Source organism: Ranitomeya imitator, chromosome 6 (assembly GCF_032444005.1).
Source record: "Ranitomeya imitator isolate aRanImi1 chromosome 6, aRanImi1.pri, whole genome shotgun sequence".
Classification (NCBI taxonomy): Eukaryota; Metazoa; Chordata; class Amphibia; order Anura; family Dendrobatidae; genus Ranitomeya; species Ranitomeya imitator.
Genome location: NC_091287.1, coordinates 113605269 through 113749447, shown reverse-complemented (window position 1 = coordinate 113749447; position 144179 = coordinate 113605269). Strand labels below are relative to the sequence as shown.

General features: G+C 43.7%; 1 protein-coding gene across 1 annotated transcript; it reads right to left on the bottom strand.

The window, feature by feature from the left end:
• Positions 1-31966: 31966 nt before the first annotated feature.
• On the bottom strand, positions 31967-103387 carry CMC1 (C-X9-C motif containing 1). Its single transcript, XM_069730013.1, has 4 exons — positions 103261-103387; positions 72661-72753; positions 34945-35035; positions 31967-32195 (listed from the first exon to the last, which is right to left on the bottom strand). Exons 1-4 carry the CDS (start codon positions 103277-103279, stop codon positions 32075-32077), a joined length of 324 nt encoding a protein of 107 aa, XP_069586114.1. The 5' UTR covers positions 103280-103387; the 3' UTR covers positions 31967-32074.
• Between the last annotated feature and the right edge of the window lie 40792 nt (positions 103388-144179).

Genomic DNA, 144179 nt, shown 5'->3' with positions numbered 1-144179 from the left:
CCTAAGATTTGCGATAGAGAAAGACGGTTCAGTCTTACACTATCAGTTCCGTTGCCTTCCGTTTGGTTTAGCATCAGCTCCAAGAGTTTTTACAAAGCTCATAATAGAGATCGTATCTTTTTTAAGGAAACAAGATATCATTATAATACCATATCTAGACGATTTCCTGTTAGTGGCAGACTCAGTATCCCAACTCAACATCGATTCTCAGTTAGTGATCTCCACACTGCAGAAACTAGGTTGGGTGGTAAACTGGGAGAAATCACACTTAACCCCAAAATCAAGACGTCAGTTTTTGGGGATAATTCTAGACTCAAACATCAGGAAGTCCTTTCTTCCGGACAGAAGGCGGTCAGATTTGGTAAAGAAGATTCGACAGTTTGCAAGAGCTCGGGTGACAATACGAGATGGAATGAAGATCCTAGGCCTGATGACAGCCTGTATCCCATGTGTCAGCTGGAGCCAATTCCATTCTCGTCAATTACAGAGAGCGGTTCTAACAACATGGGACAGAAGACAGTCTTCGTTGGACAGACAGTTTGTCCTATCCTATCGAGTCAGGGAATCCCTGCGATGGTGGATAGTGTCAGAGAACCTTCAGGTGGGGGTCCCATGGATCCAGACCCCAGCAGTCACGGTAACCACGGACGCAAGTCAACAAGGTTGGGGCGGCCAGGTACTCGGAAGATATTACCAGGGACAGTGGAATTCGGAAGAGAGCAACAATTCCTCAAACCACAGAGAGCTACAGGCGGTTTGGAAGGTTCTGTGTGCAGCCCGGTCCCTGTTAAGAAACAAACATCTGAAGATCTTATCGGACAACACGACGGCGGTAGCTTTTCTTCGCCATCAAGGGGGCCCGAGACATCCGAAATTACAACGTCTGGCGGATCAGATCTTCAAATGGCAGAAAGTTCGGTGCTTTCAATTTCAGCAGTCCACTTAGAAGGCTCAAAGAACCAGGTTGCGGATTTTCTAAGCAGAGAAAAACTATCACCCATAGAGTGGGAATTGAACAGCGCAATTTTCGATACCCTGTGTCAGCGCTGGGGAACCCCGTCCGTGGATCTTTTTGCGACCAGAAGAAATACAAAGATAAGTACCTTCTTCTCCCTAAATCCCCAGGAAAATCCAGCAGCGGTGGATGCCCTTTCTCAGTCGTGGAGCTCGGGTCTGCTATATGCTTTTCCCCCTCTCACATTAGTACCAAGAGTACTCAGGAAAATTTGCGAGGACAAAGCTCGAGTGATCCTGGTGGTCCCCTTCTGGGCCGGAAGGAGCTGGTTTCCTCTTCTGAAGAAGCTGGCAGTGGACAGTCCTTACCATCTTCCAGTCAGGGGGGACTTGCTGTCTCAAGGTCCGATCCTCCATCAGAACCCAGGAAAGTTGCGGTTAACAGCTTGGATCCTGAGCGGCAGATCCTAAGTGCAAGAGGCCTTTCAGAAGGAGTAATTTCGATTCTACAAGCAAGTAGGAAACCGGTGACTTCAGCAATATACCTCAGGACATGGAGGAAATTCTGCAGTTTTTGTGGAGACACAACAATCGATGTTGATCACCCTAACATACCCAAGATTCTTGATTTCCTACAGCAGGGGTTTAGTATCGGGCTTAAACCAAGTACCTTGAGGGTTCAAATTGCAGCCCTCAGTGTATTTTGACTCTTCCCTTGCCGCCCACCCTTGGATCGCTCGTTTTTCTAGAGCAGTCTTGAGGCTGAAGCCTCCAATCAGAAAATCTGTGCCCCCATGGGACCTAAATTTAGTCCTTAATGTTCTATGCAAAGAGCCCTTTGATATAAACAAGGATATAAATATCGCTAATCTGTCCCTAAAAGCAGTGTTTTTAGTAGCTATTACATCAGCCAAAAGATTGGGGGAGCTTCAGGCCCTTTCCATCAAAAACCCTTATCTACAGATATTTGATGATAGGTTGGTTTTGAGGCTTGACCCAGGGTTTCTTCCCAAAGTAGCCTCTGTATCAAACATTAACCAAGAGGTCGTTCTTCCGTCTTTTTGCCAATCTCCTAAAAACCAAAAAGAAGCCTTCTTCCATAACTTAGATGACAGGGAGACGATACTGAAATACTTGGACATGACTAGGGCCTGGAGACAAGATAGTAATCTTTGTCCTGTACGGGGGTCCTAATAGGGGAAAAAAGGCATCAAAATCCACTATTGCCAGGTGGATTAGATCCACTATTTCCACAGCCTATCAGATACAGGGAAAAGATCCTCCAGATAGCCTTAAGGCTCATTCATCTAGGGCTATGGCCACATCTTGGGCCGAAAAAGGGGGGGCCTCAGTAGATCAGATTTGTAATGCAGAATCTTGGTCTAACATTAGCACTTTTTCAAAACACTACAAATTAGATGTAGTTTCTTCTCAGTTAGCCTTTGGCAGGAAAGTGCTTCAGGCGGTAGTCCCACCCTAGGTCTAGGAAGTTTCCTTTGGTACTTCTCCATGGTGCTGTCAGGTGGTGACCTGGAAAACGGTAATTAATCTTACCGATAATTGTATTTCCAGGAATCCATCCTGACAGCACGGATAGTTCCCTCCCTAATGTAAACATGTATCATACTTATGTGAAGTAACATTGATGTTGATCTTATGTTCAAAATAAACATTTCTGTTTGCATCCATCCAGATGTGTTACTTTGGAAAACCACTGAAGGGTGGAAGTGGGAGGGTCCTTTTAAACTCTCGTGTTTCCTGTCCCACTGTGTATAAGAAGGACGTCCTCCATGGTGCTGTCAGGATGGATTCCTGGAAATACAATTATCGGTAAGATTAATTACCGTTTTCTACTATACAGTGGCATGTAAAAGTTTGGGCACCCGTGGTCAAAATTACTGTCATTGTGAACAGTTAAGCAAGTTGAGGATGAAAAAATCTCTAAAAGGCCTGAAGTTAAAGATGACACATTTCCTTTGTATTTTAGGCAAAAAATAAATATATATATTGGCATCTTTTACAATTAAAAGAATACAAAGAGGGGGCGTGGCCTGACTGCTCATGGTGGAGGCTGCTTGATCCAGGAGCTCCCGTTCCCCTGGGCACTAAAGCATCTATAAAAGCGTCCAGATCGCCTATATCCTGCCAATTCTTGTTGCAGAGCCACATTAACCGCTCCTCATCTGATAGGAAAGGTAAAGCACCTGCAGTCTGCGCTCTCTAAACGGGTCTCGGATTAGTTCCCTCCAGGCCGCTCAGACGCAGTGCCTCTCCCCAACATGGCGCCTCCCTCCCCCCATGCAGCCCGCGCTTCTCGTCGAGACTCCCAGACACAGGAAGCAGTTTCGGTGGTCCTCTCCCCAGACTCGCCAGTCACCCTCACCCTAATGAAGGGGCTGCTATCGGAGCTCAGAGTCTCCATTCAAGATGATATGAAGATTATGGTCGCGGAGCTCAGGGGGGAGGTGGTGGACTTGGGTAACCGCACACACCACCTTGAATCCAAAATGGCTGAACTTGTTCAATCCCATAACACTCTCTTGGATGAACAGGAACGGCTCCAGCTCTCGGTTGAGGCATTACAAACCAAGAACTATGACCTGGAGGACAGACATAGACGGAACAACGTCCGCCTTAGAGGCGTCCCAGAGTCGATCCCTCCCGAGGAGCTGAGAACCTTTCTCCAGGACTTCATGCTGGAAGTTTTACCAGGATTAGAGCCCAGAGATCTAAAAATTGACCGCATCCACAGGGTACAGAAGCCCTCTGGAGTCCATTCAGACCTCCCTCGAGATGTACTTGCAAGAGTGCATTTCTTTGAAACTAAAGAGGACTTTTTGAAAGCACTAAGAGCAGCTCCTGCCCTTTCTGAGCGCTTTGTGAAGCTGGAGGTGTATCCAGATTTATCTCCAGGCACCCTGGCCCAGCGTCGCGCGTTCAAACCGTACACAATGCTCCTGCGTGACAAAGAAATCGCATACAGATGGGACCATCCTACACGCCTGATTATACGCAGAGACAATACCACCCACGTCTGCCTTACCCCCGCTCAAGCGGCACGACTCCTGGAAAACTGGAACTTTCTTCCAGCGTCCCCTTCTGCAACGTCTCAGCGTCCCAGACAAGACTCCGTTGTTAAGAAGGGACCTCGCGGGAAAAGAATCGACCCAGAATGGAGACTCGCCTGATATCGTTCCTGCTGATCTGGATTTCATTCCGGCTGGATAATATGCCCAGGGGACCGTCTTCCTGTTTTTTTTTTTTCTTTTTCTTCTCGCTTCTCAGGTTGTATTCCCGTACCTGGCCCCTTTCCGTTTTTTCCTTGTTTCCCTCGTCTGCCCTTCCTTTTTCCCCTAATAAATACACCTGGGAATGTGGCCCCACCGAGCGATTTCTGTTCGCTCTGGACTTTTGGATTTTTTTCCACCTTTTATTTTATTTTTTTTCTGTGTAAATATTGTTGGTAAGCGGAGGAGCATCGCGGACCCCTCATGTCCTATTTTCAGGGGTTCTGCGGTCCTTGTTCTGCTATTAATGCCTTATTTTCTTCTTTTTTGGTTTGGTTTTTGTTATGGAATGTCATTCTCTGAAATGTTTGTTATTATTACCCTGGTTGTGTGTACCCTTTACCTCTTCCCCCTACTACCCTCCATTTTATGCAGATTACCCCCTGCGCTCTTTATTGCTCCAACATGTGAACTAATGGTCCATTACCGATTCTGATCATGCCTGATCATGCCTTTCTCGACATTAGCCTTGAACGTGAATGGCCTTAACTCCCCTCAAAAACGTTCTCTCTTATATGGCCAATTAAAAAAATCACGTGCGGATATTGTCTTTTTACAGGAGACTCATCTTCTAGAAGCTGATAACTACAGCATAACCTCCCGCTTTTATCCCCAGCGTTTTTTTTCTAACGCTCAGGATAAAAAATCTGGGGTTGCAATTTTTATTAGCGCCAACTTGTCGTTTGAATTGATTAAAGTTGTATCTGATCCTGAGGGAAGATATTTACTCCTCACCTGCCGCTTAAATGAGGTTCTGTTCTCCTTATTAACGATATTCGCCCCGAACTCAAAACAATCTGCCTTTCTCAACTCGCTATTGGTTGACCTTACTCCTTCTATGGTGGGACACAAACTAATAGCGGGCGACCTGAATGCCCCCTTAAACAAATTCCTCGACTGCTCGAATCCCCTGACTTTTAGATCTGACCTCGCTCCTATCACCTCCTCTTTTCACCTGCATGACATTTGGCGATACCTTCACAGCAACGAACGGGACTACACCTTTTCCCCCAGACACAAATCTTTTAGCCGTATAGACTACTTTTTAGTTAATGACTCTCTCCTTCCCTTATGTGTGACGGCCGACATTGACACTATCTCTTGGTCAGATCATGCCCCTATTACTTTAACTATTTCTGACTCTACTCCCCACTCCCCCCTGACTTCCTGGAAAATGAACGAACACCTCCTGACATCTCCGACTAACCATGATGCCCTTTCTACCCACTTGAAAGAATTTTTTCATTTTAATAATGTTGATGACATTGCTCCAGATGTGTTATGGTTTTCCCATAAGGCTGTAATGCGCGGTCACTTCCTCAAACTAGCAGCCCATACCAAAAGACAGTATAATGTAACTCTGGATTCCCTCCTGACCAGGATTAAAACGCTTGAAAAGTCTCTCGTGTCCTCTCAGGATCCTACGACTCTTTCAGACTTCTTGAAAAGTCGGAACCAACTACGCGCGTTCCTTCTGTCGCGAGTTGAACTCCAACTGAAAAAAACCAAATCCTTCTACTATAGCATGGGAGACAGGGCTGGAGCCCTCCTTGCTCGTAGAATTAAAAAAGCAGAGATCCACTCCAGAATCTCGCACACTACCTCCTCCAATGGAGACACAATCCGTAACCCTATTCTAATTGCCGAACCAGTCCGCGCTTACTATAATGATCTCTATAATCTGTCCTCCTCTCCCTCTACGCCCCAACCCTCCCCTGAAATTATTTCTACTTTCCTCGCAAAAGCCAAACTCCCTTCGTTGTCTGCGGACCAACTAGAATACCTAAACAAACCTTTCACTCTCCCTGAAATTCTAGAAGTCATTCGTTCCACCAAAAAACGCTCTGCCCCGGGCCCAGACGGCTTCCCCTATCAGTACTATTCTTCCTTTTCTTCCCTCCTTGCTCCTCATCTATTATCTCTTTTTCAGTTCTGGCAACGTGAGGGATACATCAAACCAGAGGGACTAAAGCGGCTATCTCCACAATTCCAAAACCGGGAAAACTTCCTACAGACCCGAGCAGCTTAACTGTGACTTGAAAATATATTCTAAGCTGCTAGTGGACCGCATCAAAGCTGTACTTCCATCATTAATTGCTTTGGATTAGGTGGGATTCATTCCTGACCGTCAGGCAAGGGATGCCACAAGAAGGGTCATAGATCTCTTAGAGGTTCTGGAAGGGAGAGGTTCCCCTGGTGTACTCGTGTCCCTAGATGCGGAAAAAGCCTTTGACCGTGTGCATTGGGGGTACCTAGCGGCAGTCCTGGACAAATTTGCCTTTTGTGGTAATATTAAGTCAGCCATTATGGCCTTATACTCGTCCCCTTGTGCTTTTGTTAAGGCGGGTGGCTTCTCTTCCTCCACTTTTTCAATATCCAACTGGACGCGTCAGGGCTGCCCCCTTTCCCCCCTCATTTTTGCCCTTGCTATGGAGCCGCTGGCAGCTATTATTCGCACTCACCCTGATATTACAGGTATTTCTGTGGGCCGTGTAGATCATAGAATCAGTCTATATGCTGATGATGTTCTCCTCACTTGTACGAACCCATCTACCTCTATTCCAGCTATTATGTCTGTTCTCTCCGACTTTTCTAATGCTTCTTTCTATAAACTCAACCTTTCCAAGTCCTCGATTTTCCCTGTCAACCTCCCCTCAGCTTCTCAACAGGTGCTCTCTGCACAATTTCCCTTCAGCTGGTCTACGGATGGCTTTCGCTACTTAGGGATCCACATCTCATCTATTAAAACCATTATTAGAAATAATTGCGACTCTTTACTTTCCTCTATCCGTTTATTATGTTCAGAATATTCTGCCCACCAATTATCCTGGGTCGCTCGAATCCAAATTGTTAAAATGATGCTCCTCCCTAAGATCCTATACCTTCTCCGCTGCATCCCCCTTCCATTTCCCAAAAAGTATCTTAACCTTTTCCAATCGGTTCTGAGTCGATTCATTTGGAGTAACAAACCACACCGTGTCGCCATGTCCACTCTGACCCTCCCATATACTAGGGGTGGCTTTGGAGTTCCCGACATTGCATCATACCATTCATCAGTTCTTCTGGATGTGGCGAGGATTTGGCGGCTCGGGTCTCCTACTTCATTATGATTACAGATTGAGGCGTGTTTTGCTCCTCGTGGATCGACCAGACTTCTTTTGGAGATGAACCTTCTTCGTTTTTTCTCCCCACCCTCCACCCTAAGCTCTATCCAAAACCTTCTTTCGATTTGGCATAAATTTAAAAACTGACATTTCCCTTTCCTTTATAAGCATATTTCCATACGAGCTGTAGAAGCCCTTATGGGAGAGATCTCCTTTACAACTTGGGGCAGCGGATCCACACCCATATCTTTACTTAACGACCTATTAGATAAGGGTCGTCTCCCTCCTTATAACGCCCTAATTTCCAAATTTTCCCTCTCTCCCTCATCTTTGTTTTCCTACTTTCGGCTCCGACACTTTCTTAATACAGTGACAATCCCAGTTTACGATCCCCTGGAGATCAATTTCTCGTTGCAAGCACTCTTTGGACAATCCAGTCAAGCTCATCGTGGGATTTCTATCATTTATAAAGCCCTTCTCGCATCGCGTCTCACTACTAAACTCCCTTATATGCTTAGGTGGGAGTCCAGACTTGCTTTCTCAGCTTCTTTAGAACAATGGTTGACAGCCTCGGGTCATGCTTCTCATTTTACGCGCTGCATAAACCATCTGGAGCAATCGAAAAAACTTATGTTTAACTGGTACCTAACCCCGACTCGAATTGCAAGGTTTGGTGGACCAGGATCCTCCCTCTCCCCCTTTTGTTGGAAGGGATGTTCTAATCCGGGTTCAGAAGCTCATATGTGGTGGTCCTGCCCGGGTGTGAATCAGTTTTGGATTGAGGTGGCTCCCTTCTCTCATCTTTGACGGGGCTCCCCATGGTATTAACGCCATCCCTAGCTTTATTTGGCTTGGACTTGGAATCTTTCCCCCTCAACTTAAGACCTATTATAACAAATACCCTCATAGCGACCCGTCAGACTATATCAGCTCATTGGAAAACTCCTGGTCTACCGACTCTACTAGAGACTATATCTCGCTTAAATTTGCACTGCGCTTATGAGATTATGCTGGCGCATGACTTAAACCAGAAAATAAAGATTTTGAACTGGTGGGACCCATGGATTTCCTCTACTTATAACACAGTTGATGTACCGCCCTGATTTTCATTGTGTCTTGTTCTCTACACTTTGTAGTTGGAGCTTCTATTAGTGCACTATCTATCGTATATGTGATAAATTGTTAATCTGCATATTTTCCCCTCCTCCCTTTCCCCATTCCCAATGGTTAAATCGACTGTTCTTTTTGTATATTGTAATTTGTGACTATCCGTTACTTTTATTATTGGAATTCTTTAATAAAAAACAACTGGTTTAAAAAAAGAATACAAAGAGGAAAAGGCACTGATGGAAATGTTTGGGCACCCTTGGAGATTTGGGTGCTAAGATAACTTTGACCAAGGTTTCAGACCTTAATTTGTTGTTAGGGTTATGGCTTGTTCACTATCATCGTAAAGAAAGGCTAGGTTGTGCAAATTTCCCAGCTTTATAAAAACCCAGCCTCTTCTAACCTTATGCCAAAATACAGCAGCCATAATTTTCTTCTAAGCAGCTCCCTAGGGTTATGTGCCCACGATCCAGAGTTGCTGTGGGTTTGATGCTGTGTACTTATGCAAACCCGCAGCGACCAGATGCTACAGCAGTTTATTTGTGAAAAAAACGGAAATTTGGCGAAAATTTTGAAAATTTTTCAATTTTCCAACTTTGAATTTTTATGCCCCTAAATCACAGAGATATGTCACGCAAAATACTTAATATGTAACATTTCCCAAATGTCTACTTTACATCAACACAATTTTGGAACCAAAATTTTTTTTTTGTTAGGGAGTTATAAGGGTTAAAAGTTGACCAGCAATTTATCATTTTTACAACACCATTTTTTTTTAGGGACCACATCACATTTGAAGTCATTTTGAGGGGTCTATATGATAGAAAATAACCAAGTGTGACACCATTCTAAAAACTGCACCCCTCAAGGTGCTCAAAACCACATTCAAGAAGTTTATTAACCCTTCAGGTGTTTCACAGGATTTTTTGAAATATTTAAAAAAATGAACATTTAACTTTTCCACATTTTTTTTCATACTACACTTACAAACTTAAAGTATTTTATTGGGATTTCATGTGATATACCAACAGAAAATAGCAAGTATTTGTGATCTACAAAGGAAACCATGATACATGGTTTTCTAACTATAATTACAAAAAATATTTAAAAAATATAAATTTAAAAATTGTGACATACATTTGTATTCGGCCCACTGTAGTTTCATACCATTAAATAAAATCCAGAGTGACCAATTGCCTCCTTAATTCACATAATTAGTAAATTACATCCACCTGTGGGTAATTTATTTTCAGTATAACTGCAGCTGTTCTAGTCTCAGAGGTTTGTTTGAGAACATCAGGAATCAAACAGCATCATGAAAATCAAGGAACACACCAGACTGGTCAGGGATAAAGTTGTGGAGAAGAGTAATGATGGGTGCTGTTATAAAAAAAACAAAAAAAAAAACAGCTTAAGTTCTCAATATCTCATGGGGCACTGTTCAATCAAGCATCCAAAAATGGAAGGAGTATGGTACAACTGCAAATCTACCGTGACAAGGCAGTCTATCTAAACTAACACCCCAAGCAAGGAGTGCACTGATTAAAGAAGCAGCCAAGAGGCCTGGGGTCACTCTGGAGCTGCAGAGATCCACAGCTCAGGTGGGAGAAAAAGTTCACAGGACAACTGTTAGGGCGCAGACTTTATTTCTCGTGCGAGGATCGTATCGCAGTGCATAGACTGGCCCGGCACCTCTCCTGACCTGAGCATGATAGTGTGATATATTTCTACGGAGCAGTAATGCTTAGGTCAGGAGAGTCGACGATCAGTCAAAGGATTGCAATGAGAATCTCGCACAAGAAAGACGTCCGTTTGTGCCCTTAGTCATATACTCCACAAATCTGTACTTTATGGAAGAGTGGCAAGAAAGCCATATTTGAAAGCAAGCATAAGAAGTCCCATTTGCAGTTTGAAAAAAGCCATATCAGGGACACAGCTAGCATGTGGAAGAAGGTGCTCTGGTCTGATGAGACCAAAGTAGAACTTTTTGGGCGAAGTGCAAAACAGTATGTATGACGAAAAAATAACACTGCACACCACCTTGAAAACACCATCCCCACCATCAAGCATGTTGGTGACAGCATCGTGCTGCAAGGATGCTTTTCTTCAGCAATAATTTGCATATTTCTTTAGCATGGACAGGGAAGAGTTGATTGGAAGATGGATGAAGCTAAATACAGGGAAAGCCTGGAGGACAACATATTAGATGCTGCAAAAGATTTGGGACTGGGACATAGGCTCACTTTTCAGCAGGACAATGACCCTAAGCATATTGTCAGAGCTACAACGGAATAGATTATATCCAAGCATATACATGTGTTTTAATGGCCCAGTCACAGTCCAGACCTAAATGTTATTGAGAATCTGTTGTAAGATTTAAAAATTAATGTTTACAGACGCTCTCCATCCAATCTCACTAAACTACAGCTAGTTTGAAAAGCAGAATGGGCAAAAATTTCAATCTCTAGATATGCAAAGACTAGCAACATACCCCAAATGTCTAAAAGAAGTAACTGAAGTGAAAGCTGCTCCTACTAAGTATTGAGGCTGAATACAAAATGCATGTCACAATTTTCACATTTATATTTCTAAAATAATTCCAAAACCATGGATAATTTCCTTTATACTTTACAAATACTTGCTACATTGTGCTAGTATATCACATAAAATCCCAATAAAAATACATCTCAGTGTAAAAACAAAACCCCCCAAAAAACAAATGCAGAATTGCATTTTTTCAAAATTTCACAGCACTTGGATTTTTTCCATCTTTCAGTACATTGAATGGAAGAATGAATGATGTAATTAAAAAGTACAACTCGGCCATGAAAAAAACAAGCCCTCATATGGCTATGTTGACAAAAAATAAAAAAGTTCATGGCTTTTGCAAGAAGGGGAGGAAAATCGGAAAGTGCAACAACGGAAAGTCAACCAGTCGGGGATGGATTAAAGCCACCAGAAATGTCACTCGGCTACACAACAGAAAGTACCAGAATGCTGGCCCATTCCTTGATGGATGTTGACAAACATTGAGCATCTTGCTCAGATAAAACCCCTACATTCTTGTCCGAGTGCAAGAAGAAACAGTATTACTAGTATAACTTGCCAAGTAATTCGAGTGAGAAGAAAGAGAAGTCCCTGAAGTCAAGCAACTGTAAAATACGTGAGTGATTGTTGTTACGGGTTTACAGCAACAGAGAGGAGCCAAAATACTGCAGCGTCTGATTTCTCCTACACCTGCACTAATTAGAAGTACTTCACCTTCGTATTAAACAGTGTATATTTATTTTAGCAGAGCAGGGGTTAATCTGATCAGTCAAGAGCTCCTAGAAACTTTCCAGTGTTAAGGCTCAGGTATGCCACTCCCATCTTTTATATAATCTGGGCCCTGGCTGGCATTCATTGTCAGATGTAGCTTTTGCTCCTTGGCTGGAGGTTGTTGGTGGTTATTGTTGGAGAAGGTGTTTGGTGGATTTATCTGTGACTGTTGCTAGGTTTTTGGTGTGAAAGAACCACTATAGGACACAAAAAAAAGCGCAAATAGAGTCTTATCCGATGGTTATTTGTAATTCCAAATCAGTTTGCACTCACCTGATATTTCTTGATATTAGGGCATATAGACTCATCAGAGTCGACAGCTACTTCAGCTCTACAGGTCAAATCAATGACCAAATCATAATATTTAAATAGGACAATTCGTGGATACTATCCGTGCTGCTGCACAAATAACGGTCCAGATGTAAAATAGATTTAAAAAATGGTGTATTTATTCTCTCGAGAATAATAATAAATACACCATTTTTTAATCTATTATACATCTGGACCGTTATTTGTGCAGCAGCGCGGATAGCATCCTATTTCAATACTAGGTTTTCAGTGTGTGATAATTCCCTTTCTTCTCGTGCTTTGGTTTAACCCCATCCTCCACTCCCCGGTGAATTATGTTGTCTGTGTGATCATATTTATATGATTGGTATTTTCCTTTATACCTGTTTGTATTACCTTGTTAGTCTGGTGTATTACGGTTCACTACTACTTCACTCTTCCCTGGGTGAGAGAAGGGTACAGACTGAGGATGGATTCAGGAGCTAATGCAAGGTACGTGGCCCCGTCAACTTCACTATCAGATGTAATCTGGGGATGCTGTCTCTAGAGTTAGGGACAGGGAAAGAGTCTCTGATCCTGGGACACCCGGCAACAGAGTTGTGATATTTGTGTTCTGTTAAATAATGCTGGGAACCCCATTTTACCAATTATGAAGATTTGTCCAAGGCTTTATTTTAATACTACGGTCAAATCCCGTTTGTGATATACAATATGTTAAGCATGTACTGCAGTAAAAGATTCCCAAATCAATGGCAAATGTTTCCATAGGGTGACAGTAACGTGATGGGATCAAAATAAGGTTATAGCTAGTATACAACAGTATCATGTTATAAAATAAAGCATATTTGCTATTCTATACCATGATGTCCAGTTAAATATATACTTTTTCTCAGTGAGACCTGATGGGTGTTTAATGTATACTTTAAAATGGAAGTCGCAATGTCATATCCGAGTCCACTAGGTCACAGTCAATGAGCACCCCGGCCTATTGCACATGAAAAGGCAGATACAGTCCCTGTCCTGCAGCACAGTCAGTTACCTCTAACATGTGGTTGCTCCCAACCCTGGAACAACGTCCTCCGGATACACCACATGCCATGCTTCAGTTCCAACGTTAACAAACTTTTTTAAAAGGGATGGGATAGATGAGGTGAATTAAGTAAATGCAGTAACAACTCCTGAGCTGTCCCTATTCAAAGATGCTGCTCCATTGGCAACAGCAGAAGCATCAGCTCCCAATTGGCTTCTGGGAGCTAACAGTCTCTTGGAGGGCACCTCCTCAGTCCTAGTGCCCGTTCCTACTGCCCAACAGTCTCGTGGCAATCCTTTTTCCAGCCCGGGCTCCTTTCTGTCCAAAACGGGTCTCACATATTCCCCAGACAGGGGTTCCATCTGTTTGACGGGGACACACATCCTGCCTCGGGCAATCCTGCCCGGGCTCTGTTGCAGAAGCAGGAAATTGCTGCTTCTTCCAGATTGCTAACTCAGACCCTTTTTGTTAACCCTTACTATCGCTGAACTAGTCATGTTCAATACAGTGAACCTGAAGACCCACCTCTTTCGACAAGCCTACAACCTGCAGTAAACACCGATCCACCAAACCGCTGCACGACCAGCTCTACCCTCGCGTACTGTATCCTCACCCATCCCTTGTAGATTGTGAGCCCTTGCGGGCAGGGTCCTCTCTCCTCCTGTACCAGTTGTGACCTGTATCATTTAAGATTACTGTACTTGTTTTTATTATGCATACCCAGGGGTGGATTAATGGTAGCCAGGGCCCTGGGCTGTTCAGACACTGTGGGCCACCTGGTCATGTGACGGGGTCATCATATACCTGAACCAGATTATTCCAGAAAAATATTTGCAGTGTGAAACTATAACCTGTCAAACATCCATTGATCTAGTCAATTTACCCTTCAGTTAGGAAGAAAAAGAAACACAATACTATCACCATAAGTGCCAGTATTCACAGGAGATCTGTACTTAGCATGCAGTGTCTGTGTAGAGGTAATACAGTGATGACCTGTGACATTATACACAGGACCTCTGTATATAGTATACAGTGTATAGTGTCAGTGTATAGGTAACACACTGACTCACCAGTGAGATCTTTAGGTGAAGTCGTTCATCTTTCTTCCAGCACAGACCGCCATCACTTCATCCAGCCAGGACTCGTCTCTGCAGGAAATAACACAGTTATCTCGAGCTCTGCTTGCAGAACACATTTCTTAATTTTTCCCAACTTCTACATTACACCACATGAAAAAAAGTCGATATAGTGTCACTCTAAACAGTAACAGGACCTCCCCCCCATTTAAAACAGTATACTCAAAAAATAAAATAAATACATAACTGCAGTAATAATATCCCTTAATTAGCCCCTATGGTAATAATAATATTCTCATTCTTGGCTTCAGCCATATGTTCTCCCATCCTGCCCCATATGATCTCCCCATCCTGCCACATCAGTCTCCATCGTATCCATCCTGCCCCATGATCCTGCACGATCGGTCTCCAATCCTGCCCCGGTGTCTCCAATCCTGCCCCATGTCTTTCATTCTGCCCCGCATCTACATTCTGCCCATATCTCCAATCCTGCCCCATCTGTCTCCAGTCCTGCCCCCAGTGTGTCCAGCATCTCTGCCCCCAATGTCCAGCATCTCTGCCCCCAGTGTCCAGCATCCTGCCCCCATTGTCCAGCATCTCTGCCCCCATTGTCCAGTATCTCTGCCCCAATGTGTCTAGCATCCTGCCCCCAATGTGTCCAGCATCCTGCCCCCAGTGTGTCCAGCATCCTGCCCCCCAGTGTGTCCAGCATATTGCCCCCCAGTGTGTCCAGCATATTGCCCCCAGTGTGTCCAGCATTCTGCCCAAGTGTGTCCAGCATATTGCCCCCAGTGTGTCCAGCATCCTGCCCCCAGTGTCCAGCATCTCTGCCCCCAATGTGTCCAGCATCTCTGCCCCCAATGTGTCCAGCATCTCTGCCCCCAATGTGTCCAGCATCCTGCCCCCAGTGTCCAGCATCTCTGCCCCCAATGTGTCCAGCATCTCTGCCCCCAATGTGTCCAGCATCCTGCCCCCAGTGTGTCCAGCATATTGACCCCAGTGTGTCCAGCATTCAGCCCCCAGTGTGTCCAGCATTCAGCCCACAGTGTGTCCAGCATTTTGCCCCCAGTGTGTCCAGCATTCAGCCCCCAGTGTGTCCAGCATCCTGCCCCCAGTGTGTCCAGCATATTGCCCCTAGTGTGTCCAGCATCTCTGCCCTCAGTCTGTCCAGCATATTGCCCCCAGTGTGTCCAGCATCTCTGCCCCCAGTGTGTCCAGCATTCTAGCCTGGGCCCCCCGGATTGCCATTCACAATAAAAAAAAAACCTAGTTCTCCTCACCTGTCCGCGCTCCTTCGGCGATGCTTCCTCCAGCAGCGAGCACTCGCCGGCGACGTGCGTGCTGTTGCTGACTTCAACTGCCAGCCTCCAATTGGCTGGCGGCTGTTAACTATTGATGTGCGGGCGCACGCCCACACGTCAATAGCATTAAACTGCCACAGCGCCAGTAGGGGCCCGGTGATCAGATGAGACGGGGCCCGATGTGGGCCCCCTCTGCCCACCGGCCCCATACGCCAGTCAGGGTAGTAATGCCCTGATGGCGGCGGTCAATGTGAGCGATTGCCCAGGGCCCCCCCACACCACTGGGCCCTGGGCTACCGCCCAGATTGACCTCATTATAATCCGTCACTGTGTATACCCCTCCTCACATGTAAAGCGCCATGGAATAAAAGGCGCTATAATAATAAATAATAATAATACAACACAATGACAGGAAATCAGGTAAACATCACACAGTACACGTACAGCAATAAAACAGGAGTTCATAACAGTAAGGCTGGTTTCACATTTGCGTTTTTTGGGTGCGTTTTTGCGGTAAAAAACGCAAAAAATGCATGGTGAAAAAACGCATGTAAACGCGTGCAAACGCTGCGTTTTTTGACGCATGCGTTTTTGCATGTGGTGAAAAAAACGCGGCGTTTTGACGCGTTTACATGCGTTTTTTCATGCGTTTGCGTTTTTTAAACGCATGCTGAGAAATGTGTGACAGCTGCCAATCATCAAAATAAAGTAAAAAACCCACTATAAACAGAAATAGTTAGGGTTAGGGGTAGGGATCATAACCCTAACCCTAAAGGGATCCTAACCCTAACCCTAAATGGGTTAGGGTTAGGATCCCTTTTTCACCTTTATGTTGGGGGGTGGCATATCAGTGTGTTTTCTGGTGTTTTAATATAAAAACGCATGCGTTTTTTAACGCAAAAAAATGCATGCACAAAAAACGCATGCGTCCCCATTGACTCCAATGTATTTTTTGACCCCCCAAAAAACGCATGAAAACGCATGCATTTTTTTTTGGTCCAAAAAACGCTCTCAAAAATACTACAAGTTGCATTTCTGAAAAAGAACGCATGCAGCAAAAAAACGCATGCGTTTTAAAACGCGACCAAACGCGTACAACAAAAAACGCATGCGTTTTCAATGTTAAACATAGGGAAAAAAAACGCATGCGTTTTTTGTGCAAAAAACGCTGCAGACAAAAACGCAAGTGTGAAACCACCCTAATATGTTTATACATAGCCAAACTATCAGAGCTCCGCATGGGGACACGTGCCTGACATAAAGGAGAGAGGGAACAACTGAGGGTCCCTGCCACCTCCTTACATAAACAGAGTCGAAAGGTTACCTACACTTTTGATCATTTAGCCAACCCTACCATCTGATGGGGCAATCAATTGCTCCTGCATGCTGGGTGATGCAATTCCTGTGGCAAGCTTGTCGTACCCAGGAAAAATGTTCATGGTATAGCGCATGGTACAGGTTACATGGAGCATCTCAGCTTGTCATGTTAAGTTATGTATTTCTAATCAAAGAGAAACAGTCAAAAAGGTTTAAGAAAAAGAAACACAAGAAATGGAATAAATATAATAAAGTAGGCTGAGTACAAATCTCGGATTCTTTATTTTTTAACTTATTGTAAGCAGTATGTTTTTCTATACAGAGTTTAATCTGATTGTCTTTTATATAAATGTTAAGTGAATTGTTATCTTTACCCTCGTAGTCACATCAAACCAATACCAATATTTGCTTCAAGTGAATGATATTCAAAAATATATATACATATCGGATTGTTGTCTTGATATCTTGTAGCTTTCCATTATCTTGCTCACATCTACACTCTGTAAATAATGGGCACGGTATCAGATGCTGAAACTTATTGTGACCAGTGAACACGACAGACTCGAGGGACTGCAATCTCCTGCAATGTAATAGAACACAACTCAATATGCATAAAACAAATCCTACTTGCTCGGCTTTAGCTGATAGAATCAACTACCTGTGTAATAACAAAGCAGAAGAAACTATTTCTCTTGTGACTCAAGAATTCTCCTTGTGATCATTAATGTAGCTTACTCTATACATCTTGGTAATTAGTGATGTGGCCACGAATTTCAAAAGTAATGAGAAAAAAAAATTGATTGCCATTATGATTGTTGTGTGTTGTATCTACTCATGTAGAAAGAGGATGGCTGTATGTCTTATGAAACCAGATAGAGATTTCCCTGTTCTGTAGTTATTTTATCTTATAAAATGATGATGGACTCACTGCACCCCATGTCGCAATCCTGTGTCTCCCTGTAAAGGCTCTAAACAAATTAGACCAGTGGTGCACAACCTATTCGGGTCCGAAGTTCACATTGAACCAACCCTAGAGGCCACAATATCACTAAAGTATTACCTCCTGGGACACTTAATGGATAACGAAAGTAAGTGCCATAAATATCTAATCTGTATTGTGAGAAGGAAGATGAGAGACACCAGATCCAACAATGCAGATGAGCTGATGGCTGCTATTAAAGCAACCTGGGCTTCCATAACACCTCAGCAGTGCCACAGGCTGATCGCCTCCATGACACGCTGCATTGATGCAGTAATTGATGCAAAAAGGAGCCCGACCAAGTATTGAGTGCATTTACTGAACATACATTTCAGTTGCCCAACATTTCTGATTTTAAAATCATTTTTTCAAGCTGGTGTTATAAAATATTCTAATTTACTGAGATAATGACTTTTGGGTTTTCATTGGCTGTAAGCTGTAATCATCAAACTTGACAGAAATAAACACTTGAAACAGATCACTCTGTTTGTAATGATTATATATATGAGTTTTACTTTTTGTATTGAAGAACAGAAATAAATTAAGTTTTTGATGATACTCTAAGTTTGTGAGAAGCACCTGTAAATGCTGATGACACCCAAATATACACATCTCCTGACATCACCCCTGCATTACAACAAAATACCAGTGATTGTCTTTCTGCTGTCTCTAACATTACATTCTTGCTCATCGTTATTGGCACCCATGAAGTTTAAGTGCGTGTTTTGTGTAGAGCACTCCTGTTAAATACATAATAGAAAATGATAAACAATAATTTAAAATAAAAACAATGGGAGGGAAAATAGAAAAACCTAAAGCTTGCTGTGACACTGGTGTTGGCACCTGTGATAACACAGCATTTTATCTTAATTAACCAGATGTCTATTTTCAGTAAGTGAGGAGGAATAGATTGTAATCTATATGTTGACTTTTGAATTTATACGTTTGTTCTTCAGTTGGGCAGGAACCATACACTTTTGTCATACGAGTCTTAAACGTTGAGTTTTTATATTTTTGAATGACTGTTTGTCTCTTATAACAGCTCATACAACTTATTGTCTGCTATCTTTGCAAGACAGTGATGCATGGTCATTGAGCAATGGATGTTTGCTTAATATGTTGAATAACCATTGTGTGAGTTCTGTGGCTTGTTGACTTGTAAAACAGAGGAGTAAAAACTATGTAAATTGATTAAATAGCCAAACAATGCGAGTTAATCACATCACATCTTCCTTTGGAAGCTAGCTTGAAGGACAAGAGTTGTGAGCTATATAAAGGTACCGTCACACTAAGCGACGCTGCAGCGATACCGACAACGATCCGGATCGCTGCAGCGTCGCTGTTTGGTCGCTGGAGAGCTGTCACACAGACAGCTCTCCAGCGACCAACGATGCCGGTAACCAGGGTAAACATCGGGTTACTAAGCGCAGGGCCGCACTTAGTAACCCGATGTTTACCCTGGTTACCATCGTTAAAGTAAAAAGAACAACCACTACATACTTACCTACCGCTGTCTGTCCCCGGCGCTGTGCTTCTCTGCCCTGTGTAAGCACAGCGGCCGGAAAGCAGAGCGGTGACGTCACCGCTCTGCTTTCCGGCTGCCCGGCGCTCACAGCCAGAGCAGAGAAGCAGAGCGCCGGGGACAGACAGCGGTAGGTAAGTATTTAGTGGTTGTTTTTTTTACTTTAACGATGGTAACCAGGGTAAACATCGGGTTACTAAGCGCAGCCCTGTGCTTAGTAACCCGATGTTTACCCTAGTTACCAGCAAAGACATCGCTGAATCGGCGTCACACACGCCGATTCAGCGATGTCAGCGGGAGAGCCAGCGACTAAATAAAGTCCTGGCCTTTTTGCCCCGACCAGCGATATCACAGCAGGGGCCTGATCGCTGCTGCGTGTCACACTGGACGATATCGCTATCCAGGACGCTGCAACATCACGGATCGCTAGCGATATTGTCCAGTGTGACGGTACCTTAAGTGGGATATGCCTCAGTAAAAGAAGAGCCAAGAGATCCAAAGAGACAGAGACTCCCAAAACCACAACCAGGAACATTCTACAATACAGCTGCCAGAAACATCATGCCTCCATCATGAGGGACACAGATTTGATATTCTATAGGATGCCAGCTTAGGGGACCATGGCCCCAGCTGAAAGAATACAGTTCTGCTCCATTAACCATCACTGAACCCATGGATACGTTTGGGGTAGTCAGGATTTGGACCCACTGGTCACCTAGGTACGGACTGGGACTGAAATTCAGCCGTGGCATTTGAAATCACACAGGCCCATGCAGTCTTCATCCCCAAACATCAGATGGAATATATTACTAATATTACTCTGGATGAAGGAAAGCAAGACTTACTACAAGACCAATATTTCTAATGATACCCGTGGCCTGTGGCCTGCTGGGTTAAGTGATGAAGTGAGCGACTTTGTGCTCCTTCACAACTCTTAGCAATATGGGTGTCTTGAGAACACCAGTTCTGTTAATAACGTAGTAGACAAGGCGGCCCACGACCAGACAAGCCCTTCTGGCATTTGCCAGATGGCCAGTCCTGGGGCCGTGCCTGAGCCCCATGAATATGTTTGGGAAAGTCAGGATTGGGACCCACCAGTCACTTGGTTCAATGGAGCTGTTCGGAGAAGCCAGGTTGTGAGCTTCCGGCCAACTGGCTTTGTACCTCAATGGACTGTCAGCTTCCTAAGCTTGTCGTTATCTTCTCAGGTGGACAGTCGGCACTGGAAGCTCTGAAGTCAGTTACTCTTATCCGGACGACTCAGCGGAAGGGTGAGACTAATGTTCTATCTGTGATTTGCCTGGTTTGTGGTTCAATAAAGTATTGCCATACTGTTTTACGCTCACTATGTGTTGTCTGAGTAGTATTAGGCCCATGGTAAAAGGTGAGCAGGCGTTCGATGAGATGATCCCTTGTCTTTGCGGTTTCAGCTTGAGGATTAGAGCACCCACTGACCTCCATGTCTCTTCTGTTTTACCCTCACCCTGTGTTGTCTGCGAGGTATTATGCCCAGGGTAAAAAGTGAGTGGGCGTTTGATAAGATAATCCCTGGTCCATTCGGTTTCAGCTAGAGCAGAGGTCCCCAACTCTAGTCCTCAAGGCCCACCAACATGTCATGTTTTCAGGATTTCCTTAGTTTTGCCCAGGTAATAATTGCATCACCTGTGCAATGCAAAGGAAATCCTGAAAACATGACCTGTTGGTGGGCCTTGAGGACTGGAGTTGGGGACCTCTGAGCTAGAGGACTAGAGCACCTACTGACCCCCGTGTCTCCACAGCACACTTTACATAAAATTAGTAAAGAAACACATTTTGATTCACCTGTGGTAAATCAAAAATGAAAATCACCTGTGATTGTCGGTGCACATGTGACATGAAATGAGAATGAATGATGACTTCAGTGTTTTAACCACATGGTAGGCCCTGTTCCTTTGTCACAATGGTGAAGACAAAGTAGCTGTCTGAAGACATCAGAACTGCTATTAATAGCAAATACAAGACTTCCAAAGTGTAAAAGGCCATCTCCAAAGACCTTGGTATCCCAGTTTCAACAGTGAGCAAAGTTATTAAGAAGTTTGCTAAGTATGGAACTGTCAAGAACCTCCCTGGATGTGGGGGAAAGAGAACCATTGCCAAGAGATGTCTTTGAATGTTGGTATGAATGGTGGAAGAAACACTAGGTTAAACATCCAAAGACCTGAAGGCCAACCTGTAACAGTCTGGGGTTGTGGTTTCAACACGTACCAAACTCCACACAATAAACCAGGTAGAGCTTTATGTGCAAAGGCCAAGGAAGAAACCATTGCTGAAGAAAACACATAAAAAGTCATGACTGATCTTTGCCAAAGAGCACCTTGTGAAACCACAATCCTTCTGGGAAAATGTTCTGTGGACAGATAAAACAAAAATTGAGTTGTGTAGTGAAGCCAGTGAGCTGTCAATCAAGAATAGGAAAGTGGTGATGGGCAGGGGAATAGAGCAAGGGAGGCAGAGACTTCGGATGTGCCCTGATCATGCCCACAACACTTAAATCTCATTTGAGTATAAGTTAAAACTAAGATTAACCATTACCATTCAATGCACTAAAAATTTGAAAAAATATCAAATGGGATCAAATTGTGAAAATAAATTTAATTCCATTATTGTTCTTTTGGTATAGTTTTTATGGCAATCATCACATGTGATTTTTTTTCTGAGACCTGTAATGTTTTATTTTTCTGTTGACTAAGAAGATTTAGAACTTTCTTTTTGCGTGGCGACCTGATGGGTTTACCAATTTAGAGTACATACAGTTGTGCTCAAAAGTTTACATACCCTGACTGAATTTTTGCTTTCTTGGCCTTTTTTTCAGAGAATATGAATGATAGCACCAAAACTTTTTCTCCACTCATGGTTAGTGGTTGGGTGAAGCCATTTATTATCAAACTACTGTGGTTTCTCTTTTTAAATTATGACAACCCAAAACATGCAAATGGCCCTGATGAAAAGTTCACATACCCTAGTGATTTTGGCCTAATAACATGCACAGACGGACACAAATGTGTTTGAATGGCTACTAAAGGTAACTTCTCCACCTGTGACCTGTTTGCGTGTAATCAGTGTGTGTGCATAAAAGCTGAGTGAGTTTCTGGGATTCAGACAGACTCTTGCATCCTTCATCCAGCCAATGACATTTCTGGACTGAAAGTCATGGGGAAAGCAAAAGAATTGTCAACGGATCTACGGGAAGAGGTAGTTGAACTGTATAAAACAGGAAAGGGATACAAAAAGATATCCAAGGAATTGATAATGCCAGTCAGCAGCGTTCAAACTGTGATTAACAAATGGAAAATCAGGGGCTCTGTAAAAACACAATCACGGTCAGTTAGACCAACAAAAATGTTGCCCACAACTGTCAGAAAAATTGTTCGGGATGCACAGAAAAACCAACAAATAACATCAGCTGAACTACTGGACTATCTGAAAACTAGAGGTGTGGTTGTTTCAAGATAGTAACATAGTAACATAGTTAGTAAGGCCGAAAAAAGACATTTGTCCATCCAGTTCAGCCTATATTCCATCATAATAAATCCCCAGATCTACGTCCTTCTACAAAACCTAATAATTGTATGATACAATATTGTTCTGCTCCAGGAAGACATCCAGGCCTCTCTTGAACCCCTCGACTGAGTTCGCCATCACCACCTCCTCAGGCAAGCAATTCCAGATTCTCACTGCCCTAACAGTAAAGAATCCTCTTCTATGTTGGTGGAAAAACCTTCTCTCCTCCAGACGCAAAGAATGCCCCCTTGTGCCCGTCACCTTCCTTGGTATAAACAGATCCTCAGCGAGATATTTGTATTGTCCCCTTATATACTTATACATGGTTATTAGATCGCCCCTCAGTCTTCTTTTATCTAGTCTAAATAATCCTAATTTCGCTAATCTATCTGGGTATTGTAGTTCTCCCATCCCCTTTATTAATTTTGTTGCCCTCCTTTGTACTCTCTCTAGTTCCATTATATCCTTCCTGAGCACCGGTGCCCAAAACTGGACACAGTACTCCATGTGCGGTCTAACTAGGGATTTGTACAGAGGCAGTATAATGCTCTCATCATGTGTATCCAGACCTCTTTTAATGCACCCCATGATCCTGTTTGCCTTGGCAGCTGCTGCCTGGCACTGGCTGCTCCAGGTAAGTTTATCATTAACTAGGATCCCCAAGTCCTTCTCCCTGTCAGATTTACCCAGATGCACAGTAAGAAGGCACTTGAAGAAAACTGGGCTGCATGGTCGAGTCGCCAGAAGAAAGCCAGAGATAATTTTAGTGGGGATTATAAAAATAATATTTATGATTATGAGATAGTTAAGGTAAGGAGAACACCTAAAGCTTATAGAGCACTTAGGCTATGTGCACACGATGCGGATTTTGCTGCGGATCCGAAGCAGTTTCCCATGAGTTTACAGTACAATGTAAACCTATGGGAAACCGAAAACGCTGGGCCCATGCTGCGGAAAAAAAAGTGCGGAAACGCAACGGTTTACATTCCGCAGCATGTCAATTCTTTGTGCGGAATCCGCAGTGGTTTTACACCTGCTCCATAATAGAAAACCACTAAAAATTTGAAAAAATGTCAAATGGGATCAAATTGTGAAAATAAATTCAATTCCATTATTGTTCTTTTGGTATAGTTTTTATGGCAATCATCACATGTGATTTTTTTTCTGAGACCTGTAATGTTTTATTTTTCTGTTGACTAAGAAGATTTAGAATTTTCTTTTTGCGTGGCGACCTGATGGTTTTACCAATTTAGAGTACATACAGTTGTGCTCAAAAGTTTACATACCCTGACAGAATTTTAGCTTTCTTGGCCTTTTTTCAGAGAATATGAATGATAACACCAAAACTTTTCTCCACTCATGGTTAGTGGATGGGTGAAGCCATTTATTATCAAACTACTGTGGTTTCTCTTTTTAAATCATGACAACCCAAAACATGCAAATGGCCCTGATCAAAAGTTCACATACCCTAGTGATTTTGGCCTAATAACATGCACAGACGTTGACACAAATGTGTTTGAATGGCTACTAAAGGTAACTTCTCCACCTGTGACCTGTTTGCTTGTAATCAGTGTGTGTGCATAAAAGCTGAGTGAGTTCCTGGGATCCAGACAGACTCTTGCATTCTTCATCCAGCCAAAGACATTTCTGGACTGTAAGTCATGGGGAAAGCAAAAGAATTGTCAACGGATCTACGGGAAGAGGTAGTTGAACTGTATAAAACAGGAAAGGGATACAAAAAGATATCCAAGGAATTGATAATGCCAGTCAGCAGCGTTCAAACTGTGATTAACAAATGGAAAATCAGGGGCTCTGTAAAAACACAATCACGGTCAGTTAGACCAACAAAAATGTTGCCCACAACTGTCAGGAAAATTGTTCGGGATGCACAGAAAAACCAACAAATAACATCAGCTGAAATACTGGACTCTCTGAAAACTAGGTGTGGTTGTTTCAAGATGCACAGTAAGAAGGCACTTGAAGAAAACTGGGCTGCATGGTCGAGTCGCCAGAAGAAAGCCAGAGATAATTTTAGTGGGGATTATAAAAATAATATTTATGATTATGAGATAGTTAAGGTAAGGAGAACACCTAAAGCTTATAGAGCACTTAGGCTATGTGCACACGATGCAGATTTTGCTGCGGATCCGAAGCAGTTTCCCATGAGTTTACAGTACAATGTAAACCTATGGCTAAACGAAAATGCTGTGCCCATGCTGCGGAAAAAAACGTGCGGAAACGCAGCGGTTTACATTCCGCAGCATGTCAATTCTTTGTGCGGAATCCGCAGCGGTTTTACACCTGCTATATAATAGAAAACCACAGGTGTAAAATTGCAGTGAAATCCACACAAAAAACGCAATAAATCCGTAGGAAAGTGTTTTTGCCTTGCGGATTTATCAAATCTGCTGCAGAAAAATCCACAGAGGACCATTCTACGTGTGCACATACCCTCATACTAGCTCTCTTATGTCCCTGATCTACCTTTCCCTTTCTTACTGCAGCAGTTGGAATCCCACTCATCATCTAGACCTGCTATAATGCCTAACTGGCCCTATAAATTATCAGTCACACTCACCACTAAATTGAGTGTAGAGAATATAGATGTATGAATTCTACCCCAAGTATTGTATGTGCACAGTTGCTTGCAACAGATAATATACTCAATGACATATGCACCATTTCCTGCTCTTCTGGGCTATGGTGCAAAAAAAAAAAAAATTGGATAGAGTAAAGTGCATATAAACAAGCACATATGTGCCTAGTGCAAACAAAGCTGAGAAAAAATAGTGCACCCTCCCTCGACATCACTGTGTAATCCGTTCAGTTAGTCTAAAGGTACCTTCACACTGAGCAACTTTCCAACGAGAACAATCCGTGATGTTGCAGCATCCTGGATAGCGATCTTGTTGTGTATGACACGCAGCAGCGATCAGGATCCCGCTGTGACATCGCTGGTCGCAGCTAGAAGTCCGGAACTTTATTTGGTCGTCAGGTCGGCGTGATTCGTCATGTTTGACAGCAAAAGCAATGATGCCAGCAATGTTTTTTCATGGAGCTAACAACCAGCGAGAACGATAAGTACGTCACTGGATCGCTCCTGCATCGTTCTGCTGTTGCCGTGTTTGACGTCTCCTAGCCACCTAAACAGCGACGCTGCAGCGATCGGATCGTTGTCTATCTCGCTGCAGCGTCGCTTAGTGTAACGGTACCTTTAAAGTATATATGCAGATTCCAATCACAGGTCAACACATTTTCCCCTCATTTTGTCTTGGAGGGAATAAGAAAGCAGGACCCTTTTGTCAAGATATATTGGAGGGAATAGGGGCCCTTTCATCCAGCTCTGCATTGGAGCTACATTTGGTTCCATGAATATTAGTATTTTGATCCTCCACATTAAAATTATCTTGGTGTTAAACTTTAGGAATAAGGCTGCTTTCAAACACAAGTTTTTCACCATCAGTCACAATCTGTTGAATGTTGAAAAAAATGGATCCGTTGCAGATTGTGGAAAAACTGATGCAACGGATCAGTTTTTTTACCGGATCAGACTAGCTCATACAGCTAATTGGATCCTTAAAAAATCGGAGCATGCTCAGTTAAAAAAACAGAATCATTCGCTGGATTCCGTCATTTGGTGGATCCAGCGCCATAGGATTCCATTCTAGCAAACGACGGACAATGACGGATCCGTCGGTGTCCGTTTTTTCGATGGACACAAAATCAGTTACTCAACAATTTTTGACGGATTTGGCAAATGGTGGGTGAAATGTGAGGCCATCCGTCACTAATACAAGACTATGAGAAAAAAACAGATCCGGTGGCAACATTCGCCGGATTGAGACTGACGGCAAAAGACTGATGAAAAGAGGCCTAAGTAATATTTTATAGGGCCGCTTTTTGGGTTTTCTTTGGCTGATGGGAATCTGCAATATTACACTTTAGTTTTGGGCTTTGCCTTGCAGCATGAGGGCTGTGGGACCAGCCACAAGAGATTAATGTATGTACCATATGTATGGTCCAAGTCTTTGTTTACAGCTATGTATAATCTGACCACTATATGACACCCTAAACAAGACACCACCTAACACACTTTTATGATATTAACCATGTCTTAGTAGAGACGTATCGACCTACAGTCGTGGCCAAACCTTTTAAAACGAACACAAATTTTGGTTTTCACAAAGTTTGGTTGCTTCAGTGTTCTTGGATCTGTTAGCCAGATATTTCTATAGTTACTGAAGTAAATGGTCTCCATCATGCTGAAACAACATTGTTCATCTCCAAATTGCTCCTGGATCATTGGGAGACGTTGCTCCTAGAGGATAATAAGATGCCATTCTTTAAGTGTTCTTTGGCAAAATTCTGAGTGCACTCTTGGATGAAAAAGTCACCCCACACATGAATGGTCCCTGGCTGCTTTATTGTTGGCATCACACACAGGACTCATAATAGTACTCAATTTTTTCTTTTTCGGACAATCATTCTTCCAGATGTCCCAGAAGTCTGACGATCCTAGGTTAATCTCAGGCGAAGACCTACAGACAGGGGATTCCTGAAAGATATAAGGACTGGGTACAAAACAGGTCACCTCCTAATAGAAGGCACAGAGAAGGTTGCAGAAACCAACTGAAAACAAAAACTAGACTAGCAGAACCAGAGGTCCCAGAACTGCACAAATTATGCACACGGAAGACAAAGCAAAGCACCAAGCTAGAACTCAAGCAGATTCACACTGTTATCCAGCAAGGACTGGGAGTCAGGTGCTGGTTAATAAAGAGTGATACAAACACCTGAACAAGACCAACCCAGCACCAGAGGAAAAAGACCAGCAGCCAGAACACCACAAGAAAATGGCAGATAGTCAAACTAAATAGATTCCAACAAAAACAACATATAATACTCCCTGTACGACATAGTCCATCTAATACAGAGTGTCCCATGACAATCTCATGTGAAGAACAGTCACATAGGGAGATGTGATGGCTCTACCCAGCCTCCGGCGATACACTGCGGGGGCAATTACCTCCTGTCAGTGTATCACTGAGAGTTCATCAGCCCCAGTGCTGTCACTTACGACACCGCTGCAAGAAAATTTTCTCACGCAGAAGTGGCGCAAGTGAGAACACCGGAGCTGATCACCTGATGAACTCCGGTGAACTCTCGTGGCGACTCAGTGATACACTGCGGGAGCGGTTACCTCCTGTCAGTGTATCGCCGGATGCTGGGTAGAGCGGTCACATCTCCCGATGTGACTGTTCTACACGTGAGATCGTCGTGGGACTCGTTATTAAATGGACTATGGTGGAAAGGTTAAGTATATGTTAATTTATTATTTTAGATTGCTTGCAGGAGACGCGGGTGTTGGGATTAGGTGTTTGGTGAGTATTTATATTGTATGAAATTATGTAAAAAAAAATTTTACAATTGAACAGAGTCGCCGGATGATGGGACTACTCTCCCATCATCGGCTCATACTGTCACTCTTATATATGACAGCAGACTTAGCCGGATGGGATTAGTAGTCCCATCAGACGATGCCTGGGTACACACACAAACACACCTGCAGACAGATGCACACACAAACACCCACCCACACACCCGCAGACAGACGCCCACACACTCTTCCTCCTTCTGACAATTTCCGCTCTGCATTTTTGGCATGCAAATCCGCAAACCTTTTTACACCTGCGGTTTGGCTGCAGATTTGACTAACTCAATGTATGTCAATGGATGCAGAAACGCTGCAGATCCACAAAAAGAATTGACATGCTGCAGAAAATGAAACGCTGCGAATGAGGACGGAATTTTCCGCAGCATATGCACACCTATTTTGGATTCCCACTGATTAACATTGCTTGAGCAATCCTTTGCGGATTTGGTGCAATCCCGCACAGAAAAAATGCTGCAGATCTGCAACAAATCTGCAATGTGTGCACATAGCCAATATGTCTGGAGTTTTGGAAGGAAAAGTCAAGTGGAATACAGTATGTGCAATGTAGATGAAATTTCTATAATCTTATCCACGTGATGATTTTACTTTTAGGTCATATTACAACACTGTTTTGTAATTTTTCACTCCACAGCCTGCCATTTCAGTGGCCTATTTTCAGACTCTCCCATTACACATAAATGGAGTTGGCTAAACCAGTAGTAAAAACACAATACTGTATAGTTTGTTGCAAACATCATCTGTAAGGGAAAAAATCTTCACTGGTGATTCCTTTGGCTTTAGCAGAGGCTTTCATGGTGGTCTTGCTGCATGCTGACCTCATGTCATGAAGTTCTGCCCTATGTGACAGCCAATCAGAGGCTGTATGTATCACATTGAGCAAAATCTTGGAACTCTAGGTTTAGGTTGTGCCAAGACCAGCATGGAAACCATGCTAAAACCAGAAATCAATAGTGCCAGCAGCGCAGAATATTAGAAAGAAAAAAAATTGCAGGTAAATCATTAATGTAGACACTGCGCTTTCTAAATATAAGATGTGTTCTAGCAGCACATTGGCTTAGCTTAGTGTTTATATTCAAATTGCAGTGATATTATAGATTATAGGTTATATATGTACCTAATGCTTGTACGCTGATCCTCAGTATTGTGGAAAAACCTAACAATTATAGTGTTTCTTTGCTGTAATCAAAGAATCAAAAACAGTTGTCTGTGTACAGATAAATTTTGAGCTGGCATGACAACCTTCTAGAGTACCACAGCCATGAGGTCGACAAGACAGTTAAGTATCAATTCTAAGTTAATGGGGTTGTTCACTACTTGGACAACCCCTTTTTCCCGCTAGTAAAATTATGATACTCACATCCAGTGCGGGTGCTGCTGCAGCATTGTCAGCATTAGCTTTCCCAAGGCTCGAGTGACATTGTTATGTTACATGATCCCTACGGCCAATAAGCATTGGCTTCCCTCTCCCTTCCTTGGGACATCCAGGGAAACGAGAGCAGCTGCAGATCTCACCTCCTCTGGATGTCAATAGGAAGAGTGAAGCCAATGCTCATTGGCCACAGCGATTGCACAACAAAGTCACACAAGCCCCGGAAAAGCCAATGTAAACACGGCTGGAATGGCTCCTGCAATGGAGGCAAGTATAGGTGTCATTATTTTACAGGGAGGAAACACAGGGATTAAGAAGTGATTGTCATAGCGGATGACAACTTTAATCAATTACCTTAAATTTGTAGATGAGTTTCAGTGGTTGTATGGAGCTGACAGCCACATACTCTTGATATGGTAGATCTTACCACAGAGAACAAATTAAAGGTCTTTGATTTTTATATAGCAATATGGTATCCAGTGTAACATGCCAGTATTTGTAATGCCAGTCTGACTCCTCAGAACCAATCTATATTAGGGACATACAGGGATACAATAGGTTTAAAGAGATAGCTGTGTACAACGCAAAGATTACACAGAGATTATATATGTGTGTAAATGAGGTCTACATTTTTATTAATTACCCAATCTACGCAGAATGAAAACGACAGACACTACGGGGGTAATTGTATGAACCCTCAAACTTGAACCATAAGCCTGCTGAAGTAAGGAGCGCCAGATTTATTAAGAGGATCCAGTTGGATAAAACACTTTAGGTGGGCTGCGCTGCTGGAGTACTGCAATTCTTCAATAAGGTTTTTCTTTTCAAATTAATTATTTCCAGCAGCGCACCCAATCTAACATGTTTTATCCAACCGGATCCAATATATCCAGGGGGATCTATCCACCAGCAAAAGGGCAGCCCGTCACAACTCCACCAGGTGAGCGTTAACCAAGCACTTACCCTCTCTCCCTCCATAGGGTATCACCCTATTGCATGCTTTGTTCCTCACATCTAGATTTCTTCATATTTATTAAGAAGTGCACACCTCTTAATAAATTAGTAGATATTTTGAGCTGGGTGTGCACAAAAAAAGGCCTCAGCTACAATTTGATAGTTTTCTAACCTACATTATAGAATATTAGTTCTGTGGTTGTTATCCAGGCCCCATTGATACAAAAAGTGTGCAGATTGGTGCAAAATGTCAAAAAGTCAGAAAGAGCTCTTGGAAAGTTTTACACATTTTTGGAGGCATGAGACACAATAAAATCTCTCGTATATAAACAAACCACATTTTCTTTATTTCTGTACTGCATGAATTTGATATTAAAACATTTTTAGCCCCTTTCTGCTATCGTCAGACCTTTTTTTTCATCCCCGCGTTTTCCGTTGACATAGATGGACAAGGGTTTTGTTTTTTTGTAGGATAGCTTGTATTAGTTACAGCACTATATAGTATACAATATAATATACTGAAAAAATCCTTTCCGAGGTGGATTGGAAAAATAACATTTTGGGGGGATTCATTTTATGGCATTTACTGTGTGGTAAAAATGGAAAAACCACGGTAACTTTATTCTGCGGCTCAGTATAATTACAACAATACCAAATGTGTATAGTCTTTATTTTGCTTTTCAAATTTTACAAAACCTATAAATTCATGTTAAAAGTTTTTCGGACATTGGAGTTGCATAAGGCTTTTTTTTTTGCTTTTTAGTAGTATGAGCTGTATTATTTAACTTTTTTTAGGTTGCATACAACTTATCACTTTTTATTCTATATATATATATTTTTTTTTTTTTTTTTTCGGGAAGTGGGGGTGAAGGGAGGGTGCAGGAAGTTGAGGCAAGAGAAACAAAATGAGTACCCAATCAAAAACGTCTTCACTTCTGTTTGATGTTTAATTAAAACATTTTTGCTATTAATCAACTTTTGAAAGTTGCACAAAAACTTTACGCCTTTTGGCATTTTCACACCAGTCTTGGCCATCTTAGCCAATTTTTGAAATGTGGGTTGAGCTAGGGTGGAAAGTGGCCAAGTGTACCTGGCAATTCATCATGATTTATGCAGCAGAAATACATGAAAGCTTAAGTATATTTCTAGCGGTGGCGCACGTCAATTGAAAAATACACCAAATTCATTAAAGAAGAACATATCTGAATGAATTTGAGACATCTTTCTCCAGTACTCCTTTCGTTAAGACTGCCATACAAAACTCCGGTCTTAATAAATCTAAATAAAATCTCATCTTTTATTTATTATTTGTGATGACCTTAAGCTAAAACAACATCATTGAGGACATTAATAGGTAACACATAAGAAAATAAAAAAAATACTTTATTAATCAAGTAATGAGAATGATACATCAAAATCAATGTTACGATTGATAGTTTACAAAAAAAAAAGAAGAAGAAATGATTGTCATCACTACATGCTAGTCGGTAGTTTCTGATGTCTGATTTTGGAAGGAATTCCGGTCTTTCTATATTCTTCTCGTTCCTTTAAATATTCTTGTTTACATTCTTCATAGAAAGTTGGGTCATTATAGCTTAAAAGAAGAATGAATAAAACTTAATAAACATTTTTGGACATTAAACAGTATATTGCAGTAATATTGAAAGCAACTGTACTTGATTTTCACTGTCATTTTACCAGCCTTTCCCATCAACAACTCTCATGTTCAAGAGATATACGCTCTTGCACTGATCTTTTATTATAGTCTCATTATAAGAACCATTGAACAATAAAAATGAGGCCCCAAAATATTTCCCACTAAGCAGCCTAGAGTTTTTCAGTTTTTTTTAAAGATATAGTAACCCCTTCACCAAAAGCAATTTTCTGTTTTTTTTCCTCCCCTCCTTAGAGCCATAACTTTTATTTTTCTGTCAATTTAGCTGTATCAGGGCTTTTTTTTTGCAGGACAAGTTGTACTTTTGAATGACACCATTCATTTTACCCCATTTTGTATTGAAAAATTGGTAAAAAAAAATCCAAGTCTGTTGAATTGCCAAAAAAGTGCAATTCCGAAATGTTTTTTTTTTTTTTTTAATTTAACAAGTAAAACAGACATGGCAATATGATTTTCCAGGTCAGTATAAGTACCAGATGCCAAACTTGTATAGTTTTTTTTTATTAAGTTGTGTAAAAATACTATGCAGAAGAAATCACAATCTATGATGGCCTTGGCCAGGCATTCAAAGATCGTAATGACAGGCACAGGAATCATTAGCAGACCCCTTGGCTGTCATGGTAACCCATTGGCGCCCCATGATCACATCATGGGGGCGCCGATAGGAAAGTGGAATGGCGCACTCCCTTCTGGAACATGTTAAATCCCACTGTCGGAGATTGATAATGGGATTTACCAGATTAACATCTGTGGCTGTTAATGGCACATGATGGCTGATTAAATGTCAGTCATGTGCTGGGAAAGATATAGGCTCAGTGTAAGAGCCTGCATTAAATGCAGGGACACCAGAGACAAAATTGTAGACCTGCACAAGGCTGGGATGGGCTACAGGACATTAGGCAAGCAACTTGGTGAGAACTGTTGGTGCAATTATTAGAAAATGGAAAAAACACAAGATTACTGTCAATCATGCTTGGTCTGGGGCTGAATGCAAGGTCTCGCCTCGTGGGGTAAGGATGATTCTGAGAAAGATCAGGAATCAGCCCAGGACATCAGAGGACCTGGTGAGTGACCTGAAGAGAGCTGGGACCACAGTTTTAAACATTACCGTTAGTAACACAGTACGCCGTTAAGGTTTAAAATCCTGCAGGGCACGCAAGGTCCCACTGATCACGCCAGCACATGTCCAGGCCCATTTGAAGTTCGCCCATGATGATCTGGATGATCCAGAAGAGGCATGGGAGAAGGTAATGTGGTCAGATGAGACCAAAATAGAACTTTTTGGTATTAACTCCACTAGCTGTGTTGGGAGGAAGGAGGTTGAGTACAACCACAAGAACACCATCCCAACTGTTCAGCATGGTACTACATACTTTGGGAGTGCTTTTCTGGAACCATACTGAAGTGAGGATGGATGAGGTCATATATCAAGAGACTTTGGCTAACAACTTCCTTCCCCCGGTAAGAGAATTGGACATGGCTGGATCTTCCAGGGCAACTGAGGAATGGCTCTAAGAACCATTTCAGGGTCCTGGAGAGGCCTAGCCAGTATCCAGACCGAAACACAAAAGAAAATATTTGGAAGGATCTGAAACTCAATGTTGCCCAGTGACAGCCCCGAAACCTGAAAGATCTGGAGAAGATCTGTATGGAAGAGTGGGACAATATTATTTCTTATTTCATGCAATAAAATGCTAATTAATTATGTAAAAATCATACAATGTCATTCTCTGGATTATATTTTTAGATTTTGTCTCTCACAGTTGAAGTGTAACTACGATAAAAACTAGTCGATGTGAATACTTTTCTGCCGAATGATGACAGAAGTATTCTAGGAGTGATACCTTTATTGGCTAAACAGAAAATAATAAGATAATTACGATAAAAACTAAAAGACCTCTCCACTCTTTGTAGGTGGGAAAACTTGTAAAATCTTGTAGTATAACAAATACTTATCTTCCCCATTGTATGACATTTCAGGAACTTCACTACTGTTATGTGGAATATACTTGGAACCCTACCCTAATATCATGCCTCTCCCAGGCCAAAAGCCTAAAAATGTAAAGGACAAGTAGAATCTATCATTAATCAAAAATAGCCTTGGTCTAATGGGAGGAGTGCACAGTCAGAAAAGGAGGTAATCACAACTTCCAATAGTATAGTACAAATAAAATAATTTTTGGAAGTATATTACGTATATTCCATATTGCAGCTCTTCAAATTCCATAAGTTCAATGTTTCCATACATCTTGGCGCTTGCAGTGTGCTGTTGTATTATTTTGTTTGTATAGCATGCAATCATGGCAGCTTGTATCTGTTCACACTATTTTGTTTGGAGGAGCTGGTCAGTTTTTTTTGTTTAAATATGGGATAGAGCACAGTACTCAGGGGCCGCTAAGAAATAGTTGGAGATGTGTTCTGCCCCATAAATTGCTTAGGTCCAGTGCAGTTTTTAGCTAATAAGTGGGATCTTTGACCTCCACAATCTCATATTGATGACTTATTCTACAAATATGTCATACTGAAAGGTTGGACATCACTTTTAAGTCAGTTTATAAGGCATAGCCTGACACAAACTTAAGATATTTGCACTTTATCAAAGGCTGACTACTGAGGCATAGTAACAGAGACATTTTAGCTCTTTTTAATTAGGCATGATACCACTTACTATTTTGTAAGGCATTCCTTCAGCGCTGCATTTTCATCTCTGCACTTCACCACCATAAGAAAACCATTTTCTTGACAGCATTTTGAAAAAGCTAAAAGAAAATCAATAAAAGTAGAAAAGCTCAGAAGTTGTGCAAGCTCTATTATTTTTTCAATATCTACTCTTCAGAGATGACTGATGAAACATGTAAAATATTCCCATTAGAGGTCACTACAGTCAGTTAAAGAAGAAGTTGTTCAATACTCCACAACTCCTGCCTAATCAATTCAGGGCCCCATAGAAAATTAAAACTTCTATTCGCCTCCCGCGGCAGTGCCGTTTCAGCAAGGCCAGTGCTGACGTGCCTGGCGAGTAATGAGACACTGTTGTGTCACATGGCTTCTGCAGCCAATCAGCAGACATTGATTATTGTGCACACGACCACTGCAGCAATGTCAACTTACCCATCAGAAACAGCAGTGCTATGGTATGCCGGAGCAGCAAGTGGTGAGTAAACATTGTTTATTCTCTATGGGGCCCTGAACTGATTGAGCAGGGGCTGTCCAGTAGTGAACACCTCCTTTAAAGCAGAATCAATCCTCCTAAGTAGTTTCTATGGACAGGCAGGTAATAGGAAGCTGAATAAAATGATACCTTGATATCCGTGTCTTATTCCAGAGAAATCCACATTTTTCTAATATGTAAATGAGCTGTTCAGGATTATGGGCAATGATCTGCATGAAAATCTGCCTCCAGAGATTTTTTATATAAAAGGGACTTTACCAGCATGAGATATGTACGGTAACTAACAGAGCAGTAGAGCTGAACTTTGTCCTGTAACACACACATAAGCAGCTGCAGCTCTTCTGGATTGCAACACTGTCTGCCTGTGAGATGGAAGCAAAAACAACTGTAAGGAACCCTGGAGGCAGATTCTCATGCAGATCAGTGTCTGGCCCAGAGCCCTGAACATCTCATTTATATGTAAGAAAAAAATGTATTTCACTGCAATAATACATCAGAGTGCAGATATCAAGGTATCATTTAATTCCATTTCCTATGACCTGTATGTCCATATAGATGACTTAGGAGGGTTGATCCTACTGACAGATGTCCTTTAAGGGACACTTGCTGGTGTCCTGCTCTTCCCTATATCAGACAAACTGAACGGGATCTAGATTATAGTTATGTTGACCACCTACTCTTTCCCAGCTTTAAAGTCATCAACCAGGTCTCGTTGAGCCCAATCCCTGAATGCTGCCCAAGAAGACCTGCTATGAGGACTAAAGTTAAGAAAATAATTTTGCAGGGCTCAGCTCCAATAACCATATATTAGTAGTTCATGACTGCCAAACAGAGCCATGTGAATCTCCTCCTACCTTCTGGCATCTCTTGTGATTAGTAGACCCGCTGCAATGTCATATGTGTCTTAGGCCGGCTTCACACTTGCGAGTTTTACGGACGTAAGAGCGCAGAAACTACGTCCGTAAAACTCGCAAAAAATACTGCACAATTATTCTCTATGCCTCTGCTCCTATCTGCCGTATTTTACTGATCAGTATTATACGGCTTTCTACGGCCGTACAAAATCGCAGCATGCTGCGTTTGTCACCGTACTGCGCAAGAAATACGCCAATGAAAGTCTATGGAAGAGTGAAAAATACGGATTACACACGGACAAGCAGTGTGACTTGCGAGAAATACGCAGCGCAGTTAGAGAGAAAAGCCGGCAATTCAGTGCGGTGTACAGTAAAATCACACTGACAGCTTACAGTAGAATAGGTAGAATAAATGTGTACACATAGAATAGGTATATATATATATATATATATATATATATATATATATGTCAGTGAGACACATATATGTATATATATTAATATTTATTCCAGCGCTATACAGCTTGAAAGCCGGTAATTCAATTACCGGCTTTTTCTTTCTCCTTCCTAAAACCCGACATGATTTGAGACATGGTTTACATACAGTAAACCATGTCTTCTCTCCATTTTTTTTGCAGATTCCACACTACTGTCAGTAGAGTGTATCTGCAAAATTTGGCCGTTCTAGCTCTTAAAATAAAGGGTTAAATGGCGGAAAAAATTGGCGTGGGCTCCCGCGCAATTTTCTCCGCCAGAGTAGTAAAGCCAGTGACTGAGGGCAGATATTAATAGCCTGGAGAAGGTCCATGGTTATTGGCCCCCCCCTGGCTAAAAATATCTGCCCCCAGCCACCCCAGAAAAGGCACATCTGGAAGATGCGCCTATTCTGGCACTTGGCCACTCTCTTCCCATTCCCGTGTAGCGGTGGGATATGGGGTAATGAAGGGTTAATGCCACCTTGCTATTGTAAGGTGACATTAAGCCTAATTAATAATGGAGAGGCGTCAATTATGACACCTATCCATTATTAATCCAATTGTAGTAAAGGGGTAAATAAAACACAAACACATTATTTAAAATTATTTTAATGAAATAAAAACAATGGTTGTTGGAGTATTTTATTCTACGCCCAATCCAGTCATTGAAAGCCTGGGAGCTTTCTAGGTAAGTTCCCACGATCTATGAACATCCAGCAGAGGGCGCCTCACCGCAAATGAAGCTAAATATAGCTCATTGATCTATATTTAGACTCATTCCCCGGGGTTTTGCAGCGAGGAGTAGCATTGCATTAGCAAAGCTCCTTGCTGCAAAATGTTTTAACCCCTTCAGAAGGATTTACATCGTTGGACGTTACAGATCTGCGGAGGATAAGTATATTGTTGGTTTATTATGTTTTTTCTTTCACAGAACGAGGGTCTTCAGTGACTGGATTGGGCGTAGAATAAAATACTCCAACAACCATTGTTTTTATTTCATTAAAATAATTTTAAATAATGTGTTTGTGTTTTATTTACCCCTTTACTACAATTGGATTAATAATGGATAGGTGTCATAATTGACGCCTCTCCATTATTAATTAGGCTTAATGTCACCTTACAATAGCAAGGTGGCATTAACCCTTCATTACCCCATATCCCACCGCTACACGGGAATGGGAAGAGAGTGGCCAAGTGCCAGAATAGGCGCATCTTCCAGATGTGCCTTTTCTGGGGTGGCTGGGGGCAGATATTTTTAGCCAGGGGGGGGCCAATAACCATGGACCCTCTCCAGGCTATTAATATCTGCCCTCAGTCACTGGCTTTACTACTCTGGCGGAGAAAATTGCGCGGGAGCCCACGCCAATTTTTTCCGCCATTTAACCCTTTATTTTAAGAGCTAGAACGGCCAAATTTTGCAGATACACTCTACTGACATTAGTAGTGTGGAATCTGCAAAAAAAATGGAGAGAAGACATGGTTTACTGTATGTAAACCATGTCTCAAATCATGTCGGGTTTTAGGAAGGAGAAAGAAAAAGCCGGTAATTGAATTACCGGCTTTCAAGCAGTATAGCGCTGGAAAAAATAGTAATATATATACATATATGTGTCTACTGACATTATATATATATATATATATATATATATATATATATATTTTTTTTTTCTTTTTGGGACACATGGATCATTTCTATAGCGGTATGTTGGTTTTGCAAGCCTGCGAGAAAAGCACGCAGTACGGATGCCATACGGATTACATACGGAGGATGCCATGCGCAAAAAACGCTGACACACCCTGCCTACGGAGGAGCTACGGACCACTATTTTCGGGACATTTCAGCGTATTACGGCCGTAATATACGGACCGTATTTTCATACGCTGAGTGTGAAGCCGGCCTTACTCTGCAACAATGACTTCAAGCCGGGGATTCAAATCAGAGGAGTCACCGGGGCGATTCCAGCAGGTAGAAGGAGATTCGCAGGGCTCTATTCTAGTCTGGTAGCTATGGACTACCAACAGGGGTGCTGAACAAGGGTCCTGCAAATCTATTTGATCTTCTGTACCCCCACCCAAATTATTGACTAATGGTTAAATGACTGGGATCATTTTGAGAGGAAGGGATCAGTTATCTACTTACTCATCATCTTCATGTTAGACACATTTTTATGATAGTTTGTTTAAACATGTGCTCCAAGGTGACCGAGAAAAAATTGTTTCTAGAGATTATTGATATTCATTGTTAATACCGTTTTATGGGAACACCCAAAATTAGTCTACTGAACACAAAAAAAGTACCATAACTTCTATTTACTCTGAATAAATATTTTTTTTTTCAACAAATAGATCATTTTTAAGCTGAAAAATAATAATGCAAGGTTGCAACAACAAAAAAAAAAAATAGGTGAAATTTTACAAGACTAGAACTAAAACTATAGTGGCAGAATATGTGCCATTTCATCAAAAAGGGGGTCTCCAAAATAAGAATTATTAAAAAAAAAAAGTCACAGGGATGCATAATGACTTAAGATAATCAAAGGCCGATACTCCCTTGTTAATAAATCCCCGATGTTCCAGTGGAGTCTTTACTGTGCAGCGGCGACGATCGATTCAATGACACATGTAACTGCTGCAGTCGATCACTGACCTTTTCTTAGCTTATCATATTGTTTTCTATCCTATGATCATCTGGTGGTCTACAATGCTTTATCACCAAGTGCCACATTTACTGAATTAAAGGATTTTTACTGCATGCTGTAAATGTAGACCATACCCAACATTTTACATTGGTGACATTCATACTCATTTCCTGCCAACGCCATCAAATGTAACGATTCTGTACAAACAGACATAAATTGTGTTCTTGATGCAAAGTACGACCTCTATAGAGTTAAAGGCTGTAATATTTTACCGAACAAATCCCATTCTGTGCTCACAATGTCTGCATCACCCCAATGTATATCCACAAATGGAAGAGAAATATGAAATGTAATTAAATGGAAAGACCAATACATTCTGCTTGATGGCACAGGCTGAATTTATAGCTTCTGAAATTGGTTTACACATGACTAGGGCTTCTAATACAATGTTATAGCTTTGTGATCAACAAATTAATCCTTGTTGTAAGCATTTTCTCACTCGCTGACCAAATCTGATCCTCAAGTCTCGCTATGGCTGGCCTGCAGCCACACTCTGTTTGTAAGGTCTTTGTCGCTTATTTAGCACAAGGATTTAATTAGAATCCTTCCTTTCATATCGCATAACACGTAACCCTGCTTTTATTTGCTGCGATTGATAGAACGCCTTTAATCTTTCCTGTTATAACTAAAGAAGTGGGTGGGATGAGGCCCTGTTTTGCCTTATATGTGTACACAGAGCTGCCCAAACCGGAGAGAAAAATAGTATTATTAGTCCTCAAGCGTATGTTCTTATCCTGGATGCTTCATGCTATATACACAAGTCTTGTAGGCAGCGATATCGAGGCATCATCAGGCAGAATTACTATTCAAGGTTCTAGGAAAGCCAGGAGACAACGCAAAGTGGAACTGTTGGCGATTTGTATTCTCAAAGATCTTCTCAACAACTAAATTTAAAGGGTTACCCCCCTCCCATCCTTCGCAAAAAAAAAAAAAAAATCAATATATCCCCTATCCTAAGAGGATAAGTTACTGATCACTGAGGGTCTGACAGGTCGGATACCCAGTTATCGGGGCTCTGGATCCACGAGAACAGTGTCCTGCAGCCCCATCCTGAATTAATCAGGGATGCACATTTGTGGACTCCATTGAGACAGCGGGTAATAGCCGAGCACTGTATTCAGCAGTCCCATAGCCAGTAAGTAGAGTGAAGGCTGCGCACCGTCACTTTTCCCATGCCAGGACAGGGCTGGAGATCCCGGTGCTCAGGATAGTTGGAGATCCCAGAGGTTAGGGAATAACTTGATTTTTCAGGTATTATTATTTATTACTATAGCGCCATTTATTCCATGGCGCTGTACATGTGAGGAGGGGTATACATAATAAAAACAAGCACAGTAATATTAAACAATACAAGTCACAACTGGTACAGGAGGAGCGAGGACCCTGCCCGCGAGGGCTCACAATCTACAACGGATGGGTGAGGGATACAGTAGGTGAGGGCAGAGCTGGTCGTGCAGCGGTTTGGTGGTTACTGCAGGTTGTCGGTAAGACATGACCATTCAAACTACACGAAAGGACATAACACACAAGCAGAGAGACCTATATGTTTTTTCACAATTTATTTTTTAGGCGTGATTACAAAAATGAATCCCCTCAAGACTGGGCCAATTCTGGAATTATGGAAAAAATATATATTTTTTTTAATTTGTGATATTTTTTTTTAGTTTAGGATACTTGTATTAGACTACACTCTTGTCCTTTGGACGAGTTATACTTTATGTAAATGACGTACAGTGCATATTTTGGCCCGTACACATCACCATCATCATTTGTTAATTTTTATTTTGTCAAAATTAGTAATGCATGCTAGTTAAAAAAATAAAAAAAAAAAAAAAAATCATGCTATACAATTAGTTATACAAATGTGATATTACTGAAAAAATACCGTATTTTATGTATTTAGATTTAGTTAACCCCTCAAAAACGTGCTAATCATCGCATTGTGACACTTATGAACGAGAGAGTTGCTATCCTGAAACTGCAGAAACCCTTTAATGAGTTTGCATCAATGCCGCCTTCCCCAAAATGAATAATTAGCGTTGATCAACTGTGCCTAAAAGACACAAATGGCATTTTAGAAGATTCACTAAAGGGACATTCTTTTGCATGAGTTCCCTTTCCGCCTATGTTCCCACATAATGTACAGGCTGCATTTATATCTAGTGTGGGTTTTTTTTTTCTTAGAAATTCTGCAAAATTTACGAGCTCAGGCAAAGCGCATGTGATTTCACGAAAACTTATGCAACGTCTGTGCACTAAAGAAAAAAAAAAAAAAAAAGAAAAACACAAAATTATTAGCATTTTTGCTGCAAATTTGAAGCTAATGTGTATTTTGGTGAAGACACCTGCAGAAAAAAAGGAACATTTTTGGATGTGGAAACATAGTTATTAAGGTTGAAGGAAGACTATAAGTCCTATATGTCCTAACAACTATAGGCACTGTCATTTGAGACTTCTGAATATAAAATAGTCTTGGGTTTCAGAGGAAGAGGCAAATGATAGGGCTAGTTAAACCCCTTAATGACCGCCAATACGTCTTTTAACTGACCTGAGATATTAGAGAATAGCCTCCCCATACAGGTGACAATCCAGCAGCTGTCAGCTGTACACTATAGCTGTCAACTTGCTGTATCAGCCAAGATCAGTGTTTGCACCTCCCAAATCTGGTTAACCCCTTAGATGCTGCTGTCAATAGTGACTACATCATTATAAATGGTTAACAGAGAGTGAGGGTTTCCTCTTTATCCAAACTGGTGCCCACAGATCATGATTTTGTGGTCCTGATGTTTGCGATGGCAATTCACGACCAATAGCGGCCTTAGAGTCTGACGGCTATAGTAACCTGCTCAGAAGTTTGCGTCATTTAGGTGGTAAAAATACACATTTTCATTTCTGTCATGTCACTTTGCATTAATTCCTGTAAAGCACCTGAAGGGTTAATAAACTACCTGACAGCAGTTTTCAATATGTCTAGGGGTGCTGTTTTTAAAATGGTATCATGTTTGGGTGTTTCACCATATATGGAACCCCTAAAGTCACTTCAAACATGGATAGGTCCTTAAAAAAAATAAATTTTGTAAATTTCCTTGAAAAAAATGAAAAATTGCTGCTACATTTTTAAACCTCCTAAAATGCTAAGGAAATAAAATAACATTTTACAAATGATGCTGATGTAAAGTCGACATGTGGGAAATGTTATTTATTAATGGTTTGATGTGGTATGACTATCTGGATGAAAGGGATAATCATTCAAATTTAGAAAATTGCAATTTTTTTTAACATTTTTCTCAAATTTTTGATATTTTTTATAAACAAAACATTTTGACCTAAATTTACCATTATCATAAAGTACAATGTGTCACGAAAAAACAGTTTCAAAATCACTGGGATTTGGTGAAGCGTTGCAGAGTTATTACCACATAAAGTGACACTGGTCAGATTTCAAAAATTTGGCTCTGTCACTAAGGGGTTAACACTAGCATTTTGTTGAGCTGCACAGGGCTGCGGACTTCCTCCGTGAAGCCCCGCCCATGGCTGCACCTCCGCCACTCAGCTCCGCCTACGTTTGCATGCAGCATGCGTACCTATCTTTAACATTAGGTACGCAGGTTGTGCGGATGTCTCCGCATGCATCGTTTTGACGATGTGGCGACCCGCGTCGAACGCAACTGGTTGGAATTTATTTTTTTCTCTGCATCGTCAAAATGACGCATGCGGAGGCATCCGCATACATCTGCACGACTTGCGTACCTAATGTTAAAGATAGGTACGCAGGCCGCATGCGGAAGTAGCAGCGCTTTGGAAGCCGTGTATGTTTGCTGTGTCCAAAGCGCTGCCGTCTATTGAACGCAGGTAAATCGGCATGTGGACACTGAACCGTGTGGATTTACAGCATCCAGTACATTTCTACTGAAATTTCAACAATGGAATGAACTGAACTCGGTGAATCCACACGGTTCAGTGATCACATGCGGATTTACCCACGTTCAATAGATCACAGCGATTTTGACGCAGTGAACATACGCTGCTACTTCCGATCATGGGAACGTGCTCTTACAGTCTGACACATACCGGGGTTCTCTAGAATATCTAAAATAACAGAAGTTGTGTCTTCTGCTTTATATAACATTATAACATAACTAAAAATGATGGGGTTTTTTTGGTATGCTTTTTATTTTTTTATTTCAACTGTAAAGAGGATTGAGAAATACAAAAAAAGAAACGCATCCAAAAGACCGAAATAATGGAACTAAAGACTAAAGAAGTATCAACCTTGTATTGTAGCCAGGCAAAAGGTGCAATATTTCAGAGAAAGAGCACGCACACATTCTTCAGCTGTAGGCTAGAGGGGGGATGATGTGAGGTCCCCACTGAAAAATGACTGCTGAGTTGCTTTCAGTGAAAGAAATAATTTCTCTTGACGCTTCTGAAGGCTGTTTTTATTTAGCAAAAGCCATCGGGAGGTCCCTCTCACTTGTTAAGTCACCAGTCTTGTTTGGTTAAAAGGTGTGATGTCCCAGGAAGAGACCCCGAGTTACAGCAGCAAGCTAGCTCTGCAATGGTGAGAAAAAAGCCCTGCCTGGAACACACAGACGGAATCATAGCAAGGTGAGAAAATAACCCCTTCAAGCCATTACCAAGGCTTTATTAGCATTCATGAACAATACTACGACTTTGGATTATTTTATCTGTATAAATATATTAACTGGATTTCTTTTTATGTTAACTAAGAATAACAGCGAGCACACACTATGGCCCCAAATCATCAAGTCTGGAGTTCTGAACGCAAGCGATGATGAAATGTGCGCTGAAGCAAGATTGCTAAATTCATCCAGGAACCTTATGCTCAGCCCTGCCTCTCTTGGTCGACCTCTGCCCACTTTTCAAAAAGTGGATGGAGCTGACCAGTACTGGTGTAAAACGGGCAAAAGTCACAAAATTTCAGGTATTGTTCTATCAGAAAATTACGTAAACTGCTTGATGACGCAGTCTCTGTATGTATATAAATATGCACACTTCAATTAAAGGGAATCGGTCATCAGATTTTTGCTACTGCATTTGAAATAATAATAATCTTTATTTATATAGCGCCAACATATTCCGCAGCGCTTTACAGCTTAACAGTTTCATACACAACAGTCATAAGTAATAACGTTAGCAATACAATAACTAAAGCAAAATAAGATGACCCTGCTCATGAGAGCTTACAATCTACAATGAGGTGGGGGAGATACAAAGTACAGGTGTGCATTTACAATGATGTATTTACAAATGATGGTCCAGCCATCTTCAGGGGGTGGGGGATAGATGGGGATAGTGAATTGGGCTACACACACATACACATAAAATGACTTTGATTTGGGAATGTGATAGGCCGCTCTGAACAAATGTGTTTTGAGGGAGCGCCTAAAACTATGTAAATTGTGGATGGTATTAATATTTTGGGGTAGAGCATTCCAGAGGATTGACGCAGCAGAGGAGAAGTCTTGGAGTCGGGAGTGGGAGGTATGGATTAGTGCAGAGGTTAATCGAAAGTCATTTGCAGAGCGCAGGGGTCGGTTAGGCCGATAGACCGAAATGAGGGAGGAGATGTAAGGGGGGTGCCGCACTGTGGAGAGCTTTGTGGGTGAGAACAACTACTTTGAATTGTATCCTGTAATGAAAAGGCAGCCAGTGTAACGAGCGAAGAGCGGATGTGTCTGAGTAACGATTAGCTAAATGGACAACCCTGGCTGCTGCATTAAGGATAGACTGGAGAGGGGAAAGTCGAGTAAGGGGGGGGGCCAATTAGTAGAGCATTGCAGTAGTCCAGGCGGGAGTGGATCAAGGTGACAGTGAGGGTTTTTGTTGTTTCCATGGTGAGAAACGGACGGATTCTAGAGATGTTCTTTAGGTGTAAGCGGCACGAGCGTGCAAGAGATTGAATATGGGATGTGAAGGAAAGATTGGAGTAAAACATAACACCCACACAGCGCGACTGCTGCCGGGGTGTTATTATGGTGCCACCTACGAAGAGGGAAATGTCAGATTTAGGGAGGTTGGTAGTTGGCGTGAGCAGAAGTTGTTCAGTTTTGGAGAGGATGAGTTTCAGATAGAGAGTGGACATGATGTTGGAGACTGCGGACAGTCACTGGCGTTCTGTAGTAGAGCGGGAGTAAGGTCAGGGGATGACATGTATAGTTGTGTGTCATCAGCATAAAGATGGTACTGAAGGCCAAATCTGCTGATGGTCTGTCCAATTGGGGCCGTGTAGAGGGAGAAGAGAAGGGGGCCAAAAACTGAGCCCTGAGGTACCCCGACAGTGAGAGGAAGAGGAGATGAAGTGGAGCCAGAGAACAGAACACTGAAGGAGCGGTCAGAAAGATAGGAGAACCAGGAGAGAGCAGTGTCCTTAATGCCTAGTGACTGGAGCCTAGAGAGTAGGAGAGGGTGGTCAAGTGTCAAAAGCTGCAGAAAGGTCAAGAAGAATGAGCAGAGAGTGTTCACCGTTACAGTTTGCTGTCAGAAGGTCATTGGTCACCTTGATGAGTACCGTTTCTGTCGAATGTAGGGGGCGGAACCCAGACTGTGAAGGGTCTAGGAGGGAATGAGTGGAGAGGTAACGGGTAAAGCGGGAGTAGACCAGGTGCTCCCAGAGTTTAGAGATGAAGGGGAGATTGGAAACTGGTCAGTAGTTGTTTGTGCAGGATGGGTCGAGGGCGGGTTTCTTTAGTAATGGAGTAATGATAGAGTGTTTGAAGGAGGAGGGGAAAATGCCAGAGGAGAGGGAGAGATTAAAGATTGTAGTTAGGCGAGTTGTGACGACTGGAGAGAGAGACTGGAGGAGATGTGAGGGAATGGGCTCGGTAGTGCATGTAGTCGGACAAGAAGAAGAGAGGAGTTAAAGGGGTTCCTGGTGCACAGTGGGTGAGCGGTCCGATTACCATATGGGTAAGCATATAGTGGCTAGCACTCATTGATTTATGCATTAGCATTTACTCCATGAGGTACTATTCCTGGACAGCGGGGATGGTTGCAGGAATCAACCCTGATTAAATGGGATAGTATGAAAGGTTCCTGACTGCTGGCATTTTTCTTGCCCTCGGACACATATTCCGCTCCCCATATACACCAGTACTGCTGGAGTACTCTCCTTATTTTCAATCTGTTACGGTGCATAATTGTAAATTTTATTCCTTGATCATAGAATTTTTGTATACTTGTATTTAATAAAGCTATTGAAATTTTACTATGTTGTTTGGGATTTTTCTACTCCGTTTTCTTGTTGTTATACAAGAAGAAGAGAGGAGCCTGGAGACTTCTTCTGTGATAGGATCGAATGTGGAGAGTGAGCCAGGGCTGTTTTACTCTATGCTCGGAGGTTCTGAGGGTGAGGGGCGCTACTTGGTCCAGGGTGCTTCTAAGAGTGTCATTGTAGTGATGTACAGCTAGATCAGGATAGGAAAAAGAGGAGATTTGGGACAATGATAAGTGTAGGGAGTCTGAAAGTGTGTAAGGGTTGATAGCGTGTAGGTTTCTGAATGTGTGGTAGGTAGGAGGATGCTGGGGTGGGCGAGGAATTGTGAGTGTGTAGGAGAGAAATGTTTTGGTCAGAGAGGGGAAGCGGTGAGTTATCTAGGTAGGAGATTGAACAGAGCCAGACGAAGCCCAGGTCAAGGGTGTTACCGTCTTTGTGTGTTTCAGAGGTTGAAAGCTGTGAGAGGCCGGGAGAAGTGGTTAGTGAAAGAAGCTGGGATGCAGATGTGGAAGTGAAGCTGTTAATGGGGATGCTGAAGTCTCCTCGGATAAGGGTTCGGAGTTTTGAGGACATGAAGTGTGGCAGCAAGGCAGAGAAATGGTCCACGAAGTGAGTGGGAAGAGTATGCCGACTCCACCACCATGTCTGTTTGTGGGTCTCGGGGAATGTGAGATTTGTAAGCCACCATGGGAAATGGCAGCAGGAGAGAGTGTCGGAATCCTGAATCCAGGTTTCCGTGAGGGCCAACAGATTAAGAGAGTTTTTCAAAAGAAAATCATAATGTAAGGGCAGCAACCCAGATTCCAGCAATGTATCGCTTACTGGGCTGCAGTTTGATCTGTTCCACATCTACCAGTTCTTTGAATGCAGAGCAGTGTATAACCCCACCCACATCATTGATTGTCATCTTTCTGTGCTTACTGTGCGTAGGCAGAAAAGTTATTTCTATCAAAACTACAGCAAGCAGCCCAGTAAGAGACAGATCGCCGGAACAGATATATCTGTACATTATGTTGCTCTCAGAGATTAAGTGGCAAATACCCATTTGCCATAAAAAATAAATCCTTCTCAGAACATCATGACAGTGGATCCTATATTTCTTTAGGCCAAGAAACCTCAAACTAGTTAAAAATAGTGACCTCCACTCTGCCAGCCACAGTTAGCCACTGTGATCAGATAATGTATCATGGCTGACACCAACACTGATCCAAAAATCATTGACCACCCAAACTTTTTAAAGGCCATCCTCCCTACTCTTTTTATTTAGGCCATATTCTCCCCATTTAATGCCTGCGACAATGACTTCAGAAAAATGTATTTAGACCCCAACAGCAGCTTTGACCTGTGACTCCCGCTGCTCTAGCCTATATTATTGTTTTTTATTTATATAGCACCATTGATTCCATGGTGCTGTACATGAGAAGGGGTTACATACAAATTACAGATATCACTTACAGTAAGCAAACAATTACAGACTGATACAGAGGCAGCGAGGACCCTGCCCTTGCGGGCTTACATTCTAAAGGATGGTGGGGAAGGAGACAATAGGTTGAGGGTTGCAGGAGCTCTGGTGTTGGTGAGGCAGTAGCTCTGGTAGTGTTGAGAAGGCAGCAGGGTCATTGCAGGCTGTAAGCTTTCCTGAAGAGGTGGGTTTTCAGGTTCCGTCTGAAGGATCCGAATGTGGTTGATAGTCGGACGTGTTGGGGCAAAGAATTCCAGAGGATTGGGGATATTCAGGAGAAGTCTTGGAGGCGGTCGGGTGAGGAGCGAATAAGTGTGGAGGAGAGAAGGAGGTCTTGGGAGGCCCGGAGAGTACGTGAGGGAAGATATCGGGAGATTAGTTCAGAGATATATGGAGGAGACAGGTTATGGATGGCTTTGTAGGTCAGTATTATGCTAATTATGCAAATTGTCTCTTCAGAGAGGAAGAGAGCTAGAATTGGAAGGTAGCAATCCTACAAGTCAATGTTGACCCTTTAACAAGCCTTGTCACATGACTTGGGATATGAGCCAAACCAGAATCTCAATTTGTAGACACTGTGTTTTGGGGTACTGCCCCTCATCAGTGCAAAGAGGAGATCTGCTTTGGCTGTGTAAGAGGCGTCAGAACGTTATCCAAGAAGTACCGTTTCTCCTTGCGGAGATTGACATGCTAGGCATGCAGAGATGAGGAGACAAAGCCGCAATGCTCCTCTGGGCAATATGCTAAATATGCAAATTGTCTCTTCAGAGAGGAAGAGAGCTTGGATAACGGTCAGACATGGTGTTTTTTTGCTGCTGTTACATCCGGTCTTCTGGATATTTAGGAGACAGGCATGTGCATTACTTTCACTTCCTTCTATTCTGGCCATTTGTTTTATTTGATGTTCCATAAAAAATTCTAAATATTTGCAATTTTTTGAAAATACTAAAAACAAACTGCCTGCAACCAGCAATCATTCCACACTCAATAGCATTCAGATCAAAACCAAACACCAGTAAGAGCAACAGATCAGAATAAAAGCCATAACTACAGTGGCATGTCAAAGTATTCACCCCCCCCCCCCCCCCCCCACTTGGCTTTTTATCTATTTTGTTATAACATGTTTATTCATATTTTTGAAATCAGATTTGTGTGTGATACATCAGCACTAAATAGGCTAAGTTGGTGAAGTGAAGGGAGAAAGACATGAGCATAAATTTCTGGGGTGAAATAACAAAAAATTGGTATGTGCATGTGTATTCACCCATTTTGCGATGAAGCACCTAAAAATGTATTGTGCAAGCAATTACCTTCGCATGTCACAAGGATAGTGAAAGGAAGTCCACCTGTGTGCAATCTAAGTGTCACATGGTCTTTCAGTATTGACAAACCTTTTCTGAAAGGCCACAGAGGCTACAACACCATTAACCAAAAGGCACCACTAACCAAATACCACCATGAAGACCAAGCAGATCTCCAAACAAGTCAGGGACACAGTTGTTGAGAAGTACAAGTCAGGGTTGGACTATAAAAAATATCCTAGTCTCCGATGATACCCTGGAGCACGATCAAATCCATTATCATCAAATGGAAAGAACAAACAACCTGCCAGAGAGCCACCCACCAAAACTCTCAGCCCGGCAAGGAGGGCATTAATCAGAGAGGCAGCACCAAGACCAAAAGGAAACACTGAAGAGCTGTAAAGTTCCCAAGCAGAGACTGTAATATCTGTACATACAACCACAATAAACCGTACACTATACAGAGGATGAGTGCACAGAAAAAGCCTTTACTTGCACACAAAAATTATAAGGCTCGTTTTGAGTTTGCCAAAGGACATGTGGGAGACTCCCTAAATGTAAGGAGTAAGGTGATGTGGTCACATGAGACCAAAATTAAATTTTTTGGCCTGCAAGGTAAATACTGTCTGACACCAAACCAATACAACACATCACCCCAAGAACACAGTCCCCGCGGTGAAACATGGTGGTGGTATCTTGGGGGTGCTTTTTTCGGCAGCAAGGATAGGGAAAACGTTTTGAGACAAGGGGAAGATGGATGGTGTGAAATACAAGGATATTTTTGAGCAAAACCTGTTTCAGTTGGTCAGTGATTTGAGACTGGAACAGAGTTTCATCTGCCAAAAAGTATACTGCTAAAGCAACTTTCGAGTGGTTTAAGGGAAAACGTAGATGTTTTGCAGTGGCCTAGTCAAAGCTCAGACATTAATCTAATTGAGAATCTGTGGTCACACTTTGAAGATTCCTGTTCACCAGAGGAAACTACCTTGAAAGAAAAGTTTTGCCTTGAGGAATGGGCAAAAATCCCATTGGCAAGATGTGGAAAAATAACGTGTTTCATCCCAAAAAGAATTGCTCTACAAAGTACTGACTTTATGGGGGTGAAAAATTATGCACACTGAAGTTTTCAGATATTTTGTGCTATTTCTTTGCTTCACAATAAAAAAGAGAAACAAATGTTCACAGTTGTAGGCATGTTCTTAACATGAACTGATGCAAACCCACAAAAAACAAACAGTGAAATTTCAAGTTATGAGGTATCAAAACATGAAAAATGCCAAATGGGTGAATATGTTGCAAATCACTGTACAGTTTATGTACCAGCATCTACTATATAATTGTCTAAGGGTCACTTCCGTCTGTCTGTCAAGGATATTCATTGGTCGCAGCCTCTGTCTGTTATGGAATTCCAAGTCGCTGATTGGTCGCTGCAAAACAGCAACGACCAATCAGCGACGGGCACAGTCCGGAAGAAAATTGCCGCTTCTTCCTCCCTGCAGTCACTGACCGTCGTCCGCATACTCCACTCTGGTCAGCGCTCACACAGGGTTAATGGCAGCGTTGACCGCGGTGTAACGCACTCAGTTAACGCTGTTATTAGCCCCGTGTGACCAACTTTTTACTATTCATGCAGCCTATGCAGCATGAATGGTAAAAAGATCTAATGTTAAAAATAATTAAAAAATAAAAAATCGTTATATACTCACCGTCCGTCGGCCCCTCGGAGCCACAACAGGCCTTTCCCGCTCACGATACTCCGGCAACCGGTCCATGCTGTGATCTCGCGAGATGATGACGTAGCGGTCTCACGAGACCGCTACGTCATCATCTCGCGAGACCGCAATGCACTCTTGGGACCGGAGCGCGCGAGGACCATCGGTAACCGGCCGCTTCGATCGGGAGGCTCAGGAAGGGGAGTATGTAACTATTTTTTTTTTTTTTTTTTTTAACAGGGATATGGTGCATACTACGTGACTGTCCAATATACTACGTGACTGGGCTGTATACTACGTGGCTGGGCAATATACTACGTGGCTGGGCAATATACTACGTGGCTGGGCAATATACTACGTGGCTGGGCAATATACTACGTGGCTGGGCAATATACTACGTGGCTGGGCAATATACTACGTGGCTCTGGGCAATATACTACGTGGCTCTGGGCAATATACTACGTGGCTCTGGGCAATATACTACGTGGCTCTGTGCTGTATACTACGTGGCTCTGTGCTGTATACTATGTGGCTCTGTGCTGTATACTACGTGGCTCTGTGCTGTATACTACGTGGCTCTGTGCTGTATACTACGTGGCTCTGTGCTGTATACTACATAACTGTGCAATATACTATGTGGCTGGGCAATAAACTACGTGGCTGGGCAATAAACTACGTGGCTGGGCAATAAACTATGTGGCTCTGTGCTGTGTACTACATCACTGGGCAATATACTACGTGGCTGGGCAATATACTACGCGGCTGGGCATTATATTACGTGGACGGGCATTATATTACGTGGACGGGCATTATATTACGTGGACATGCATATTCTAGAATACCCGATGCGTTAGAATCGGGCCACCATCTAGTTCATCATAAAGAGCAACTATATGTTTGTTAATAATTTGTATATGTTCTTTTATTTAAAAGCAAAAAGCCCACCAAGCACTCAAAAACTTTCTGAGAAATGCGCAACTCAAAAGACAAAGATAGGATTGGTTTTCTATTGCATCCGAACTCCAATCTGTTTGTGCACTTAGGCAGGAGCCATGTGCTCCCATCTACTCAGCTGTACACTTCCCAGGGTGTTTTTAAGTGGACAATAGAGGTCTAAGGGTCCAGACCCCCAATGATCAGTTTGTAACTGCAAGAACAAAATGTTTAAGTGGTTGTCCATGACTTGGAAAACTGCTTCTGAATCCCTAGGTTTCCTCCAGTAAAATAACTCCGTCCTCACTGGCTCTCCCATGACATTGTTGTCATGCGACCAATCTACATTGGTTCACTCTCCTACGCTTGTAATTGACATCCAGAGGAAAGAAGACCTGTGGCTGCTCTCTCACTGCCTTCGGATATCTTGATTGGTCCAATGGAGGGGAGAGTGTAGTCAATACTGACTGTCCGAAGTGATCGGATCCCCTGGAGAATCATTGCTGACATCAGCATCGGAGGTCAGTATAGGTGCTATTAGTTTACAGGGAAGGGGGGGGGACACAGGTATTGTGAAGGGTTTGTCCGAGTAGTAGACAAGACCTTTAAACCCTTTCTGACATCCGACGTACTATCCCGTCCATGTGCCCTAGGCCCATCTGACCATGGACGGGATAGTATGTCACAGCCGATCGGCCGCACCCATGAGTGGTGTGAGGCTGATCGGGGCTGGGTGTCAGTTGATTCTCTACAGCTGATACCCGGCACTAAGTGACAGGGCCGGCACTAAGTGACAGGGCCGGCACTAAGTGACAGGGCCGGCACTAAGTGACAGGGCCGGCACTAAGTGACAGGGCCGGCACTAAGTGACAGGGCCGGCACTAAGTGACAGGGCCGGCACTAAGTGACAGGGCCGGCACTAAGTGACAGGGCCGGCACTAAGTGACAGGGCCGGCACTTTAACCCCTGAAACAATACGATCAAACATGATCGCAGTGTTCCAGAGCCGGCACAGCGACTGACAGCCGCAGGGTCCCAATCACTGCCATGGAGACCCGATGTTGTCATGATGACATCCGGGTCTCCAGAGCTGAGAGACTTCCTGTTATGCTCAGTGCATGTCAGGAAGTCTCTAAGGTCAGAGTACAGAAGCTGCAGCGCTGACAGCTTCTATAGCATTGCAGATCTGCATGCTATAAAAGCGATCAGCCTGCACAAAATGATTGTCCCATAGTGGGACAAAGTGTAAAAGTCAGAATAAAATAAAAAATGTTAAAAAAAATAATTGTAAAAAGATAAAAACAAAATCAATAAATATTTAAATGAAAAAAAATCTAAATAAAAGTACACATATTTGGTACTGTCGCGTTCGTAATGACCCAAAATAAAATTGTCCCACTAGTTAACCACTTTTGTGAACACCATACAAAAAAAAACAAGGCAAAAAACAGTGCTTTATCATCACAACGCCGAACAAAAAGTGGAATAACACGTGATCAAAAAGACAGATATAAATAAACATGGTACCGCTGAAAATGTCATCTTTTCCCGCAAAAAACGAGCCCCCCATACAGCTCCATCAGCAGAAAAATAAAAATGTTATAGCTCTCAAAAAAAGCCATGCAAAAAAAATTATTTTTTATATAAAATAGTTTTGATTGTATAAAAGCGCCAAAACATAAAAAAAATGTTATAAATGAGGTATCGCTGTAATCATACTGACTCGAAGAATAAAACTGCTTTATCAATTTTACCACACACTGAACGGTATAAACGCTTCCCCAAAGAAATTCATGATTTGCCTTTTTTTGTTCTTTCTGCCTCCCCAAAAAATCGGCATAAAAAGCGATCAAAAATCATCATGTGAAAATGGTACCAATAAAAACGTCAACTTGTCCCGCAAAAAAAAAAGACCTCACATGACTCTGTGGGCCAAAATATGGAAAAATTATAGCTCTCAAAATGTGGAGACATGAAAACCATTTTTTGAAATAAAAAGCGTCTTTTAGCGTGTGACAGCAGCCAAACAGAAAAACCCGCTATAACGCCTCTTTCACATGTCCTGATATTTCCGGTGCCAGAGAGGTCAGTGTCTGTGTGTGTAATACTTGTGGCACAAGTGTGGCATGGGTGTGCCGCACCAGTACAAGGACGGGTTGCCAAGGAAGAAGCGTTACAGTAAACGCTGTTCCCCGACGCCGGGTGCTGAACACGGCTCACATCAATCTCCCCTGCTCTGCCGGAGATCGGCACAAGCAGGGGAGAATCATTATTGTTCCTGGCCAATTTCAACACATTTATATTCCTTGTACAACCCCATTTAAAATAATAGGAACGGCATACTCATGTAAGTTAGACAGGAAATAAGTAAATGTTTCTTGCAAGTGACCGTATGTAATCTGACAGATCATTTATACAATGAGATATTAAAATAAGAACTTTGTAGAGTAATGCAAAATCCAATCTCAATTGCCCCGATCTCCGACCACAGGAAGTTTGACTTACCCAGTCATGTTATGTGCTGCCCCTCCATGGCATCTGAATGGACAAGTGGTATTCTATGTGCACCTGCAATGTATTCAGTGTCCACAGAGCTATATCAACAAGGCTCACACTTGTTAAAAACATAACTATAGGAGTCTGCAGAACTTTGCTGGCTTCACCCTGGCTGCAGCTTGAAATTCTTTACAATTTTTCTACTTAGTAGCTGGCCCTACTGAGGTGTCATCTCACCATGTATATTATCACAACACTTAAGATATTGTGATCACACTCTTCAAATAAATGAAAGTGTTTGCCATGAATAGGGAGGGCTACTTTTATTTATTTTCTGGATCCTCAACACCTTGCACTGATCTGATTTGCAGGCGTTAAAACAAAGAGCAGCCAAGGAGGAGAACACCACTGAGCACATTGTTCAGTGTAGAAGGATACATTGTTACTACACACTGCTTACCGGAAAGTAAAATATCTTTGAAGGCAAACACCGACACTGCAAATATTACAATTTCTAATATCAGTGATGATAATTCCATAGAAAACACATGAAGGGAATATAGGACAACTGTCCAAACTAAAACATATTGGCACAAGCTGTCCACTATTGCCATTTCTTAGCTGCTACATAGCTGGTGTACAACAAAGGTCACACACAGAGACATATGTAAACTACTAAATTTAGCAAAAAGATCCGATAGACCCTGGTCTGGTGGACATGCCGGTACTCCGTGGCTAATGGACCTGAGCCCTACGAACCTCCTTTTACATGCTGTCTTTCCGGGCTTGTCAATCTATTATTTGGTCTGGTATGACATAACCGTGGCGCCCGGCCTACCAATCAGAAGTGGCGCCAAAGATACAGATAGGGCTCTCATCCGGTAGCCATGGATTACCGATATGTCTTCTGCACCAGAGTCCTGCAAATCACTTTGCTTAACTCCTGTAGACTGTGGAGTTATAGGTGAAATAGTCGGAGCAAAATATCATAATTTTGCTCAATTGCTTGTGACTGTTTCTTCATTCTCCTCCTTGATTGATCTTTTACTCTCAATTCATTGGCAAAATCTTCAGTGTTCAGCCAAGACAGATCTTCCGATTACCGAGCGAGAAGATGGAATTTGGTGCTCATTAAGCTCTATGGAAAGGCGAGGAGGAGGAAGGAGACAGACATTCTGCTGCATGTTCCATACAATCAACGATCTCAGTAATGGGAACATTTTTATTCACTGATGACATTTGAATTAGCAGTTTTTAGAATAAAAGATGAATCCAGGAGGAGAAATAAGTATTTTTTTTTTACGTGTACAAGAAATTTTTTAAAAATTAAAAAAAATTAAAAATAAGATAGTTAAAGGGAATCGGTCACCTAGTTTTTCATATATAAGCTTCGGCCACCGCCATCAGGGGCTTATCTACAGCATTCTGTAATGTTGTAGATAAGCCCTGATGTATCCTGAAAGATAAGAAAAACACGTTAGATTATTCTCACCAAGGGGCGGTCCGGGTTCGATGGGCGTCATGGTCCGGGGCCTCCCAACTTCATGCAATGACGTCCTCTTCCTTGCTTCCTGTCGCGGCTCCTGCGCAGGCGCACTTTATCTTCCCTGTTGAGGGCAGCGCAAAGTACTGCAGTCTGCAGGCGTTGGGCTTCTCGGACCTTTCCCGGCGCCTGCGCATTGCAGTACTTTGCTCTGCCCTCAACAGGGCAGATAAAGTACGCCTGTGCAGGAGCCGCGACAGGAAGCAAGGAAGAGGACGTCATCACATGAAGATGGGAGGCGCCAGACCGGACCGCGGCACCCATCGGACAGAACCGCACAGAACCGCCCCTGGGTGAGTATAATCTAACTTGTTTTTCTTATCTTTCAGGTTACATCAGGAGTTTATCTACAGCATTACAGAATGCTGTATATAAGCCCATGACGGCGGTGGCCGAAGCTTATATACGAAAAAGTAGGTGAGAGATTCCCTTTAGGAAAGTAGATATTCAGCACAGCCCAGGTGTGGAGGTGCTTGGAAGTAGGTGCCCAAACCTTGGATAATGGTATATAATATACTTAGCACACTCCAGTGAGTCTGATGCAAGAGTGTTTAATACAATACATACAGTATTCACAAACGTTTCAGTCTGCAAGGACCTTCATCAATGTGCTCTATAGCTAAGTGAGGAAGTGTATGTTATACACCCTTCAGAGAGAACAAATTTTTGCATCAAGTAACTGAGATGAACAGGAAATCCTGTTGCAATAGAGGGCTAAACTAGCCGATCAAGCCGGAGGAAGGCTGGAGAGTAAGTGGCAGACGCGGTATCCGCCGCAGGTCAAAACACTATGAGATTTCAGAAATCTGAGACTGTGTGCACACGTTCAGGATTTTTCACATTTTTTTCACTATAAAAAAACGCATTGCGGTAAAAAATGCAGCATGTTCATTAATTTTGCGGATTTTTCACTATATTATTGCATCGGGAACCTCCGGAAAAAAAACGCAAAAAATCCGCGAAAAAAAAACGCATGCGGATTTCTTGCAGAAAATGTCCAGTTTTGTTCAGGAAATTTCTGCAAGAAATCCTGACGTGTGCACATAGCCTCAAGCACACAAGTTTTTTTCTGACTGAATTTGAGAACTGCAGAGATACTGAAATCTGTCTCATGTCAATTGTTTCACAGTTTTTGTTGCAGCTTTTTCATCCAAAACCATGAGAAAGTGAAAAAACTTAATGGCATTTATTTATGCATTTTTGGTGAATTATACTAACTTTATTAAACATCTACTGTAGATCTACTGTAGACAAAGCACACATGTAATCTGCACCGAACAAACGCTGCAAAATAACGTGAAAATACTGAAAAATGGGTGTTTTGAATGCAGAATTTTACTGCCAAGAGAGCAGGTTTTGGCTTAAAAAAAAAACACCAGTGTGAATACAGCCTTAAGGTACCGTCACATTAAGCGACGCTGCAGCGATATAGGCAATGATGCCGATCGCTGCAGCGTCGCGGTTTCGGCGCTGTGTGGTCGCTGGAGAGCTGTCACACAGACAGCTCTCCAGCGACCAACGATGCCGAAGTCCCCTGGTAACCAGGGTAAACATCGGGTTACCAAGCGCAGGGCAGCGCTTAGTAACCCGATGTTTACCCTGGTTACCATTGTAAATGTAAAAAAAAAAAAACACTACATACTTACATTCCGGTGTCTGTCGCGTCCCCCGGCGTTCTGCTTCCCTGCACTGTGTAAGCGCCAGCCGTAAAGCAGAGCGGTGACATCACCGCTGTGCTTTACGGCCAGCCAGCGCTCAGTCAGTGCAGGGAAGCAGAACGCCAGGGGACGCGACAGACACCGGAATGTAAGTATGTAGTGTTTGTTTTTTTTACATTTACACTGGTAACCAGGGTAAACATCGGGTTACTAAGCGCGGCCCTGCGCTTAGTAACCCGATGTTTACCCTCGTTACCAGTGAAGACATCGCTGAATTGGCGTCACACACGCCGATTCAGCGATGTCTGCGGGAGATCCAGCGACTAAATAAAGTTCTGGCCTTTCTGCTCCGACCAACGATCTCCCAGCAGGATCCAGATCGCTGCTACGTGTCAAACACAACGATATCGCTATCCAGGACGCTGCAACATCACGGATCGCTAGCGATATCGTTGTAAAGTTGTTCAGTGTGAAGGTACCTTTACTCTTAAAGAATTTAATACAGAGGAATTGTGGTATGTGAAGCAATTATTAGTTTGGTCTTGGTTTTCAAATATTCGCTCAGATGACACTTTTCTACATGTGCCATACTAGTGATACTTGTACAGGAGGCAAGAGCGCCTTCCAAAAAGCGATTTCATGATAAAGCTAGCATGTCTTCAATTCAGTGCCAGCTCAAGGTTGATTAGTTTGTTATCTGGCTGCCGACAATGGGAAAGTGCTCAGAGAATCTTTAGCGGGTGCATGTAATGAGCCAGGAAGTTGAGAGGATGAGCATGAGAAGAAGATTGCTGTGCATTGTTCAGCGAGCGCCGGGCGCATAAGCTGCTTGGTATTGCCACTACATTGCGTAAAGCAGCCCGGCCTAAATTGATCACGGTTCAGTTAACATCACTGAATATCTAAAACCTCTGACTCAATTAATTCTCACCTGATTAGGATGAGACTTATATTCAAACTAAATCATCTCTCCAGCCAAGTAGAAATCAATATTTCTGATTTTACTTTTAAATCAGCGTTATAAATTATAAAATATCTGCCGCTGCCTCTTCTGTATGATACAAAATGGGGCCTGCTTTTTTTTTTTTTTTTATATATTCTACACTGCACGAGTGATTAAAAGGAATTATTCTAATTTGAGCAAGGGCATATAGGAGAAGGAGATTAATTTAAATAGTGGTAGATGAAACAAGCTAATTAGATTCACAGAAAGGGGAGGCCCGTTATGTTTTGTTTAACGCTTGCCCTGCCGAAGAGGATAGGAGCACAATGACATTACCATTTCCATGCCATACTAAAACTCCCAATATACAGTAGCAACAGGAAGATAGGCTACAACCTTTAGAGACAGTTGTATGGAGTAGAAATATTGTTCATGAACAAGTGCCATATTTCTGGCATCTTCTCAGGATGAATGGCATTTTAAGCAGTCAGAGGTGGCAACCTTTATTAGGCTAGGTTCACATTGCGTTAGTGGGTGTCTGCTAACGGAATCCGTTACATGGCGCAATTGTCGCAATTAACGCTATGTAACGGATCCGTTAGCGCACCCATTGACTGCAATGTGCTAACGGATCGCTAACGCATCGCTAACGTATGCCTTTTTTGGCATGCGTCAGCGATGTACTGTTATTTTCGGCCAGACCTCGAACGCTGCTTGCAGCGTTCAGGGTCCGTTCTTCACTAGCGCAGATTGGGCTAGCGCTAGCGGGATTGCCAAACGCAATCCCTTTTTGGACATTGCGTTAGCGTATCCGCTAAACGGATTGCACTAACGCAATGTGAACCTAGCCTTAAGCGGTTTCAGCATTTGAGACGCTAACAATAAGTACGCCTTGTCAGTCGAGTGGCCTTCTGTATTATGCACCGGGATCGTAATAAAACAGGATCATCATGCCAGCGGAGTAGAGGGTCGTGTATGTGCTCTGCTGCGCCATTCTAAGAGGATAACCAAGAGCAGCACAGAGCTCCGTTACCTTCAGTGTCAAAGAGTTGAATAGTGCGGAACCAAGGCAAAATTAAAGAACAACCACAAGACGGATTTCATCAACCAAGATATAATTTTAAATCAGTATAACGGCGCCAACCTGACACTGTGTGTAGGTTATTGTGCACAATCCTGGTGACAGGTTCCTTTTAACAACATAAGATAATTTGTTAGCGGATTTTTGATCAAAAAGCACAAAAGCCATACAACCACGTCAAGGTGTATCTTTTAAAACAGATGGTACCTAACCAATATATGTCCTACCTTGCCATGGGCAAAACCAGTCTCGTGTGAATAGGGAGTGAAAAGAAACCAGGCGTAATTTGCATGTTTATAGAATGGTCACAGAGTATTTGTGTGTAGTACATATTGGGAGGAGTGCACCCTCCAAGGCTCAGCACCCTTGTCTACCATCGAATTAATAATACATTTCACTGAAATTAAATACTGAAAGGACCGACAAAGCAGTAGGGCGGGGAAAGAAGAAAGTTTGGTATTTGTAGTATATGTCCTCTACAATCACCACAGAAATTTAAGAACTACTTACCATTATAGGAGGCACGGGGCAATGTTATGTTAGCCACTACTGTTTTGGTGAGGTTGATGTAAGCCGGTTTTTCAGATCTATTTGTGGATATAAAAGTTGCAGTCCATTTTCCTTTTTTAGAGCACTTGAGAGCATTTTTCGGCCAAGCAGAAAACCCCATACAATATGAGCACTGTGGGAGATTATCCAGTGAAGTGTGCTACTTGTGAATGCCAAGCCTACCAATGAATAGCGTGTGAAACAAACCACAAGATTTATTGAATGACACCTACTCAAAAAAAAACTGGGAATTACCCTATGAGTATTCATGTGATAGTCTACACAGTGATGATCTATCAAAGCGACTTGTTGACGGGACCCTAAGGCACTGACTATGGTAACTAGAAACCAATTAACTCTGCACGGTAGGGAATAGTATTCCTGAAAAATTAACTTTTTATTTGAAAAACACAATGGAACAAAATGTCTCTTATACTTTCATACTTCGTGCATATTGCTAATGATTATGGAAAATATGTCCTTTTTACAATCATATAAAATAATGCAGGACACACGGATTCAGAATGCAATATATTATTTTTTTTAATAGCACGGCTGGAAAAGAAGAAAAACGGTCAGCCTGCTGAAATTGATATTCATTAGGGTACTTTTACCTGAATAGGGAACATTTGGGCTTTCTGGTCTTTATGATAGCCCCAGCTGGTTATGGTGGAAGGTCAAGGCTTTACCACATTCTGTTCAATTCTGTATCCTAATTAGTCCAACGAATCTATAGCTGTGAGCACCAAGTGTCCGGGCTGAAAAGAAACTAATTAATGCTAGCAAATTAGATCAACTCCAGAGATCCAACAGCCAAACTCTTAGTTAAATGCTCCTTGTTAATAGGAAGTGTAGCTGTCAATAACTGCTGTTGGTGGCTTTAATGAGGCCCGTTTCTTTCATTGAAAGTGATTTCATGTCTCTTTGTCCTCATAAAAAGCTGCTCCTTCCCCTTAAAAAAACACTGTACATAGTAATGGCAGTGCTAGCGCGCACACTTAATTCTTCTGATAAGCTGGGTTGAGATGACATTGAAAATAAAATGGAATAAAAGTTCGCTCCCAAATTATATTTTGCATGCTGCACTGAAAGCTTCGGATTTAACCTGCTTCCTCTGTGCAGATATATATGCACATTTAGAAATGGCTTTTGTTGTCTTTGTCTCTCTCTTTCAATGGAAGAATTCAACAAAATATCTGGAAATGTGAGCAGATATCAAAAAGATGCTGGAATCCATATAAAAGACACATTTATATACTGGACACTGCTTATATTCCCATGAAAATTCAGTGGACTGTACATGGAATAACGGAGAATTTTTAAGAGCATTTTAGGCTCAAAAACCCTAAATTAAATCAACTGCTTTGTGTAGTGAACTCCCTATTGTATAGAAGTTATACAGGTCAGTTTTAGCAATTGTGTAGCTATAAATTTGTGCAATGTTTTTCAAACTAAGTAAGGGAATTATGAGAGGTTGTCAACTGTTCGATGCAATTAAAGCAGAAGTGTCAGCAGATTTAACAATACAAAACTGCATATATTAATCTTTTCCCACCTACAAAGAATGGAGAGGTCTGTAACTTATTGCAGGTACACTTTAACTGTGAAAAACAGTATCTTAAATATTATTGCATCTTTACATAAATATTTAGCATTTTATTGCATGTGTGGCACCCCTAGGGGTATTTGCCACAAAAATAGTTACTGACAGTAAGTACAAATACTAAAATAGCAAGACTGCACTACCACCTCCGGCCAGAAGGGGGAGCTCCAGAGACTCCCCTTGATCCATTCTGGTCTGAGAGAAGAAATGGCAGTTGGGCCAAGGAGCTGATAGTGAGAGGTCATACAGTTGAATCTCTAACAGCCCTGTGACTGTTTCCAGGCCTAAATCACCGGCCTGAGGAGAAGAGGGATAGAGAAAAAGGACATTGTGAGAACCGGGTAGCATTAATCACTACCCAGAACAGGCGCAAAGACGGATACCGGATCCGTGGCTGTATTCATTACATATAATACAGCAACCGGAAATACGTGAGGTGATATCAGCTTCACTAGGGTCGGACGCAGCAACAGACACAGAGTTCAGCGGTACTCCTGGAGGGGGTAAGCCGATAAAAGGACTCGGGTTGCCCGTCGAACCAGGACCCGGAGGGGACAGATTGGGCCGGCAGCCAGTTCACATACAGCAGCAGGGCCACACAGAAATTGCGCACAATAAGAGGCGAAGACCCCGGCAGGGTCAAAGTAACTCAGAGTTCCCATACAGACTCCGGTGACAGGACTGGTTGTAAATCCTTTTTTTTGTTAAAGTAAACTGGTTAAACGTTTCAGTGCCTCAGTCTTTCATTTGGACAATAGCCATCTATCCAGGATTGGGATCATCACCGCTGGGAGAACCTGCTGCTGATCAAGTAAGTGCCTGTTCCCTCACGATACCCTTTACACTGTGCATTGCCTGAGGCCACAGCACCGGGTCAAGCCACCCGTGACACCCCCCTCAAGAGACAGACCCCATTGGTCCGGTGCTGGGTACCCCGGTCTCTTGGGCGTCACACATGAAATAAGTTTTTGAACCTAATATTTGGTACAGAAACCTTTGTTTGCAATTACAGAGGTCAGATGTGTCCTGTAGTCCTTGAGCAAGTTTGCACAAACTGCAGAATGGATTTTGGCCCACTCTGCCATACAGATCTTCTAGGGATGTCGTTGGGCAACATTGACTTTCAGCTCCCTCCAAAGATTTTCTATTGGGTTTGGGTCTTGAGACTCGCTAGGTCTGGCTTCAATGCTCTTACTGAAGGAAGGAGGTTGTTGGACAAAATCTTGCGATACAAGACCACATCCATCCTTCCTTCAATACTGTGCAGTCATTGAGTCCCCTTTGCATAGTAGCACCCCCAAAGAATGAGGTTTCCCTCAACATGCTTTATCATTAAGACATTGTTATTGGGGTTGTACTCATCCTTCTTCCTCGAAAACGGAGAGTGGAGTGGATACCATAAAGTTTTATTTTGGTCTCATCTGACCTTCTCCCATGCCTCCTTTGGATCATCCAGATGGTCTTTGGCAAACTTCAAACAGACCTGGACATGTGCTGGCATGAGCAGGGTCTCCTTACGTGCCCTGCAGGATTTGAATCCATGATAGCGTAGTGTGTTACTAACGGTAATGATTGATATTTTGGACCCAGCTTTCTTCATCCTTACCCCACATGGCAAAATCTTGCATGGAGCCCCAGACCGAGGAAGATTCAGTGTCATCTTATGTTTCTTCCATTTTCTAATAATTGTGTCAGCAGTTGTTGCCTTCTCACCAAGCCGCTTGCCTATTATCTTGTAGCCCATCTCAGCCTTGTGCAGGTCTACAATTTTGTCCCTGGTGCCCTTAGACAGCGCTTTGGTCTTGGTCATGGTGGAGAGGTTGGAGTGTGATTGTGTGGACAGGTGTTTATTACACAGGTAACTAGTTCAAACGGGTGCAATTAATACAGATAATGAGTGCACAGTAGGATGGATTCTTAAAGGGAATCTGTCACCCCATTTTTGGCCTATAAGCTGCGGCCACCGCCATCAGGGGCTTATCTACAGCATTCTGTAATGCTGTAGATAAGCCCCCAATGTAACCTGAAAGATAAGAAAAACAAGTTAGATTATACTCACCCATGGGCGGTCCCGGTCCGGTCCGATGGGAGTTGTGGTCCGGGTCCAGCGCCTCCCATCTTCATGCGATGACGTCCTCTTTCTTTGCTTCCTGTCGCGGCTCCTGCACAGGCATACTTTATCTGCCCTGTTGAGTGCAGAGCAAAGTATTGCAGTGCGCAGGTGCCAGGATAGGTCAGAGAGGTCTGTGAGAGCCAGAATTCTTACAGGTTGGTAGGTGATCAAATACTAATTTCGTGCAATAAAATGCAGTTTAATTATTTAAAAATCCTACAATGTGATTTTCTGTTTCTTTATTTTTAGATTCTGTCTCTCACAGTTGAAGTATACCTACAATAAAAATTACAGACCTCTCCAATCTTTGTAGGTGGGGAAACTTGCAAAATCGACAGTATCAAATACTTATTTTCCCCACTGTATTTCATCTTCTTCCAAAAGCCATGACTTTTCATTTTTCTGTCGACACAGGTTATTTTTTTTTTTTGCAGGTCGAGTTGTAGTTTCGAAAGGCACCATTCATTTTTATAATATAATGTACTGAAAAACCGGGGAAAAAAAAAACAAAAGTGGGATGAAACAAACCAAAAATGTAGTTCCACCATTTCATGAAAGTTTCTTTTTACGGTATTCATTTAGCAGTAAACAATGACATGTAAACACGGTTATACAATTCAAATAACACAGTTTGCGGACGTCTTTTAAAAAATAATTCTTTTATCACAGAATTTAACATGGGGCAAGTATAAACCCGATTACACATCCACCATATTCACCAGAGTGACGAGACAAAGATAGATAAATAATCATATAATAATCTTTATTTTTATATAGCGCTAACATATTCCGCAGCGCTTTACAGTTTGCACACATTATCATCGCTGTCCCCGATGGGGCTCACTATCTAAATTCCCCATCAGTATGTCTTTGGAATGTGGGAGGAAACCTGAGAACCCGGAGGAAACCCACGCAAACACGGGGAGAACATAGAAACTCTTTGAATTACGAGACTATTAGCAGCGCGCAAGTAGGTGAGTATGATGGGTGCTGAAAGCCACCGACTCTTGTCACCCGCTGCTCCATCGCCCCCCTCCCCCGCCGGCTTTCTGGACCGTGACTCGTGTATAAGTCGAGGGGGCGATTTAAGCACAAAAAATGTGCTGAAAAACTCAGCTTATACACGAGTATATACGGCATATAATTATTTTTGCTTTCTTTATTTTTATAATTTTTTTCACTTTTACATTTTTTACACTATTTTTTTAGCCTCCACTTCAACCTGTGATCCTTTGATCACATACTATATACTGCAGTGTGTGAGTATCGTAATTTATAGTAAAATCAGTGTCTTCCTTGGAGCTCAGTCTATGGATGAGCTTCACAGGGCTACAGAGATGACAGTGATGGAGGTCTTCAACAGACCTCTGGCTGTAATAGTAATTAGTGATAACACCTTATCTGAGCATGCTTGGGCGCTTATAGAGTGGCTTCGGCGTGCAAAAATAATATGTTCAAGTCCCCAAGCCTGCATCTCTTGCATCTGTTTGACAGCGGCAACATATGCATGGCCTAACAAACAATCCATGCGTTGCTGCTGTCGAACAGTAATAGTAATCCATCTGTTTCTCGCGATTGTGATTCAAGGGGCCATTGGGAACCAGTGCATGTTCTTCTACCCGGCTTCCCATGTTCACTGAATCAAGCTTGTTTGGCTTTCAGATGTGTTGGTTGCAAGTGAAGAGTAACCATCCCCTTTTCTAAGTTAGTCTCTTAATAAATTCTTAAGTGTCCCTCCAGGCATAGTGTTCACACCCTCACACCAAGCACAGAGAAACACAATTACATACTGGGTTGTACAGTCGCCCGCATGAAATCGGATACGTGTACGATACTCAAAGGGCAAAAGAAGACTGCTTTCTTAACTACCACCCATCTTGATCGTTTTTCTCAGCGCTTATTAACACTTTGCCTATGTAGACCAATCCATGTAGCGAGTTTAACTCAACAAAGAATAGATCTACGAATTTATATCTGTGTGACAGAGAAGGGTCAACTGCATTTGATCAGATGTTTTTATGGATGAAGTTAAGGAAGCCATTTATCACTTCGGTGCCACTTCTAGAATCTCATCAGCAATAAATAGCATGTTCTGAAGATTCTGAGGGCGGGCTGATGCCTCGAACCTGGATTTTAGCAAAACATCTGTCGATTAACTGCAAGTATATACAGTATAGACTAACACGGCACTCTATAGTAAAAGTGTTGTTGGTGCTCAAGTCAGGTATCCAACCCGTCAAAATATAATAATAAACTTGGCACTCAGTATTTGAACAAAGAGCTTCCTTTTATTTGTGCATCCAGACAAAAATGGTTATGAACGTCTTCAGTCCGTCACAGGACCTTCATCACAACATTCTTTAACATGAACTGGATGTGAAGGGGTGCTCTGTAAGCGGTCATGAGCATCCAAATTATAGGGACCTGCTGCAGCGGCTATGTACTGTATACCAGCTGGGCATCCTAAGCCAAGGACAGCGCAAGAGGTAAAGGCAAAACTATAGCATAAAGAACCCCTGCTGCACGGCGCACTCGCACACTGGGATACAGCACGGTTCTTTTTGCAATAGTTTTGCCTTTATCTCTTGTGCTGTCCTTGGCTTATGATGCCCAGCTGGTCTACAGTACATACCTGCTGCAGCAGGTCCCTATAGTTTGGACGCTCATGACCGCTTACAGAACACCCCTTCACATCCAGTTCATGTTAAAGAATGTTCTGATGAAGGTCCTGTGACAGACGAAAAACGTTCAGAACCATTTTTGTCTGGATGCACAAATAAAATGAAGCTCTTTTTTGTTCAAATACTGAGTGCCAAGTTTATTATTATATATGCAAGTATATACAGTCATGGCCTAAAGTGCTGGCACCATCAAAATTGTTCCAGAAAATGAAGAATTTATCTTAGAAAATTATTGCAATTACACATGATTTGTTATATACGTTTAGTCCCTTTGTGTGTACTGGAATAAAATAAAAAACAGAAAAAAAGGAAAATTGGACAATTTCACACAAAACCCCAAAAGTGGACTGGACAAAATTGGTGGCACCCTAAACTTAATATTTGGTTGCACACCCTTGGGAATTAACCCCTTTCCGACATCGGGCATAATACGTTTACAGACACCCTCTGGCGGTTAGCCCACATCTCTTCCAGCACAAGTCAGCTGTTTTGAACAGCTGACATGTGCCGCTAACAGCCGTGGGAGGAATAGTGATCCTCCCCCGGCTGTTAACCCATTAAATGCTGCTGTCAAACACTGACAGCAGCATTTAACACATGCTCCCGGCAAGCGCGTCGGAAATTTTGCCCATCGGTGCCCGTGCCACATGTCACATGATCACGGGGCGCCGATGGGTTGGCATAACAACCAGAGGTCTCCTGGAGACCTCTATGGCTGTCACTGCTGGAGTGCTATGAGTGCTGCCCGGTGGTCGGCGCTCATAGCAAATCAGCAATTCTGCCACATACAGGCGATCTGATCATCACCTGTATGTAGCAGAAACGATGGGGTTATGGCAGCTTATAGCCTCCCGTGGAGACTATTGAAGCATGCCAAAAGTAAAAAAAAATATGTTTTTAAAAATAAAAAAATATATAAAAGATCAAATCACCCCCCTTTTGCCCCATTAAAAAAAATAATAAAATCAAAACATACACATATTTGGTATCACTGCGTTTAGAATCGCCCGAGCTATCAATATAGAAAAAGAATTAACCCGATCGCTAATCAGCGTAGCGAGAGAAAAAAAAAAAAGAGTCAAAACGCCAGAATTACATTTTTTTGGTCGCCGCAACATTGCATTAAAATGCAATAACGGGCGATCAAAAGATCGTATCTGCACCAAAATGGAATCTTTTAAAACTTCAGCTCGACATGCAAAAAATAAGCCCTCACCTAACCAGGAATCACGAAAGGTGGAGATGGGAACAAATTTTGGACTTTTTTTCACCACTTAGATAAAAAAGAACTTATACATGTTTGGTGTCTATGAACTCGTAAGGACATGGAGAAACATAAGGGCAGGTCGATTTTAGCATTTAGTAAACAAATTAAAAAAGTTAAAAAAAATAAAAACAAACAATTATGGAATTGCACTATTTTGCAATTTTGCTGCCCTTTGAATTTTTTTTCCCATTTTCCAGTAAACAATGTGCTAAAACCAATGGAGTTTTTCAAAAGTACAACTTGTCCTGCAAAAAACAAACCCTCACATGGCCATATTGTCCAAAAAATAAAGTTATGGCTCTGGGAAGAAGGGGAGCAAAAAACGAAAACGCCTCCGGTCATGAAGGGGTTAATAACAGCGATTAATTGCTTCCCATAACCATCAATAAGCTTCCTACATCTCTCAACTGGAATATTTTAGCATTCTTTTGCTAACTGTTCCAGATCTCTCATATTAGAAGGGTGCCTTTTCCCAACAGAAATTTTAAGATTTCTCCACAGGTGTTCAATGGGATTTAGAGCCGGACTCATGGTTGGCCACTTCAGAACTCTCCATCACTTTGTTTCCATTTAATTCTGCTGATTGAAGCATTGATTGGGGTCCTGCTTTCTGACACTGGGCATTCTATTGAGACCCCAAATCCTTTCATAATCTAAAGATTTTATGATACCCTGCACACAGTGAAGGCACCCAGTGTCACAGGCAGCAAAACAACCCCAAAACATCTTTGAATCTCCACCATATTTGACTCTTAAGGTACCGTCACATTAAGCGACGCTGCAGCGATCTAGACAACGATGCCGATCGCTGCAGCGTCACTGTTTGGTCGCTGGAGAGCTGTCACACAGACAGCTCTCCAGCGACCAACGATCCCGAAGTCCCCGGTTAACCAGGGTAAACATCGGGTTACTAAGCGCAGGGCCGCGCTTACTAACCCGATGTTTACCCTGGTTACCATTGTAAAAGTAAAAAAAAAAAAAAACACTACATACTTACATTCCTGTCGCGTCCCCCGGCCTCAGCTTCCCTGCACTGTGTAAGCGCGCTGGCCGGAAAGCAGAGCGGTGACGTCACCGCTGTGCTTTGCTTTACGGCCGGCCGGCGCTGACATTGGGGGACGCAGGGAAGCTGACGCTGAGGAACGTGACATGAATGTAAGTATGTAGTGTTTTTTTTTTACTTTTACAATGGTAACCAGGGTAAACATCGGGTTACTAAGCGCGGCCCTGCGCTTAGTAACCTGATGTTTACCCTGGTTACCAGTGAAGACATCGCTGAATCGGCGTCACACACGCCGATTCAGCGATGTCAGCGGGTGATCCAGCGGCAAAATAAAGTCCTGGACTTTCCCCAGCGACCAATGATCTCCCAGCAGGGGCCTGATCGTTGGTCGCTGTCACGGATAACGATTTCGTTAACGATATCGTTGCTACGTCACAAAAAGCAACGATATCGTTATGTGTGACGGTACCTTAAGTACTGTGTTCTTTTCTTTGTAGGCCTTATTCCTTTTTCGGTAAACACTAGAATGATGTGCTCTACTAAAAAGTTCTATCGTGATCTCATCTGTCCACATGATTATTTGCCAGAAGAATTTTGGCTTACTCGCATACATTTTGACAAACTGGAGTCTAGATTTTATTTATGTCTTTCTGTCAGTAGTGGGGTCCTCCTGGGTCTCCTGCCATTGCATTTTCATTCATGTCGACGGAGAGTTTGTGCTGACACTGATGCACCATGAGCCTTCAGGACAGCTTGAATTTATTAGAAATTTGATTGGGGCTGCTTAGTCACCATGCGGACTAACCTGCGTTGCATGTTTTCATCAATTTTTCTCTGCCGTCCACGTCTAAGGAGATTAGCTACAGTGCGATGGGTTGCAAACTTCTTGATTATGTTGTGCACATTGCACAAAGGAACATCAAGCTCTCTGGAGAAAGACTTCTAACATTGAGATTGTTGTTTTTGTTCTACAATTTTGGCTCTCAAGTCCTCCTCAGACAGTTCTCTTCTCTTTATGTTCTCCGTGTTTAGGATGGCCCACACAATGCAAAGATTGAGTCAACTTCTCCCCTTCTTATCTGGTTCCAGGTGTGATTTTTATATTGCCCACACCTGTTCCTTGCCACATGTGAGTTTGAACGAGTATCACAATATTGAAACAAAGTTGTTTACTCCCACTTTTGGAAAGCTGCCAACAATTTTGTCAGAAACATTTTTGGGGTTGTGTGAATGTGTGTCCAATTTGCCTTTTTTCTCTGTTTTTTTGTGTGTATTGTGCTAATAAACTCAAAAGAAATAAACATTTGTATCACAAAACTTGTAATTGCAACTTATTTTATGGAACAATTTCAAAGGTGCCAACACTTTCAGTCATGACTGTACTTTTGCTTGGGTCTTTTAGAGGTAAACATACACCAACTGACCGTAATACAATACAAAAAGGCACAGAATAAAATAATACATCGCTTAAAGTATGTGAACTGGTTCAGTCACACCCATTGGTAACAGCAAGCAAACCTCAAACAAATGTTAAAGATACAATAGATGATTGTGAAGAGAGAAGTGATTTTGAAAATGGCACCATCCCAAAATCGAGACTGGACTGCACCTTGAGCTCATTCCCATAGGAATGTTTTTCAATGAATTAGAGCTATTCTTTGTGGTCATGATCCAAAACCTAAAGGAAAGTCTTCTGAAATGTGTAAAGTTTTGTAAATAGGATATCAGATTTTAAAGATGAGATACTGGAAATAAATTTTCAGTAAGCAAATGTGATGTCCATGTGTCCATATACTTTCGGATATTGGATATATATTTTAAAATTATTCAAGCCTATAATGCTAGCATTTCATTCCTTGAAATCTTTCCTTGTGTAGGTAGAGTTTTCCTTCATAAACTACAAAAGTGAATTTCTTTTTATTAAAAATTATTATATATTGAAAACACTGTATAGGTATAGGGTTTAACCAACTCATACTCGTACTTTAGAAGAATAAAATGATAGAAGCGTGCCTTAGGCCATCTGAAACGTTCTCCGCAAACTGATTTATTCAGACACAAGCTAACCTATGTGCTTAGGTTCCAAGGCGGCCAGTATCTTACACATCTCTTATGGTTACACCACATCTAATAGGCCATACCTATTCCACAACTTATTTCTATCTAGTGTCATCTTAATTTGCCCTTAGGCCAATGGAATGCACAAAGTGGTTCTGTAAAAGGGCTCGGATCTTCACATGTCACTTGGAAAATGTCCAATTCTTACTCCTGTGCAACCCTTGAGGGACACAACGGCCCCTGTTGGTGAAGTATTGTTGAACAAGTGCATGTTACTGAAACCATGGTTGACACTGGCCAGGCTTTTCAGAAGTGAGGCCTGAAGTTATGTTGTGGCCAATCATTTTTACTAAATATCACTTTGTGCCCAGAGGATGAGAGGTATAAGAAAATTTAGGTGGTGTGAACCAACTGCTTATATTATCCATTTATGTTTTTTAGGTTTTTCTAATTAATTCACTTTTAGCAGTTATTTTATGCTTTGTATGTCATGTAACGGTTTACTTACCTGCATGAAAAGTAACATATAATGATACCACCAGAAGTACACCATATCTTTTTAAACTTAAAAGAGGTTAGACAGTAGAGATAAGTGAATTTGATCTGGTCCCTGCTTATTCGGCACACTATAGCGCTTAAATAAGCTACAACGGAAACCCGGATACATGGAGCGCGCCGGCTGATCAGCTGTTCGGCTCCGCAGCTGCATGTATCACGGCTGTGTCACAGTCACAACACATGCATGGAGAGCCTGTGTTGTGCCATGCATTTCTAGAGGCCCCGGCTGGGTACTGGAGATCCAGACCCTATTCACATAAATGGAGGGTGGATCTGTAGTACGGGGTCACGGCCACTATCGTTTTGAAGACGCTCTGTGTTCCAACAGCATCCGAGATCTAACAGCTGATCGGTGGGGATGTCGATTGTTGCCCCCCCACTGATCAGATATTGATGACCTTTCCTAAGTAGTGGCCAAACCCTTTAATGTTTGTTGTGGTATAAAATGTATGGCCAATAAAGCGTAAAGCTTTTATCTGCATTAGAGGGGTTGTCCTAATATTGATTACCTATCCATAGAACAGGCCCATCAATTTCAGATCGGTGGGAGTCCGACACTTGTCACCCCCATGGGTCAGCTGCTATTAACTCTGGCAGCAGAAGGATGTAGAAATTGAACAGAGCCCAACAGAAAGCTCTGCTCAATGTGTAATGGCCACGGCCATAGCAAATAACATCGGATTGGTGGGGGATGCAGAGTTTCAGACAACCAATGATCTGAAATTGATGACTGGTTTTAAAGGATACATCAATTTTAGACGCCAGAACAATCTGTTTAAACTGCATTGCAATAGCCTTCTTCACATGTACTTCATTAGACTTGCATTTTAGTATTGTGTAGCTTTATTTTCTATGATAGTGTAGTTCCTATATGCATCTAGGTAATACCATTCGGGTTAAAATCATGTAGACCCAAAACCAGGAAATCCCACAGGCGAGGACAATTCCAAGTCACTTCTGACAGCATGAAAATGGCTAATCTCACCTTCTACTTGTTCGGCACATCGCACCCTGGACTTCTCTCTCATCAGTTTAGGAATAAGAACATCTTTCTCGACATGTCGCAGACCATGATCCTCTGCAAGAAAATGAAACCTAGTTAAAGAAAAAAAAAAAACTGATTTTTTTTTTTTTTTTTTTAAAGTGCATTTACTTGGGTCAACATACGTCCACCGCAAGACAATGCGTCATGGAAAATTTCACTTTGTGGGAAATGTTTTCTAACTTATGTCTGTAATTCAGCAAAAAGTAACAAAAGAAACCCAGAAATAAAAGAAGACAAAGCTTAAGACTTTTCATTACTCAGACATTGAGGAGGAATCAATTTGCACCTCCTTCACTGACTGAATTTGTTAGGCTTTATTTTTGCTTTAAGACTCTTGCATTCTCATAATGTGCTAGCACAGAATAATGATACAAATGTGCACGCCACAAATATCTAGTGGCTAAATGACTTGCTTCTTGCAACACGAAAACTAATTCAAAGTACAAGTCAGCCATAAAATGGGCTTCATTATAAATCCAGATTCCTAATTTTGATTCACTTTTTTAACTGAGCTCAAGAAATAAATCTTAGGTACCCAGGTAAGAAGAGAAATATTAAAGCGACCCTCCATCCCCGATGTTAAAAAAATTCACTATACCGTACATTTAAAGAGGTGGTTCACCACACTGTATAATGCCCCCATCGATTTACACCTTTTAAATAAGTAATTTTGCAAATACCTTCTGTTGCCATATGTGCCTGTGATCAGCGCTATCGCTGCTCGCTCAGATTGCATCACATGACCCCGGCTGCAGCCGCCGATGACACCTACTGATGTCACGTCAACTTCTGGACTTTCTTGATTCACCCAGTCGCACCTCCCCTCCCGATTGACTGGGCTGTGGGTGGCATTTCACCGCACCTAACAGCCCAGTATCCAGCTTGTTCTTTCCTTCTCTCCTGTCTTCATTGGCCGTAAGCGAGAGCTAGATACTGGGCTGTGACATGAGGTTACACAACAGACCAGTCAGAGGGTGTGTGCAACTGGGTCACGCCTGGGCGAATGACTCAATCAATGAGAGCATTATACAATGTAGTGGACCATCTCTTTGATGTCACTAAATACTACGCCCGATTTTAAAGTCGTCCATAGTAATAGAATATCCAGCATGCATAAAGAGTAAAAATTCACTTTAAGATAGGTGATAACTTGCTGCTCAGTGTTTTCCCCACCTCTGGGACCAGTGCCGAATCGGAAACTTTTATCTGGTTAGAATGTAGTGGATGGGCGCATGCTGGATCTCTGGTCATTTTATTGTCCATGGGGCTACCAAGCGTTGTGTTCTGCTTTTTCTGGCAGCCACATAGTTATGGAGCGGTGGTTGGACGTCCCGACCTACGGCTCCATTTTATGAGGGTAAAAGATTCCCTGCTGGAGATAAAAGTTACTCAATCTGCCGATCGATGCAAGTCCCAGTGGTGGGACACCAAGACCTTGCCTGTCCTGTTGATACAGGATAACTTGTTTTCTCTTTTAAAATATCATTTCTCTGCGCATTTTAGATTATATACAGATTCTTAAGAGGTGTGGCCAATCTACTAGGGTCAAAGTCACATGTCAAACATACACATAATTAATCATATTCCCAATAATAATACATAAGATCAGTTCTATAACTCAACCTATGAGGTATGAGAATATTCAATTGTAGAATCCAAAACTCCTATCATGATAAAGTTTGGTGATACAGTCCACCCTCTACTTTCAATGTCACACAATCTAAAATCACAGATAGCCTTTGTGTACTTCAGATAAGTTCTTAGAGACAAACTTAAAAAAAAACTGACCGTCACATCCAAAAATAGACTAAAAGTGTGATCAGGTGCTGAACCTAGAGTCACCAACTCTTATGCAGTTAAATAAATTAGGCAGCACACTGTAGCGCCAAAACCTGCAAACATGAAAACTGAATTGCATTACTGCACTAGAAATATGAAAAATTGAGAAAGCTTAGCGAATAAATTGGCCAATTTATGTGTACCTTGTAGCCACGATAAGACATTTCTCGTATACAAGGGCCTAACAATGCCTGTCCTCTCTGAGAATAAAGTCGTCATCTGCATGGGAACCTAATGTGAGTCCTCTCTTGGACTAAAAATTTCTCTCTCTGTGGAGGGGCAGTGGTCCTGCTGTGATTAAAAACACCTGTGGCTAAAAGGCGGAGTGCTCAGTCAGAAGGCTAATACAAACTTCAAAAAACTGACCGTCACATCCAAACATAGACTAAGTGTGAACAGGTGCTGAACCTAGAGTCACCAACTCATATGCAGTCAAAGTCCTTAGGCTACTTTCACACATCAGGTTTTCAGTGTCAGGCTAAATCCGGCTAATTTTCAAAAAACCAGATCAGGCGAATGTTGCCGCCGAATCAGGTTTTTTCCCATAGACTTGTATTAGTGTCGGATTGCACCGGATGACATTGCGTTTCGGCTGGTTTTTCCTTTCGGCTATTCTGAGCAGCACAGTGGACCTGTCCGATGCAGACAGGACATAAGAAGGTTGCGCCTCATCATTACAAAAGGTGGTAGAACAGGGTGTAAGGAGGGGGTGAGTCTGATGATAAGAGTTATGCAAGTTGGTGGAATTAAACCAGGTTTTGCACTTGTAAATAATAAGGGACAGTCCGTATAATTTAATTAGGGCAGTTAGTGCAACTATATGGCCATATTAGGGCTGGGTGATCCAACCAATTTCCTATTGGAGGTTGGGACAATTTTGGGACAAATTTGATGTTTGCTTCGTCTCCTTTGTGCCTGTCAACATTGGGTTTATCAATGATGTAGCGGGCTCTGTAAGAGGAAGAGCAGAGCCGCTGAGCTCCAGGATTGAGAGAAGGAGCTCAAACCTGAGCAGGAGCTGAGTAATGAGAGAGGCGAGGACAAGGTGTTTACTCACCAGAAATGCAGGAGAGAACTTTCAGGAGGCGAGTTGTGGCAGAGCTGTCTAGGTCACATATTCACTGCCTCTATTAAACCCTCTTAGGCTTCTTTCACACTTCCGTCGGTATGGGTCCGTTGCAATGCGTCAGGCCGACGTACCGACAGACGTTGTGAATTTTTTGCACGACTAGGGCAGCGGATGCAGTTTTAGGCGCATCCGCTGCCTATTCTGCAGTCCGGGGAGGAGGGGGCGGAGTTTCGGCCGCACATGCGCGGTCAAAAAGTGGCGGATGCGACGGACAAAAAAAAGTTACATTGAACTTTTTCGTGACGATGGACGCGACGTGTTGCAGTCCGTCGCTAATACAAGTTTATGGGCAAAAAACGCATCCTGCGAGCACATTTGCAGGATCTGTTTTTTGCCCTAAACGACAGATTGTGACAGATTGCAAAAAACGCAATTGTGAAAGTACCCTTACAGCAAGAACGCACAGAGGAAGGCTGTGTAAGTGCAGGGAGAGCAGCAAATAAGTAGCGGCTCTCCCTGCGTCCTATGTTCCTCAGTCCTAAAGTGTGTTATCAGTGACTGCTGTTCGCCTGTGTGTAAGAGTGATAACCATTTCTTCCCGCCACATCCAACCTTTTTTCCCCTATGGTATGCAGATGGGATGTCAAAGGTTAAGCCCCTCACAAATGTGTCCTTGTCAGTATTTGATGCAATACAATAGGTCATCAATGTCTGACGGGTCTGGGTTTGACAGCCGGCACCCTCGCCGATCAGCTGCCCCCGATGTCAGGGCCAGATATGCTCAATTGCGGAGCTGCCAGCGGATGCCACCACCGAGAACAGCTGATCGGCGGGGCTGCCAGGTGTTTGACCCCGACCAGACATTGTTGACATCAATGATAAAGTAATGGAGAACCTCTTTCAGGTTGAAAATTGTTATAGAAGAATAACCGTGACTTAAATTTTAGCTTCATAAATCAATATTACTGATAAAAATAAGCATCTTTGTAATATATCTTAGCACAGAAATCTGCCTTTTTCCTCCACGAGAAGTGATTATTCATTTTCAAAATTCTGAAATCTTAGGTAACATCTGTATTATGTGAGAAGAGATTTTTACATCGAGATAGAATCTTATGAGCACCAAATGCCATGTCCTATGTCAATGATAAGAGGAAAAGAAGAGAAGAGCTAGAGACAGAGATCCTCCTCTTATCTAATTAGAATATCACTAGTAGAAACTACCATCTATTTCAGTGATACACCTTTCTTTTCTTCACGGAATACAGATTTTACAAAGGAATTGAACATTTTGAAAATGAATGATCAGTCCAGGAGGAGAAAGATAATTTCTCTAATAAGAAACATTACAAAGTTCCTTATTTTCATGTGTACTATTGATTTATGAAATAAAAAAAACAAAACGACAGGTTTTAATAAAAAATAAAAAAAACATTTTTTGTGCAAAATTGCCCTGCATAAGGCCTCATTAACATAAAATTATCAGGTAATCCACTGTATAGGAATATATCCCCAATGGAATTCAGTGCAAAAAAAAAAAATAATAAACTTGCACTATAAGTTCTTCACAGTGGACTGTGCATGACAAAGTGTAGTCAGCGGCACTTTTCTATACAGTACACTCTTCTGGCATCAGTCAGGTGAATGGAGCTTTATGGATATGCTTGGAGTATGTGCCCGTAAGCTTTTACTGGTTCATATACCAAACATAAGGTGGGTGAGTGGAGGGACTGCCTGGCTCTTCTTAAGGAGGCCAGAAGTGGAAGACATGCCAAATACCACTCTCCCGGAAGTAAAGGTAAACCATTTTCTTTCTTCCTAGTTTCACTTATTGGAGGTAGACAACCTGTAAGTCAAAATCCAACCTTTTATCGAGCAGCGACATGATTCTGGATATTAGCCAAACTAGACACCCCTTACAGACGGCTGCTTCAGGGTACTTGTCCCTCATTGGTATAGAGCATAGCTTGGATAGATGAATAAAATGCCCTTGATTTTAGGTCTCCTTAAAGGGACTGTTTCATCTTAAATCAGTAAAATTGCAAATTGTAAAGCATGCAAGTTTGCAATTTACTTTCTATTAAAGAAGCACTCGGATGCGTTGTGTTTTGGCGGACCCTCGGCACAAAAAAAGTTACATGTGACTTTTTTTGTGCGTCGAGTCTGCCATTTTCGACCGCGCATGCGCGGCCGAAACTCCGCCCCCTCCTCCCCGGACCTTACAATGGGGCAGCGGATGCGTTGAAAAACTGCATACTGTGCCCCCGTTGTTCATTTCTTTCACAACGTGCGTCGGTATGTCGGGCCGACGCATGGCGACGGCCCTGTACCGACGCTAGTGTGAAAGTAGCCTCAGATTGTGTAAGTTTGTGTGCAGGGCCATCAATCCTCTTGGCATGTGCTGAATGTGTTACTCTGTAAAATCTGATAGTCTGTTCAAGAGTCCTCTAAATTGTAAAGTGCTGCGGAATATGTCTACACTATAGAAATAAAATTATTATTTTGATGTATTTATTCTGACCCTCAATGGCAAAGCAGAGTTAGGTTATTGTTTTTATATCTGTGAAACAACCATGTTTACATATTAGATGAAATCTATGAGGGGTACTGGCCACATCACCACTATGGGCACAATACATGCAATAAAGTTTACTTGCTCTTACAGGATCATAAACTAGCCACTAGCAGTGTTCTTAAAATCTCAATTATCCTCAAAAAGCATTGAAAGGAGAAATTTTACAGGTAAGAGATAGAGCTGATAATGATGACTTAATTAACACATAAGTATGAGGCAAAACTGAGTCTACTGTGGCTTCTTTACAAGGTGACCCAGATCCATTCATTTGCATAATGTGTGGAGTCAGCACAACCCCTCTCATGTAAGTATGAATACCCCCTTTGCACAACATATTTATTGCTTACACGCTTGAAAAGTCCTGCTCGTGAAAGTTAAGGTTTTTCCAGTAAAATGTGTTGATTGGAATAAGTTTAAAATGCTGATCACATAACCTTAAAACATAAAGATGTCAAAAGACTGTTTTCCTAGTTTTCAGGCACATATAATGAACATAAAATACTTAACCTAAAAAGCGTGATGAAAAAAGCGTCATGAGCAGCAAGCACTATGGGATATGGATAGCGATAGGAAACAGAGGGTGGTTATTAATGGAACACATTTTGATTGGGTCACAGTTAACAGTTGGGTACCAAAGGGGTCAGTATTGGACCCTCTTCTTTTTAACATTTATTAATGACATTGTAGAAGACATATACAATAAAGTACAGAGGGATGTACAGGTGCTTCTCACAAAATTAGAATATCAATAAAAAGTTAATTTCAGTTCTTCAATACAAAAAGTGAACTATTTTTAGTGTTTATTTCTGTTAATGTTGATGATTATGGCTTACAGCCAATGAAAACCCAAAAGTTATGAACTCAGTAAATTAGAATAATTAACAAAAACACATGCCAAGGCTTCCTAAGCATTTAAAAAAGGTTCCTTATTCCGTTTCAGTAGGCTCCACAATCATGGGGAAGACTGCTGACTTAACAGATGTCCAGAAGGCAGTCATTGACACACTCCTCAAGGAGGGTAAACTACAAAAGGTCATTACTAAAGAAGCTGGATGTTCACAGAGTGCTGTATCCAAGCATATTAATGGAGAGTTGAGTGGAAGAAAAAACTGTGGTAGAAAAAGGTGCACAAGCAACTGGGATAACCGCAGCCTTGAAAGGATTGTTAAGAAAAGGCCATTCAAAAATTTGGGGGAGATTCACAAGGAGTGGACTGCTGCCGGAGTCAGTGCTTCAAGAGCCACCACACACAGACGTATCCAGGACATGGGCTACAAGTGTCGCATTCCTTGTGTCAAGCCACTCATGACCAATAGATAACGCCAGAAGCTTCTTACCTGGGCCAAGGAGAAAAAGAACTGGTCAAGGTGTTGTTTTCAGATGAAAGTAAATTTTGCATTTCATTTGGAAATCAAGGTCCCAGAATCTGGAGGAAGAGTAGAGAGGAACACAATCCAAGCTGCTAGAGGTCTAGTGTGAAGTCTCCACAATCAGTGATGGTTTGGGGAGTCATGTCATCTGCTGGTGTAGGTCCACTGTGTTTTATCAAGACCAAAGTCAGCGCAGCCGTCTACCAGGAAATTCCCTTTGCCGATAAGCTTTGTGGAAGTGGAAATTTCAATCTCCAGCAGGACTTGGCACCCGTCCACATTGCCAAAAGTACCAATACCTGGTTTAACCCCTTCCCGACCTTTGACGCCACGTAGGCGTCATGAAAGTCGGTGCCATTCCGACCCATGACGCCTATGCGGCGTCATGGAAAGATCGCGTCCCTGCAGATCGGGTGAAAGGGTTAACTCCCATTTCACCCGATCTGCAGGGACAGGGGGAGTGGTAGTTTAGCCCAGGGGGGGTGGCTTCACCCCCTCGTGGCTACGATCGCTCTGATTGGCTGTTGAAAGTGAAACTGCCAATCAGAGCGATTTGTAATATTTCACCCATTATAACGGGTGAAATATTACAATCCAGCCATGGCCGATGCTGAAATATCATCGGCCATGGCTGGAAATACTAGTGTGCCCCCACCCCACCCCTCCGATCGCCCCCCCAGCCCTCCGATCTGGCCGGTACACTGCTCCGGCTCCCCTCCGTCCAGTGCTCCGCTCCCCCCCGTGCTCTTGTCCGCTCCCCCCGTGCTCCAATCACCCCCCCCGTGCTCCAATCACCCCCCCTGCACTCCGATCCACCCCCCCCGGTGCTCCGTTCCACCCCCCCGTGCTCCATTCCAGCCCCCCCGTGCTCCGTTCCACGCCCCCCGTGCTCTGTTCCACCCCTCCCGCACTCCGATTCCCCCCCCCCCCCGTGCTCCGATCCCCCCCCCGTGGTCCCCCCCCACCCCATCATACTTACCGATCCAGCCGGGGTCCCGTCCGTCTTCTCCCTGGGCGCCGCCATCTTCCAAAATGGCGGGCGCATGCGCAGTGCGCCCGCCGAATCTGCCGGCGGCAGATTCGTTCCAAAGTGCATTTTGATCACTGAGATATAATCTATCTCAGTGATCAAAATAAAAAAAATAATAAATGACCCCCCCCCCTTTGTCACCCCCATAGGTAGGGACAATAAAAAAATAAAGAAATTTTTTTTTTTCCACTAATGTTAGAATAGGGTTAGGGTTAGGGGTAGGGTTAGGGGTAGGGTTAGGGCTAGGGTTAGGGCTAGGGGTAGGGTTAGGGCTAGGGGTAGGGTTAGGGCTAGGGTTAGGGTTTCGGTATGTGCACACGTATTCTGGTCCTCTGCGGATTTTTCCGCTGCGGATTTGATAAATCCGCAGTGCTAAACCGCTGCGGATTTATGGCGGATTTACCGCGGTTTTTCTGCGCATTTCACTGCGGTTTTACAACTGTGATTTTCTATTTGAGCAGTTGTAAAACCGCTGCGGAATCCGCACAAAGAAGTGACATGCTGCGGAATGTAAACCGCTGCGTTTCCGTGCAGTTTTTCCGCAGCATGGGCACAGCGATTTTTGTTTCCCGTAGGTTTACATTGAACTGTAAACTCATGGGAAACTGCTGCGGATCCGCAGCGTTTTCCGCAGCGTGTGCACATACCTTTAGAATTAGGCTATGTGCACACGGTGCGGATTTGGCTGCGGATCCGCAGCAGTGTTCCATCAGGTTTACAGTACCATGTAAACATATGGAAACCAAATCCGCTGTGCCCATGGTGCAGAAAATACCACGCGGAAACGCTGCGTTGTATTTTCCGCAGCATGTCAATTCTTTGTGCGGATTCCGCAGCGTTTTACACCTGTTCCTCAATAGGAATCCGCAGGTGAAATCCGCACAAAAAACACTGGAAATCCGCGGAAAATCCGCAGGTAAAACGCAGTGCCTTTTACCCGCGGATTTTTCAAAAATGGTGCGAAAATATCTCACACGAATCCGCAACGTGGGCACATAGCCTTAGGGTTAGGGTTGGAATTAGGGTTGTGGTTATGGTTAGGGGTGTGTTGGGGTTAGGGTTGTGGTTAGGGGTGTGTTGCGGTTAGGGTTATGGCTACAGTTGGGATTAGGGTTAGGGGTGTGTTGGGGTTAGTGTTGGAGGTAGAATTGAGGGGTTACCACTGTTTAGGCACATCAGGGGTCTCCAAACGCAACATGGCGCCACCATTGATTCCAGCCAATCTCGTATTCAAAAAGTCAAATGGTGCTCCCTCACTTCCGAGCCCTGACGTGTGCCCAAACAGTGGTTTACCCCCACATATGGGGTACCAGTATACTCAGGACAAACTGCGCAACAATTACTGGGGTCCAATTTCTCCTGTTACCCTTGTGAATCAAAAAAAATGCTTGCTAAAACATAATTTTTGAGGAAAGAAAAATGATTTTTTATTTTCACGGCTCTGCGTTGTAAACGTCTGTGAAGCACTTGGGGGTTCAAAGTGCTCACCACATATCTAGATAAGTTCCTTGGGGGGTCTAATTTCTAAAATGGGGTCACTTGTGGGGGGTTTCTACTGTTTAGGCACATCAGGGGCTCTGCAAACGCAACGTGACGCCCGCAGAGCATTCCATCAAAGTCTGCATTTCAAAACGTCACTACTTCAATTCCAAGCCCCGGCATGTGCCCAAACAGTAGTTTACCCCCACATATGGGGTATCACCGTACTCAGGAGAAACTGGACAACAAATATTGGGGTCAAATTTCTCCTGTTACCCTTGGGAAAATTAAAAAATTCTGGGCTAAATAATTATTTTTGAGGAAAGAAAACGTATTTATTATTCTCACGGCTCTGCATTATAAACTTCTATGAAGCGCTTGGGGGTTCAAAGTGCTCACCACACATCTAGATAAGTTCCTTTCGGGGTCTAGTTTCCAAAATGCGGTCACTTGTGGGGGGTTTCTACTGGTAAGCCACATCAGGGGCTCTGCAAACGCAACGTGACGCCCACAGAGCATTCCATCAAAGTCTGCATTTCAAAACGTCACTACTTCACTTCCGAGCCCCGGCATGTGCCCAAACAGTGATTTACCCCCACATATGGGGTATCAGCGTACTCAGGAGAAACTGGACAACAACTTTTGGGGTCAAATTTCTCCTGTTACCCTTGGGAAAATAAAAAATTGCAGGCTAAAAGATCATTTTTGAGAAAATAATTTTTTTTTTTTTCATGGCTCTGCGTTATAAACTTCTGTGAAGCACTTGGGGGTTCAAAGTCCTCACCACACATCTAGATTAGTTCCTTTGGGGGTCTAGTTTCCAAAATGGTGTCATTTCTGGGGGATCTCCAATGTTTAGGCACACAGGGGCTCTCCAAACGTGACATGGTGTCCGCTAATGATTGGAGCTAATTTTCCATTTAAAAAGCCAAATGGCGTGCCATCCCTTCCGAGCCCTGCCGTGCGCCCAAACAGTGGTTTACCCCCACATATTGGGTATCTGCGTACTCAGGACAAACAGGACAACAATATTTGGGGTCCAATTTCTCCTATTATCCTTGGCAAAATAGGAAATTCCAGGCTAAAAAATCATTTTTGAGGAAAGAAAAATTATTTTTTATTTTCATGGCTCTGCGTTATAAACTTCTGTGAAGCACCTGGGGGTTTAAAGTGCTCAATATGCATCTAGATAAGTTCCTTGGGGGGTCTAGTTTCCAAAATGGGGTCACTTGTGGGGGAGCTCCAATGTTTAGGCACACAGGGGCTCTCCAAACGCGACATGGTGTCCGCTAACAATTGGAGCTAATTTTCCATTCAAAAAGTCAAATGGCGCGCCTTCCCTTCCGAGCCCTGCCGAGTGCCCAAACAGTGGTTTACCCCCACATATGAGGTATCGACGTACTCGGGAGAAATTGCCCAACAAATTTTATGATCCATTTTACCCTACTGCCCATGTGAAAATGAAAAAATTGAGGCGAAAAGAATTTTTTTGTGAAAAAAAAGTACTTTTTCATTTTTACGGATTAATTTGTGAAGCACCTGGGGGTTCAAAGTGCTCACTATGCATCTAGATAAGTTCCTTGGGGCGTCTAGTTTCCAAAATGGGGTCACTTATGGGGGAGCTCCAATTTTTAGGCACACGGGGGCTCTCCAAACGTGACATGGTGTCCGCTAAAGAGTGGAGCCAATTTTTGATTCAAAAAGTCAAGTGGCGCTCCTTCCCTTCCAAGCCCTGCCGTGCGCCCAAACAGTGGTTTACCCCCACATATGAGGTATCAGCGTACTCAGGACAAATTGGACAACAACTTTCGTGGTTCAGTTTCTCCTTTTACCATTGGGAAAATAAAAAAATTGTTGCTAAAAGATAATTTTTGTGACTAAAAAGTTAAATGTTCATTTTTTCCTTCCATGTTGCTTCTGCTGCTGTGAAGCACCTGAAGGGTTAATAAACTTCTTGAATGTGGTTTTGAGTACCTTGAGGGGTGCAGTTTTTAGAATGGTGTCACTTTTGGGTATTTTCAGCCATATAGACTCCTCAAACTGACTTCAAATGTGAGGTGGTCCCTAAAAAAAATGGTTTTGTAAATTTCGTTGTAAAAATGACAAATCGCTGGTCAAATTTTAACCCTTATAACTTCCTAACAAAAAAAAATTTTGTTTCCAAAATTGTGCTGATGTAAAGTAAACATGTGGGAAATGTTATTTATTAACTATTTTGTGTCACATATCTCTCTGGTTTAACAGAATAAAAATTCAAAATGTGAAAATTGCGAAATTTTCAAAATTTTCGCCAAATTTCCGTTTTTATCACAAATAAACGCAGAATTTATTGACCTAAATTTACCACTAACATGAAGCCCAATATGTCACGAAAAAACAATCTCAGAACCGCTAGGATCCGTTGAAGCGTTCCTGAGTTATTACCTCATAAAGGGACACTGGTCAGAATTGCAAAAAACGGCAAGGTCTTTAAGGTCAAAATAGGCTGGGTCATGAAGGGGTTAAAAACAACAGTATCACTGGGCTTGATTGGACAGTAAACTCGCCTGACCTTAACCCCATAGAGAATCTATGGGGTATTGTCAAGAGGAAGATGAGAGACACCAGACCAAACAATGCAGACAAGCTGAAGGCTCCTAGCAAAGCAAACTGGGCTTCCATAACACCTCAGCAGTGCCACAGGCTGATCGTCTCCATGCCACACTGCATCGATGAAGTAATTGATGCAAAAGTAGCCACGACCAAGTATTGCGCGCATTTACTGAACATACATTTCAATAGGCCAGCATTTCCGATTTTACAATTATTTTTCAAGCTGGTGTTATAAAGTATTCTAATTTACTGAGATAATGACTTTTGGGTTTTCATTGGCTGTAAGCGACAATCATCAATATTAACAGAAATAAACACTTGAAATAGATCACTCGGTTTGTAATGAATCTATATAATACCATATATACTAGAGTATAAGCCGAGATTTTCAGCCCATTTTTTAGGCTGAAAGTGCCCCTCGTGGCTGGCTTATACTCGAGTCGTCCCAGGGGGTCGGCGGGGGAGCGGCAGCTGTCACATCATACTCACCGTCCCAGCGCGGTCCCTGGCAGCTTCTCTGATGTGATGGTCTCTGGGCACCGGCAGCTCTTCCTGTGTTCAGCCATCACGTGCTACCGCTCATTAAAGTAATGAATATGGACGCGACTCCACTCTAGGGAGGAGCCGCATATTCATTACTTAAATGAGCGGTACCAGTGACCGCTGAAAACCAGAACAAGCTGCTGGCGCCCATCGCATCGGAAAAGCTGCCAGGGACTGCGCCAGGAGTGTGAGTATGAGGGGGAGGGTGAGCATTGTGCGATATTCACCTGTGCCCGTTCCACCGCCGGGCTCCATCTTCCGCGTCCTCTGGCTGTGACGTTTAGGCCAGAGGACATGGTGACGTGTTTAGTGCAGGCCCTCTGCCTGAACAGTAACTGCAGAGACCCAGAAGACAGCAGTGCGTGGCGGTGGAACAGGGACAGGTGAATATCGCAAGTGCCGGGGGCCTGAGCGACGAGAGGTGAGTATGTCATTGTTTTGTTTGTTTGTTTTTTAAATCGCAGCAGCAGAATATGGGGCATAATATTCTATGGAGCACCTTATGGGGCCATAATCAACCTTTATGCAGCATTGTATGGGGCAAAGGTTTATTTGGAGCATCTTATGGGGCCATAATCAACCTTTGTGCAGCATTATATGAGGCAAATGCTTCTATGGAGCATCTTATGTGGCCATAATCAACCTTTATGCAGCACTATATGGGGCAAATGTTTCTATGGAGCACGTTATGGGGCCATAATCAACCTTTATGCAGCATTATATGGTGCAAATGTTTCTATGGAGCATCTAATGGGGCCATAATCAACCTTTGTGCAGCATTATATGGGGCAAATGTTTCTATGGAGCACCTTATGGGGCCATAATCAACCTTTATGCAGCATTATATAGGGCAAATGTTTCTATGCAGCATCTTATGGCCATAATCAACCTTTGTGCAGCATTATATAGGGCAAATGTTTCTATGGAGAATCTTATGGGGCTATTATCAACCTTTGTGCAGAATTATATGGGGCAAATGTTTCTATGGAGCATCTTATGGGGCCATATTCAACCTGTGTGCAGAATTATATGGGGCAAATGTTTCTATGGAGCACCCTATGGGGCCATAATCAACCTTTATGCAGCATTATATGGGGCAAATATTTCTATGGAGCATCTTATGGGGCCATAATCAACCTTTGTGCAGAATTATATGCGGCAAATGTTTCTATGGAGCACCTTATGGGGCCATAATCAACCTTTATGCAGCATTATATGGTGCAAATGTTTCTATGGAGCATCTAATGGGGCCATAATCAACCTTTGTGCAGCATTATATGGGGCAAATGTTTCTATGGAGCACCTTATGGGGCCATAATCAACCTTTATGCAGCATTATATAGGGCAAATGTTTCTATGCAGCATCTTATGGCCATAATCAACCTTTGTGCAGCATTATATAGGGCAAATGTTTCTATGGAGAATCTTATGGGGCCATAATCAACCTTTATGAAGCATTATATGGGGCAAATATTTCTATGGAGCATCTTATGGGGCCATAATCAACCTTTGTGCAGAATTATATGGGGCAAATGTTTCTATGGAGCATCTTATGGGGCCATAATCAACCTGTGTGCAGCATTATATGGGGCAAATGTTTCTATGGATTCAAGCTTGAGGAGGCCAATTTGCATATTCCAGGTGCCTTCTGGGAAAAGCGAAGTCCCCCTAAGCTAGAAGATCGTTGGGTACAGCCGGGACCAGCTGCTTGGAAAGCATCGCCAAACCAGGGATTCAAGCTTGAGGAGGCTAATTTGCATATTCCAGGTGCCTTCTGGGAAAAGCGAAGTCTCCCTAAGCTAGAAGATCGTTGGGTACAGCCGGGACCAGCTGCTTGGAAAGCATCGCCAAACCAGGGATTCAAGCTTGAGGAGGCTAATTTGCATATTCCAGGTGCCTTCTGGGAAAAGCGAAGTCTCCCTAAGCTAGAAGATCGTTGGGTACAGCCGGGACCAGCTGCTTGGAAAGCATCGCCAAACCGCGCGCCGAATTTTTGCCTGTAGGATATTATTGCAAGAGAGCTTGGCTGAGTAGATTACACAAGAAGGAAAACACACAGCAAGTCAGCAGGATCTAGGAGCAACATGGCAGATGTGACAACCTACATGGTGAGCTACAGCATGTGCTACATGTTCACAGACCGACCAGAAGAAGAATCAAATTTCACCTGTCAGAAGTGTAGACTAGTGGCCCTTTTAGAAGAAAAGGTGCGGGGTCTGGAAGAAAGAATAGCAACTTTGAAACTCATCAAAGAGAATGAAGACTTTCTAGACAGAACAGAAGCATCTCTACTGGTCACAGAAGGTGAAAAAAGTGTCAGAGAACCTCCAAAAGCAGATGAGTGGAAGTATGTGACCAAAAGAAGCAAGAAGACCATGGAGAAATCACCAACCACACAACTGAAGAACCGATATCAAATCTTTGTAGAGGATGAAGATGGCACACCTAAGGATGAAGCAATACCAGCAAGCAAAAAAGAAAAGGGCACACAGCAACAAGTGACAGCAAAAAGTACAGCCAAGAAGCAACGAAGAGTGGTGGTGGTGGGAGACTCACTACTGAGAGGCACAGAAGCAGCCATCTGCAGACCGGACATAACTGCAAGAGAAGTATGCTGCCTTCCAGGTGCGATGATCAAGGATGTGACCGATAGGATACCAAAGCTCTTCAGCTCCAAGGACGTCCACCCATTTCTTCTGATACATGTTGGCACCAATGACACGGCAAGGAAAGACCTACCGACAATCTGCAAAGACTTTGAAGAGTTGGGGAAGAAAGTAAACGAACTGGATGCACAGGTAGTTTTTTCTTCTATCCTTCCAGTAGACGGGCATGGCACCAGGAGATGGAACAGGATCCTTGATGCAAACAACTGGCTAAGACGATGGTGCAGACAACAAGGATTCGGATTCCTGGACCACGGTGTGGATTACTGGTACGATGGACTCCTCGCCAGAGATGGACTACACCTCAACAAACCTGGGAAACACACATTCGCCAGAAGACTCGCTACACTCATCAGGAGAGCGTTAAACTAGAAGAAGAGGGGACGGGAAGAAAAACATTAGACTTGAACAAAGAAGACCCAGGAAAACATACTCAGAAGGGAGGTAAGAACATTTCTAAAACAATCCACAGTGAGGAGATTGGAACAAAACAAAATACTCTAAACTGCATGCTCGCAAACGCCAGAAGCCTGACAAACAAGATGGAAGAACTAGAAGCAGAAATATCTACAGGTAACTTTGACATAGTGGGAATAACCGAGACATGGTTAGATGAAAGCTATGACTGGGCAGTTAACTTACAGGGTTACAGTCTGTTTAGAAAGGATCGTAAAAATCGGAGAGGAGGAGGGGTTTGTCTCTATGTAAAGTCTTGTCTAAAGTCCATTTTAAGGGAGGATATTAGCGAAGGAAATGAGGATGTCGAGTCCATATGAGTCGAAATTCATGGAGGGAAAAATGGTAACAAAATTCTCATTGGGGTCTGTTACAAACCCCCAAATATAACAGAAACCATGGAAAGTCTACTTCTAAAGCAGATAGATGAAGCTGCAACCCATAATGAGGTCCTGGTTATGGGGGACTTTAACTACCCGGATATTAACTGGGAAAGTGAAACCTGTGAAACCCATAAAGGCAACAGGTTTCTGCTAATAACCAAGAAAAATTATCTTTCACAATTGGTGCAGAATCCAACCAGAGGAGCAGCACTTTTAGACCTAATACTATCTAATAGACCTGACAGAATAACAAATCTGCAGGTGGTTGGGCATCTAGGAAATAGCGACCACAATATTGTACAGTTTCACATGTCTTTCACTAGGGGGACTTGTCAGGGAGTCACAAAAACACTGAACTTTAGGAAGGCAAAGTTTGACCAGCTTAGAGATGCCCTTAATCTGGTAGACTGGGACAATATCCTCAGAAATAAGAATACAGATAATAAATGGGAAATGTTTAAGAACATCCTAAATAGGCAGTGTAAGCGGTTTATACCTTGTGGGAATAAAAGGACTAGAAATAGGAAAAACCCAATGTGGCTAAACAAAGAAGTAAGACAGGCAATTAACAGTAAAAAGAAAGCATTTGCACTACTAAAGCAGGATGGCACCATTGAAGCTCTAAAAAACTATATGGAGAAAAATACTTTATCTAAAAAACTAATTAAAGCTGCCAAAAAGGAAACAGAGAAGCACATTGCTAAGGAGAGTAAAACTAATCCCAAACTGTTCTTCAACTATATCAATAGTAAAAGAATAAAAACTGAAAATGTAGGCCCCTTAAAAAATAGTGAGGAAAGAATGGTTGTAGATGACGAGGAAAAAGCTAACATATTAAACACCTTCTTCTCCACGGTATTCACGGTGGAAAATGAAATGCTAGGTGAAATCCCAAGAAACAATGAAAACCCTATATTAAGGGTCACCAATCTAACCCAAGAAGAGGTGCGAAATCGGCTAAATAAGATTAAAATAGATAAATCTCCGGGTCCGGATGGCATACACCCACGAGTACTAAGGGAACTAAGTAATGTAATAGATAAAACATTATTTCTTATTTTTAGGGACTCTATAGCGACAGGATCTGTTCCGCAGGACTGGCGCATAGCAAATGTGGTGCCAATATTCAAAAAGGGCTCTAAAAGTGAACCTGGAAATTATAGGCCAGTAAGTCTAACCTCTATTGTTGGTAAAATATTTGAAGGGTTTCTGAGGGATGTTATTCTGGATTATCTCAATGAGAATAACTGTTTAACTCCATATCAGCATGGGTTTATGAGAAATCGCTCCTGTCAAACCAATCTTCAGTTTTTATGAAGAGGTAAGCTATAGGCTGGACCACGGTGAGTCATTGGACGTGGTACATCTCGATTTTTCCAAAGAGTTTGATACCGTGCCGCACAAGAGGTTGGTACACAAAATGAGAATGCTTGGTCTGGGGGAAAATGTGTGTAAATGGGTTAGTAACTGGCTTAGTGATAGAAAGCAGAGGGTGGTTATAAATGGTATAGTCTCTAACTGGGTCGCTGTGACCAGTGGGGTTCCGCAGGGGTCGGTATTGGGACCTGTTCTCTTCAACATATTCATTAATGATCTGGTAGAAGGTTTACACAGTAAAATATCGATATTTGCAGATGATACAAAACTATGTAAAGCAGTTAATACAAGGGAAGATAGTATTCTGCTACAGATGGATCTGGAAAAGTTGGAAACTTGGGCTGAAAGGTGGCAGATGAGGTTTAACAATGATAAATGTAAGGTTATACACATGGGAAGAAGGAATCAATATCACCATTACACACTGAATGGGAAACCACTGGGTAAATCTGACAGGGAGAAGGACTTGGGGATCCTAGTTAATGATAAAGTTTCCTGGAGCAGCCAGTGCCAGGCAGCAGCTGCCAAGGCAAACAGGATCATGGGGTGCATTAAAAGAGGTCTGGATACACATGATGAGAGCATTATACTGCCTCTGTACAAATCCCTAGTTAGACCGCACATGGAGTACTGTGTCCAGTTTTGGGCACCGGTGCTCATGAAGGATATAATGGAACTAGAGAGAGTACAAAGGAGGGCAACAAAATTAATAAAGGGGATGGGAGAACTACAATACCCAGATAGATTAGCGAAATTAGGATTATTTAGTCTAGAAAAAAGACGACTGAGGGGCGATCTAATAACCATGTATAAGTATATAAGGGGACAATACAAATATCTCGCTGAGGATCTGTTTATACCAAGGAAGGTGACGGGCACAAGGGGGCATTCTTTGCGTCTGGAGGAGAGAAGGTTTTTCCACCAACATAGAAGAGGATTCTTTACTGTTAGGGCAGTGAGAATCTGGAATTGCTTGCCTGAGGAGGTGGTGATGGCGAACTCAGTCGAGGGGTTCAAGAGAGGCCTGGATGTCTTCCTGGAGCAGAACAATATTGTATCATACAATTATTAGGTTCTGTAGAAGGACGTAGATCTGAGGATTTATTATGATGGAATATAGGCTGAACTGGATGGACAAATGTCTTTTTTCGGCCTTACTAACTATGTTACTATGTTATGGGGCCATAATCAACCTTTATGCAGCATTATATGGGGCAAATATTTCTATGGAGCATCTTATGGGGCCATAATCATCTTTTGTGCAGCATTATGAAGGGCAAATGTTTCTATGGAGCACCTTATGGGGCCATAATCAACCTTTATGCAGCATTATATGGGGCACATTTTCTATGGAGCATCTTATGGGGCCATAATCAACCTTTGTGCAGCATTATAAGGGGCAAATGTTTCTATGGAGCACCTTATGGGGCCATAATCAACCTTTGTGCGGCATTATATGGGGCATATTTTTTGTATGAAGCATCTTATGGGGCCCATCATGAACTTTATGGAGCATTATATGGGGTGTATTTTGTATGGATCATTATATGGGGCTCCTGATTCAATATGGATATTCAAGAACACAACCTACTGATGTTTCAATTAATTTTACTTTTATTGGTTTCTTTTTAATTTTGAAATTTACCAGTAGCTGCTGCATTTCCCACCCTAGGCTTATACTCGAGTCATTAAATTTTCCCAGTTTTTTGTAGCAAAACTAGGGGTCTCGGCTTATACTCGAGTATATACGATAGAGGGGTTTCACTTTTTGTATTGAAGAACTGAAATAAAATTAACTTTTTGATATTTTAATTTTGGGAGAAGCATCTGGAAGTCAATGGCTGAACATTTACAGAGTGTTGCAACATGACCAGGGATAAATATCAGGCAAGAGACTCATCTACATGCAGCCACTTTTGGGAAAGATTGTTTGCCCCCCATTACTATAGAGCAGAGTCAGACTAGCTGAGTGCTTCACCCTTGAGATAAAAGTAGGGGAAAATAATTGTTTGTAATTGAGATTTTGGATTGACACTTAAGGTACCGTCACACTAAGCGACGCTGCAGCGATACCGACAACAATCCGGATCGCTGCAGCGTCGCTGTTTGGTCGCTGGAGAGCTGTCACACAGACAGCTCTCCAGCGACCAACGATCCCGAGGTCCCCGGGTAACCAGGGTAAACATCGGGTTACTAAGCGCAGGGCTGCGCTTAGCAACCCGATGTTTACCCTGGCCACCATCGTTAAAGTAAAAAAAACAACCACTACATACTTACTTACCGCTGTCTGTCCCCGGCGCTGTGCTTCTCTGCTCTGGCTGTGAGCGCCGGGCAGCCGGAAAGCAGAGCTTTCCGGCCGCTGTGCTCACAGCCAGTACAGGAGGAGTGCAGAGAAGCAGAGCGCCGGGGACCGATTCAACGATGTCAGCGGGAGATCCAGCGACGAAACAAAGTTCTGGACTTTCTTCCCCGACCAGCGACATCACAGCAGGGGCCTGATCGCTGCTGCCTGTCACACTGGACGATATCGCTAGCCAGGACGCTGCAACGTCACGGATCGCTAGCGATATCGTCTAGTGTGACGGTACCCTTACTCTGGTCATGCTGCAAGTCTCGGTGAAGGGTCGGACAATAACTTACCTTTCCTACGAGGAAATTCCAAGATAGTTTCTTTTATTCAGCAACACATACCTATTATGAGCATGAGCTCGTGATCCTCTGAAGCACCACAGAAATGTATTACAAAAAAATCTTGTCAGAGTATAATTAGATATGCCTAAGAAATGTGGACAAACAAAAAAGGAAAGTTCCAGGTCCTGGTAAAAATATTTTCTTTGTCGAAGCTTGTTTGAAATGTCTTAATGTTAGTTGTAATATTGTATTTAAGAATAACATTGTCATTTCAAACAAGCTTTGACAAAGAATGGTCACGTTCGAAACACGTCACTTTATGAATATCCTGCCTTGGATACTATTATAACCTTGATGAATAAAGTTTGATACAAATGTTTTTACAAGCTGGAACTTTAATTTTGTTTGTCCACATTATGCATGACTGGTCGGATTGTGATTTCAGTAAAGACTGGACGTTTCCTTTTCTTTTTCCTGACAATGCCTAAGAAATAGATGGGGTCTAAAAGGGTAAGGTTTCTCCTTGTGGAGAGTGACATACCAGCTCTGACTTGTCAAGGTAAGGAGGCTTATTTACCATGCAATGCTCCTCTGTGAAATTTTATATGTAAATTGCCTCATCAGAGAAAAAGAGGACTTGAACTCTACAGCGCCACCTATTGGAAGTAGCGATCCTACAAGTCACAATCAACCCTATAACGAGTCTTGCAATATGACTTAGGATAAAAGCCAAAACAGAATCTCAATTTGCAGACACGGTGTTTCAAGCTATTGGCCCTCGACAGTGCAAAGCATGAGAACTGATTTGGCTAGGTGAAAGTCTATGGACTGGGGTCTAAGGGGTAAGGTTTCTCCTTATGGAGAAAGACATACCATAAGAAATCGCTGGATGCTATGATGCTTAAAAACTTGCCTGGAAAATCCATGTCAGAATAGCTTTATCATGATCGTCCTTACATCAGAATGATACAGCCACTCCGACAGATTGTCACAGCAAGTACAGAAGCCTCATCAGTAGTGTTGAGCATTCCGATACTACAAATATCGGGTATCGCCTATGGGGCGTGGTTAGCACTGCAGCGCTGGAGTCCTGGGTGCAAAATGTAAAGCGCTGCGGAATATGTTAGCGCTATATAAAAATAAAGATTATTATTATCTTTATCAGTCTACCAAGATGAAGAAGGCAGGGAGTAAGGCACGTGGTCGTGGAGTTTCTGCAGGGAGAGGACGTGGGGATTCTGTGCCTGCTGCATGCACCAGTGACTCAGCATCCCCCAGTTTTACCAAGGAACAGTCCTTTATGCACAGCTTTGTAGGAGCTCGCCGTACCCCACTGCTGCGGGACGAACAAATTGAAGCCGTTGTCGGATGGATGGCAGCTAACGCATCGACTTCAATTAATGCACATCCTCTCAGGTCCAGAGCACTGAAGAGCTCCCATCTGTCTCTTCACCACCTGCCAAATTGCCCAGGCAGTCAGAGAGCCCAGGACAGGAGCCATCTCTACTTCTGTTCTCTGAATCTCTTGGCTTGGAAAGAGGGGGTCAGCCAAGCAGCATTCGAGAAATTGAAGAAGAGGCAGTATGCAGTGATGCGCAACTGTTTTGTCTCTCTGAATTTGAAGAGGCGGGTGGGCAAGTGCCTATGGTCAGCACACCTCAGTACGCATCTGATGATGAGCCACTTTCTGGTGCATACTGTGCTGCCGAGACTACCCAGGAGAAGCAGTCGTTGGAATAGGGTAGCATAGATGATGAGGTCCTTGACCCATCATGGCGTGAGGTACAGGAAGGTGGTAGGAGCAGCTCTGAGGAAGAGATTCCCCGAACGGCCCAAAAAGGAGAGAGAGGGAGGGGGCAGACTGGGTTGCTTGTAGTCTCCACTTCGGCACCCATTAGGACCATGCCTCTTCAAAAATCCAAAGCGGGCACTCCCGAGTCCTTTTTTTGGTCCTTTTTTGACAGTTGCAGATGACATTTGCTTTGTGAAATGCAAGCTGTGTAATCAGAAAGTCAAAAGAGGGAAAAGTGTCAGCAACCTCAGTACAACAAATATGTGGAAACATGTGCAGACCAAGCACCTGGTGGAGTTACAACGACACACTGAAGACCTAGGCCAACCTACAGCACCACCTACCACCTCTTCAGCTTGTGTTGCAGCCTCTTCCTCCAGCTCACATATAGCTGGTTCGGCTTCCTCACAGGAACGCCATGGAAGAACCACTGGCACTGTTGGACAGAGAGACAGTGTAATTCCACCCACAGCACCATGTTCCCCGTCATCCTCACACTCCCAGGCCAGTCTACAGCCATCGGTAGCACAGGCATGGGAGAAAAGGCACCCATAATCGGCAAACCACCCCCGAGCACAGGCTCTAAATGCTGGAATTGCAAAACTACTGTCCCTTGAAATGCTCTCATTTAGGCTGCGTAACTTCATGGTATTGGCAGTCCCACAATACAACGTGCCCAGCCGCTTTTATTTCAGCAGGCAAGCCTTCCCTGCCCTGCAATAGCATGTGGACGGAAACATTAAACATGCGCTACTAAACGTCGTCAGTAGCAAGGTCCACCTGACCACCGATGCATGGACCAGTAACCATGGACAGGGACAATACCTTTCCCTCACTGCCCATTGGGTAAATGTTGTGGAGCCGGGTACAAATCTTGAGAGTGGCGCTGTACGTGATCTGCCAACTCCAAGGATTGCAGGAATCTAGTCTGTACACATGGACTCCTCCTCATACTCCAGTTACTCTGAATCAGCACTGCAGGAGCCGTCACGGTCTACCTCTACATGGACCCGTGAACGCTTACCTGTTACGACCGATATGAGCACAGCCGTGGCCAAACGTCAACAGGCCGTATTGAAATTAATTTCTTTGGGGAATCAAAGCCACACCGCAGGAGCTCTGGAATACCATCAAGCAGGAGAGCGACGTGTGGTTTGTGCAGGCGAATCTCTAGCCAGGCATGGTAGCAGGGGCGTAGCTAGAGCTTTTGCCGCCCGGGGCTGCTCCCGAGTTTGGCGCCCCCCCTCGGCTCAATACACACAAAGGTTACCAAAAATAGGACAACACGCATGATCGGGACTGCAAAAAAAAAAACAAGTTCTGCTTACCCGACCGCGCTCCTGCTCTCTCCACGCAGCTGAAGCGTGCACGGCGATTGACAATGACGTCAGCATTGCCCCAGTGTCTCCAGCAATCATCTGCCCCAGTGTGTCCTCCAGCATTGCCCCCAGTGTGTCCAGCAATCTGCCTCAGTGTCTCCAGCATTGCCTCAGTGTCTCCAGCAATCTGCCCCAGTGTCTCCAGCAATCTGCCCCAGTTTCTCCAGCAATCTGCCCCAGTGTCTCCAGCAATCTGCCCCAGTGTCTCCAGCAATCTGCCCCAGTGTCTCCAGCAATCTGCCCCAGTGTCTCCAGCAATCTGCCCCAGTGTCTCCAGCAATCTGCCCCAGTGTCTCCAGCAATCTGCCCCAGTGTCTCCAGCAATCTGCCCCAGTGTCTCCAGCATTGCCCCAGTGTGTCCACCGTTAGCTTATCAAAAAAAAAAACCAAACAAACAGAGTCTCCTCAGGGCCCGCACGTCAATAGCGTTAAACAGCTGCAGCGCCGGCCGCGGTTTTAGAGGGCCCCGGGCGAAAGAATCTCAGTGGGCCCCCCCTTTAACACATAGCACGATTCACGATGCAGATACAGCAGAGAAATATAGCATAGCCACATAGCATATAACACAGCCCACGTAGCATATAGCACAGCCACGTAGTGTATAACACAGCCCACGCAGTATATAACACAGCCCACGTAGCATATAGCACAGCCACGTAGTGTATAACACAGCCACGTAGTATATTGCACAGCCCACATAGCATATAACACAGCCACGTAGTATATAACAGCCATGTAGCATATTGCACAGCCCACGTAGCATATTGCCCAGCCACATAGTATATTGCCCAGCCACGTAGTATATTGCCCAGCCACGTAGTATATTGCCCAGCCACGTAGTATATTGCCCAGTGATGTAGTATATTGCCCAGCCACATAGTATATTGCCCAGTCACGTAGTATATTGCCCAGTCACGTAGTATATTGCCCAGTGATGTAGCATATTGCCCAGCCACATAGTATATTGCCCAGCCACGTAGTATATTGCCCAGCCACGTAGTATATTGCCCAGCCACGTAGTATATTGCCCAGTGATGTAGTATATTGCCCAGCCACATAGTATATTGCCCAGTCACGTAGTATATTGCCCAGTGATGTAGTATATTGCCCAGCCACGTAGTATATTGCCCAGCCACGTAGTATATTGCCCAGCCACGTAGTATATTGCCCAGCCACGTAGTATATTGCCCAGCCACGTAGTATATTGCCCAGTGATGTAGTATATTGCCCAGTAACGGAGTATACAGCACAGAGTCACATAGTATACAGACTTAAAATAAAAAATAAACATATACTCACCCTCCGATGAAGTTCTGGCCCTGTACCGCACGAGGCAGCTTCCGGTCCCAGGGTTGGTATGAGCGCAGGACCTGTGATGACGTTGCGGTCACATGACCGTGACATCATGGCAGGTCCTTCTCACATACCATCCTTGGCACCGGAAGCTGCCACTTGCATGGAGCGGGCACTGGAGCGTGGCGAGGAGCGGGAAAGGCGATGGAGGGTGAGTATAGCAGGTTTTTTGTTTTTTTATTATTTTTAACATGACATATTTTTACTATTGATGCTGCATAGGCAGCATCTATAGTAAATAGTTGGGGACACAGAGGGTTAAAGGGACACTGTCACCTGAATTTGGAGGGAACAATCTTCAGCCATGGAGGCGGGGTTTTGGGGTTTTTGATTCACCCTTTCCTTACCCGCTAGCTGCATGCTGGCTGCAATATTGGATTGAAGTTCATTCGCTGTCCTCCATAGTACACGCCTGCGATTACCTTGCGCAGGCATGTACTATGGAGGACAGAGAATGAACTTCAATCCAATATTGCAGCCAGCATGCAGCTAGCGGGTAAGGAAAGGGTGAATCAAAAACCCGAAAACGCCGCCTCCATGGCTGAAGATTGTTCCCTCCAAATTCAGGTGACAGTGTCCCTTTAATAGCAGCGGTAACGGAGTGCGTTACACCGCGGCCCGTTACTGCTGCTATTAACCCTGTGTGAGTGGTGACTGGAGGGGATTATGGAGCGGGCACTGATTGTGGGGAGGAAGGAGTGGGCGCCGGGCACTGACTGCAGCGGAGGCACTAATCGGATTGTGCCCGTCGCTGATTGGTCGCGGCAGCCATGACAGGCAGCTGCCGAGACCAATCAGCGACGACAGACAGAGGCTGCGACCAATGAATATCCGTGACAGAAAGAAAGACAGAAGGACAGACAGAAAGACGGAAGTGTGACCCTTAGACAATGATGTAAATATATATATATATATATATATATATATATATATATATATATATATATATATATATATATTACATCATTGTATATATACACTTCTCACCTGTGTCTTGCCTCTCTCTCTGTTGTGTTTTCTGTCTCTCATCTTTTCTGTCTCCCGCTCTGATTTTTATATTTCCTTCTGCCTCTTCTTCCTGCTTGTCTGTGGCTCCGCCCCCAACATTTAGCCCCGCCCCTCCATGGCTCTTCACAGTGTGAGAGCTGTGACGCTGCTGGAGGGGAGGGATCGGAGCTTCTGCTTCTGACTGCAGGTGCGGGGGTGAGTCACAGCGTGTGTGACTGTGTGCCCCTGCTACACTGCAGCCAGCAACTCTGCACGGCCGCGCGCACTCCCAGCGCTCTGCTCCAGTCCTCACTATGCAGGGAGGAAGGAGCAGAGAATGAGTGCGCGCAGCTGCGCTGATATCCGCCCCCCGCATTGTGCCGCCCTGGGCGGCCCGCCCCCCCGCACCCCCCTTCCTACGCCACTGCATGGTAGTGTGTGACAACGGCCGAAATCTAGTGGCAGCTATGGGCCTAAGCAACCTCACTCACATCCCATGTCTGGCACATGTGCTCAACTTGGTCGTGCAGTTTTTTGAGGGACTATCCGTATCTTGACACTGCTGCTGCACAAGGTCCGCCTAGAGTGTGCTCACTCGCGGCGTTCCAGCATGGCAAGATTGTGCATTGCAGCTCTGCAATGCCGATTCCGCCCTCCGGAACATCGCATCATATGTAACCCACCCACCAGGTGGAATTCAACCTTACATATGTTGGAGCGGTTGTGTGAGCAGCAGGCAGCAGTAATGGAGTACCAGCCTAGGCAGGGGACACTTTGTGAGGAGGATGAGGAGGAGTCAATGGAGGAGGAAGACATCTGTCCAGAGGAGGGAGTTACACAATGGTCTAGTAGTCAGTATGTAGAGTGAGGGTGGGGTGATGCAGAGCAGGCAGAGATGACGCCTCAAGCAGGGAACAGCGTTTCTTGGCCAGTTGGCAGTCTGCTGCACATGGTTGATTTCATGCTGCCGTGCCTGAGAAATGACCGCCGCATCGCCCACATTCTCAACACGGCTGATTATTGGGTGTACACCCTCCTAGATCCTCACTACCGGGACAACTTACAAAGCCTCATAACACCGTTGAACCGGGAGCGTAAAATGCAGGAGTACCAAGACACACTGGTGCATTCCATCATGTTCTCCATTCCAACCGAGAGCAGTGCTGCTAGTGCTTTACAAAGCAGCTCAGTGCGTCGAGGCAGTGGAGGAAGCTCTGCACAAAGAGGGAGCAGAAGCAGCGCCTCAGCACAAGGCAAGACCAGTATGGCCCAAATGTGGCAAACTTTTGTGTCCCCGCCACAAATGTCTACACCATCACAGACAGCTCCAGTCAGCAGGAGGCAACGTTTCCGTCAGATGGTGACAGAATACATGTCTTGCCCTCTCAGTGTTCTCTCACACGGCGCTTCCCTCTTCAAATTTTGCATCTCTAACCTGGATACATGGCCAGAGCTTAGCCAGTATGCATTGGAGGTGCTGGCTTGCCCTGCTGCTAGTGTATTATCGGAAACCGTCTTTAGTGCCGCACGTGGTGTACTAACAGACCGTCGCATGCGACTATCCTCCGAGAATGTTGACCGGCTTACTTTTCTGAAAATGAACAAGGCCTGGATCTCGCAGGAATTTGCCAGTCCTCTTCCAGATTAAATAATTGGTTGGCAACAGTATCCAGGTCTCCTGTTGTGTTCATGTTTCTACCACCTGAACTGTAATCCCTGGGGTCCAACACCGCCAGTTGCTGCTCAGAAGTGCGGTCTGCACAGTCAACACTTACTGCCATGTTATTGGGGTTCAGTAACGTCAGCTGATCCCCTGCTGTGTATCTGGCAATTTCTCCTGCGCCGTCAACACCCACACTACAACAGATATTAAACTTGTTCCAATTAGGCCTCTGCCTACACTCTGTTTCTAGCATTGACCCTGGGCTCCAACAGCGCCAGTTGCTGCTCGGAAGTGCCGTCTGCACAGTCAACACATGCTCCAGTGTTATTGGGGTTCAGTAACGTCAGCTGATCCCCTGCTGTGTGTGTCAATTTCTCCTGCTCCCTCCACATGCACACTACTACAGATATTAAACCTCCTCCAATTACGCTTCTGCCTACAATGTTTCTCCTGTAATCCCTGGGCTCCAACACCGCCAGTTGCTGCTCGGAAGTGCCGTCTGCACAGTCAACACCGCTGTGCTCTGCTTTCCGGCCGGCGCTCAGTGCAGAGAAGCAGAGCACCGGAGAGGACAGACGCCGGAATGTAGTATGTAGTGTTTGTTTGTTTTTACGTTTACGCTGGTAACCAGGGTAAACATCGGGTTACTAAGCGCGGCCCTGCGCTTAGTAACCCGATGTTTACCCTGGTTACCAGGGGACTTCGCATAGTTGGTCGCTGGAGAGCTGTCTGTGCAGCGATCGGGATCGTTGTCTAGATCGCTGCAGCGTCGCTTAATATGACGATACCTTTAGGTGAAGAAGTTGATGAAAAAAATGATGCTGCTGAGGATGATGAAGGAGAAAGTGTGGGAGAAGTAAAAAAGAAGTTGAAGAGCATGGAAGTAGTGAAACATAAATATCTGACAAAATATAAAAAAGCTTAACAGTCAATATCTTTGTAACTCCGAACGTCTTAAAAAAAAATTAATTCCTGCTATTCCATTTGATTGGGCTAAACCTCTATGCCTTTAATGTCTCCTCCACCTCCCCCAATGCTTTCTACATTATTCTTAGTTGTTTTCCTTCATGTAGAATTAACCTACAAGGAAAGAAAGGGTTTGTTTTAATTCCGATATTTGTGTCCCATTGACTTGCATTGGTTTCCGATATCGGAATCAGCGATACCTGATATTTATTTGGATATCGGCCGATCCAATCCGATCCAGATATTTCCAGATATCGGAAGGTATCGCTCAACACTACTCATCAGATCTAAGAGATTGATCTATGTAGTCTGTATTTTGAAATCCGGTGACAGATCTGATTTTGTTTCCTGAAATACACTGGGAGTTATCTTGTACACTTTCATCAGCTGTCGAGATATACTTTGTCCCTTGGTTAGACCAAGCCTCGATTTTCACAGAGAGTTAGGGGGCCACGGGCTGAACCACTTGGCGCTCTCGCTAGTAAGGGGGGGCATGAACTTGAAGACTGGGCGATCACGCTAGTGGTGGAACACTAGCTGAACTGCAGGGTGAGATCACTAATGGGGGGGGGGGGACACTACCTCTACAGCAGGATGAGCTCACTAGTGGGGCGCACTAGCTGAATGGCAAGATGAGCTCACTAGTGGATGGACACGAGCTGAATGGCAGGGCGATGTCACTAGTGGGGGCCACTACAAGAACGGCAGGGCGATCTCACTAGTGAGGGGACACTACAAGAACGGCAGGGCGATCTCACTAGTGAGGGGGGACACTACATGAACGACAGGGCGATCTCACTAGTGAGGGGGGACACTACATGAACGACAGGGCGATCTCACTAGTGGGGGGACACTACATGAACGGCAGGGCGATCTCACTAGTGGGGGGACACTACATGAACGGCAGGGCGATCTCACTAGTGGGGGGACACTACATGAACGGCAGGGCGATCTCACTAGTGGGGGGACACTACATGAACGACAGGGTGATCTCACTAGTGGGGGGACACTACATGAACGACAGGGCGATCTCACTAGTGAGGGGACACTACATGAACGACAGGGCGATCTCACTAGTGGGGGGACACTACATGAACGACAGGGCGATCTCACTAGTGGGGGGACACTACATGAACGGCAGGGCGATCTCACTAGTGGGGGGACACTACATGAACGACAGGGTGATCTCACTAGTGGGGGGACACTACATGAACGACAGGGCGATCTCACTAGTGGGGGGACACTACATGAATGCAGGGCGATCTCACTAGTGGGGGGACACTACATGAACGACAGGGCGATCTCAATAGTGGGGGGACACTACATGAACGACAGGGCGATCTCAATAGTGGGGGGACACTACATGAACGACAGGGCGATCTCAATAGTGGGGGGACACTACATGAACGACAGGGCGATCTCAATAGTGGGGGGACACTACATGAACGACAGGGCGATCTCACTAGTGGGGGGGGACACTACATGAACGACAGGGCGATGTCACTAGTGGGGGGACACTACATGAACGGCAGGGCGATCTCACTAGTGAGGGGACACTACATGAACGACAGGGCGATGTCACTAGTGGGGGGACACTACATGAACGGCAGGGCGATCTCAATAGTGGGGGGACACTACATGAACGACAGGGCGATCTCACTAGTGGGGGGACACTACATGAACGACAGGGCGATCTCACTAGTGAGGGGACACTACATAAACGGCAGGGCGATCTCACTAGTGAGGGGACACTACATGAACGACAGGGCGATCTCACTAGTGAGGGGACACTACATGAACGACAGGGCGATCTCACTAGTGGGGGGACACTACATAAACGGCAGGGCGATCTCACTAGTGAGGGGACACTACATGAACGACAGGGCGATCTCACTAGTGAGGGGACACTACATAAACGGCAGGGCGATCTCACTAGTGAGGGGACACTACATGAACGACAGGGCGATCTCACTAGTGAGGGGACACTACATGAACGACAGGGCGATCTCACTAGTGGGGGGACACTACATGAACGACAGGGCGATCTCACTAGTGGGGGGACACTACATGAACGACAGGGCGATCTCACTAGTGGGGGGACACTACATAAACGGCAGCTAGAGGTCAGCCAGGAGGACGGAGAGCTGCACACTGATCCCAGGTACAATTCTGGGGTATTTATAGGCCGGGCCGTGTCCTGCCCGGCAGGGCTCCCTGTCCCACCTGCACTACACTCCAGGAGGCGGAACACTTCTCACTGGCGGCTGTGACAGGACGTGCAGACTGTGTGTGTACAGCCTGGGAGCACAGCCTGGCAACCTGTGTAATAATAGCGGGGCACACGGGGAGGCGCTGTAATGATCTCTGCCCACGCAGACGGCAGCGCTTACCCGGTGTGGCAGGGTCCATGGCAGAGGAGACAGACAAGCACGCAGTCTACAGAGCCGCCGGCATGTGACCTTCCCAGGGAGAGGACGCCCCGCCCCGCCCCGCCCCGTGATGCGTCCTGCACTTCCGGGTAGTATAGAAGGGGCGGAGCTGACAGTGTAGCACGTGACTAGCTAGTGCAGCTTTGGGGATGGGGAATGGGATGTGTGTTGCTTTTGTGAATGTGCAGAGCTCAGTGACTGCACAAACCCTCACAAACTAGTGCTCAGAGCGGGCGGCCCAGGGCAGTGTGCTGGTCACAAGCGGTGTGCTAGCCACATATGCCAGTGTGCTGGTCACAGGTAGCAGTGTGCTAGCCACATATGCCAGTGTGCTGGTCACAGGTAGCAGTGTGCTAGCCACATATGCCAGTGTGCTGGTCACAAGCGGTGTGCTAGCCACATATGCCAGTGTGCTGGTCACAGGTAGCAGTGTGCTAGCCACATATGCCAGTGTGCTGGTTACAAGCGGTGTGCTAGCCACATATGCCAGTGTGCTGGTCACAGGTAGCAGTGTGCTAGCCACATATGCCAGTGTGCTGGTCACAGGTACCAGTGTCCTAGCTCGATATGCCAGTGTGCTAGCCTAATATGCCATTGTGCTGGTCACAAGTAGCAGTGTGCTAGCCAGATATGCCAGTGTGCTGGTCACAGGTACCAGTGTCCTAGCTCGATATGCCAGTGTGCTAGCCTAATATGCCATTGTGCTGGTCACAAGTAGCAGTGTGCTAGCCAGATATGCCAGTGTGCTGGTCACAGTGCTTGTAACAATGCCAGCAACAGAAGCCCAGGTTCATTATTGCCTTGAACCATCATTTATTGTCTTTTTGCACTGACAAATTTTGCGCCAAAAACAAAACAGCAAAACAACGCATGACGTTTGTTCAATTGTGCTTATAGACAAAACTGCTTTTTTTTTGCTTGTTTTGTTCTTTTTAGAGTTCAAAGATCTTTTAAAATGTCGCCTGCTAGTATTTAACTGTGCAAAAAAAAAAAAAGGCACAAAATCACTGATGAATTGGCTCCATGGTGCCCACATTATGTCCTGTATAAATGTGTTAGCTACACGTGCCCCAATAATAATGTGCCAGCAACACCCAGCCTCATAGCAGTTGGCCATAGATGCCCCATAGCAATGTGCCAGCTGCCGAGTCGCTACACAAGCATAAGTGCTGGCAGTGGCTTCACCCATCATAGCGTGCCAGCCACAGTATCCACGTGTTAGACTAAGATGCCCCTACAGTATCGCCAATAACCCTGGTATCTCTGTCAGTAACCGATATCTCAAAACCAATATTAAAGTCACAGGAGCCTCCTGTGGCCTAAAGACGTTTCATCGCGTGTTATAAATATAGGGCGGCACTTCTATAGTTGTCCAAACAAAGAAGAAAAATGAAGGAAAGCACTCACCGTCCATAAAAATTCCAGTGCTTTATTGTGACATACAAGTCATAGCAGAAAAACAAGGGCGAACGTGAACTACAACTGGGTGACGGCCGTTTCGCGCTACCGCGCTTCCACCCGGTTCCTTTTTAGGCAGATAATAGCAATTAGCTGGCTCCTCATGTGTGATCTTTTGGCCCTTTCATTGCAGTTGGTGTGGAGATAACTTTTTTTTTTATCTTCTACAATTGTGCCCGGGTAGGAGCCTTCTCCATCTTACATTAGAAAACCTGGCACTAGTTAATGCCTAAAAGGTTTTGATTTTTTTTCAATGCAGTCACATAGATTATAATGGGCCCAGATTGTGTAGGTCATGCGAAAAATGTTCGGTATCGTTGGAGATAGGGTAGTAGAACTTGTCACTTTGTGACAACATTATTGTTTTAGCTACCACACGTGAAGGCCTCTCGTGCGTACATCTTACATATTGCCCTAGAGAGCTGTCATTTCAGTCTCTATGTATGGCATGATGAACTTGGAATATGTCCAGACATTACAATGAACATTTGAAGTCCAGAATCGTAATCACTGTGAGCAGAGGTCTCAGCTCAGGTGACCTTTACACCATCGGCATTTTTTATGGCACAAATTAGATTAGATTTTTGCTCAGATTGATCGTAGCTGCAATGTCTTTTTCATCACTCTTAAAGGGTCGTCCAAATCAATAAGTCTGCAGTCACTCTGTGTGTCTGCAGACTTATGAATCCCCCCCAGCGCACGCGCTGTACGCTGTGGAGATTGGCCGGTTTCTGAGCCAGGACCGGAGGGTATGTATTTGTTATACATACTCCAGGCAAGTGGCCACAGCTTTGCTCTCTACAAGTGTATGGAGCGAGGCAACACCCACAAGACAGGCTTTGACTGGGAGGATGTATAACGCATACATACCCTCCAGTCCCAGCTCAGAAACTTACTTATGTTAGTAAGTTGCTGCCACAGTTCCACCCCTCAGTGGGTCTGGGATACAGTTACTGACCTCTCAGCTGTCCAATCTGGTACAGGGGTGTGCTGAAGCTGTCAATACTTTGATTGACAGCTCAGTCTCCCAGTCTGGTGCAGGGACGTGCTGAGCTATTAGTCTGTTGATTGACAGCTCGGCCGTCCAATCTGAGACTGGGAGGTGCTGTCTGACTCCAGGTATTCATTTTCCCAGGTGATTGACAGGCTACGTAACTGGACTGTTAGGCTGCTTTCACACATCCGGTTTTTGGTTTCAGGCTAAATCCGGCAAATTTGCAAAAAAATGGATCCGGTGTCAATTGTGAAAAACTGATGCACTGGTGCGCTGGATCCGTTTTTTAGCTGGATCCGGCTCTCTGTACTGCGCATGGGTGAGAGAGAGAGATTCCATGCCAGAAACAAAAACAAAGCTTCTGGGCATGTATAAATGTATAAAAAATGGATTCAGTCGCCGGATACGTTCAGTCACACATCCGTTCCATGCATTTATTGCCGGATCCGTCCCTTCAGGCTTTTTTGCCGGACACAAAAAACGTTGCAGGAGACGTTTTTTGTGTCCGGCAAAAAAGCCTGAAGGGACGGATCCGGCACAAAACGGATGAAACGCATGTCCTTCAGGCACAATCCGGCGCTAATACAACTGTATGGGGAAAAAACGGATCCGGCGTAAGAAAAAAACGGATCCGGATTGTGCCTGAAACTGCCGGATTGTGCCTGAAAGAAAAAACCTGATGTGTGAAAGCAGCCTTACTCCCAGACGTCTGCCAGGTGCACATTCAGCTACTGTGTTTATCTCTCTATGCTTTGCGTTATGTTTGTAGATCTTTCATTGCCTGACCTTAGACCTCGTTCTGTTTATCACCTTCTGCTCTAATCCGCTATCCTCAAGGTATTCTGACTATGACCTTTGTATCTTCCTTCTGTTTATGATGTACCTTCCTGGCTTTTGACCTCGGACTCCTGACTATCTTGTCTCACGGCTTGGCAGTGAGAAGTGACTCAGGTTCACAGTTGTGCAATTTACTAATCTAAGGACGTATGACTACAATTTTTTTGTTAGCTGGACAACCCTATTAAATGGAAATTCCACTTTATCCTTAGTGATCAGTTATATTTTCAACTCTATTAAATGAATTAAAGATGCATCTCTGTGCTGGTGTTCATTAGATGCATTGCCCAGTGAGGCATATTAATGACTCAGATGTGGCATTGGTACAGTTATTTCTGGGTAGCTGGATTCCATCTTTATATAGTAATGTGCTAATTGTGAAAAGATAATTGAGCACCTTTGTAGTTTATGATATTCGAAGGAGGACGTTATGGCTGTGCTTCTCTGTACTTTCTCCCTACCCCTAATCAAAAATATCAAGTTTGAGATAACCAACTACACCTAAATCCTGGGGCAAGCTAATAAAAAAACTGGTGTCCCAGGCAAAATTTGCAATTCTACTGAAAAAGGCTTACAATTGTTTCTTTAAGTCTGGTAACATTCTAGAATAACAAACAATGGTACACTAACTGGCATTATATGGGTTTCCTCAAGTTGTGTCTTCAGGAGCGCACTGCTCTCAGCCACCGGCTTCCCGTTTGCACTCCTGAAGACTGACAGCAGAGGCAATGAGATAAATGTGCTGCTGGTCTGAACTGTACTTTTGTAAGGAGATGGACATTTTGCCCTGTTCCCCCTTGCAGACATCAATGTTATTGTTATAATGTAAAATGTAATTTGTATAATGTCATGCGTTATTGTGATGGAGATGTGTTGTAATGTGCTGCACTGTACTGTGAGGAAACTGTTCTGTTCAGCAACAGGCAGTGAATAGGTTAAGAAAGAGTTAATATCTGAGACTAACCCACAGTGGGAAATGCTTCTGCAAGGGACAGTGATTGTTTTCCTTCTAGAAGCAGGGACAGGGCCTAGCTTACAGCTAGATCAGACATTTGGTCTGAGTGCTCAGCAAGGCCGCATGCAGTGGGTTTTCTGTAACAAGAAAGAAGGTAGGTCGGGACAGAGATAGCGTGATTCTGAAATGCTGACTGAGACAAGGAATGTGGAAATACATTGAGTCTAAAAACCAACCTTCAAACGGAGTGGCCCCAGAACAGAAGGGTCCTGAGGTTGGGACTTTAGCGTCAAGACTCTAAGCCTCAAAAGTAGCGGGTCGAGACAGACTGGTACGTGAACTGAGTCAACTTTCTGGGCGGAATTTTTCTAAGCATCTGAGAGCACAAGGCTCTACTTGGACAGTACTGGATCCCCCCCTACCCCTCTCCTCTATGAGGAGAAGAGATGTGGATACTGCTATTTCTGGGAGCTCAGGGCTCTTCTCTGGCCATAGTAACCAAATCTCTTACCCCCTTTTCTATGAGGAGAATAGATGTGGAGTTGTGGAAAGGGAAAGTGACTGCTGCTGATTGGACTGTTGAGCTAGGCTGGGTTGCGCTGAGACTTACAGAACCTAGCTATTGTATTCCTCCCAGACATCATCGCCGCCCTCCAATAAAGTACTTTTAATTAACAATTACCTTTCTCAGGGTAACAAAATGACAAACTGTTTTAAAAAAGCATGGCCAATCCTACTGACTGACTGCACTTTAGTCCGTTATCTCACTAAAGAACTGAGCATTTCTTTTTGCTGCTCAAAAACATCAACAAGATGTTTTAGTCACCAGCCATTATCAAAATTGAACCACGTATTTTTTTGAATGAGACCCAACCTTGCAGAGGATGTTTACCCTGTGGTCGATGAGTAGCTTGCCCTAACATTGATTACAAAAACACTTTTCACAATTCCTCTGGATCCAAGATGTATAACATCAATCATTACATCTCTTGTGACACCTAAGCAGTGATATACTACACTGTCTGTCTCTGTCCAAAAATATATGTTGGGCTTACCACCCGCCAACACAAGGTTCGAGTAAAGGAACACAGTAATGGAATAACTGCAGCCCAAAAAGAAAACGATATATAACTTCTCAAAACTATACTGAAACATTTTAAAATGTTTCACTTCTGTGCTCCATCTTAACTCCAGCTCCTCCTCACTATGCTTCACTGAGGCTCAAGGACACCGTTCTCTCCTGGTTCTCTTATCTCTCTGACCACTGCTTCACTGTATCTTTTGCTGGCTCCTCTTCCTCTCCTTTTCCCCTTAGGGTACCGTCACACAGTGGCATTTTGATCGCTACGACGGCACGATTCGTGACGTTCCAGCGATATATCCGTGATGTTCCAGCGATCTCGCTGTGTCTGACACGCTCCTGCGATCAGGGACCCCGCTGAGAATCGTACGTCGTAGCAGATCGTTTGTAACTTTCTTTCGTAGTCTAGTGTCCTGCTGTGGCGGCATGATCGCATGGTGTAACAAAGGTGTGCACGATATTGTATACGATGTGCGCATAGTAACCAACGGCTTCTACATCGCACATACGTCATGAAATTATCGCTCCAGCGTCGTACATTGCAAAGTGTGACAGCAGTCTACGACGCTGGAGAGATATTGTTACGATGCTGGAGCGTCACGGATCGTGCCGTCGTAGCGATCAAAATGCCACTGTGTGACGGTACCCTTACTGTTGGGATTCCTCAAGGATCAGTCATAGGCCCCCTTCTTTTCTACTTGTATACTGCCCCTATTGGACAAACAATCAGTAAATTCAGTTTTCAGTACCATTTCTATGCCAATCATACCCAATTATACAACTCTTCTCCTGACATCCTGCCTGCATTATTACAAAACACCAGTGATTGTCGTTCTGCTGTCTCTAACATCATGTCCTCGCTCTATCTGAAACTTAACTTGTCAAAAACTGAACTCCTAGTGTTTCCTCCCTCTACTGTCCTATATATGCCCTATATTGCCATTTCTGTGTGTGGCTACACCATCATTCCCCAGCCACATACCCACTGTCTTGGGGCCATATTTTATTCAGAGCTTTCATTCACTCCCTACATCTGATCACTGGCTTCCTCGTGTCATCTAAACCTCAAAAACATTTCTAGAATTCAACCTTTTCTTACCCTTGACTCTACAAAAACTGTTATTATTGCTCTTATTTGTTCACATCTGGACTATTACAACTTTCTACTAATCGGCCTCTCTTACTAAACTCTCCCCTCTCCAATCCATCCTGAATGCAGCAGCTAGGATCATATTACTCGCCAACAGCTATATCGACGCCTCTACCCTGTGCCAGTTGTTGCATTGGTTACCCATCCGCTATAAACTTATCTCTCATCCACAAAGCGCTCCATGCTTCAGCACCACTCTACATCTTCTACCTTGTCTCAGTCTGCCACCTTAGCCGTGCCCTTCATTCTGCTAATGACCTTAGATTAACACCCTCATTAATCTGAATTTCCCATTCCCGTCTCCAAGACTTCTCACGTGCTGCGACAGTTCTTTGGAACGCACTACCCAGGACATTTCAATGAATTCCCAATACCCATTGTTTTAAGCGTGCCCTAAAAAGGCATTTCTTTAAATAGCCTATCGCCTAACCACATTTGTCTAACTACCCCTGTTTTTCCCATACAAAATGTATTTCTGAATCAGGACACTCGTATCATCAGTTCACCCCCCCCCCTTGCACTTAATAGCCCTCTGTGTCTGTACTTGTACACATATTTGTTGGTGACTGGTTCATTCATCATCATTATGTGAACACCCTATTTATGATATTGATGGTTGACCGTACGATATAAGCCATCCACCTTTCATGTCTCCTCTATTTCCTATTAAATTGCAAGCTTACGAGCAGGTCCCTCACTCCTCTTGGTATCTGCTGATTGATGTAATTATTGTTATTCTGTAATGTCTTTTATTGTCTGTACAGTTCCCATCTAAAATGTAAAATGCTGTGGAATATGTCGGTGCTATAGAAATAAAAATTATTATAATGCATCTTAACAAGCCTGATTCATTTTGCAGTCAAGCAGGGGGGTCTTATTTTCCTCTATCAATCCTACGAGCAGCTCTCACTGAAATTTTGCTTGGTTTTCCAATCTTGACCTCCACTGTTCCTGTCAGCTTCAATTTCTTAATTACCGGTACATTTTGAACTGAGGAAAGGGCAACTTGAAAAAGCTTAGCTATCTTCTTATAGCCTTTTCCTGCTTTGTGGGCCTCCACCTTTTTCATTTTAAGAGTGCTAGGCAGCTGCTTAATTTCTGGGTTTCAATAAATTCAATGCTATATAACCCGATCAAAACATTATATATATCCCAAAATAATACCTATAAGAACCACAGTACTCCATAGAGCTCTATTGACAGAAAAATAAAAAAGCTACAGGCTTCAAAAAATTCCAACACGGCCTAATTATTTTGCAAAGTTCAGATATTTTTTAAATGATTGATATAAAACCTTATTTCTCACCCTTAATGCTGGAGGTCTTTGTTGTCCTTTCTCCCAGAGGCCTGGGAATTTGGGGATCTTAGTTGCTCCCACCATTGCACTTTTCTGGACAGAGAGTATATATACAGTATGTGTATATATATTTATATATATATATATATATATATATATATATATATATATATATATATAAGAAAAAAAGGAAAACAGCACACAAAAAAATAGAAAAAAATGGGCTTTAATGCCTGGACGGCGTGGCAACGTTTCGGATTTCCAATCCTTTTTCAAGCAGTGAATATACAAATGAAGTGGGTTTATATAGCTAATACAAATGTTCTCTATTAAACATCATTAAAACAATACTCATATTTTTAACATTAGTGCTGATAGGTTCCATATTTTAATAAAGTGCATTAGTGTCCATGTGCATATATCTACCAATACATCATAAAAATGATAACCATCATATACAGTGCACTATAAATATCACACATATATAGTAATAAGCAATTGAACCTACACCGATGTCCCAATCTAGTACATAATTAGATAGAAGGCACACTTACAGGCATATCGCCGCTTGTATGCAATTCTCGGTTTATTACTCTGCTGTTATCTCAATAAATATATGAATGGCACTCACTTGTCTTTATATTTCTCTATAGTAATATTTTGGAAGTTCATTGCGTTTTTTCTAATTAAGGATATATGGGAATTATGGGGAATTTTTTTTCTCTGTATTCCAGTTTTGATTTATGATTTATGATACCCACGTTATTGGGAGAATTTATTAAATCAATTATGGACTTTTGTATAGACCGTTATAAAAACCTGATATGAACAAGTCTTCCTAATTAAGACATGTGAGGGTGCGTTCTAATATATAACCTATAGCGCTCGTTTTAGCCCAATAAATTTATACCATGGTCCTTAGTAGTTTGACACTTAAAAGACCTTTATGGGGCTAGCACTGTATCGAATATAAAGGTTCGTTGTAAAAATGCAGAGTTATTTATGTTCTTTCATGGAATTAAGGTTATGTCCTTTTCCAAAATGGCGTTGATATCTTCAGATCACTAGTGCGCAGGTGCTGACCATAATAATATGTGTGAGAGGTCAGACGCCATAGATATTCGCAGTGATTCTAGGAAGACGCCGAGAAGTAAAGTTATCCCCTTATCCAAAATGGCGCTGATGTCTTCAGAGCACTATTGCGCAGGCGCTGACCAGAATGCTATGGGCCAGTTGCTGTAGACATGTGCAGTGACTCCAGGAAGACGCCGAGAATTGCATACAAGCGGCGATATGCCTGTAAGTGTGCCTTCTATCTAATTATGTACTAGATTGGGACATCTGTGTAGGTTCAATTGCTTATTACTATATATGTGTGATATTTATAGTGCACTGTATATGATGGTTATCATTTTTATGATGTATTGGTAGATATATGCACATGGACACTAATGCACTTTATTAAAATATGGAACCTATCAGCACTAATGTTAAAAATATGAGTATTGTTTTAATGATGTTTAATAGAGAACATTTGTATTAGCTATATAAACCCACTTCATTTGTATATTCACTGCTTGAAAAAGGATTGGAAATGCGAAACGTTGCCACGCCGTCCAGGCATTAAAGCCCATTTTTTTCTATTTTTTTGTGTGCTGTTTTCCTTTTTTTCTTATATTATTGGAACCACTTGGATACTGGTTTGGAAAGCTTTGCACCGCAAGTTTGGTAATATGATGCTGTTCTAATTTTTTTCTTTATATATATATATATATATATATATCTACAAATTTGACATTTCATAATGCACTGAAGAACCATATTGCCAAGCCATTTTACCATATAATGAACACTGTCAAAACATTAACACAAAAACAATGGTGAAATTATTTTTTCTTCACCATTTCACTCAACTTGAATTTTTTTCCCCATTTTTCAGCTAATTATTTGAGAAAGTAAATGGTGTCATTTAAACCTACAACTTGTCCCTCCAAGCCACCTTTTGCAAATATTTTTTTTTACTTAAATGCATGTATTTTGGGCAAATATCTCCCTTTTCCTCAATTGGATTTTCATTACAAATTTTGCACCCTTTGGCCTTTACAGGCCTTTAGTTTCCAGACACGTTCAAATTTAGGGCTCAATCACATGTCAGATTTTCTCATACGAGTGCTATGTGTATTTTCAACAGATAGCATTCATACCTATGACAGTCTGTGGGGCTGTCCAATTTTTAATTCGGACTGAGTGGACCTTTCAAAATCGCAGAGACTTGTCCAATACTGAGCCGAGTGTCTGATCAAACTCGACAATGCCAGTCTATGGGTTTGTGAAAAAATCTGACACCATTTGGATGCAATCTGTATGCTGTCCGTTTTTCATTGAATAGTAGCAGAAGGAAGGTGGATAATTTTTTTTTACATATTCGCGAAATGCTGGTGAAAATCTGATGAAAGGTTGACCAAACTGTAATAAAAATCACCAATAAAGCTCGGCCTGTATTTCTCATATATATAAAAAAACCTGTTGTCTGCATGAAGCTGCAGTGTACTCTGTGACCATAAAAAAGCTGAGAGAAGCTCAGAAAAAGACATATAAAAGAGTTATAAACCAAACACTGCTGTTAAGGCTCATTGAGACATCCGTGTATATCGATCCAATCTCAGACCACAAAGCACGAACTGGCCGCTGATCTCCTGACTGATTGTGGCAGCCTGATAGAAATACATGAAGATGTCATGGTTCGATTGCGAGACTGGCAACCTGTCTGCAGTGTGGTCCAAGATTGGACCCATTTTCCTAGATGTCTGCATGAACCGTTCGACTGTAAGAACAAGCACACTGACAGATTCAAAGTTAGATGTTGGCCACTGTCTCTTGGTAGTGAAGTTTCCCTCACACACTGATGAGTATGTCTATTCATACCATTTCTGCTGATAGAGATGCATGTGACCAGACCAATCCAGCAACCTCCTCTTAGTGTAAAACAACTCAAATGGGAAATCTGGAGGAGGCTCATGCACTGGTTTGGTCACATCCTTCTCCACAAGCAGCCATTTTATTGACAGAAGTTGCTAAGGCTCACCAGTTAAGGTGGAGTCTCTAAACTTTAGATCCAGGTGGGCACATGGGCCCCAGGCTTCGATACAGAAAGGCATAAGGGTGGCAAGAACTGTAAGGGCTCAACAGTCATCTCAGGAGCAGCAGGACGGATGAAACGGAATCCAGCAGGGATGAATGCAAACACCAAACACATAAAGAGCCCAGATGGTGGCGCACACCTAATAGAGGATTTAGAGACTTAACCCCAACATATAAAGGTGTGTCTCAATGGTCCATTACATACGTCTAGGGACATGATCTAATTGATCCAAGCAGGGTAGCCTGCAAAACTTGACGTGCAGCACAACAGCGGGCAACGGAAACATGGGAAGGGAGTGGAGACACAGATACTCAGAACAGGTGAGTAACAGAAGTGGCGTGCTGTCTGTGAAGGAAACTTCACTAACAAGAGAGCCGACCTATTCACCTGAAAAGCCGTCAGTGTGCTCTTTTTGTGAATCTAACAGAAAAGTTTGTATCTCTTTACAGTCTGTCTTTTTGTGAGTTTCTCTCAGCTGATTTACGCCATTGACTACATTAAATTTTATTGTGCCTGAAACATAAAGTGGTAAAAGCAAAATGGTGCAAAATTTTTAATGAAGCCAAAATGCAAAAATGATTTTATAGCCCCAAATACATACATTTAAAAAAAAGCATTGTTCCTAAAAAATGCGAACTCGGCTTCAGGAAAATGGCCGCCGCGATCTCCATCTGCGCATGCGCGGCATCCCGCGGCCATTTTCCTGAAGCCCCGGGCAGCAGAGGACTCCATATGCGCACGCGCGGCCTCAGGAAGATGGCCACCCCCACAGATCACCAGGGAAATAGCGCAGATCGCGCGTTTTTTCTTCTCCTGCCCAGTGGATTCAGAAGATGGGCATGCGCAAACCACTACGTCACCAACGGAAAGATATGCAAGATCTGGGGGAAGAAACAGCGATGTCGCCACGCCCATATGACCTGACCAGCCTGATTGACAGGTGAAAACGGCGACTTTGGTAAGTTATTTCGGCAGCATAGGTGGGGAATCAGGGTACACAAAATACACTATAGTAACACACAGCTCAGGCCCTATTTAACAGTATTTTTATCTCGTACTGAAAAAACGAGGTGACAGGTCCCTTTAATGAGGTTGCATATAGTATAGTGTTTGTAAATTCTGTTCTTTTTAACATATCATCATTTAGTTATGCCATACCATGTAACTATATGCTCTAATATTTACAATGGATTTTGCATTGTGTTACCAATTAATATATTTTTGCAAATAAAATGTATAAAAAAAGTTTTGCTTTATATTAAAAAGTCAGCATAATTACGTTACGACATATTACTAAATGATTCCTTTCTATGCTTTATTCCAACATCCTCAATATAAAAAGCCTGATCAGGTCAAGGGTATGCTAAGACTATTGATATTTTATATTTGTAAACTGAAGATTAACCATTTATACTATGTAATAACATATTCCTTTATTCACTATTTGGTACATGAAACATTTTTTTAAATATGAAAAAGAACAAATGTATGTGAACTGAAGGCTATAAAACATCATGTCAAGTGTTTCAGAAAAATAAAAAAGCTGATATTTTTTTCTTTTTGCAATATAACATTAAGAAATTAATAAAAAGGATAGTGTAATAAAAAACTTACATTTTATATTACAAGAGACATTATCTGTTTATTTTTCGAGAAATCCGCAAACTCTTGGTATAAGATTCATTCCAAAGCTCTAGTCAAACATCCATATTGTCATTTGATTAGCTAATCATCTGTTTGGTGAGGTGTGAATGTGTTTTTGCACTTTTAAGACAGTGTTAACTATGAAACTATAGATAGCAATACAGATTAATTATCTGTTGCAGAAATCCCACACCTTTTGGTTATCAAAAAAAGAAAGGGAGGTTATGGCTGCCTACAGGTGTGACACTTGATTAAAAGGATTTTTTATTATTTAAATAGCGCCTTTTAAAGATATAAACTTGACATTGCACCTTTGATATTTTTTCATTCAATATTTGATTGTCAATTGCAGAATTTCAAACATACTAGCGAAAATATTACAAGGGAATATGTGATTTATTGCTTGTTCAAAAATCTTTATTTTTTTATTTATTATTATTATACTTCCTCATTACCTTTCCTTCATTTTCTCCTTCTCTCCAATTGTAAACATTAAAGATGGTTTCTCACATTGTACTTTGGAAAAATTCCATTGCAGTTCTTGAGGCAATTTTTGAGCCTAAGCCAGGAGTGGATTGATCAGGAACTATAAGCTCTTTATATTCCCCTTTTAAATCCACTTCTAACTTTGCACTGAAAAACAGCATCCAACACTAAAATGGTAGTTTTTATTGGGATTTTATACCCCAAACTAAGGGCATATATGTCATAGTGCTTCAGTGCTGATTAAAGCCTGTAGAAACCAGATTTGCTGTTTTTGAGAAATCCATAGTTGGAATTGTATGTTAATGAATTCTAAGTGCATTGGGCGTGCACAGCATTTACAGCTTTCCTACATCTATTCCCATTATGCGCCTGCTGCCTGTCTGAGACTGACAGGTTATTCATGTTTCAGTGACTTGTCAGTCAGAGTCAGGGGGCAGGCAGTGGATGGGGAAAAGGAAAAGAGGCAGGGGAGCTGCAAGTGCTGTAACCGCCCACTGCACTTTCAACTCATTAGCATACTATCCACCAGTAATGGAAAAAATGCAAGCCACATGGAAGTGACTCCGATTTGGAAATTACCCCCCCCCCCAAGAATTGTATCCAGGGGTATAGTGAAGATTTTGAACCCAAAGATGATGATAACATTAGGTCATCATTAGCGTTGAGCTCAAGTGCTCTCTACTCGAGTTGGCATCTGGTACTCAGGTGTGCACCGAGTATCGCTGGTGTTCAAGAGACATGCCCGGGTCCCTGACCTGCATGTTTTATGGCTGCTGGACACCCAAGAAAAAATGCTGGATTTTCCGTGTATGGCAGGTGATCCCCGCATGATTTTTGGTTGTCAAACAGCAGCGAAACATGTAGGGTAGAGACTCAAGCATGTCATTCGAGCACCCGCTATACTTGGTGCATACCCGAGCACCCTGATGGAAACTCAAGTTTGCAAGCACTTGTGCTCAACACTAGTCATCCTATCGTCATAGTCATTATACCTGAGAGTGTAGCAGGAGGGCCCGGGGGATAGCAAAGGTGGGGGATTGGGGGCATCATTTCTCTCTCCTCTGACATGTATATCATGTCAGAAGGGATAGAAATGATGTTAAAGGGAACCTGTCACCTGAATTTGGCGGGACTGGTTTTGGGTCATATGGGCGGAGTTTTCAGGTGTTTGATTCACCCTTTCCTTACCTGCTGGCTGCATGCTGGCCGAAATATTGGATTGAAGTTCATTCTCTGTCCTCCGTAGTACGCGCCTGCGCAAGGCAATTCCTTGCACAGGCGTGTACTACGGAGAACAGAGAATGAACTTCAATCCAATATTTCGGCCAGCATGCATCCAGCAGGTAAGGAAAGGGTGAATCAAACACCCAAAAACTCTGCCCATATGACCCAAAACCGGTCCCGCCAAATTCAGGTGACAGGTTCCCTTTAATACCGGACTTACTTTATTTTGCGCGGTGGCCGTTATTCATTTAATAATGGCAATTACGTGATCGGGACCCGGAAAATCCTACCCTGAGTGCGTTCTCAAGGGTCTCAGCTATCGCAGGTAGCTCAGAACACAGAAATTTTCAGACTCTGGGGTGCGCTATACACTTATTCCCGATCTCCATTTTAAAACGGTGATAAGGCAATAAGGGTCCCTAGCGGCCGCTGGTTTAATGCATATCGACATTCGTTACGGAGTTAAACCTGTAGTGGCAAGAGAGTGGAGCACTTGGACTCTTGTTCTCCACCTGACATGAAGGTAACTATGAAGAATAGTATTACGCTGTGGAAAATTCCGATGTGTTTTTAGTGCATTTTTGCATGCCTTTTTTTCCTCTGCATTCAGTGAGTCAAAAATGCAGGCAAAAAACACACAAAGAATTGACATGCTGCAGATTTAAACACACAGCAAACCCTGAAAGGATTCTCATTGACTTTGCTGGCATAAGGATTCCATAGCATTTTTGGGCCAATTTCATGCAGAAAACACACACATCATAAACGCATTGTGTGCACACAGCCTTATAGTTCAACAAGTGGAAATTCTTCCAAAAAACATATTTTACCTAAAATGGTCTTTTTAGCCATTGGAAAAGAAAACTTTGTATTTGATCCTTAATAAAAACTCCAGTTTTGCTTTTTTTGAGACTTTAGTTTATGTTAGTTATTTGCAATGCAGTCTTCATGTTCCAAATTTAAACTTGACACCTAGACAGAAACCTGAGAAACAGGATATCAGAACAGAGGAAGAGACTTTTCCTGCCACAGTTGATTTGATCTAAACACTTTCCTTCACTTAATTCATTTTTAACCCTTAAAATTAATTATAGCATACGAAGAAGCTGATAACCTTAATGGATACATGCACCTCACATGCAATAGTTTAAAGGTTTGTATTAGACTAGGAAAATAGTTTTTTTTTTTTGGTGGAAGAATAGTGCCGCTGTTGTCAATGGGCTGTGCCTGGCATTGCAGCCCAGCCATATTCCCTTGCTTGGGGATTAGATCCAATATGAGACCCACATTTTTGTCAAGAATTGTATTGTTCCTGGAAAGAAACAGACCGTGATCCATAAGCGATAACAATCAAGTCAACATTTTCTTTCTCATGGGTAAAAACCTAATTTTCAAAGAAATATATAAAGTGCTGGATTGTGTTAGATGTGCCATTAGCGTTCCCAGATAACACGTGTGACAGCTACTAGAGGTACTGCATGTCCTGGATGAAGGCAGCCACAAGCCAGCATACAATGTCAGGCAAAATGGAGGACCTGCTTAAGCATCTGGTACAAGCACAGCAACAGGAACATCAGCAGCAATTACAGCAGCAAAAGATGGCACAACAGGAGACAAGTAAGTTGTTTATACAACAAATGCAACAGCAGCACATTGACTTGCTTGCAGAGGCGATTCGTTGAAGGCTGGCAGCTACTCCCCCAAGTCCAGGTGACAACATATGCGAAGGCAGTAAGATGAGCCATGCAAAAAATGACCTCAGATGATGATATAGAGGCATTTTTGACTGAGTTTGAACAAGTGGCTGAGCGTGAGAAGCTACCGTCAGAGCAGTGGGCAGAGGTGCTGGCCCCCTATCTGATTGGTGAGCCCCAGAAGGCTTATTTTGATTTGGCGTTACAGGATGCCCAGGAGTATGCAAAATAAAAGCTGAAAATTTGGCACGCGTGGGAGTGACTACGTCAGCCAGAGCACAAAGGGTTCACCACTGGGCGTATTATGGTGACAAACCGTCTCGATCCCAAATGTTTGATCTACTGCATCTTGTGCAAAAACCACCACTGGGGGGCAGTCCTAGATCCCAAGGGGTCACTGAGGGGTTTTCAAAGGCTTTGGGTAAAGACTTGCTTTACTAGAGATGTTGTGGTCCAGGATATATAGCCATCCGTTGTCCCTTGTCCGAAGAGATGGAATGCAGCCTAGGGAGGCGCTGCTCCTACTATGCCTATCCTGCCTGCAGTGTGGACTATCAGCCCAGTGAGAGGCCACAGGCATGTCCCGTATCAATAAATGGGATGCTGGTGTCAGGACTCTTAGATTCAGGGAGCTTGGTGACCATGATAGGGGCCAAACTCCCCCACCAGTTGTTCCCAGGGAAATACGTGGATGTCCGCTGTATCCACGGGGACAGCAAGGACTATCCCGTCACCAGAGTGTTGATAAAAACGAGCTAGGGTACTAAGTCCAATGAGGTGGGGGTAGTCTGTTTGCTACACCCCATGCTCATCGGGCGGGACTAAACCTCAAAATGATCAGCGTAAATCACAACTAATATCCCACGGAGGTCTGGAGTTGGAATGATGCTCAAAATCAAAATGGAAAATGAAGTTACAGGCTGATCCAACTTCAGTGGAAATGCCTCAAGACAAGGAAATTATGCTTGTCTTGTGGCCTCCACGTGCCTGTATGACGTCCCTACAACGCCTGGGCATGCTCCTGATGAGGTGGCGGATGATCTCCTGAGGGATCTCCACCCAGACCTGGGCTAAAGCATCCGCCAACTCCTGGACAGTCGTGGTTCGATTGGTGGATGGTGCGAGACATGATGTCCCAGATGTGATCAATCGGATTCAGGTCTGGGGACCGGGCGGGCCAGTCCATAGCTTCAATGCCTTCATCTTGCAACAACTGCTGACACACTCCAGCCACATGAGGTCTGGCATTGTTCTGCTTTAGGATGAACCCAGGGCCAACCGCACCACCATATGGTCTCACAAGGGGTCTGAGGATCTCACCTCAGTAGCTAATGGGAGTCAGGCTACCTCTGGCGAGCACATGGAGGGCTGTGCCACCCTCCAAAGAAATGCCACCCCACCCCATTACTGACCCACTGCCAAACTGATCGTGCTGAAGGATGTTGCAGGCAGCATATCACTCTCCACGGCGTCTCCAGACTCTGTCACGTCTGTGACATGTGCTCAGTGTGAAACTGCTTTCATCTGTGAACAGAACAGGGCGGCAGTGGTGAATTTGCCAATCCTGGTGTTCTGTGGCAAATGCCAAGCGCCCTGCATGATGTTGGGCTGTGAGCACAACCCCCATCTGTGGATGTCGGGCACTCAGACCATCCTCATGGTGCCGGTTTCTAACCGTTTGTGCAGACACATGCACATTTGTGACCTGCTGGAGGTCATATTGTAGGGCTCTGGCAATGCTCCTCCTGTTCCTCCTTGCACAAAGGCTTAGGTAGCAGTCCTGCTGCTGGGTTGTTGCCCTCCTACAAACCCCTCCACATCTCCTGGTGTACTGGCCTGTCTCCTGGTAGCGCCTCCAGCCTCTGGACACTACTCTGACAGACACAGCAAACCTACTTGCCACAGCTCACATTGATGTGCCATCCTGGATGAGCTGCACTACCTGAGCCACTCATGCTACCACGAGTGTGAAAGCACAACCAACATTCAAAAGTGACCAAAACATCAGCCAGAAAGCATTGGTACTGAGATGTGGTCTGTGGTCCCCACCTGCAGAACCACTCCTTTATTGAGTGTGTCTTGATAATTGCCAATAATTTCCATCTGTTGTCTATTCCATTTGCACAACAGCATGTGAAATTGATTGTCAAACAGTGTTGCTTCCTAAGTGGACAGTTTGATTTAACAGAGAGTGAAAACAAGAGTGTATATTCTCTGGATCTTTATTCATTCACTAGATGGTGGCCCGATTCTAACGCATCAGTTATTCTAGAATATGTATGTATGTATGTATGTATGTATATAGCAGCCACATAGTATATAGCACAGGCCACGTAGTATATAGGAGCCATGTAGTATATAGCAGACACGCAGTATGTAACACAGCCACGTAGTATATAACACTGCCCACATAATATATAGCAGAGCCCACGCAGTATATAACACAGCCCATGCAGTAAATAACACAGCCCTCACAGTATATAACACAGCCCACGCAGTATATAACACAGGCCACACAGTATATAACACAGGCCATGAAGTATATAATATAGGCCATGCAGTATCTAACAGTGGCCATGCAGTATATAACACAGCCCACGCAGTATATAACAGGCCATGCAGTATATAACACTGCCCACATAGTATATAACACTGCCCACATACTATATAGCAGCCACGCAGTATATAACACAGCCCACGTAATATATAGCACAGACCACGCAGTATATAAAAGCCCACATAGTATATAACACAGCCCATGCAGTATATAACAGCCCACACAGTATATAACACTGGCCACATAGTATATAGCAGTGTGGGCACCATATCCCTGTTAAAAAAATAATTAAAATAAAAAATAGTTATATACTCACCCGCCGGCGTCCAGCGAAGCTGTCCCGATGTGCGCGCTGCTGCCAGCTTCCGTTCCCAGCGATGCATTGCGGAATTACCCAGATGACTTAGTGTTCTCGCGAGACCGCTAAGCCTTCTGGGTAATTTAGCAATGCATCTCTGGGAACGGAAGCTGGTGGCAGCCACGTGCACATTGGCGGACGACGGAAAGTGAGAATAGCAGGTTTTTTGTTTTTTTATTTTTAACATTAGATCTTTTCACTATTGATGCTGCATAGGCAGCATCAATAGTAAAAAGTTGGTCACACAGGGTTAATAGCAGCATTAACAGAGTGTGTTACCCGCGGCATAACGCAGTCCGTTAACACTGCCATTAACCCTGTGTCATAAAGGAAATAATGGTGTGCACTCAGGACAGAGGTAAGTAGGTGCTGGTAAAACAGGCCGTGTGGTACAAAACAATCCAATATCAAAAATTACCGCACACTTGAAGCTGGTATGATGCAAATATATAACAAGTTTATTGTGTTCACAAAACAGGTTGCCACAAAAAGGAAACAAAAAGTGCAGATAGAAACCCAACGTTTCGACCCTCCCGGGCCTTATTCATGGGGTTACTTGATGCACGCTAGGATACATATGTAGGTGGCAGTCATAGGGTAGGAGGGCAAGTCCCTTGGTATATAAGCTGTCGCTTAACCTGGAACAGGCTGGGAATATGCTGTTTTGTAATGCAAAGCGATAGTGGCACACAGAGGCTGTGACATCCGTAGTGGGCCTGTGTACAGCTGGATGACCCGTGCGGCAGCACTCCTGAGGCTTGTAGTGACGTAAATGGAGGGTGCTGGATGAGCGGCGCTCCTGCGCCCTGCTGCTGCGGCATGTGACCCTGTGTCAGCACTGACTGGAGGGGAGTATGGAGCGGGCGCTGGGCACTGACTGGACGGAAGTAGGGAGGGACTAATTCTCGGCCGGACTGTGCCCGTCGCTGATTGGCTGCGGCCTGGCAGCTGCGACCAATCAGCGACGTGGGATTTCCATTACAGACAGATAGACAGACAGAAGTACCCCTTAGACAATTATATATATAGTTACAACACGTTTCGAAATTGGGTTGACTCCATCAGGTATAGCATGTTATACAGAGCCACCTCCCTTATATGGGAGGGAGAACTTCTACATAGCTTGAATCAATGAATAATATAAACCAACAATTTATACAAGTCACATATGTAAAATTTGCAGCAAAGAACCATTTATTGTATATAAATGTGAATTATGTGGAGTATACAGTATGTATGATGTCTTAAAATTGTATAAAAAAAATAGAAAAATATATATATATAACACATTAGCTTTTTTTTTTCTCCCACTCTCTGACCTTTGTACAGTTTCATTAGATACCTCAGTACAAAAGATTGGGTCTGAGCCAGTCTATTGCTGATAATATACATGTGAATTTCCTGAAAGAAAATGATCAGTCAACAATAATTCACAGTAACCATTTTTACTACGGATTGTGATATGGAAAACGTAATTGCAAACATTTTTTAAAATACATATAAACACAATTATCTTATTTTAACAATTGATCATTTTATTTATTACATGCCCCCTTTAAAAAATGTTGGTAGCGAGATAAGAAATCATTTTTATATCATACTTGTTAATCAGGTAACATGGTGTACATGAAGTGGTATAATTGTGTCATAATAGTGAATTGAGTTTGTGGGGGTAAATACAATGGGGGAATAAGTATTTGATCCCTTGCTGATTTTGTAAGTTTGCCCACTGACAAAGACATGAACAGTCTATAATTTAAGGGTAGGTTAATTTTAGCATTGAGAGATAGAATATCAAAAATTAAATCCAGAAAATCACATTGAATAAATTATATAAATGTATTTGCATTTTGCATTTTGGCAAACAAGACTTAGGCCGGGTTCACATTTGCATGTGTGTGCACAGCGTATACCTATGTACTGATCCGCATGCATCTTGCACACATATATTTAACATTGTGTACACAGGGACATGCGTTAGCATGTGTTCGCCTGCGGATGCGTACACATGTGTCGTTTCGCGGTGTGCGGCGAACGCAACACGTTGCATTTTTTGAGGCGGCAATTTAGCCCAGACATATGCATGCGGATGGGTTTGTCAAAACAGCGCATTACTGTCTATGGGAACGCATTGTTATACAAGGACATGCGTACCCATACGTTTGATACGCATGCGTACTTCACACTAATCATGTCCAGGAAATGATGTCACCTCACCACCTACAAAATCCCTGATGTATAAAAGGGGGTCTGGAGACAGGTAGTCCATTACTCTCAAGACTCTGCATGCAAGCACAAGACTCTGGATGTAAGTATAGAAGCTTTGAAAATGTATGTCTGTCTCATTGCATTCTGTACTTATGCTTTGTTTTCTGTTCCTTCTAGACTGTGCTTTTTTCCTGTCCTGGACTCCTTGCCTGGTTTGTCCTTCCTTTTCCATGATTACCTGTTGTGGATTGTGTAAGTATGAGTGTGTGTACTGTGTTGCTCTGCCCAGTCTCACACTCTGCCCAGTTTCACACTCTTCGTCATTTTGTGTCTTATTTTTCCTTTTTTTTTCTTGTTCTGCCAGGGGTGGATTAAGGGTAGCCAGGGCCCCGGGCTGTTCAGACACTGTGGGCCCCCCCGGTCATGTGACGGGGGTCATGTGACGGGGGTCATGTGACGGGGGTCATGTGACGGGGGTCATGTGATGGGGGTCATGTGACATACCCGAGCCAGATTATTCCACAAAAATGGCCGGGCCCTACTCTACTGTAACCTATTAAATATTTGTTAAAATCTGCAATACAATTTAGGTATATTTTGACCAATAATATCACATACAAGGAACAAATACCACCGCGCCATGACCAGACCACAAATTACAACCACAGTGATCGAATAATATCACATACAAGGAACAAATACCACCGCACCATGACCAGACCACAAATTACAACCACAGTGATCGAATAATATCACATACAAGGAACAAATACCACCGCGCCATGACCAGACCACAAATTACAACCACAGTGATCGAATAATATCACATACAAGGAACAAATACCACCGCACCATGTCAAGACTACATATTACCACTTGGTGACCAAATAGCACATACAAGGGACAAATACCACAATACCATTTCCAGACCACATATTACCACCACAGAGTGACTGAATACTACAATACTGATCAGTAATACAAAAAAACAAAAACAAACAAACAAACAAACACAATACTATCACCATAAGTGCCAGTATTCACAGGAGATCTGTACTTAGTATGCAGTGTCTGTGTAGAGGTAATACAGAGATCACTGGTGGTATTATACACAGGAGCTCTGTATATAATGTATATGGAATACAGTGATCACTGGTGACATTGTACACAGGACCTCTGTATATAGTATACAGTGTATAGTGTCAGTGTATAGGTAACACTGACTCACCAGTGACGTCTCTAGGTGAAGTCCTTCATCTTTCATCCAGCAAAGACCGCCATAATTTTTTCCAGCCAGGACTCGTTTCTGCAGGAAATAACAGTTATCTCGAGCTCCGCTTGCAGAACACATTACTTAATTTTTCACAACTTCTACATTACAACACGAAGAAAAAAAGGCGATATATTGTCACTCTGCACAGTAACAGGACCGCCCCCCCCCATTTAAAACAGTATACTCAAAAAAATAAAATAAATACATCACTGCAGTAATAATATCCCTTAATTAGCCCCTACGGTAATAATATTCCCCACCCTGGGCCCGTGTGTCTCATTCCTGGCTCCAGCCATATGTTCTCCCATCCTGCACTCATGACTATCCATTCTACACCATATGATGTCCCCATCCTGCCCCATCTGTCTCCATCGTATCCATCCTGCCCCATGATCCAATCCTGCCCCATGTCTTTCATTCTGCCCCGTGTCTCCAATCATGCCACGTGTCTACATTCTGCCCATGCCTCCAGTCCTGCCCCCAGTGTGTCCAGCAATCTGCCCCAGTGTGTCCAGCATATTACCCCCAGTGTGTCCAGCAATCTGCCCCAGTATGTCCAGCATATTGCCCCAGTGTGTCCAGCATTGCCCCAGACAGTGTGTCCAGCAATCTGTCCCAGTGTCTGACTCCAGCATATTGCCCCCAGTGTGTCCAGCAATCTGCCCCAGTGTCCAGCATTGCCCCCAGACAGTGTGTCCAGCAATCTGCCCCAGTGTGTCCAGCAATCTGCCCCAGTATGTCCAGCAATCTGCCCCAGTGTGTCCAGCACTCTGCCCCAGTGTCTCCAGTATTGCCCCCAGTGTGTCCTCCAGCAATCTGCCCCAGTGTCTCCAGTATTGCCCCAGTGTGTCCTCCAGCAATCTGCCCCAGTGTCTCCAGTATTGCCCCCAGTGTGTCCTCCAGCAATCTGCCCCAGTGTCTCCAGTATTGCCCCCAGTGTGTCCTCCAGCAATCTGCCCCAGTGTCTCCAGTATTGCCCCCAGTGTGTCCTCCAGCAATCTGCCCCAGTGTCTCCAGTATTGCCCCCAGTGTGTCCTCCAGCAATCTGCCCCAGTGTCTCCAGTATTGCCCCCAGTGTGTCCTCCAGCATTGCCCCAGTGTGTCCTCCAGCATTGCCCCCCAGTGTGTCCACCGTAACTGTTAGCTTATCAAAAAACAAAAAAAAAAAAAAAAACAGTCTCCTCACCTGTCCGCGCTCCAGGCGGCGAGCTCCTTCCAGCAGCGCACACTCGCCGGCGACTGACAATGACGTCAGACGCCGGCGACGTGTGCGCTGCGGCCGACTTCAGCTGCCAGCCTCCAATTGGCTGGCGGCTGTTGTTGTTAACTATTGATGTGCGGGCGCGCGCCCGCACGTCAATGGGAAACCGCCGCAGCGCCGGAAGGGGCCCGGTGAGCAGATGAGACGGGGCCCGATGCGGGCCCCCTCTCTCTGCCCACCGGATCCGGGGGCACATACATGCCGGCCCGGCGGTGGGCATTCACAGACGATTAGTCGAGGGTCAATCTGTGCGGTAGCCCAGGGCCCCCCCAGACCACTGGGCCCTGGGCTACCGCCCATATTGACCCTCTGATAATCCGCCCCTGGGTTCTGCTGTCCCCGTGTTGAGATGCTTTTCCTCTGCAGTGCTGCTGTCCCCGTGTTGAGCTGCTGTTCCGGTGTTATGTTGCCTGCTGTGCTGTTGGACTGCTGCCTGTAATGTATGTATTCACCTTCAATTTTTTTTTTTGCTTAAACTACATTGTGTTTGTCTCTTTTAAACAAGTTAAATTTTTCTGTTCTTTTCTGTAGTGTTTCACTTGACTGCTGTCTGCTCTTTAAACATGTCCTCCAGTGAAAACCTGACTGCTTCCCAGGGTGGACATGACACTGATTATGTAATCACATTGGATATACTGATTGGTATGTATTGACTGGCAATAATACACATTACACAGGAGCAGTCAAGTGGAAATGAATCTTCCAAGGGTCGTCGGGTTCAAATTCGTGAGGAAGAAAGACGGGGTGTAAGTATTCTTTTCATTATCAGACTTGTAATTTGATTTTTTTTCAGTTTTGTCCACTTAAAACTGTAGTACGTATTTTTTTTTCTTATTTTATAGGATCTATTGATCTATAGGTTCGACAACGCGAGAAAGGTCAACATATTATTGACAATGACCTACTCATTCCACTGGTTCAAGAGCATGTAGCGTTGTGGGACCCCCGTGATCTTAATCATTCCGACTCAGTATTGATTTGTCGACTCTGGGAAGAAGTGCCATATCACTGTTGATTGATTGGGACCAGGCCAAAAGTCAGAAAGGATTTTCGTAAGTATTGCAACGTGGTCTCTGTTTTACTGTAAATGTTGTTGTCTTTTTTTTATTATTTATTTTTCTTCCCCCTTCACAGTGAAGAGAGTAAAAGTTCATTGGCGTTCGATGAAGGATCCCTCCAATAAGGATATCAGACAGGAGATGCAGGTTAAAAGTGATGCTGCTCCAAAGCTTTCGAAGTACAAATACAATTGTATGCTGTCTTTTCTGAGGCCTGCGCTTGCTCAGTGAACGTGAATATCTTTTCTGTTGTCTGACTATTATATAAACTTTAAAAAAATTTTGGTAATGTTTTTCTTTTATTTCACACACAGAACCTGGAGCAGCACTATAGAACCTGGGTCTTCCTCTGTTGGAGCGACCCCTCATCGACCAGCCAACGAACAGTCCCAATCATCCACCAGCGATGCAGCAACCGTGCAGGCTTCACAGGCTGGGAAACAGGCAGCCGGTCCATCAGGTTTTCCCTTCTCCCAGCCTTCTCCCAGCCCTCTGCCACTGCTTTTGTTGGGACTTCTCGTCAGCGGCAGAGGGCCTGGGAGAGGTCAGTCATGCCTGAGTTTATTCATTTAAGCTCGGTCTTCCAGGATAGGATGAAGGTGATTGGAGATAGACTGGACAGTGGGTTCACTCAGGTGAACACACTTTTCCAGGATGTCCACAGACACCTTGACCGTGTGGAAGCCGACCTTCAGAGACCGGCGAGACATTTTTTTCAGCAATAGGGCATGTCATAAATCCTTATGCCTGAACTCCAGCTGAACGTCATACAGGCCTGCCAGGCTGTCTACAGCCAGGCATTACAGCAGCAGCAGTCCTGAAGCTATCAGATGCAGGCTGGATTTTACCAGCAGCAACAAGCGCAGCATCACTGGCCTGTTCCCCCAGTTCACAGCTATGCCATGCTACAGAGTGTAGCAGCCCTGCAGCAAGCAGCATCCACCACGCTCCAGAGTGCAGCACTCCTGCAGCAAGCAGCATCCACTTCGCTCCAGAGTGCAGCACCCTTGCAGCAAGCAGCATCCACCACACTCCAGAGTGCAGCATCCACCACGCTCCAGAGTGCAGCACCCCTGCAGCAAGCAGCATCCATCTTGCTCCAGAGTGCAGCACCCCTGCAGCAAGCAGCATCCACCACACTGCACAGTCCACCACCACGTGCTGCTACAGAGGCCAAAACAAAGAAACTCAGAAGGACTCAAACTATTGACTTGGTGCCACATTGTAAGATCAGGAGCAAGAAATCTCAGCCAAAAATGCTCCTACCACCTCCACCCTCACTTCCCAATGTGTCTCTGTTGTCTAGTATGTCACTATCTTTCCTTGGTTGTCCCCCTTCCAATTTGTCTATCCCTTCCCACAGTATAACTCCTAATGTGTTCTCTACTCCCAATGTGTCAAGTCCCATCCAGGAGCCAATCCTTCAATTAATTGCCCCTTCCCCTGTAACCCCTTCATCATCAAATGTTACTCAGTCATCACAGCTCAACACCCCCAAGGGCCACAATATTTCACTGTCATACAGACCCCGAACACAAAACCCATTGTTTGTTTGTTAAACAAAATTTTTATTTTGTTTGCATAATCCCTGTGTTCTTTGTCTCTTTATGCAAAAACACACATGTGTGTATTGTATTGTTGAGTCAAGTTGTAACGGGTGTTTAACTGGAGGTCTTATATTCTAGGTTCTTCAAAGTAGCCACCTCTTGCTTTGATGACTGCTTTGCACACTCTTGGCATTCTCTTGATGAGCTTCAAGCGGTAGTCACCGAAAATGGTTTTCACTTCACAGGTGTGCCCTGTCAGATTTAATAAGTGGGATTTTTTGCCTTATAAATGAGGTTGTGACCATCAGTTGTGTTGTGCAGAAGTCTGGTGGATACACAGCTGATAGTCCTACTGAATAGACTGTTAGAATTTGTATTATGGCAAGAAAAAAGCAGCTAAGTAAAGAAAAACGAGTGGCCATCATTACTTTAAGAAATGAAGGTCAGTCAGTCTGAAAAATTGGGAAAACTTTGAAAGTGTCCCCAAGTGCAGTTGCAAAAACCATCAAGCGCTACAAAGAAACTGGCTCACATGAGGACCGTCCCAGTAAAGGAAGACCAAGAGTCACCTCTGCTTCTGAGGATAAGTTTATCCGAGTCACCAGCCTCAGAAATCGCAGGTTAACAGCAGCTCAGATTAGAGACCAGGTCAATGCCACACAGAATTCTAGCAGCAGACACATCTCTACAACTGTTAAGAGGAGACTTTGTGCAGCAGGCCTTCATGGTAAAATAGCTGCTAAGAAACCACTGCTAAGGACAGGCAACAAGCAGAAGATAATTGTTTGGGCTAAAGAACACAAGGAATGGACATTAGACTGGTGGAAATCTGTGCTTTGGTCTGATGAGTCCAAATTTGAGATCTTTGGTTCCAACCACCATGTCTTTGTGCAACGCAGAAAAGGTTAGCGGATGCCTGGTTCCCACCATGAAGCATGGAGGAGGAGGTGTGATGGTGTGGGGGTGCTTTGCTGGTGACACTGTTGGGGATTTATTCAAAATTGAAGGCATACTAAACCAGCATGGCTACCACAGCATCTTGCAGCGGCATGCTATTCCATCCGGTTTGAGTTTAGGTGAACCATCATTTATTTTTCACCAGGACAATAACTCCAAACACACCTCCAGGCTGTGTAAGTGCTATTTGACCAAGAAGGAGAGTGATGGGGTGCTACGCCAGATGACCTGGCCTCCACAGTCACCAGACCTGATCTCAATCGAGATGGTTTGGGGTGAGCTGGACCATAGAGTGAAGGCAAAAGGGCCAACAAGTGCTAAGCATCTCTGGGAACTCCTTCAAGATTTTTGGAAGACCATTTCCGGTGACTACCTCTTGAAGCTGATCAAGAGAATGCCAAGAGTGTGCAAAGCAGTCATCAAAGCAAAAGGTGGGTACTTTGAAGAACCTAGAATATAAGACATATTTTCAGTTGTTTCACACTTTTTTGTTAAGTATATAATTCCACATATGTTAATTCATAGTTTTGATGCCTTCAGTGTGAATTTACAATTTTCATAGTCATGAAAATACAGAAAAATCTTTAAATGAGAAGGTGTGTCCAAACTTTTGGTCTGTACTGTATAAAAAGCGTGAAAGTGAAACAAATGAATAAAAAGAAAAAAAATAACACTAAAAAAGTTGTAAAAATATGATATTAAAGTGTGTTTCACATAAATAGTGCAAAGAAAAAGCACAATCTTTTTTTAGTGCGCCACGAAAAAACGTGTTGCAAAATGTGAACAAAACCACGTTTGCTGAGCAAGAGTGGAGAGTGTACTAATATAATGAAGGCAAATATGTATAATAAAAGGATCGGGATACAATGACATAAAGAATAATGTAGTAATAAAACAAAAATGAAGAAAAAATTCCAGCTCAACGAGGCGTTAAAAGTAAAAACTAAATACTTTATTCACTTCAATCAGAAGCAGAGGATGAAACATCAGCACAATACAATAAAAACACTATCTACGCGTGACAGGGCACCCTGATTTTTTCTTCATTTCTGGTCTTCTCACGCTTGACACAGCGTCTCCGTGCTCCGAGCCTTCTGGGATTACTACTATGGTGAGCTGGACTTCCCCTTTTTTTTCCTGTGGGTAATAAAACAAAGAAATGCTTACAGGAGTAGTGCAGTCCCTCTCACACCAGGATGCATGCCGGTTGGGGGAGGAATTCTGCATGCAGAACGTCACATAAAGCACAGCAGGTTTCTCCAACAATCCCAGAAATGGTGGACACTACAATCTGGAATTAGAAATGTCGAGATCTTAAGGTCTCTCCGCTAGCCAGGAATCTGACGAACAAAAAATGGTTAAAAAAAATCAGTACATGGCTTTTCTAACAATAATACAAAAGACGTGTTTATTTTTCAAAATTACGTACCTCAGGGTGACCAACAGATGTTCCTCAACAGGAATTGCGTGTCCTGCCTGGTGATGGATCCTCGCACACATTGCAGCAATTCATTGAAGCTCTGCTCAGACATCCTGGTGTAGTGGAAAAACTTCCCTGAGTTTGCACGCAGCTTGGTGTACAACGAGTGGTAGGCTCCATGGCTCTCTCTGACTTCAACAATGGGGTGTTGCCAGTAGCGATGACGATGTCTTCTCCGCCTTGCTCTTCTTTCTTCTTCGCAAGCCACAGAAAAGGCAAAAGCCAATTTCAGTTCCAAATCCAGAATACGATAGATGCTTTCCATGCCAAGGTCCATCTTAAAGCTGTATACAGCAGAAAAAGATAAGGATTTAATCTGTGTAGGGTCTATATATACAGAATCCCCATGAGACACGCCCATTGGGTGTGGCTTTTGTCAAAGAAATTCTCCTGGAACAGCATTGCCGCAAAACAAAATTCTTTCATGTAGATTGTGAACCCCATCGGGGACAGCGATGATAATGTGTGCAAACTGTAAGGCGCTGTGGAATATGTTAGCGCTATATAAAAATAAATATTATTATTCTTTGAAACTCGAACGCATGAACTGAAAAAACACAAATGCATGCAAAAACGCATACTAACGCATGTATACACAGCAGTTTTTTGGCGTAATGCATAAGCTGATGCAGATAAAAATGCTGAGTAACCATGCGTTTGCATGGGTTTTGGCATGCGTTTCCGTATGTAGATGATACGCTGTGCACAGAGACGATAATGTGAACTTAGCCTTAATACTTGGTGGCAAAACCTTTGTTGGCAAACACTGCAGTCAGACTTTTTTTGTAGTTGATGATGAGGCTTGCGCACATGTCAGGAGTAGTGATGAGCAAATATACTTGTTACTCGAGATTTCTCGAGCACGCTCGGGGGTCCTCCGATTATTTTTTAGTGCTCGGAGATTTAGTTTTTCTTGCTGCAGCTGAATGATTTCCATCTGTTAGCCAGCATAAGTACATGTGGGGATTCCCTAGCAACCAGGCAACCCCCACATGTACTTATGCTGGCTAACAGATGTTAATCATTCAGCTGCGGCAAGAAAAACTAAATCTCCGAGCACTAAAAAATACTCGGAGGACCCCCGAGCATGCTCAAGAAATCTCGAGTACCGAGTATATTCGCTCATCTAGTCAGGAGGAATTTTGGTCCACTCCTCTTTGCAGATCATCTCTAACTCATTAATATTTTCGCTTGGCAACTCAGAGCTTTAACTCCCTCCATAAATTTTCTATGGGATTATGGTCTGGAGACTTGCTGGGCCACTCCATGACCTTAATGTGCTTCTTTTTGAGCCACTCCTTTGTTGCCTTGGCTATATGTTTTAGGTCATTGTCTTGCTGGAAGACCCAGCCATGACCCATTTTTAATGTCCTGGCGGAGGGAAGGAGGTTGTCACTCAAGAATTTACTGTACATGACTCCATCCATTCTCCCACTGATGCGGTGAAGTAGTCCTGTGCCCTTAGCAAAGAAACACCCCCAAAATATAATGTTTCCACCTCCATGCTTGACAGTGGAGACGTTGCTCTTTGAGTCATAGGCAGCATTTCTCTTCCTCCAAACACAGTGTAACAACTCTGCTGGCATCACAGCATGGCCTCACATCTCTCACACAATCTTACCCACTGCTCCAGGCCATGATGTGGTTTCTGTTTCATGCCAGCTCCATGTTCTGTGTCTCTGCTCTGTGCATGCTTCATGGCTATGTGTATAGGGGGCCGGCGCCTGAACTCTCTGGTTCTTATAGGAATCAGGTGCATCTGTCTAATCAGTTCCTGACCAATTATCAAGAGGCCTCCTGTATATAGTGCAGCTCCACCCTGTGGTCTGGGCCTGTGCAATGTGTTAGCTCAGTTAGTGTTTAGCTGCTGAGTTTGCCTGGCCTTGTTCAGAGTTACTCCCTCTCTGGAGGCTTTTCTCTGTGCTTTTGCCTTGATCTTGTAGTCCACCCTCCAGGAGGCAGAATATCCTGGTCCCTGTGTCTTTGTCCCTGTGTCTTGTTCCATTGCTTTGTCTGTACTTTGTCTTTTCTCGGTCTCCTTTTCTGTGGCTTCCTTCCCTGCTTTGTCTTTCCTTGTGTTCTCAGTCTGCTTACACTCCGCAACTCTTGCGGCTCTGCACTCAGACCTTGCTTCGCACTCTCTGGCTTTGCTCTGTGGCTCCGCTCTTTGCGGTTCTATCTGGCTCCGCTCTTTGCGGTTCTATCTGGCTCTGCCTCCTGTGTTTCTGCACTTGGCTCCGTCTCTGCTCTTGGCTCCGCCTCCAGCATCTCCGCTCTTGGCGTTACCGCCAGCGTCTCCGCTCTTGGCTCCGTCTCCAGCGTCTCCGCTCTTGGCTCCGCCTCCAGCGTCTCCGCTCTTGGCACCGCCTCCAGCGTCTCCGCTCTTGGCTCCGCCTCCAGCGTCTCCGCTCTTGGCTCCACCTCCAGCGTCTCCGCTCTTGGCTCCGCCTCCAGCGTCTCCGCTCTTGGCTCCGCCTTTAGCATCTCCGCTCTTGGCTCCGCCTCCAGCGTCTCCGCTTCCAGCATCTCCGCTCTTGGCTCCGCCTCCAGCATCTCCGCTCTTGGCTCCGCCTCCAGCATCTCCGCTCTTGGCTCCGCCTCCAGCGTCTCCGCTCTTGGCTCCGCCTCCAGCATCTCCGCTCTTGGCTCTGCCTCTTGCGGCTCCGCCCTTGGCTCTGCCTTCTCCTCTTCTCTTAGTTCCACCTTCTACTCGTACTTAGCCTCCTGCGTTTCTGTTCTTGGTTCTAGCTCTTGTGCTTTCGCTCTGCATCCGCTCTTGCTGTCTTTCTCTACTTGTTACTTAGTCCTCCTGTCTGAACAGGTTCCAACCTGTTTCACATACCTGCCTGCAGACCGGTCCCTACCGGTTCTTCCTATGTTCCAGCCGTACCCGCCTGCCTACCAGAGAGCCAGCCGTGTCCGCCTGCCCGCCAGTGTCTCTGTTGTACCCGTCTGCCTGCCTGTGTCCCAGCCGTGCCCGCCTGTCAGCCAGAGTGCCAGTCGTGCCCGCTCAGTTCCTTAGTGGGATGAGCAGCCACAGCCAGACATCACCCTGGAGTGGCACCTGGTAGCTTCCTATTGCACAAGTCTGACCTCACCATCAGAGGCTCCAGCGAACACCTAGGAAGCTACTTAGTTACGCCCCTTCCAGGGAAGTTTGGTCTGTGGTCCAGTGGGGCCACACCCCCGTATGCCCGCGCCAACCAGTCTGGGCGCGTGCGTGACACACGGTGAGTTGAGTTAATGCCAAAGATGTCAATTTTTGTCTCATTTGACCAAACCACCTTTTCCCAATCATTCAAAGAATCATCCAGGTGTTCATTGGCAGACTTCAGATGGGCCTGCACATGTGCCTTCTTGAGCAGGGGACCTTGCAGGCACTGCAGGATTTTAAACCTTTATGGAGTAATGTGTTACCAATGGTTTTCTTGGTGACTGTGGTCCCAGCTGCCTTGAGATCATTAACAAGTTCCCCCCATGTAGTTTTAGGCTGATCTCTCACCTTCCTCATGATCAAGGATACCCCATGAGATGAGATTTTGCATGGTGCCCCAGATCAAAGCATCCGTAATGGATTCATGCTACATAGTCTTTCTAAACACTTTTCTTTAGTGCATCAAAATAATTGGAATGCATTAAAACTTACTGTTATCGACCAGATTCCGGATGATTGGCCTGACTGGTATAATAATCTAATAAGAAGGGAGAGTTTCTGGATTTTTAAGGTTGGCACACTGGCCCCTGAAGGGTTAAACCTCACTATTGAGAAAATTACGTAATACAGTTAGGTCCATATATATTTGGACAGAGACAACATTTTTCTAATTTTGGTTATAGACATTACCTCAATGAATTTTAAACAAAACAATTCATATGCAGTTGAAGTTCAGACTTTCAGCTTTCATTTGAGTGTATCCACATTAAAATTGAATGAAGGGTTTTGGAGTTTCAGCTCCTTAACATGTGCCACCCTGTTTTTAAAGGGATCAAAAGAAATTGGACAGATTCAATAATTTTAAATAAAATGTTCATTTTTAGTACTTGGTTGAAAACCCTTTGTTGGCATGACTGCCTGAAGTCTTGAACTCATGGACATCACCAGACGCTATGTTTCCTCCTTTTTGATGCTCTGCCAGGCCTTCACTGTGGTGGTTTTCAGTTGCTGTTTGTTTGTGGCCTTTCTGTCTGAAGTTTAGTCTTTAACAAGTGAAATGCAGGCTCAATTGGGTTGAGATCAGGTGACTGACTTGGCCATTCAAGAATATTCCACTTCTTTGCTTTAACAAACTCCTGGGTTGATTTGACATTATGTTTTGGGTCATTGTCCATCTGTAGTATGAAACAACGACCAATCAGTTGGGTTGCATTTGGCTGGATCTGAGCACACAGTATGGCTCTGAATACCTCAGAATTCATTCAGCTGCTTCTGTCCTGTGTCACATCATCAATAAACGCTAGTGACCCAGTGACACTGGCAGCCATGCATGCCCAAGCCATCATACTGCCTCCGCCGTGATTTACAGATGATGTGCTATGCTTTGGATCATGAGCTGTACCACGCCTTCGCCACACTTTTCTCTTTCCATCATTCTGGTAGAGGTTGATCTTGGTTTCATCTATCCAAAGAATGTTCTTCCAGAACCGTGCTGGCTTTTTTAGATGTATTTTAGCAAAGTCCAGTCTAGCCTTTTTTATTCACGATGCTTATGAGTGGCTTGAACCGTGCAGTGAACCCACTTTATTTACTTTCATGCAGTCTTCTTTTTATGGTAGATTTGGATATTAATACGCCTACCTCCTGGAGAGTGTTATTCACTTGGTTGGCTGTTGTGAAGGGGTTTCTCTTCACCATGGAGATTATTCTGTGATCATCCACCACTGTAGTCTTCCGTGGGCGCCCAGGTCTTTTTGCATTGATGAGTTCACCCGTGCTTTCTTTCTTTCTCAGGATGTACCAAACTGTAGATTTTGCCACTCCTAGTATTGTAGCAGTTTCTCGGATGGTTTTTTTCTGTTTTCGCAGCCTAAGGATGGCTTGTTTCACCTGCATGGAGAGCTCCTTTGACTGCAAGTTTACTTCACAGCAAAACCTTCCAAATGCAAGCACCACACCTCAAATCAACTCCTGGCTTTTTATCTGCTTAATTGAGAATGACATTATGAAGGGATTGCCCACACCTGTCCATGAAATAGCCTTGGAATCAATTGTCCAACTACTTTTGGTCCCTTTAAAAACAGGGTGGCACATGTTAAGGAGCTGAAACTCCTAAACCCTTCATCCAATTTTAACGTGGATACCCTCAAATGAAAGCTGAAAGTCTGAACTTCAACTGCATCTAAATTGTTTTGTTTAAAATTTATTGTTGTAATGTCTATAACCAAAATTAGAAAAATGATGTCTCTGTCCAAATATATATGGCCCTAACTGTATATGCATGCTACTATTTATATATTAATTATGTGTATATTTTATGTGCACTGTTCTTATTTGTCTTTTAATATTAGATTGTTTTTAAATTATGTGTTTTATTTTGTATCATCCCTGTTATATTCCTTTAGTGGAGCCTTGATTGGCCTTTTTAACTATGTGGGCGGTCTGTGGAATTGTTTCTGATTGTACATAGGCTGCCTTCCCTTTATATACTTTCCCCACCCCTCTCTACCTATAACTGCCACCTGGGGAAGACGGATGTATTCCGTTGAAACGCGTTATGGACACTAATAAATGAAGATTTTATATCAACTCACCATCTCGCATGTGCTCCTATGACCGTTTATTTGTCCCTTCTTGTTTGATCCTCTTGCGAGGCATCCGGATGGAACTGCAGCATATCTTCCGTTTTAACGACCCCTAACACCAGCTTGGCTCTCCTGTGAAGCCATTCGTCATTTTCTTTTTCTCTATAAGCATCTTACTTATGGTTTTGTAGCCCATTCCAGCTTTGTGCAGGTCTATGATCTTGTCCCTGACATCCATATAAAGCTCTTTGGCCTTCCCCATGTTGTGGAGGTTAGAGTCTGACTGATTAATTGAGTCAGCGGACATGAGTCTTTTATATGTAAGACAGCTGTCTTTAATGCAGGTAATGAGTTGAGTTTTAGAGTCGAGTCGTGTTTCGCGAAACCCGGCTATCTTAGAAGTTGAGTCGAGTGGAATCGGCCGATTATCGCGAAAAGTCGGGTATCGCCCGAAACACGAAACCCAATGCAAGTCAATGGGGGAGCATAGTCGGCAGTGAGTGGAGGCCAGGAAAACACCTACACTGCCCATTTTAATGGCAAAAACATCCATTCTTTTTACTGAAGCTTGTCAATCGTAATTTAGCTTATAATAATTGGAAGGCATTTGAAATTGGGGGTCATTTGGCTAAAGTTGTGGGGGGTAGGGCTGGTTCAAGTAATTAGCGGGCCCAGGAAATCTGGAACGCATCACGGCAGCGGAGCAGGGAGAGGAAAGTATTTCAACTTTGCAAGTGCTGTGATCCTGAGCAAGCAGGGGGGGCCCACTCGTTGGCACTGGCACTGGCACAGGGCCCCTCAAAGTACAGCGGTGTGTTTGCACGGTGGGGGCGCCTCCCACCGGCAGCAACACTTTTGCGTACTATGAGAGGCCCTGTGCCAGTGACGTCGCCAACTAGTATTCCTCCCCCCACCTGATGAAGGAACCTGCACTTTCATCTGCACCTTCCTCTTTGTCCCCGTGTAAGGTGGTATGGTATGCGGGAAGAGGAACCTGACTTTCAGCAGGGTCACAATCTTGCTGTGTAGCGTGCACGGGGAATTTAGCGTTATGGGTCAATGTACCAGCAGACTCATCTATCACTGGCTGGGCAATGGGCAGGATGAGGAGGAAACACAGATATAGGCCCAAAGAATAAAGTGGGCTAAATGCAGTTCAAAATTGGTAACACAGGACTAACCAGGGGGCATTGCAGTGGAGGACAACTGGAATGAGAGGCTGACACAGAGAGTAGGCCCAAATCAGTAAGTAGTCGAAATGCAGCTCAAAATTGGCAACCGTAGTAAACAGGCGGCACAGCTTTGTTCAGTGGAGGAAAACAGCAAGGAGTGGCAGACACCGATAGTAGGCCCCAACCCAACTAGTAGGCCAAATGCAGTCTAACATTAACAACTACTTAACGAGAGCCTGAAAATGGAATTTCAGGACAGGAAACCAGGAGAACAGCAAGGAGTGGCAGACACCGATAGTAGGCCCCAACCCAACTAGTACGCCAAATGCAGTTGTTCCATTTAACCACAATTTAATGAGAGCCTGAACATAGAAGCTCAGGAAAGGCAACCTGGAGAACACCTTGTAGTGTAACACACCATCTCTCTACACCCCATACCCAATTTGTAGGCCTAATGCAGTGTAGTTTCCAACAACTACTAAACGAGAGCATTAAGATTGAAGCAATGGCGAGGAAACCTGGGGAACACCTTGGAGTGGAACACACCGTCTCTACACCCCATACCCAATTTTTAGGCCTAATGCACTGTAGTTTCCAACAACTACTAAACGAGAGCAGGAAGATCGAAGCAATGGAGAGGAAACCTGGGGAACACCTTGGAGTGTAACACACCGTCTCTCTCTACACCCCATACCCAATTTGTAGGCCTAATGCAGTGTAGTTTCCAACAACTACTAAACGAGAGCAGGAAGATCGAAGCAATGGCGAGGAAACCTGGGGAACACCTTGGAGTGGAACACACCATCTCTCTACACCCCATACCCAATTTGTAGGCCTAATGCACTGTAGTTTCCAACAACTACTAAACGAGAGCAGGAAGATCGAAGCAATGGAGAGGAAACCTGGGGAACACCTTGGAGTGTAACACACCGTCTCTCTACACCCCATACCCAATTTGTAGGCCTAATGCAGTGTAGTTTCCAACAACTACTAAACGAGAGCATTAAGATCGCAGCAATGGCGAGGAAACCTGGGGAACACCTTGGAGTGGAACACACCATCTCTCTACACCCCATACCCAATTTGTAGGCCTAATGCACTGTAGTTTCCAACAACTACTAAACAAGAGCAGGAAGATCGAAGCAATGGAGAGGAAACCTGGGGAACACCTTGGAGTGTAACACACCGTCTCTCTACACCCCATACCCAATTTGTAGGCCTAATGCACTGTAGTTTCCAACAACTACTAAACGAGAGTCGGAAGACCGAAGCAATGTGGATGAAACCTGGGGAACACCTTGGAGTGTAACACACCATCTCTCTACACCCCATACCCAATTTGTAGGCCTAATGCACTGTAGTTTCCAACAACTACTAAACGAGAGCAGGAAGATCGAAGCAATGGAGAGGAAACCTGGGGAACACCTTGGAGTGTAACACACCGTCTCTCTACACCCCATACCCAATTTGTAGGCCTAATGCAGTGTAGTTTCCAACAACTACTAAACGAGAGTTGGAAGACCGAAGCAATGTGGATGAAACCTGGGGAACACCTTGGAGTGTAACACACCATCTCTCTACACCCCATACCCAATTTGTAGGCCTAATGCAGCGTAGTTTCCAACAACTACTAAACGAGAGCATTAAGATCAAAGCAATGGCGAGGAAACCTGGGGAACACCTTGGAGTGTAACACACCGTCTCTCTACACCCCATACCCAATTTGTAGGCCTAATGCAGTGTAGTTTCCAACAACTACTAAACGAGAGTCGGAAGACCGAAGCAATGTGGATGAAACCTGGGGAACACCTTGGAGTGTAACACACCATCTCTCTACACCCCATACCCAATTTGTAGGCCTAATGCACTGTAGTTTCCAACAACTACTAAACGAGAGCAGGAAGATCGAAGCAATGGAGAGGAAACCTGGGGAACACCTTGGAGTGTAACACACCATCTCTCTACACCCCATACTCAATTTGTAGGCCTAATGCAGTGTAGTTTCCAACAACTACTAAACGAGAGCAGGAAGATCGAAGCAATGGCGAGGAAACCTGGGGAACACCTTGGAGTGGAACACACCATCTCTCTACACCCCATACCCAATTTGTAGGCCTAATGCACTGTAGTTTCCAACAACTACTAAACGAGAGCATTAAGATCGCAGCAATGGCGAGGAAACCTGGGGAACACCTTGGAGTGGAACACACCATCTCTCTACACCCCATACCCAAATTGTAGGCCTAATGCACTGTAGTTTCCAACAACTACTAAACGAGAGTCGGAAGACCGAAGCAATGTGGATGAAACCTGGGGAACACCTTGGAGTGTAACACACCATCTCTCTACACCCCATACCCAATTTGTAGGCCTAATGCAGCGTAGTTTCCAGCAACTACTAAACGAGAGCATTAAGAGCGAAGCAATGGCGAGGAAACCTGGGGAACACCTTGGAGTGGAACACACCGTCTCTACACCCCATACCCAATTTGTAGGCCTAATGCACTGTAGTTTCCAACAACTACTAAACGAGAGCAGGAAGATCGAAGCAATGGAGAGGAAACCTGGGGAACACCTTGGAGTGTAACACACCGTCTCTCTACACCCCATACCCAATTTGTAGGCCTAATGCAGTGTAGTTTCCAACAACTACTAAACGAGAGCAGGAAGATCGAAGCAATGGCGAGGAAACCTGGGGAACACCTTGGAGTGGAACACACCATCTCTCTACACCCCATACCCAATTTGTAGGCCTAATGCACTGTAGTTTCCAACAACTACTAAACGAGAGCATTAAGATCGCAGCAATGGCGAGGAAACCTGGGGAACACCTTGGAGTGGAACACACCATCTCTCTACACCCCATACCCAATTTGTAGTCCTAATGCACTGTAGTTTCCAACAACTACTAAACGAGAGCATTAAGATCGCAGCAATGGCGAGGAAACCTGGGGAACACCTTGGAGTGGAACACACCATCTCTACACCCCAGACCCAACTTGTAGGCCGAATGCAGTGTTGTTTTCAACAACTACAGGGTGGAGCGCGGTAATTTGCTGATTTGGGAATGAAATAAAAAAATTATGATCATTAGAAAAATTTATTTTATATTTTAATTATACTGAACAGTAATGGAATTTTTAAATTACATGGTTTTAAATAGTGTATCTGGCAAATGTCGACCTTCGCTATCCACACACTGCTGCATACGTTTTCTGAAGTTTTCATGAACTCTAACAAGCATGTCCACTGGTATTCTGCCAATTTCAGCTTCAATATTGTTCCTTAGGTCTTCCAAGGTGTTGGGACGGTTGATATACACCTTAGTCTTCAGGTAACCCCAAAGGAAAAAATCGCATGGGGCTAAATCTGGTGAGCGTGCTGGCCAGTTCACATCTCCCCTCAAAGAGATAAGCCGTCCAGGAAACATTTGCCTCAAACAATTCATGGTAACCCTCGCTGTGTGTGCAGTGGCACCATCCTGTTGGAACCATGTATCCTCTAGTTCCATTGCCTCAAGAGCCGGCTGAAAATAATCCTGTATCATAGACAAGTACCGTTCGGAGTTCACAGTTATGGCACGACCATTATCCTGAAAAAAGTAAGGACCAATGATGCCTACTCGTGATATGGCGCACCACACAGTGAAAATGAGGTGAAAATGTGCCTCATCAGAAAAAAACACAATTGCGTCACGGGGTATCGTTGCTAACATGTCTTCACAAGAGGTCCGCCATGTCAAATAGTCCCATGCTGACAAATGTTGGACCACGCACATTTTATACGGGTGAAAATTCAGTTCATCATGAAGAATCCGGTGGAGAGAACGTCTTGAAATGCCAAGAGCAAATGATTGCTTCCGAGCAGAGCGTTTCGGAGATTGCAGTACTGCTGCTCTAACTCTCTCGATGTTTTGTGGTGTTGTAATCCTTCTCTCAGGTCCCCTTCGTACACATGACACATTCCCTGCTGTTCTGAATGCATTCACCCAATTTACAATTGATTGCCGTCCAGGAACACGTCCGCGTGGAGGAACAGAGAATTGTAAACGAAAAGCACGCTGCACTGTAATGATCGAGTGGGCATTTGAAAAATACGCTTCAACACAAAATGACCTCTCCTCACGTGTCCACTGCATGATGGCAACTGAAAGGCAGAGGAATACAAATCTCCCATCAGCCTCTGTAAGCCACACCCACTCTCCCCTCTCTTCGACCGACAGTGCCGCCACAGCATGCAGTGCAAAAAAGCAAATTACCGCGCTCCACCCTGTACTTAAGAAGAGCCTGAAGATCAAAGCTCAGAAAAGGCAACCCGGGGAACACCTTGGAGCGGCAGACACTGGTAGTAGGCTGTAAACCCCAAATTTTGGTCAATGGAGTTTATGAAATGTTCCAGGGGTACACAGGCAGCATTGATGTGGTAAGCGGAGGACAATTTATATTTGGGACTGCAGACAGACTTTGTAGGCTGTCTCCTGTGGACCATGCATCCACAACATTAACCCAGTGCGCCGTAATGGACATCTAACCTTTCGTGGACATGCCTACTGGTCCATGCATCTGTTGTCAGGTGCACCTTTCTACTATTAGATAGCCAGAGAGCATGGACAATGCAGATTTTTACATGATGCTGTAGTGCTGGGATGGCTTTTCTTGCAAAAGAAGTGACGACTGGGTAGCTCTTACCGTGGTACAGCGTAGTCCATCTGGGCTTTATAATTGTAAAATAGAGAATAAAAATTGGCTGTATGCACTTTAAAATAGGTTACAGGGGTACACGGGCGGCAGTGGTCTGGTCAGTGTAGTTGTAGTAGAATGAAGGGACCGCAGACAGGCTTCGAAGGCCTAACATAACAAATTGGACAGGCTGTAGGCACTTTTACATTGGTTCCAGGGGTACACGGGCAGCAGTACAATGGTCAGTGGAGGCCAAGTGGAAGGAGGGACCGCAGACAGGCTTCGAAGGCCTAACATAACAAAAATAGGGGTGCAGGCAATTTAACATTGGTTCCAGGGGTACACGGGCAGCAGTGGTCTGGTCAGTGTAGTAGTAGTAGAAAGAAGGGACTGCAGACAGGCTTCGAAGGCCTAACATAACAAAATTGGGCTGTTGGCAATTTAAAATTGGTTCCAGGGGTACACGGGCAGCAGTACAATGGTCAGTGGAGGCCTAGTGGAAGGAGGGACCGCAGACAGGCTTCGAAGGCCTAACATAACAAAAATATCAATACAATGGTATTGTCAGTGCCAGGCATTGAAGGATGTCAGCGCATAGACTAAACATTGGTGGAGCTGTGAGAGATAAT

What these genes read in the sequence shown, in the direction of transcription:
- CMC1 (XM_069730013.1), bottom strand. An exon ending in ATGTGCCGAACAAGTAGAAG is followed by an intron (nt 35,036 to 72,660) that starts GTGAGATTAGCC and finishes ATTTTCTTTTAG; the next exon opens with CTTTTTCAAAATGCTGTCAA. An exon ending in AAGGAATGCCTTACAAAATA is followed by an intron (nt 32,196 to 34,944) that starts GTAAGTGGTATC and finishes TCTTCTTTTAAG; the next exon opens with CTATAATGACCCAACTTTCT.